The sequence below is a fragment of the Pseudochaenichthys georgianus genome, chromosome 21 (genome assembly GCF_902827115.2).
Source record: "Pseudochaenichthys georgianus chromosome 21, fPseGeo1.2, whole genome shotgun sequence".
Lineage (NCBI taxonomy): Eukaryota > Metazoa > Chordata > Actinopteri > Perciformes > Channichthyidae > Pseudochaenichthys > Pseudochaenichthys georgianus.
In genome coordinates this window covers 18,023,888-18,130,237 of record NC_047523.1, presented here as the reverse complement: position 1 = coordinate 18,130,237, position 106,350 = coordinate 18,023,888, and the positions used below count along the sequence as shown (strand labels likewise).

The 106,350-nt window shown below is 40.6% G+C and overlaps 3 protein-coding genes and 7 non-coding genes across 13 annotated transcripts; 9 read left to right on the top strand and 1 right to left on the bottom strand.

Moving 5' to 3' along the window:
* The first annotated feature begins 11,934 nt into the window (after window positions 1-11,934).
* On the top strand, window positions 11,935-12,006 carry trnav-cac (transfer RNA valine (anticodon CAC)). Its single transcript has one exon. It is a non-coding gene; the product is annotated as a tRNA-Val (tRNA).
* Window positions 12,007-12,239: 233 nt separating this feature from the next.
* On the top strand, window positions 12,240-12,314 carry trnaa-agc (transfer RNA alanine (anticodon AGC)). Its single transcript has one exon. It is a non-coding gene; the product is annotated as a tRNA-Ala (tRNA).
* A 786-nt stretch (window positions 12,315-13,100) lies between these two features.
* Window positions 13,101-13,172, top strand: trnaa-ugc (transfer RNA alanine (anticodon UGC)). The gene has a single exon. It is a non-coding gene; the product is annotated as a tRNA-Ala (tRNA).
* A 1,776-nt stretch (window positions 13,173-14,948) lies between these two features.
* Window positions 14,949-15,020, top strand: trnaa-ugc (transfer RNA alanine (anticodon UGC)). The gene has a single exon. It is a non-coding gene; the product is annotated as a tRNA-Ala (tRNA).
* A 229-nt stretch (window positions 15,021-15,249) lies between these two features.
* trnaa-ugc (transfer RNA alanine (anticodon UGC)) lies at window positions 15,250-15,321 on the top strand. Its single transcript has one exon. It is a non-coding gene; the product is annotated as a tRNA-Ala (tRNA).
* Window positions 15,322-15,455: 134 nt separating this feature from the next.
* LOC117466504 (alsin-like) lies at window positions 15,456-40,638 on the bottom strand. Of its 4 annotated transcripts, none has more exons than XM_034109782.1 (41): window positions 40,452-40,638; window positions 39,795-39,908; window positions 39,145-39,305; window positions 38,235-38,459; window positions 37,901-38,091; window positions 37,729-37,761; window positions 37,436-37,630; window positions 37,175-37,299; window positions 36,873-37,081; window positions 36,536-36,623; window positions 36,029-36,204; window positions 33,921-34,089; window positions 33,374-33,470; window positions 33,022-33,099; window positions 32,247-32,474; window positions 31,246-31,417; window positions 30,772-30,967; window positions 30,176-30,241; window positions 29,723-29,879; window positions 29,143-29,274; window positions 28,765-28,893; window positions 28,040-28,063; window positions 27,077-27,147; window positions 26,717-26,783; window positions 26,055-26,233; window positions 25,649-25,714; window positions 25,249-25,347; window positions 24,917-25,081; window positions 24,544-24,655; window positions 24,101-24,178; window positions 23,695-23,831; window positions 22,937-23,092; window positions 22,710-22,824; window positions 21,965-22,122; window positions 20,608-20,706; window positions 20,246-20,425; window positions 20,082-20,127; window positions 19,870-19,931; window positions 19,230-19,379; window positions 18,886-18,982; window positions 15,456-18,331 (listed from the first exon to the last, which is right to left on the bottom strand). In XM_034109782.1, the coding sequence occupies exons 2-41, from the start codon at window positions 39,812-39,814 to the stop codon at window positions 18,293-18,295; spliced, it is 4,947 nt and encodes a 1,648-aa protein (XP_033965673.1). In that variant the 5' UTR covers window positions 39,815-39,908; window positions 40,452-40,638; the 3' UTR covers window positions 15,456-18,292. The 4 variants fall into 4 exon arrangements, with proteins under 4 accessions (XP_033965673.1, XP_033965674.1, XP_033965675.1 ...); XM_034109783.1 differs by having other exon boundaries at window positions 37,901-38,085; XM_034109784.1 differs by lacking the exon at window positions 28,040-28,063.
* A 21,855-nt stretch (window positions 40,639-62,493) lies between these two features.
* LOC117466824 (frizzled-7-like) lies at window positions 62,494-65,901 on the top strand. The gene has a single exon (XM_034110299.2). The coding sequence runs from the start codon at window positions 63,254-63,256 to the stop codon at window positions 64,952-64,954; it is 1,701 nt and encodes a 566-aa protein (XP_033966190.1). The 5' UTR covers window positions 62,494-63,253; the 3' UTR covers window positions 64,955-65,901.
* An 11,431-nt stretch (window positions 65,902-77,332) lies between these two features.
* trnaa-ugc (transfer RNA alanine (anticodon UGC)) lies at window positions 77,333-77,404 on the top strand. Its single transcript has one exon. It is a non-coding gene; the product is annotated as a tRNA-Ala (tRNA).
* Window positions 77,405-78,231: 827 nt separating this feature from the next.
* Window positions 78,232-78,303, top strand: trnaa-cgc (transfer RNA alanine (anticodon CGC)). The gene has a single exon. It is a non-coding gene; the product is annotated as a tRNA-Ala (tRNA).
* Window positions 78,304-82,367: 4,064 nt separating this feature from the next.
* On the top strand, window positions 82,368-83,330 carry LOC117466357 (olfactory receptor 6N1-like). The gene has a single exon (XM_034109566.1). The coding sequence runs from the start codon at window positions 82,368-82,370 to the stop codon at window positions 83,328-83,330; it is 963 nt and encodes a 320-aa protein (XP_033965457.1).
* The last annotated feature ends 23,020 nt before the right edge of the window (window positions 83,331-106,350 follow it).

The window sequence follows — 106,350 nt, the reverse complement described above, 5'->3', positions numbered from 1 at the left end:
ATTCACCACAATTTGAACTACAAAAAAGGTGAAATGGTTGGAGTAAAGCTGCAAACCCAGGTCTTGCAGGGGTCGGGAGCTGGGTCTGGGTTTTTGGTGATGGAGGGGTCGCTCATCTCTCTTTGCTTTGACGATTAGTCCTCCTAAAACTTCTTTGTATAGGTCTTCTGTCAGTTATGTAACTGCAGCTCACTTTATTCTGTTCTGCTGTGTTGAGACACAAAACCAGTGTGCTGGTTGAGCCGCTAACCGCTGCTGTTCTAACACTGGATAAACAAAGCAGCCGCGGACAAAAGAAACACAATGACGGCAAGCCTGAAAACCCGAGAACACAAGAACATTGGCCAATGGGCAACGGCACACACACACACACACACACACAGTCATACTTATAGTATGTTTGTGAAGGCAAAGATGGACACACACATGGGGAGACGCTTGTACATGCAGAAGCCAGCTAAAATGTAAATGAGTCAAAGAAAGTCATGCAAACAATCATTTTCTTGTGTGTGTGTGCGCTCCACATTGTTTAGTGGGTGAATGTAGTGAAGGAATACAGGTGCAAAACAATGGCTCTAGCTTGTTGGGTTAATCAAAATGATGGCATGACTCCTATAGAAAGTGGTAGGGTTTATAATGTGATATTAATACATTTGATAAATCCAACAAAATAATCATTATTTTCTTTAAACAATTTGTTCTGGATTGCTCCTCTATTTATTTATATACTTTATTGTCCTGTTTCAGTCCTCACAACACAGTGGACAGACAATGGTGTGTGTTACTCTGTTAACAGACCAGACATGGGTGGAATCCCATGAAAATTATGATCCTAAGGCGCTGCAGCATTTTCCAGACCACACACTGAAACCTGCACTGTTCATTTCCTACCATGTGACACATTTACTGTTGGAGAGAATTATGTTCATTTTGAAAAGATAACAGCCATTAGTAGGACTTCAGTAAGCCTCAGCGACAGATGTTCAGGTTTATTGTGCTAATCTTGCTTTGCTGTGGTTCAGCTGTAGAACTCCAGATGGTAAGATGACTGTGTGTGTGAGTGTGTGTGTGTGTGTGTGTGTGTGTGTGTGTGTGTGTGTGTGTGTGTGTGTGTGTGTGTGACACTGCTCTGTGGAAGCCAACCTCCTTTTTCATAAAAACTGTTTACATCCCTCCTAGATTATCACAAATGTTTTACTTTTCTGCACTTTGCTATGCCTTTCTCAGTCCGTCTTCCATACCTGCAGGAGTAAACATCCACCTGTTTCTGGTTTTACACATTGTTCACCCTGTACTTCATCATTATTCACAGTCACAGAAGACTCTGAAGTCTCAGAAGTCCAAGTTTTACTGCATGTCATTTTGTTTTAAAGTGTATAATCACTGCAACAAGACGAGCAAACATTGCCGTCATATTTTGACTTGGCGATCACCCCAGACAGGTACACACACACACACACACACACACACACACACACACACACACACACACACACACACACACACACACACACACACACACACACACACACACACACACACACACACACACACACACACACACACACACACACACACACACACACACACACACACACACACACACACACACACACACACACACACACACACACACACACACACACACACACACACACACACACACACACACACACACACACACACACACACACACACACAATTTCTGAGGCACGTATGTGTCATTCACATGTTGACCTTCACACAGGTGGACAGACTGATGCTGGAATGGAGGCTTCCATATATATGAAGTTAAGGTCCAATCCTAATTTGTTTCTAAATAAGGCCGCATCAGACACATAAGGAGAAATGTCATCTATGTTTTTCACCTAACAGACTCAGGAAGTGACACAACAAGCTTCAAAAGTCAAATCCTAAATTACTAGGGCCGGTACCAGCGTGCTCATGTTAGCGCCATGCAAAGGGCCTGCTGCTCACCCCACTGCGACCACAGCCAACATCGACAATAACGTAAGAGTGTGAGTCAAGCACTTTTCGCCCCAGTTTGAGTGCTGTATGCTATTCAACTTATCCGTGGTGTAGCTTGTAGCCTGCATGGATTCCACGGCAACTAAAGCTGTTATTGAGAGTTTTCTGTGGAAAGCCTCAGTTTGCATTTTTATTGGGAATAAAAACAAGTTTTATACTTCATCTTCCTGAATCATTTGAATAATTCCTCCACAAATATTTGAATGCTTGGCAAACACATAAAGCCACTTGTGTATGTGTGTGTGTTTGTTTTTGTGTGTGTTTTGGATAAATATGCTGGAAACCGGAGACCCGGGCCTTCCCCAGGATAGTCCTAACGAGTGCTGAGTCCCTTTTAACACAGCCAAGGTCAACACACACACACACACACACACACACACACACACACACACACACACACACACACACACACACACACACACACACACACACACACACACACACACACACACACACACACACACATACACACACACACACACACACACACACACACACACACACACACACACACACACACACACACACACACACACACACACACACACACACACACACACACACACACACACACACACACACTGCTGAAACAATTTCATAACATTCATCTGCTACTTAGTAATTATTTATCTATTATCTAATATATCATACCAATAACTTGTATATAGACTCGTATTGCACTATTCCACTTGTTTTTTTCTCTCAGTTTAAAAAAAACCCATTTTTCTTTTAATATTGTCTGCTTATCTGTATTATTGTGTTGCATTGTTGGAGAAGTCTGTGACCTAAGATGTTCAACTACATAATTACTCTGTAGCTATGTTAGTTTGACAATAAAGAACCTTGAACACACACACACACACACACACACACACACACACACACACACACACACACACACACACACACACACACACACACACACACACACACACACACACACACACACACACACACACACACACACACACACACACACACACACACACACACACACACACACACACACACACACACACACACACACACACACACAATCAAACAAAAATACAGATAATGTAATCATGGCTGATTTTGGGGTGTCAAAGGTCTCTTCTGCCTGGCAAGGCTCAAAAGCAACCCCAGAGTTTTAAAACTAATAAGAGGTCAGCAGCGAGGACACTCACACCAAACTTCTTAATCTGTTGCAGAAAATGAAGTGTCTGGTGGGACTTTTTAGTCAAATGGTGGTGTTGGCCTATTGCTTCAGTGTGGCATATTAAGAGCTACAAGTCGCCCCCTAACTTTTATCCCCAGCTGATATAACTCTAACCTGGAACCCAAGTGATAACCCTCAAATAAGATAAAAGAGGACCAACCAAAATGTTCTTACTTTTCAAAAATATGTATATATATATATATATATATATATATTTCTGGGCCAACAGTAAAAGGCTGTGATTGCTCTCGGAGGCCATTGTGAATGATATGATTTCATGCTTTTAAGGCAGGTGTTGTTGGATCAGACGCATGAGCTAAAAAAGTATTTAAAACAAACAAACAAAAAGAACAAGGCTTAAAGCCCTGCTTGTAAAACCAAACAGTGATGAATGAAGTGAAACACGTGGCGGGGTTTTTGCCTGGGTGTGGTGCAAGAGAGAGTACAACACAAACATTTGGGCTAATTTATGGATCAGTTCACCCACATGATAAACATACTTTCTCCCCTGAGCTGCAGGAATCCTACAGATCCATTTGGATTTTCATCTCAATGTTTTTGTCAGTTTTTGAGATGTCTTCTCTGAATCTGTTAAAATGTAGCTTAATCAATCTGCAGACTGTTTGCTGTGGTTCAGTGATGCTTTACTGTGAACAAAGTTGCCTCCTGGCCCAACAACCATTTTCTTATTAACAATTAAAAAAAATGTTATATCTCAGTCCTGTGATCAAACTTTGTTTTTCTTGTCTCCTTTTTTCTCCATTGTTATTTCATGAAAGCCCATTGAGAGGAACCATTTTATCCTGGAAGTCATTATTAGTCCGAGTAGTGGGAGCGGAGGACTTATTTTAACCCCTCAAATTATTATTGGCAATACAATCAATTATTGGCATTGACCAGACTGAACCAATTTGCTCTGAGCCTAGAAGGTGAAAAGAGTAGTTCTAAAACTGTCAGAGCTGGTGTTACGGCTGCCAGATTTGTCACCCCCCCCCCCCCTGTGACGTTGGCCTTGATTGTCATAATCTCACAGAAATCCCACTGGTGTTAGTTATTCTCCTTTAGTTTAAGCAAACATTTATTTGGATTCATGGTGAGCATAGAATGGCAGTTTTCCCCCCCGGATGATGATGACCTCACACCGTGTGTGTGTGTTTGTGTATGTTGTGAAATTCCTCTGCTTTTTCCTGACGACATGTATTGGGGCCTTAGGACAATCAAACTCATCTTGTCTACCTCTCACCCTGATGTGAGGAGCATTCCAGCAGGACTCCAGATGCTCACACAGGAATTAGAGCTAGCTGTATATTGATATGTCATGCAAGATTAACAGTGTTTGAGGTGTCTTTAGGAAAACATGTGAATGCAATTGACTCTCAGCATGAATGCAAACAGAGGAAAGGCTGTGACTGTTTCAAAAGTGAGGTCACAACGAGACAAAGATTTGTTATTAACCTGAGTTATCCTACTCCTTCCTGCCCTTTGTAGCCACACTACTGCTCAATAGCAGTTGCACCTCTGAGGTAATATTTAGCTAGGCTATTTGTGTGTGTGTGAATCAGACATTCCTCATACGGATGAGAAAAAGAATTACGTAAGTTGTGACATGTGTGTGTGTTCCTTTCTGTGTGTGTGTGAATCTCCTCTCCCAGTGTTTTTTCCCTGCAGATGTCTTTAATACCACCAGCTCCTCATCAGGCCTCCGAAACACAGAAAGAGACGTGTGTGATTAATTGATGCGCATCTGTGGGAAATGCTTGTTTGACACTTTCCATGGAAGTGAAAGGAGTCATGCTGCAGAAATGCACTGGCAGGAATGTGCCAATAAGGATGAGAGGAAAAAGACTGTAGGGGCTTTTCTTTCATACAGACATTGCACCTTAGAATCTTTACCTGACCCTACAGTAAACAGGAAGTGAAGGTACGTTTGTTAAAGAATAACAGGTGTCTAACTACCAACATTACCATAAACAAATACAAAACATTAATGTAAGTACTTTCTTTTCGCAATCATTTCTTATGTTCTTATTCTCTCCAGGTGGTATAATTATGACTTCAGAAACTATATTTGGTAAAACATTGCATTTATAAAAAAACCTGTGGACTAAGGAAGCTTGCAGTGGGAACCTCATAGCAGACATGTCCCTGTCACCCCTGTAGTCACTTAGGAAATACATGTGGTAGGGAACTAAATGTACATTTTATATTTTTGTTTTGAGTCAACAGCCTCTTAACATTCTGGCTATGTTGCATTCTTATCCTCCCCAAAATGTCAACATGTAATCAACTTTTTGCTGAGCCTGAAGTTAGACCTATGGCTCACCATTATATTTAAAGTACTTCCTAAGCAGTTATAGATATATGATGTCGGTAAACATGTACAGGAAGTGATGCAATGTCTAATGGTGCATTTAGATGAGAAAAAAAAAGAAAAGCATATGGTTGCACGAACACACACAAACTCACAGTTGACTGTGATAACACAACATGTTGTCACAGTAAACGGCTGCATCACCTTTGCCCCGTTGTTGCACTATAATGAAACCCAGCTGTTCCTGCACCGAGGTCTAACCTGTTGAGATTTACAGTAGAAGATAATCACAGTTTTGAAAAACTTTTTATATTATTGCGTGGTTATGCAGCTGTTAGCAAACACTGTCTGGAAACCCTTCCCTGAGGTGTGTTCAGGTAATGTCAAATATATTGGCTGTACAGTTGTGCACAAAGAAAGTTGAAATCATCCTCAGCTTCATCTGCATTAACATACAATAATAGAGTAACTTGGAACAAAAAATGCAGATGACAGCAATCCGTGTACAGTTTTTTATTTATTTTCATATAGTTGATTTTCACCCCATGTAAAAACACTGACTTGAACAGTGCAAACCCTGTCATGGTGGATGTCCATATTCTTAGTACAAAAATGTTCCCTTCAAACTTCCTCTGCTTTATTTATGATGTGCTTTGCGTAAACAGGAATTTTCTTTGAACATTTCTGTTTGTATTCTAAGAATTTAGATGGTATCTGTTTCAAGATGCTGAAATTGCAAAACCATCTTTGTGGAGATGTATGTCTCCACCTCGACACTACACTCTACACATGTTCACTCTGACACACAGATATGAGCGGGGCATCTTGAAGACTGTGATGTTTACGTGATTTGGTTTCACTTGGGTAGACATAGAGCTATTGTGGCTGCAGACTGCTGTGAAGATGACACCGATCACACACATCGCTGGTGTGTGTGTGTGTGCGTGTGTGTTTGTGTCCGCTGGGAGTGAAACACAACACGCATCTCAGAAGGTAGCGTTGATGAGTGCATGGCGTGGGAACAGCTCATTAATGCACATTGACCAGCTGACCAACTATGTCTCTCATTTCTTTCTTTTTGTGTATCTAAACAAGTGACACGATTACAATTAGAGCCAACGCTGACATCAGAAAAATGAATGTAAAATGTTGGGGGAAAAGATCAGAATAGAAAGATTCCTTAGGGTTTATATGTCGAGAATATCCACATCTCTACTTTATTCTTGACATAAAATGTAAAAAAAAAAACATACCTACAATGGCCTCAAATAAACAGTATATTATTATATGTTTTATTTATTGCGTTTTTCTCCATCTCTTCCACGTGCTCTTTGCCATGGACTAGCAGTGTGTAGGTTACACAAGGTAAAGGTCAATAACATTACAGTAAATCAATTCCTGTCACAAATCTAAACTTGATTTGTGTTTCGTGGCATCATGTCGTTCCTCTGCTGTAAGTTACATGATGTGCAGCGAGGAGTCACAGTCAGGACAGAGGGCATGACTTGTTTTCCATATCGTGCTTCAAATAAGAGTATTTTTTTGGATTTTGGCTGCACGCAGGAGTGAGTAAGGGTGATAATCATATAGTTTACCCGTAAAGCCTTTCCTGTCCTCTGGTATGGTATCTGGTTGATGCCAATTAGCAAGTGTTGCATTTCTCACGACTTAAACCAGCATGTTAGCATTGCCGCTTTGAGCATGTTAGCATTAAGTTCAGATGACATATTTTAAAAACTTAATTTAATATACTTTAAAGGTCCCAAGTCATGGCCATTTCTACTGATCATATTTCCATTGTTGAGGTCTAATAGATTTAAATTGTGAAATTTTCCAAAATCACATTGGTTTCCCATACAGCATCTCTGTATACTATAGTATGTGTATTCACCAGGTATTCACTCTCTGTCCTAAATGGCTTGTTGGAGCTCCTGCCCCCCCTGTGAGCCCAGTGTGCTCTGATTGGTCGGGACGTCGTTGCGAGGCTCGTTGCTGCTCGCCGCTGCTGTGAGCTGCTGCGAGGAGCGGGCAGGCTTCTGGATCGGCGATACAGCGAGAACAGGCAAAACTCATCCTGAGCACACACAAACACTCACAGCCGAAGTGAAAACAATAAGTGTGGCTTGATATTGAGTAAGAAAAAGGTTTATAACGCTGTGAGCATGGGTCTGCGGAGAGCATTTCTCCGCCATCCCAACTCGTCTATTACCAGCGTTCAGGGAGCTTTATGCAAGTCAATGGGGACTCCCTGTTAGTTAGCCAAGGGATCCTGGTGTGTGAGGTGCTCCGCGGATTGGTCCATTTGGGCCAATCCGGTCATTTGTTGTTGATTTGGGAGTTCACATGTCACAGAACCCAGGAAGCACACAATGGAAAATAAGAAATCTCCAACGAGGCGTTCTGGGGCAGCACACAGACAGGTCTTTTCTGTGTTAGAGTTTTACTCGCTACAGGGTGTACTTTGAGGGGTTTTGACTCTGCAGACCGTTTACATGCAGAAAAACCTTCATAACTCACAAGGGGACGGGTAATAACAGAAAAGCATGACATGGGCCCTTTAATTCAATGTTTTCAGGCAGACAAGAGTAACAATATCAGGTTTTCAATGAAATCGGATTACTTTGGCCCTTGATGTCGAAGTGCCTACAACATGGAGATTTTGGGCAGTGTTTGTATTTTGAGAATAGGTGATGTTGATAATTTGTTTTTATTTTCAATATATTGTTTTTATTTTCAATATATTTCAATAATGATATGTGTAATATGCATGCATTAGGTTGATATATATATAGAAACCATTTTGTTACATAGTAAGTAGGCCTACTGTGTAATGACAATAATAGTTAAAAAATATATATATGACAGATCATTGATCAGAAGCATTGCAGGTATGAGGACAAATATGTAATCTATAAATGGTGAGCATTTAGTCCTCTGTTGATGATGTAGCTATGCACATCTGGTCTACGCCCCTCTATACGTTTTCTTTATTAAAGATGCAAAGACTTTTAAGCCTTTTAAACAATCAGGTATTTATTTTCAAACTGCTCGATGACTGGCGATGGCAGAGTTCTGTCCTGAGGGCTGGATGGCTGGGCCGGGCCGGTGTAACAGGCCAGCATTTAGTCACGGTAGGTAACTTGGGTCAATAAGCCAGAATCCTCTGTGTCCTCCTTCGACCTCTATGGGACAGAGAGACACTCAGAAGAGACTAAAACCTGACTTTAAAATAAATTAATATTTCGGACATTTTATCCTGCATGGCCTTTTTCAGCTCCATTTATGTGACGCAGTAAGTTATCAGGTATTCAGGCTGAATCTGTTACACATTGTCTCTAATCTTTCAATCAAATAAAAATGCCCTCTGGAGACATATTCTGCAGGGGAAACAGAGGGTTTCTTTCCTTTCTTCCTTCTCCACCTGCTTTGTATTCCCTCCCGTGCTCTCCCTGTCTGTCTCTCTTCCGGCATACTTTCTGTCATCCTCTCTGCAGAATAAAACAGAGCTGAAGTACGGGCAAACCCCCAAAATGTGTGTGTGTGTGTGTGTGTGCGTGCGTATATGCGTGGGAGAAACTGTGCCAGCCTGAACCCTATGAACTGCAGCTCTGACAGACCTCAGCCCCGTCAAGTCAAGTCTTTACAGAAAATGCAGAATAGAAGAATCAGTCTGATACGTGATTTCTTGAAAGAAGTATCACTATTGAGATTTTCAACCATCATTTTTGTCACTTTGAGCACGCAAGCTGAGTGCTATCTAGTTCCATTATACTGGCAGACATATTCTCTGCAACTCACACCATGCAATCTATGTGATGACCAACCGTATTAAATCCTATAAAGACAATAATACTTCCATGTCCTTATCAGTGACAGTGTACAGTACTGAATGCTGCAGGTTTAATCGTTTCTAAAGGTCACCGATCCCACATTATTCTAAAAACAACTTCCTCCCTGTCTCTGGCTTCTGGATTTCCAAAACACAGGCCAGCAGGTTTGGTATTTTTTAAACACTCTCCAGTTCCTGTTTTTCCTTGAATTACCTCCGGCGTTGACACCTGGTTACAGGCCGCTGACGGTGTACAGAGCAAACGAGTGAGCAAACAATACATGTTGCATCATCATTCAGGTACATGTAATTCCATCTGCAGCAGTGTTTAATATGGAGTCACTGCTTTCCTCAGTGATACTGGAATCTGTAATAGTGTCCAAAGTAAGCATGAACACACAGCTTTGTCATGTATGTTGAAAGCAAGTGGGGTTTCTGAAAGAACACATTCTTTAACCTCAGCTCCATATCAGACATTTCTTTACACTTTACGTGTAAATTATGAACACCATTACTATATACCTGCTGTTTTATACATGCACCAACACTGTACTCCAAATGGACGGCAAACACATAAAAAAAGCAATGTGCTAAAACACAAAGGTTGCAGTTGTATTTTTTTGTTTTCTCAGGAGAAAAAGCTTCTGTCACTTACTATTTAGACTCAGCAGATTCACACAAATGACATTTTTTTTCACACACACACACACACACACACACACACACACACACACACACACACACACACACACACACACACACACACACACACACACACACACACACACACACACACACACACACACACACACACACACACACACACACACACACACACACACACACACACACACACACACACACACACACACACACACACACACACACACAATGTCTGTGTCACACCCATTCCATTGCTGACATCAAGTCGATACTACAACATAAAATATGAATGAAAAAGATAGTGTCTCACGTTTCAGCACAGCTGCTGATCCATGATCAAACTCCACGGGCAGGCGTGACATTTAAGAGGCTCCAGTTGCACCGACAACATCTGCTGTAATTGGAATAAATGTTAACACACACGTTGGTTGCATCAAACACACTTATCTATGACCAGAACATTTTAGAGAAAAATACTGCGTCAGCATCTAAAGTTACATCCAGGTTAGGGCCTGCAGTGGTGATGATTAACCAATAGTGTCAGAGGTGTCAAATAGAGTGCTCATACAATCAAACAACAGCAGGTGTGTGTCTCTTTTACCTGGCAGTGGGCGGTGAGGGCGAGTGAATGGTGGGACCCGGCAGCAACTTTGATCACCACCTCGCCGGTCAAAGGCTTGATACACAGAGGCTGGAGTCCACACACACACACACACACACACACACACACACACACACACACACACACACACACACACACACACACACACACACACACACACACACACACACACACACACACACACACACACACACACACACACACACACACACACACACACACACACACACACACACACACACACACACCACACACACACACACACACACACACACACACACACACACACACACACACACACACACACACACACACACACACACACACACACACACACACACACACACACACACACACACACACACGTCTTCATCCGGCAGGTCAAGACTGAGACTACAACAAAAGAATACACTATTTTTCTTGCATCTGTATCAGTGTTATTTACAGTAACATGTACACAAAATATGTTACGGTTGTGCTTGTAGACACTATGGAGGAATATCAGCGATGTCAAATTATGTATGAGGTATGGAGTCTCCCCACTCAGAATGCCTTTGGATAGCATCAATTAGTTTCTCTTCATAGCCAAAGCAAACGGTTCCCTCTGGTGTCCATTGTGTGTCAGTAGCGAACCAACAGCAGCATGCAGAAATTGCTGTTTTGCTCAATTAGAATTTTTTTTCAGGATTGTAAAGTCAGAATTTTAGCATGAGATTCAAACAAATCTGCAGCAATAGATGAATATGGGCTGTTCTGTGGATATTGCCATTGCTATTGCCGATAGCAACAGTTTGAATTATTTTGAAGTAAATTATAAATAGGGGGATGTAGCTCAGTGGTAGAACGTGTGCTTTGCATGTACAAGGTCCTGGGATCAATCCCCAATATCTCCTTCATTGCCAATAACATCTAAAAGTCTCGACAAACGGACAATCAAGAAATCTGTCAATTTTTGCTGTGATAATAAGAGCTCTTGAAAACATTTTTTTTATATAATCAAGTAATAGAATTAGTAAAATAATAAACAAACAAGTACATACGTAAGGATTGATGTGACACGGGGATGTAGCTCAGTGGTAGAGCGTGTGCTTAGCATGTACAAGCTATTGGGATCAATCCCCAGCATCTCAACCACTATTTAAACAGATAACTTCTTCTGTACTAAATTGACAGCCATACTCAAATCATTAAGTAGCGTAATTTTCTTGAAAATCAGACCCTTTGTTCATCAGTACCTCATTATCCAAAATAATAATTACAGAAGATAATGAGGACACCATGAAGGGGATGTAGCTCAGTGGTAGAGTGTGTGCTTCACATGTACGAGGTACTGGGATCAATCCCCAGCTTCTCCATCATGGCTCTTTCATTTAATACTAAACCGAGTCTCAGTTTACAAACTAATCCACAGTCACACAATATTTCGAACCGAAAGAGTGTCTTTAGGATGTGGTGTAACAGGAGATTTGTAGCATTAAACTGCTGCCAACAAGTCTGCAGCAACAGAAGAATTGGGGCCGTTCTTTGGACATTGTCATTAACATCAGCAACTGTTTAGATAATTAATAAAAAAAACAAGAAAAGAAAAGGGGATGTAGCTCAGTGGTAGAGCGTGTGCTTAGCATGTACAAGGTACTGGGATCAATCCCCAGCATCTCAACCACGATTTAAACAGATAACTTTTTCTGTACTAAATTGACAGCCATACTCAAATCTGTAAGTGGCTGGCTGGTCTACCTGCATGTGCCATCCAACCTCTGCAGCTCATCCAGAATGCAGCGGCTCGTCTGGTCTTCAACCTTCCTACATTCTCCCACACCACGCCGCTCCTCCGCTCCCTTCACTGGCTTTCGGTAACTGCTAGAATCCAATGCAAGACAATGGTACTTGCGTACCATGCTGTAAATGGATCAGGCCCTTCCTACATCCAGGACATGGGTAAACTGTGCACCCCAGCACGTGCACTCTGCTCTGCATCAGCCAAACAGCTCGCTGCACCCGCACTGCGAGGGGGACCCAAGTTCCCATCAGCAAAAACACGTGGGTTTGCTATCCTGGCTCCAAAATGGTGGAATGAGCTCCCCATTGAAATCAGGTCAGCAGATAGCTTACACACCTTCCAGACTGAAAACTCATCTCTTTCGACTCCACTTCCAGCGATAGAACTATTAACAGAGCACTTATATACTAATAAAGGACTGGCTTATCTAAAGCCAGTTGAGTAGCACTTGAAATGTGTTTGCTCTATGAAACCTGATGTACTTATATGATTCTGTTTTCTTCAAGTTTTATCTTCTTGGTCGAACGCACTTATTGTCACTTTGGATAAAAGCGTCAGCTAAATGCAATGTAATTAAGTCGTGTCCTTTTCTTGAAAATCAGGCCCTTTGTTCATCTGAACCTCATTATCCAAAATAGTAATTACAGAAGATAATGAGGACACCATGAAGGGGATGTAGCTCAGTGGTAGAGCGTGTGCTTTGCATGTACGAGGTCCTGGGATCAATCCCCAGCATCTCCAACAACATTGAGCCAGAATACTTATTCTGTACTACATTTAAAGCGTTTCTCAAACCATTGAGGAGAGCCCTTTATCCAAGTTTCATTTGAACTGTGATCACGAGAGCTCTTGAAAGTACTTTTTTGTTTAATTAAGCAATCTGATTGGTAAAAGACTGTACAAATAAGTACCTACCGATTGATATAATAACATGAAGGGGATGTAGCTCAGTGGTAGAGCGTGTGCTTCGCATGTATAAGGTCTTGGGATCAATCCCAGCTTCTCCATCATGGCTGTTTTATTTAACCTGTTGAACCCCATCGACCCGCCCCCGGGGGGAAAAACGCGTCATCTGCAGGAAACAGCGTCTGAGGCCTTCTTAATATTTAATAAACTATGAATGTTTTATATCCATGTAACGGGAAGAAACTCAGCTAACTGACTTTTTTTTTTTTTTTAAACCCACAAAGCTAGCGCTGAGCCCATGAATTAGCCACGAGCGAAAAATGCTAACGGCGTTTTGCACAGAAACTCACTCATAACACCCTTATCACTTATCGTAGCTGCACGTCCAACCCATCGATCTGATCGTGAGAAGACACAGAATCGATCGGTACATACATCACTCCATCATAGGAACTCGCGAAGATATTAACAAGAACAGACATCAAAACATGTGGCGCTAGGTAGCTAGAAACGGCAAAATGGCTCACCTTTGTCGTTGTCTGGTCAAAAGTGGTCTTCAATGGCATTAAAACGATAAAAACGCTGCTGAAGTTAATCCATAGGTTAATCCAATGTGTCTGTGTCCCTTTGAAATTATTTCTGATAATCCATAAGCAATAAACCTGCTTTTCCGTTTCCAGATGTCAGAGCGAGAGATTGGTTCGCTCTGATGCAAACCTGCACACGCAAAGCCCCCACCTTTTTTTGTTAACATGTGTGTGTATGTGGAAATTCCCTTTCGATTCTATTGGCTCTAATGGTCAAAAAGAGATGTCAATCACCAAAATCGACCAATGGGTTCCAGAGAAACGGTAAAAACGCCAATTTCCACCCAAATCAGTTTTTTTTGCTAAACCTCTCTAAAAAGGTCAAATGTCACTTGTTTTGCATCAATCTTGATACAGGGTACTTATTATATGGTGTACTTTGGATTCCTAAAGCTTTTAGTCTACCTTACCATCAGCAAAGGGTAGTTTTTACTATAAGTAAAAAAGAATTTTTGGACGGACACTATAATTTAAAGTTTTTTACTATGTTCAATCCGAATTTTCTTTGAAATAAAAAACACCTAAATTGATTCCGACTTTTCTACATCCAACTCACAGGTTTATCATTACTTTGAGAAAAAAGATCATTAATTTTCCCCTTTTAGAAGTGTAGTTATGGTCATTTGTTCTGGAAATGTCATTTTCGAGCCTGAGACCTGAAAAACAGGCTTGGGGTCTAACAGGTTAATAATTAACTGAGTCTCAGTTTACAAACTACTCCACAGTGACACAACATTTCAAACTGAAAGAAAATGGGATGTAGCTCAGTGGTAGAGCGAGCGTGTGCTTTGCATGTACGAGGTCCTTGGATCAATCCCCAGCATCTCCAACAACATTGAGCCAGAATACTTATTCTGAACTACATTTAAAGCCTTAGTCAAACCATTGAGGAGAGCCCTTTATCCAAGTTTCATTTGAACTGTGATCACGAGAGCTCTTGAAAGTACATTTTTATTTAATTAAGCAATCGGATCGTTAAAAGACTGTACAAACAACTATGTCCAGCTTTACGTGATAACATGAAGGGGATGTAGCTCAGTGGTAGAGCGTGTGCTTTGCATGTACAAGGTCCTGGGTTCAATCCCCAGCATCTCCAACTTTGCTCTTTTATTTAATACTAAACCGAGTCTCAGTTTACAAACTAATCCACATTAACATTTCGAACCGAAAGAGTGTCTTTATGATGTGGTGTAAGAGGAGATTTGTAGCATTAAACTGCTGCCAACAAGTCTGCAGCAACAGAAGAATTGGGGCTGTTCTTTGGACATTGTCATTAACATCAGAAACTGTTTAGATAATTAATTTAAAAAAACAGGAAAAGAAACGGGGATGTAGCTCAGTGGTAGAGCATGTGCTTTGCATGTACAAGGTCCTGGGATCAATCCCCAGCATCTCCATCAACAATGATTATGCTATAAATACTAACACAATACTGTGAGACACTCAAAAGATCTTTGTAGAAAAAGCACAGCACTTCTTTTTCAATAATTGATCAGGAGACATTTCCAGAATCAAACCAAATTGAATTGCCTTTTTCTGAGTAAACACATTTTTATTTCTCATTTTGCATTTATCCATCCAAATTAACTGCAATCGATTCCCTTGATCATCTCTTTCTACAAATGTATGAATTTGCAAAAATATAGAATTAGTTAGAAAAAGAATAAACACAAGTCATACATTCAGTCAGGTTATAGCCTCATAGTGTGAAACCACTGAGGAATATAGGTTTCTACCAAACATCATGAAACGTTTTACATGTTGAGCCCAAAAAAAGAAGCTATGTGAGCTTTACATTACTTAGTAACATTTTTAGAAATCATAACTAGGTTTTCTAAGTCATTAATTTTAGTTCATTTCAAGTGCAACTGCAAGTAAATTGTTGAAGTTGGTCTAAAACATGCGAAACATCTGCAGAGATGAATAGTTTTGTCTCGTCCATCATGAGTTGCTACATCACATGTATGTACATCACGCTGCAGTGGGTTTAATAACACAAAGAAGAAAACTTTCCCAACATATACATCTCTTAATTCTCCAAAAACTTGAGTAACAATAAATACAGTACAAACATATTTCAGTAACGCTGGAAGAATCCAACAGCTGCTTCCCTGCTATGCTTTTCAAATTAACGTCATAGTTCTGAGGGGATTTTTCTGTCAGATGGTAACTCAAAATGTGACTCCATGACGACGCTTACTATTGGTATTGGTAACATTTCTTTGATATAGAGTTTAGGATTTGAATATCTCTAATACATCATTTACATTGTTTTCTATGAATACATTAGTGAAGTAACATTGCTTTAAAAGTCATTTGCAGCAGTCTTCTTTAAAAAACACATGTCCAAATGCTGGTGCTGTGACAAATCTGAGAGCCAAATATGCTTTTTGATAGTGACCATAAACTTATAGCCAGAGTAAGCTAAATTAAATGATACAGAGTACTGGAGGCTATTCTTTGATGTTTGGAAAAGATTTGAAAATATAATCATTTATCTAACACTTACAGATGGATTATAAATATCAAATCAAAATGAGATAGTACCTTATGCTTTTCTGTAGCTAATTATCTGCATTAAAACACACAGTGATAGACAATCATGGAATAGATTAAATTACTTTTTCATTTAAGTAAGTGCAGTAGTTCATAAGAAAATAGTGACAATGCTTATAATGTCCCATGTAGCAATGTGAATAAACCCTTAAGAAATATCAGATGCATATCAGGTTGTTTTTCAGAGTCAACCTTCCACCACATTTCTCTGAAATCTACGGAAATGAATATTTCTTTATCTATATTTTTAAGGTAACAACGTGAAGAATATGTCTTTCCACACTTTCCTATCAGATTACTGAATACACTAAAAAGCTATCAGTGCAACATTTTAGGCGTTCCTCATCAGACTTGTTCATGTTTGCTCGTTCACACACACACACACACACACCATACACGCACACACACTATAGAATTACAAACTGAGGATTAAGCATTTGCTTAATGCTTAGCTAATCAGTGTTCCCTCATTAATTATATTAGTAAAGTACAGAATGGTTTCCCTCTGTAGTTACATGGCACTGTGTAGTAGTCGGTCAGACCTGAGACAAACGGCTTCATGGTGACTTTCAACATGAAGCAGCAGCATGCCGTTTGGGTTGTAGTGCTCAAAATGGAATTCATACAAATAAACTGAAAGACTTTATAATGTGATGTTTGGAAATCCAAATAAATATGTAAAACTAGCTTAGGCAGGGAGAAGGGATGCTACTAAAATGGAGTGTAGAGAACAAATGTATAAATGTTCCTCTAATTTACGTTTGCAGAAACCGACTGTTACATTGGAATTAAGCTTTCTGACCTGGGCACTATTGTTTGGAGTTAGACGAATTTAACCACAACTGAAACATTAGTGTCCCAAGCCATATGCCCTGTGTTCACACAGACATTAAAACCCACCAACTTTGATCGAATTTGAGTTGTGTTTAAAAAGAGAAACCCTTCTTCCAGTCTGCTCACTGACTGAGCGGGCAGTATTAACTGTCTCCTGTCGCTGCTTAGAGAAAAGTCATTAAATCGTCACAAAACTCAATTCTACGATTGGTATAAAGATTCCAAGGTGCAAGGAAATTATCTTTTTTTGCAAAGCCTAAAAGCCTAAAGCCTAAAGCATTTTTGTTCTGTTTTTTCTCTCTCAGATGTCCATGCTTTACAAACTGCAGTTCCCATATTCAGTTTACTGTAGGCAGTTGTACGCTGTAGGCTTCATTTAATCATGATATTTACAACAGTGCATTTACTGTTCAATTCAACATGTGGGAAGACAGAAATCAAAAGATCCCTTTGAGGAGTGCTTGGTCATTAAAATAATATCTACATCATTTGTTTTAGATTTTAAGCTACGAGCCTCTTACAGTAGGTTTTCCTTACAATCTGATCATATTTCAGACTTCATGAGACGTGGTCTGTCAGTTCCCTTTGCTTTGAGTCATACACAGAACACTGACATCAATGCGTGTCTAATGAATAACCCTTAAAGGAAAAACACTGAGGAGTAATGCAAACTGCACTGTTGCTACACCTTTGTAAGACAATTGTGAGATGTGAGTTGATGTATTAGTTAAAAGTGCATCTTCCCAAATGTTATGAAGACTAAAGTGCAGTTTTCTAACATGTGCAGAAGAGGGCGATGTGTCACTTTCCTGTGTAAATGTGTCTTTCATGAACAAGAAAGAGCTTTGTCGTGCTGAAACATACTGAGGGATCCACAGGGAGGTGCCGGGGATCACCCCCCCCCCCCTCTTCTGTTGTTACAGCTCCTGTGTGAAGCTCCTGGCTGTTCTATCTGTTGACTGTCCGGTGTCTTTGCTCTTAAATAGCTGACTCCTGCTGGATCTGCATGTAGCACGCCTGCAGCAGATTCAGTGATGATTAGATGACAGAGGTATAATGACAATTTTAGCTATAAAATATAAAAAAAGTATTGTTTAACATTTCAAATGTGTTTTCTTTATTCTCGAGAGTATTTTAAAAATCATTCTGTTTTCACAGCAGACTTATCTCATCATTACTCTTTTACATATTTTTGCACAAACGTAAGCAAAAACTTGAAAAAATGAATTGTGTGCTCAGCAACATAAATAGTGGTTCATTTAAGCCTTACAAATGTATATATATATATATAAAAAAGCACCTATAACACCTTAGTGCTTTTATCAACCCAATATGACAACCCGTCAATCGTGGCCCAATATTTCTGAAATCTACTTACTTACAGCTGTAAGTAAAAAGGTAATTATCTCCATTATATATATCATTTTAATACACTTTTTGTAACAGTTTTCTTACTTGCTGCCAAAAATTGGCCTAGGTATAGTAATTAAATCCTTCTTAGAGGAATGAATTACATTGCAGACGAAGGTGTGTTTGTGTGTGTGTGTGTGTGTGTGTGTTGTGCGACCTACCTTCAGCGTGGTGAACATCAGTCCCATCTCTCCGTGCTGTACGTTGAGATCCATCAGGTCTTCTATCAGACTGACCTCAGCTCCCAGGCTCTTGATCCTGCAGAGACAACATGTTCAGCGTCCAATCATATCGCTCTAATCATCAAACCAAAGCCTCTCATTCAAAGTGGACCTTGACCCTTTTAAAGTAGAAATTGGCTACATTAGTTCTAAAACTGAAACGAGTGACAACTGAAAGGTGTAATACAGTAAATAAACAAAGTGTGTGTGTGTGTGTGTGTGTGTGTGTGTGTGTGTGTGTGTGTGTGTGTGTGTGTGTGTGTGTGTGTGTGTGTGTGGTATACCTCGCCCTGAGCACCACATAGAGGAAGAGAGGCAGCAGGTCGTCCATGCACCACAGGAAGTTTCCATCCAGCACAGGTTTCCCTTCCTGGGTCATCTCCTCAAACGTCCTCTGGATGATGAGGAGTTTGTCTGACGGAGTGAAGGTGGTGCTGCATGTGGAGGGAGACATATTGTTTTTCATACACATAATAATAACTTCCAGGTTGTTAATGGTTCTGAGTTGCGCTGTAATACAAATAACAATTGTTACTGAAGTATTCTGTCAGAGTTTGTTGCATCAAGCCAAAGAGTTGAGGGGGTGTTTAGTAAAACTATTAAAATGGGACACTTGATTCATGTGTCAGTTTGCCACATTGTGGTCACAAGAAATTAATACAAATTCCACTCATCAAAGTATTATTTAAAGGTTTTTTCCAATCCAAACATTTCTGATTTAATGCAATTTTATAATGCAAAGACAACATCTGTCTCGAGCCTTAATAACAAAACTAATATTTTTTTTAAAAGTTTGAGATGTTGGACACGAACTGAAACTCCATGGGCCTGGATGGGATTTTGTTGATCTGCTAATCACATGACTCTGTCCCATCACATTTAGTGATATTAGTGTGTAATGGTGTCAGGTGACATGGCAGCTACCTGATTAGTTGAAGAGTCTCAACAGCAGAAACAAAACAGGCATCTTTACTGCTGGATACAATCTGTGGTACAAGTAAAGAAAAACAGTTTGAGAGGACAAATCAAAGGCACACTTTGAAAGATGAGAGGAGCAAAGTTGGTGGAGGAAATGCAGAAAGTGCAGAAAATGAAAAAAAGTACACAAGGAGAAATAATAATATTTAGAATCCAACCTGCTTTTTATCTCCAAGGATTGACATCCACACTGGCCAGAACTTCCTACAAGTGAAACAAAAGAGCAGATTGTTTTAGAGGTCATCATTTTTAAGGGTTTTGAAATCAAATAGCCCTTCACTGAATGAAATGCCTGTGGGAGTTTTCGGATGCACACACTCACTCCTGCACTCCCAGGAAGCTGAGCAGTGATTGGTCGGGCTGCTTGTTGAGTCGGAGGACGCGCTCCCAGTACAGAGCCTCCTCCTGCTCCTGCTGCAGGCAGTACAGGGTGAAGAGGGGGGGGTAGAGACGGGGGAGCAGCTGGGGGAGGAGCAGCGAGGAGCAGCTCACCACCATAACACTGAGGAGGAGGAGGAGGAGGAGGAGGAGGAGGAGGAGGAGGTTAATGTCTCATGTGCAATACAACCGGATGTAGTTAAATAGCATTGAGATGGAACAGGTGATAAAAGCATATTCAAGGGTAAACATATCCATCATTGCCTTTGCGTGTATTTGTATGTATGTGTTTGTGTTGACACTCACACGTGCTCTGCTATGTTAGAGTTGTGTTTGCCTTCAGAGGCAGAGGAAGGAGAGTCTGGGATGATGCCGCCATCTTCTGGTAACCCCGGATACAGAAATCTGCAGGCAACAGTTGTTATGAAGTGTTTTGAAATACAACATGCAAAGTATTTGGGCTGTATTAAATATCAATCGTCTATATTCAAAACTGTTCTTGTTATTTTAATATGCAATTTTATGCATCTGTTATAATTTAACATGATGCATCAAAAACATATTTTAAAAAATACATTTCTTTGTTATTGTGGTTCCATAACATGTGACATAAGGTGCTGTTAGATTGCTGCAACAGCATGTACTTCCTGTAGGTGTACACAGGAGTAAATGCAATGTTAAAGGGACTGTTTACGCAAAAACACATGCATGTTTTCGATTGGTCTTTCAGGCCAAGAGACGTAATAACTCATTATTTCACGTAGGATTATAATATTTTTCCCAATCCTCTGTTAAAAAGTATTGTGTTGTCTTGTCCTTTTGGTCACGCCAATCGGTGTAGACTAGCTAAATTAATATTGCGCATTGTAGTTTTGCACTCCTTAGCATTGCAGAAATCCTGTGTTAAGATTTATTTTGTACACGTTATCCTGATGGCTGATCTAAACTGGGCCGCTACCAAACAGGCTGCTGTGTGTGTGACCGTGTGTTTAGACGCAACAGTGACGTTAGTCAGCTAGGGGTCAAAAGGTCATTGTTGCAGTAGCTCGTGCTGGGGAGAGGATGCAACTCAGAGCTGAATTCTAGCTTTCACAAGACTCTGATTCAAGAGAACATCAGCTTCAAGGCGCATCTTGGTGGATTCAAACCTATTCACTGTTGACCTTTCCTCTGTGTTTTCCCTCTGCACTGCACTGCCCTTTGTGTGCAGCAGGGGGAGTGCAAACTGTTGTGTTTTATAAAAGTGAAATGTGTTATAAAAGCTATTCGCCCACAAATATTAATTAAGGTACAATCTTCAGTTTGAAATCATGTCATGACTTTACAACGCTGTGAATTAATCTGAAATGTTTGGATTTGAGTCAGGGAACAATCCTTGCCAGCAATCACTTGATTCCTAATCTATAGATACTTAAATAAGTGATGCTTTATTTGTATTAGACAACTGTGTAGACAAACTGGGTTTTCACAGAATGAATAGACAGGAAGAAAAGAAGCTACGCAGCATTCAAATGTTAATTTAGGATTTAAAAGTCATTGTTATGGATGAAGCTTAGAAGCTCCGGAATATTCAGTACAGTTCTAAAAAGTAAACTGAATGCAGGTCTGCAGAAGTCTGTGGTCTGAGCAGTAAGGAGGTGAGAGGCGTCCGGACGTGATCTACCTGATGATGCTGTAGAAGTGTGTGAGGAAGGCCAGCAGCTCCTGCACCGCCTGCCGGAGCAGCCGTCGGTTTGACCCCACTCCCACGTACGTCATCCTGTAGACCGTCACCAGGGTCTCCACTAGCCAGCCCAGAGGGTGGTGGGGGGTCTCACACGCCTGACACACAATTCATTATTATAACAACATGTCCACAGGTAAAGGAACAAACTGTATTTCCCATGGTTTAGTCAGTGATGACAACATAAATGAGCTTTCGTGATAATCATCAAAATGTGTTCAGAATGTCCGAACTGGATTCACTTTAAAATAATTATATTGAATCGCAGAGAGGACAACTTAAAGCAAACATCCGCAGTTCTTACTAGTATCCGTAGTAAGGTAGTTATAAATGAGAAAGTCCCCCTTTTCTGTATTAACCAGATTATTAGTTTAGTACAGCTAGCTTAAAGTCATGTGATACCTTAGTCTTGCAATACATCCGCCCTTCAATAAGGTTGTATTGTGTGGCTTTTGTTCGAGAGATGTCAATTCAACTAGATTGTGCTGCTGCTGACTTGTATTACTTCTTACTAAGATGAATTTCATATACTTTATCCATTCACATTAAAGAAGAGAGGGCTTGAGCACCGTTTGTTTTAACTCATTTATTGCGGGGCTGTCTATCGTTCTATATTGCTTTAAATGCTTTCTTCTTCACATGCAAAGATTATTATAAACACAGTCACATATCCAGTCACTTGTACCTTGCTGAGGTATCTTCGTATGTTGTCGTAGTTAGCGGTGGTCACTGGGTCTCCATGCTGGGGAATTAACTCCAAACACTCCAACACTTTACTCTGAGACCTAGTGAGATCTATGCTACAAACACACACAGACAAACAAACAATCAGACACTCACACATATACAGCTGTATAGCCAAGAAAGGTATAAACTATTTTAATTTGCTCCTGTGTGTGCTGCTGCATGTACCTCTGTCGTCGTGCGGTTGTTATGGTAACGGCGATGTTGTCCCAGGCTGCGGCCCTCTCTCCTTTCCCCGGAGCCTCACAGCCCAGCCGACTCCAGCACTCATCGAATACACACAGCCACCTCTGAGCTGCAGGAACCACGTACTGACCCACTTTGCTGAACACACACACATGTTTAAGGTTTTAAAATAACACAACATGAGGAAGAGATATACAAAACGTCTTGGACTCCAATAGCCTGTTTCCAGTCACATGCATCACTTTATATAAATAATATCCTGCTTATACTGTGTTAACAGAAAAGTGGTCCTTCAATAGTGTTTTTATTTGTCAGACAGTTTATAGATGTTTTACCTTCACAGTCATCTGTATATTTTCCCAACTCTCTAATGCTGGTCTATTTCTATTTTGAGATGTTTATATCTTAGAATTGTTTATTTCTACTCTTTTCATTTGTTATAATGGGCAATGCCTTGTTTTCTTTTATGCTGCTGCAACACATTTCTTTTCCCAAATTGAGATTAATAAAGTACATCTTATCTTATCTTATTATTTTACAATAGAAAAACCTTCATACACAAGGAATGTCAAAAGGCATAGGAATGAATATACCGAAAACAGCTTGCACCCTTGTTGGGGTCATCATTAAATAGGATGCTTTATTCAATATCCTCAATTGAGGATTCAAATGAAATAAAGGTGGTACAGTCCTAACGATCAGCAAGTTTCAGGTTCATTTAAGTGCAAAGTAATACTCACAGCAGGCTGCTCCTCTCTTTGTTTTCTGGTTCTTCTGGGGGGGGTTTGGTGTACGTTCCCACCACCTTCAGCCCGGAGGTCCACTCTCCACTGAACTGGCCCTCCAGACAGTCCCCGTTAGCGAGGGATAAAACCCCCTGAGTAGAAGGGAGGGTGAGAAATGAATGTGTGTGATATCACTTAAACGCCCTTCAGTTGTATAGGTCAGACTTTTGAGTGTGTTGGACTAGGCTTCTTGGTCGTGGCATGTATCCACTTTTGCATTAACAACTATGACATTTTAAGTTGGAATGAATTACAAAAGGACAAGTCACTATTTTAAACAATTACCCATGTAGGTTTAAACAAGGACACCCAGAGATCATGACACACACACAGCTAACATATACATATACAAACAGTCTACCTTCCCATTGACAATCCAGTCATCAGAAAACTCCCCATGTAAAGCTGTGTCGTCATCTGACACCAACAGACCTGGACCCTGAAATAAAAAACAGTAAACAGATAATCCATTACCCATACAAATTAATTTGTTGTACATCACTACCTAAGAATATTGGTTTAAAATTGTATCAAATAAATATTCAAATTACTTGGCACATATATCACTGACACTAACTCACGCAGACTAACTTTTTGAATTGATGCTGCTGCTTCCTCAATCTGTTGCGGACACTAAAACATTTTCACATTCAGCCATTTACTGTATATGCCAGAATTAAGAAGTACATCTTTTAGGGGAGGCATCACCAAATGCCAGACTGTCAAGTGTTTGTTCTATATACATTTGAGTGGCTTCATCTCTTTGAATTTTTACTGAATACCCCTGCTTGAGAGTGAACTTACACACATCTTGTTGTCTTTGAAGGTCCCTTCATAGTACACACCGCACTGAGTGACAACCACAGCGTTGCCATGGCGCTGCTCGTCCAGCCACAGTCCCATGTATTTCTCACCTCTGGGAAGAGCACATGAGAGACAGGTGTGTGTCTTAATGAACAACATTTCATTCACTCATTGCACATTCAGTACTGACAGCAAACTGCCCATTTGCACTGGGAATTTGTGGAAGAAACCACTGAAATAATTTGGACTAACTAAAACTAAAGTTTATTAGATAAAAAAAACCAATACATTTTTTAGGTTAAATTAAGAAACCCTGGCTGCTCTCCTGAAATGTCCTTTTTTTAAACTTTATTATTTGTACGGTAAATCAGACCTGGTCATGTCGTCGTAGACTCCGTATCCTGACTTCCCGTCATGGACCCACTGGCCAATGAAAACGCTGGAGGAGTTCTTGGCCAGTTTACCGGAGCTCAGCATGCCGTAACCGTGGCGCTGTCCGTCACAGAAACAGCCCTCGTACACCTCGCCACTCGCATACCTGCACAGAACCGCAGAGACATGAATACACACACAGGTAGTCTATATCGTTTCTTTAAAATGGCATGATATTTGGGGATTTTTAGCAATAATATTAGAGATAAAGACATGACCCCTGTGTTGTGGTTGTGTACACGCAAAAAAAGGTTTTAAAAAACATGTACTGACTTGTACTTGCCGAAGCCATGGATCTTGCCATCTCTCCACTGTCCTTGGTAGCTGTCTGGCTTATTCAGTACTTTGTTAGGTATTAAACACTCTCCATAGCTAGAAATAGAAAGAACAAATGTAGCGAAATATTGAGAAATTAGTTTTGTTTTTGCTGGTTGTTTATACAGATATGAATTGCCAAAAATCATCAGCTGGTTTTACTGTTTAAGGAGATACTGAATGGTTAAAACCCAACAGGACTGAATAAGAAAAGTAGTTACCACCACTATGTTATTTTTCTGAAGGTTTTTAAACTATTTATCTCCTCCGTAAAAGGTAGAGGGATGTGTCATATTGGACGAAAACAACATTACATGTTAACAATTTTTATATTTTTTCACCAGGTTGGTGTGCTTACCCTTCCTCCTGTCCTTTCTTAAAGTTCCCTCTGTAGGTGCGTCCATCTGGCCACTTCATGGTGCCTCTGTAAAGGCAAAGACATTTAACTATCCAACTATCTGCCCAAAGACCATCATTACAAAAGTTTAGAATCAACTTGTATCTAACATTTAACAAGAAATGGAAGGAAATGGGGCTGAACTGTTGTCCCTATGGTCATCCTAAAACCATCTTATCACACCTGCTTTCTTAAATGTGCATTCAAGAAAACTCAAATGTCCAAGGGATGGTAGTAGGCTGCCAGAAACCAATGCGCATACATTTCAGGAAGACACCACCCATATGCAAACACATTATCCTTGTATATACTGTGGCTGCAGAGATGGAGATGAGATATGCGCACAAAAACAAAGCAGCTCTCTAACCTGCCATGAAGTCGCCCTGCCAGCCAGGCCCCGGTGTACTGGGCGTCTTTAAAGCATCCCTCTCCAGTGAACGTGTAGGGGGCCGTGCGGGACATCGCTGTCAGCCCGGGAGACGACCCCTGACCTGCCCCCCCCAGCACCTGATCCACCGCCTGGTTAAGAGACCGCAGCCACTTATTCTGGAGAGACGGAGAGAAAGACTTTTAAGAAAGAGGCCAAACAAGAGCAGAGATTTCTGAATCAAAGATAACAACATATCAGAGTTTCATAACAGGAGTGTCTCCATCTGCTGAGAGGAAGACATGTTATCTTATCAGAACATGGAAAGAGAAAATGGAAACACTCAAGCGGTAAAGCAGTTCAAGGTCATATTTTAGATGTTTTATCCTTGCTGGTGATGGCCACCAAACATACAGAGAGCTGTTATCGTGTTAAACATTGAATAGAAATATGTAGCTCTTTTGCTTCACAGTAACAATGAAACTTTCAAAACATACCTTCACTAGTGACTTGTACTTCTTAATGATGAAAATACACTCTACAGCAAGCAGGCAATACAGCTTTTATTTCTAAATATGCAGCGAAGCTTGCAAAACATATGTTGTATAACATTTTCTAATGAAAAAATAAATGGGTGATACGCTTCTAACCCATACATGTACCTTCTCTTGTGGGGTTGAAGCCACCAGGGTGAAACTCTCCTCCGGGCATGTAATCTTGATGGCATAACTGGTGAGGAAATGCAAAAAAACAAGTTTTCAACTGTATCAAATAAATCAGGGTTGAGAACACAGACAGTTAACCAATGGAAGAAGTTTTCATCATTTGGAAAACTAATTTAAGATAGATCAACTTTTACAATCTTTATTAACCTTCTGACCTGGATGACCCCGCACGGTGTCTATGGCTGATGTTATAGGATAACATTACTGTACATGTGAGGGTCAGTGAGATGTCTTTGTGAGATGTGTAGACTTTTCATCATCTTAAACATTGATGGTTTTCAAATGCAACAAACTCACTGTCCACTGCTGTCTTCAGTAACTGGTTTCACCCACAGACAGCTCAGAGGGTAGATGTGATGCGTGGAGAACTGCAGAGAGCAGAAGTGTAGGTGTTTTTATGTTGTCAGTAATTAAGACAATTTAGATCATGAGTCATCTAAGTTTCTCTGTGTGTCTTAATGTTATAATAATAGAACACATGACATGAAGCCAAAACAACAGAGAGAAACAGGACAGGTTTCACCACTATCTGCTGTCTATTAGCACGCCACCCCACACCAAACAGAGAGGAAGGCAAACGATTCTATACTGAAACAAACAGTGCAGAGGGAAAACACAGAGGAAAGGTCAACAGTGAATAGGTTTGAATCCACCAAGATGCCCCTTGAAGCTGATGTTCTCTTGAATCAGAGTCTTGTGAAAGCTAGAATTCAGCTCTGAGTTGCATCCTCTCCCCAGCACGAGCTACTGCAACAATGACCTTTTGACCCCTAGCTGACTAATGTCACTGTTGCGTCTAAACACACGGTCACACACACAGCAGCCTGTTTGGTAGCGGCCCAGTTTAGATCAGCCATCAGGATAACGTGTACAAAATAAATCTTAACACAGGATTTCTGCAATGCTAAGGAGTGCAAAACTACAATGCGCAATATTAATTTAGCTAGTCTACACCGATTGGCGTGACCAAAAGGACAAGACAACATAATACTTTTTAACAGAGGATTGGGAAAAATATTATAATCCTACGTGAAATAATGAGTTATTACGTCTCTTGGCCTGAAAGACCAATCGAAAACATGCATGTGTTTTTCCGTAAACAGTCCCTTTAACATTGCATTTACTCCTGTGTTATCATTCATTAACTAATTCCATGTGAACCTGTCGGAGTGTAAGCACTGAACTGAGGCCAGCCACCCATGCTGCTGCTGCAGCACAAAGCTCAGGAGAGTTTGGTGAGCTGCTGTCAGATATACTCACGAGGCTCTGAGAGGGAATGGCACCCTGAGTGAATGAAAGATACAATGTCAAGTACAAAGTTGAATGGAAGAACACAGTAGTGGATGTCCAGGAAGATAGAGCCGGTGGAAACATTGTCATATCCCAGATTTTCTCAAATGTAAAGATTTGGTGGACTTTCAAACTCTACAATGAATGTATTACTTGTAAATAAAGTGCTTCCAGGCCTTACCTACAAGCTGAGCGAGTCAATATGAATAAAGGAATTTAAATGTTCACAAAAAAAACCAGATCAAAGAGTAAAATAAGTTCATTTATGGAATAGTTGAAAAGGAAATGAACTTGAGACACTTAATACATTTAAGTAAAACAGGAAGGATGAATTATGAATATAAAACTGAGGTATGAACACTGGCGTATATTATATTTTCTTGATTAGGTCTTGTTGTGTATATATAATCTACATTTAAATGAGTTAGTATCGATCATTTATTATTTGTTATGTGTATTAGAGTTTAATAAGTAAAAAACTACAGAAATATACTAAACAGATCTGAACTGCCATAATATAATGTGGAGTTTCTATGATGTGTGGAAAGTGAATGAAGATGGAAATAAATCTAGGGTTAAAAGGCTTTAAAGGGTCACCATGGTCACCTGATGACACCATGAAGCAAAAGTAAAAATATCTAGCATCATTTTTGCTATTATTTGTACAGGTGTTCTGTGTTTGCATGTGTGTGTACCTGTGTGTGCACCAGTGTGTCGTTGAACAGAATGAACCAGTGGTTGGAGAACCGCCCGGCGTTCTGCAGAGTCAGAGATCTGTTGCTGCTCTCACACACCACGCGGCGCTGAGGGAGGCGCAGGACCTCCTGATGACAAACACACGGGGACATTTGCTCATTAAAATCTCACAATCTGTTAAAACATATAATATGTGAACTACGACTTACAGTGGAGACCAACTGTAACACTTTAGAAAGTAGTGGTGGTATTGGTTTAAAACCTCAGAGATGCATACCTTCTTTATCTTGTGTGTATCATAGTTTGTTTGGCAACACTGTTTTCACACCTAAACCAATCAATCGGCTTTAAATAACTTAACACAGAGTTGTGCTCACTGTAGTTTTTCCAGAGTGGCTCTTCCAGAAGAGGAAGGTGCTTTCAGCCTCCTTTTTCTTCCTCAACAGGGACAAGGACAGGGAGTCAAAGTGAGTGCAGCCCTCATGGAGGAACTGATACTCTGCAGTTAACTGGGGGAGGAAAAGAAAAAAGTGAGAGACTTCAACTCTTTTTATTGTCTTAGAACATGTTGAAAAGTCCACATGGCCAGCTCTTAATGGTATAGCTCCATTAACAGATCTACACTGAAGTCAATATGTTAATACAGAATATAACAATTCTATCTTCTGTCACAACTGCAATGTAAACAATATATTATTATAATATTGGATCAAAAGGAAGTACTTCTTTATTTTAAATGTATCGAATTTACTGCTCATTAACAATACATTACAAATGTCAATATGGTCATGAAGTCTTTATCTAGGAATAGGTGTTTGAGCCAATACAATGAAAGTAATTGACATCAATATATTCACAGTTAAAAGACATTTGGGAAAAGGGAAGAGAGAGATAATAAAAGGAAGATAAAAGAGTAAACAGAAAGGAGAACAGAGAGAGGAGGGTTTCCTTTCTCACCACATCGAAACAGGCTGCCAGTTTGAGCATGACTCGGCTGTACTGGTGCAGCTGCTGCAGCGGCCGGTAAAACACAGAAACCAGATCAACGTCACCACCGAGGGACTGGTCTGCACACAGCTGAGCCAGCACCGTCTGCTGAGAGCCCAAACACTCACTGGACACAAATCAAAGACAACACACGACTCAATTATCCTAATCATTTAACAACATGTATTTGTGTTGATGGGAGCTTTTCTCAAATATGCTGTGTTGGAACTCTTTCTGGCGGCACATGATCACTCCCTGTTTGGTTATTTAGGCTTCTCGTGATCATCAGCAAAATAATAAATGTTCAAACTGACATTAAGGCTGTGTTTCAACCAAAAATGCACATTTGCTGTGGCACTTGAAGAGATCTCATTCATTTGCAATTTTTGGTAAAAACATGAAGAAAAAAACAAAAGATCTTACAGTGCGAGTTTATGGAGTGATCGGAATCCACCCATCACCTCAAAGTTACCTACTGAAGAACAATACCTGGAGAGAGAGAAAGAGAGAGAGATGTCAACGTGTGTTTCCATTTCATTTCCCATACTAGATTCAATATAGAACGTACAATTAAGTACTCGTGTAAGTCCTTGGTGTGAACTATTTGTACCTCTATCTCTTATCAACAGTATTCCTGATATTGTTCCATCTACTGTCAATATAAACTCAGTAAGATTTCATTTCATTTGCTCTGGAAAATGTGTTACACCTTCCTCGTTTGTGTCTGAAACCAATGTACCTAAATTCCACATTCGCCCAAACAAGATTAAAGAACAAAATACTCAAATTCAGGAAAATACATTTACAGTACAGTTACAGCATGCGGGGACTGTTGTTACATTAGTGGACTTATCATTGAGTCAAGTAATATAAGTTGTTAATGAATGTCATCTCTAACTGTTAAAGCATTTGTAAACAAATTAGTTACATCAACTAAAGCAAGAACGTTTTATATTTGCAATAAAACAAATATGAAAGTGTACTCGTAATAGATTGAGAGACAAAAAGGAGACCCTTACTCTTTATAAATGTCCATAAAGTGCTCAGTGTGCGTCAGCAGGGGAAGGGCAGTGACGTCAGAGCTCTGCACTTCAAGCAGGAAGTAGCTTAGTGACGTGGAGTGTCGGCCAATCAGGACGCTCAGACGAACAAAACTCTCACAGAGAGAGAAGAAGAGGTGCGTGCATGGCTCACCTAACGAAGGACACACACTCTCTGTGGAATACACACATATAAGGTTGATGTAGTCACCATTACCACGCTGAGTAGATGCTCAAATAATGCGTCTACAATTTCACAGATTATTTGTTGTATTTTAAAATGTTCTTTTTCCATTTGCCACAATTCAATTAATGTACATCCAAGAGGAACATTACATTTCTCATATTCGAAGGCCCCAGTAGTAAAGGGCTCAGAGGAGCAGATACAAAGTGATACAGCACAGCATGTGGCTCTTATCATCAAAGATGGAGCCAGTACAGATGCCTTCTCACCTTTATTCCGCAGCGGAGTGAGGAGGAGCTGCTTAGCGCTGCTCAGCCAGCAGTAAAAGTGTCTCTCTCTGGAGGCCAGCTCATGGATGGCCGAGATGAATCCCATGACGTTCTGGTCTGCCAGCACCGCACAGCGCTGACCCCCGCTGCACACGCTGCTGATGTAACCCATCTACACACACACAGAGGAAATAAGCATGATTTTTAAGTTTTCTTTCATCCAAGTGCTTTCTCTTCGTTGCTTTTGATAGTTTCCCAGCTTTCCCCTGACTTCCTCCCTTTGTGTAATGTACAATCACCAGATTTCAGCTGTGAATGACTGTTGTCTTTGTGTTCTGTATGTAGGTTTCTCAAGTTTCAAGGCTTTATTGTCATTTGCACATTAGCTACAGTGTAGATATTAGGGATGCCAGCGATTATTCGATTATTCGTTACAGTCTCCATAATCGAATATTATTTTTAAAAATCGATTTTATTTATATATATATTTTTTTTTTATTATTTATATATATATATTTTTTTCTGGCTTAGTTTCAACCAAAATATATATAAATATATATATGGGGGTCAAATAATCGATTATTATTCGCCAGGGCTGCCGAATAATCGATTTTGATCATGGTCAGTTTCTGGCAACCCTAGTAGATATGTCAATGAAAAACTTACGTCACAGGCTCCTCCAACAGTGCAACATATATAGGACAAAATTATAGGCAAAAATTGTGCAACAGAATGTTTTGAGATGTGCAAGTAAATATAAATGAAATAGTGCAAGAATAGTCTATATACAAGTAAATGGAATGATGATTCTGCTGTGGGATCAAGGATTTCTGCAAATACCAATTTAGAAGCATACTTTTTATTGTTTTAGTCATAAACTGAGAACTATGTTAAAATAAATATACTCCAGTGTTGCAGTTTGAAAAGTGCTCCACCCATCGTCTTCTTTTCTGTCGGCCCATTAGAAGAAAAAACATCAGTTATGTTTTGGAAATACAAACCTCCATGCAGAAGGGCAGCAGGCTGGGTCTGACTGTGTAACTCTCGGCTCTGTTGGGTGACCTCTGACATGACCTTTGACCCTGCTGTGACTTCTCACTCTGGGCTGACGTTTGCTCTTGCTGCTGGCCGCAGTACAACAGGACCGGCTGCACACAGTCTCCATCAGCCAGGAGGAGGGAGTGGCTCTGCCCCGCGGACAAGTCCCAAACCCGAAGACCACCAGACAGCTACAGCAGCCAGCCAGGGACCAAACACACACTTCTGTTAGGGTTATTCGCTGGTTTGTTGTAGATTTGTTACCATAACAAAACCCAGATTACTCCACTGTGTGTTGTTAGACAGCATCCACACTGCATGATTTGGCAAAGCCTGGACATCTCCCACATTTTCAAAGAGTCAATCTGCTGTAAGTAGCAACTGCAATCTCTTCAAGTCACCCAACTCACATTTTTTAAATCCGGCAGCCCCCAAGACTACGCTTTATACAATGTACAATTGAGGAAGTGTGGATGTGTTTAGTTGTCAATGAAAGGATTCGGCGAGTGTAGACACTAATGTTATTGGAGTTTCCATACAATGCAGAAGAATTGCAGTACATGAGACATACAGTATCTCTTTTGATGTCTCTCTCTTTCTTATTTCAGCTAATTTGCATTTGTATTCCTATGTTCAATATGTTTTACAATACCATCTTCAGCCACCTAAAGATATGTTCATTTATATTTTTGATATATATATATATATATATATTATATTATATACAGATTGCCGTACCTTTATCTGTTGAGGTACAGTGACAGGACTGTTGACGTGACCGAGCTGTCCACACATGTTGCTGCCCCAAGAGTACACCTGAAGAACAGGAGGTCAGTGAGTCGGTGTCAATGTATTAGTACAATTGTGCATCTCTGTTCAAGAGGAACAGACTCTTTAAAGTTGGCTGACATTTAGGTCAGTCGCTACTTCTTTAAGCCTTGTATGATGCTTATACTGTATTTCAGCATCTAAAGTTACATCCAGGTTAGGGCCTGCAGTGGTGATGATTAACCAATAGTGTCAGAGGTGTCAAATAGAGTGCTCATACAATCAAACAACAGCAGGTGTGTGTCTGCTGTGTCTCTTTTACCTGGCAGTGGGCGGTGAGGGCGAGTGAATGGTGGGACCCGGCAGCAACTTTGATCACCTCCTCGCCGGTCAAAGGCTTGATACACAGAGGCTGGAGTCTACACACACACACACACACACACACACACACACACACACACACACACACACACACACACACACACACACACACACACACACACACACACACACACACACACACACACACACACACACACACACACACACACACACACACACACACACACACACACACACTGTGTTTTACACTAATAATCTATTCTGTTTCTGATGTTAAAATCAGCACAGTATAGCCAAAGTATATTTACCATTACAAAATAAATTGTACTGACATAAATCAAACCTTATTAATTTGACTGTGTTTTATTAGGAACTGATAAAGAGACTATAACTGCATGATGGCTTCACATGGAGAAAGTAAACATTGAACATCCAAATCTGCCGCAGGACAAACTGATAACGATGGTTTGTGTGAAAGAATCTTTTTTCTATTATTACTAAGAGTGCATGTGAGTGTTTGTCCGCACCTGGCCAGCTGGTCTCCGTGGCCCAGTTGCCCCTCCGACCCGCGGCCCCAGCTCCACACTTCTGTCTCCAGAGAGGGCAGCCCGGCTCCAGCGTCCTCCGGGGTTGCGGCCTGGGTCCGACCGGCGGAGGACGGCCTGCAGGCACAAGGCCTCCGTCGCTGCGGAGACCCTGGAGGAAAATATACATTTGAGCATCTGTCAACGCAGCAAAATGCACATGTTTTATACTGCTAAAGGGTAAAGGAAACATGGCCAGAGTCACATTTCCACACAAAGGTTCCCATATAACAAGTGTAACATGAGTCTGTAGCATGTCTATGTTGCCTTTCCTCCACAAATAAACTGGCCCACATTTAATAAACAGTTTCTTTACCAGCCCGGATGAATGGTACAACGTGGGCAAACACACACAAACAGCACTGAACTGGTTTGGTATGCACGTGCCATAATGACTTTGTGAGCTCCTCTTGCAGACACTTTTAAATCCTTTTGTCCTTAAAGTAGCCAGCAAAGAACTGGGTGAATTGTTTGATAAGAGGTAAGATTAGGAAATCACAGGAATAAAAAGGAAATATATAAATAATATGGGATGAGTTGTGTAGAAGATCCTAAAGTCCTACACTTATGATCAGCCACAGTGGTTAACACAGGATATAAATTATTTACTGCTATTCAATATGTAATTAATACATAAAGATGTTAGTGATTACTTAAACTGAGAAGGGTCTATATACTGGATGGTTGCTGATAAGGGATATCACTTTGACACTTTGTTAAGTCTGGTCAAACTGGAAAACAGGAAGATTCAAAATGTCCCTATAGGTTCAACTATCAAAACATTTCTGGATTTTTAACAGACGTTTCTTTTACTATAGATATTCACAACTCATTAAAAATACGTAAGAAAGTGTGATTCATTCTCAACTTTCCCTATTTTGCATAATAATTGACATTATGAGTATACCTTTTATGGCTACCAAGAGGTTTTCTGATTTGTAATGTGTAGTCATTTAGATTTTCTCTTAAGAAAAAGTGAATCATTATGTTATCTCAAAAGAAGAAAAATAATGTTAACTCAAGATATCATTGTTAATTGTAACAAGTGAGCAAGTGTATGCTGTGTGCATGACTTATTCAGGAGACCTATTAGTATCCAGGGAGGCAAGGTGAAACGCAAACAAGGCAATAACATTTGAATTTCTCTTCCTTGTTGGCCAGGCTGCAACTTCGATGAGAAGTATGTTTTCAGGTTCTGTGGTGGCACCTTTTTAGAAGATGGAAACCAAATGTCATGTTGTATCTGTTCATTTAAAATCAAGCTGGAGCCAGCAGAGTTAGTACTAATATTAAAGAAGAAACCTATCAAGTAGCTAAAGGTCAGAGTGCATTGGGAATACAGGATTTTGAATGAAAAGGGCCTTTTCCAGTCATTTTCATGCAAGTGTTGCCTTCAGGGCATTTCTATTACATTACATGTAATTTGTTAGACTCTTTTATCCAAAGCGATTTACATACTCAATACTGTGGGCAATCCCCACAGGAGCAATTTGGGGTGACATGCTGACTGCAGTGGGACTCGAACTTGCTACCCCCTGACTCGAAGTCCAGCACAGTACCCACTGAGCCACAGCCTCCCACTCTATGTTTTAACTATTTGTGAAACTAATTGCCACTTAAAATCTACCAAGCCCACTGCATCCCACTTTGAAATGCTGTCGGTTTCTGTTTCACACATATTTATTTACAGATTTTATCCCACATTTTAGCTTCTTGGTTTGTTTGTTTTTGTATGTACGTTTACTGTGTTTCTGCATAAGACTTATTGCCCCTTGGGGGAATAACAAATACGTTTCAAATTTGAAAGATTGAAAAAAGCAAGCCTTGCTCTCTCAAAATCAAAGTTCAAAATGTATGCTACCAGGAGCAAAAACATGTTAATTAGCTCATGGCTTCACGTTTCTTGGTCGACATCTTCTTCAGTCTTTATGCTAAGCTAAGCTAATAGCCTCCTTGTTTCATGCTCATGGTTCAGGTACAAATCTTCCTATCTAACTCGTTGCAACAAAGTAAATGTTTCCTAAATGTGGTCAACACCCTGCCATTCCTACCACGGGTGGGTGTTCCAGGCAGGGAGCGTCTCCTGCTGGCTGCTGGGGTCCCCTTCTGGTTTATATTTGTGAGACTAGTGCTCTTCTGCCCCTGTAGTGCCTGTTTCTCCGCCTCCAGACAGAGCCGAACTTCTTCCAAACACACTGGGGAGGAGGAGTACGCCACAGCCACTCCACTGTTACAGTAGGAAAGAAGATCAGAGATCTGGCATCATACATGTGTTTACGCTGAGAAACATCCTGGTATGTGAATACTTCACAATGACTAGGTTTTCACTGTTTATCTGCATTAGTAAACCTCTGTATTAAAATGAAAATCTTCTAGTCAGACTTGCCTTATTTTTACAGCAATTAAACAAGTATTAAATAAGTTTAAGATCTACAAAAGTTGCATTTCAAATGTTCTTTATGCTATTTGAGTGTCAACCTCTCAACACAATATTATTGAAAAATGTAATTCACTGCCTAAAAAAAGTGCATCACTCAACTTTAGTCAAATTGCCTTACTTGTTGGATTGACCCTTAATTGGCGAGTCTTCTTTGTAACTGGAAGTCAACACATCCGTGGAAGGAGTCGAGGAAACACAGCTGTCATCTGGTAAGAACCATGGCAAGAGGGAATGAATACAAATATTTGTACACACAACGGATCTAGCAAAGCAATGAATAACCAATAAACAAGCTACATACATGAACAAATAAAAAAACTAGTGAAAAACAATAAACAAATGAACGGGAAAATGCAAAAAGAACACAGGGATACAAATTCGAAAGAAGTAAACACAGAAGAACAAATAAACAAACTTCTACATGAAGACAGAAGAAAGAAAACTGAATTCCCAACCTGAAGTGTAACTGCTCAGTGAGTCAGTGTCTCCTGGGCCGGTGCTCTGGTGAATGTCCAAGGGCTGACTGGAGAGTTCCTGAAGGAGGTTATTAATCTCCGTTCCATCAGAGAACACAGAGTTCTTATTGGCTCTCCAGCCTAAGGGCCGGTGAGACTTTGGGCTGCCGTCAGTCTCAATGAGAGGGTGCCCAAATGTAAGATTAGTCCTGACGTTTTGCAATGGAGGAAAGAGGTTACAAAGAGAACATTTGAAAAACAAAATGACTATATGAGGGATAAAACAACAAACAATACCGTACTGTTTAGTGTAAGATTTGCCATCTTCAGAATATGGACATGAACCGGTTGCAGAGCCAGGACTGCTGCCAGCTGACCTTCCCCCAGGATGCAGCCTTCGTCTGGGGCCTCTTCTTCTGGGAGAGCTCTGGGGATGCAAACCATAGAGGGGCATCAACGAAGGCTGAAAAATCTAAACTTTATAAATGAACAAAAAACTAAATATGAAGGCTGTCCAGAAACACATATTTTTCTTCTGTTTCTTCTTCATGGTGTATAGTTACCTCGCCTGTCATGAATTCACTCAGCTCCACCCCCAGCGGACAGTAGTGACCGGCATCCACTGCAAGCTGCTCTTCCCTTTCAGTCACTGAATAATGAGGTGACTGACCCCGCTCCCTCTTCTCAGAAGGATTCTGGGTCTTCTGTGCAGGTAAACTGCGAACCACGGCCAGGCTGTGGTAGGCACCACAAGCCACCTGTTGAAAAATAAATAGAGAGGATATTCCCGGACATAGAATAGAGTATTTTATTGTAAGTTAAATCTGGCAATGAACATTTCAGGAAGAGAAACTACCTGAATAACATGTCTGCCTGCCAGATGCTCCACCTGTTCCAGTGTTTAAAGGGATTAATAGAATAAACACAGTTTTGTCAGTTGCTCACCTGCACAAACATTCAAAAGCATTATTGATCTACCAGTGGTGGAATTTTGAATGCTGAAATTCATTGAGCTTTATACAAATTACCTTCTTAGGTCTCCACACAGGAAAGGTACTGGTGACCAGTCCAAGCTGGCAGCCGCTGCCCCAGGCCCACAGCTCGTTCTGGGCCGACAGAGCCAGGCTGTGCTCCCGCCCAAGAGCCAGATCCACAACCCGAACCCCTGCTGGAGGAACGGCCTCGCTGTCCACCACTGTGACCGGGCAGGGCTCTGAAACTTACACAGAATGTTCCACATAAGTTTTCCCCAAAATGTTGTAATGGATGAAAACAAAAAATGTATAAAGCAGTTTCCAAGCAGATGGTGATGGACAGAAAACCTGGTGGGAAGAAAAGAAGAAAGGAAGAACGTGGACCAACCTGTGATGTTTGTGACTGTGTCCCTCTCAGTCAGCCCACACTGTCCTGCAGTGTTCTCCCCCCACATGTAGACATTGCCCTGCTCGCTCAGTGCTCCACAGTGAAAACCACCGGCAGCCACACGGACCACCACCCTCTCCATCAGTGAGGCCTCCAGCAGGGGAGCAGACACCGGGACGCTCAGATCCCTCCATGACAACTCTCCAAAAGAGTACACTTGTCCACCTGGAAGACAGCAACAGTAGAAATCAGCGTTTCCGCCAGGGGGGGGGGGCGTCTTGCCGTCATTTGATGCCCTAATTCAGCTCGGGACGCCCTGAACTCGAGCCGAGGGCGTCCAAACATATTAATAATTCGAGAGAACATTGAGAGTTTTTATTGCTTGAGATTACGAAAAGGAAAAAAGGACAAGGACATCCCTCAGGGGCAAAGTTGTCTGCTACAGGACAACACGGAACGTGCACGATTTGGACGCGATGAGCGGGGGGGGTTTTAGTGGAGCACGCGCGTGAGCTGCGAGCACCAGAGCCTCGCAGCGGCGAAACTGAGGCTCTGTGGTAAACTGTGGTAACATGAAGAGCCGTGTGGGAGCCGAAACAGCCGGCCCTTTAAGAGAGCCGAGCCAAATGATCCGGCTCACTCAAGTAAAAAGACAGTATCGATAAGGGACGGCTCAAGTCAAAATTCAAGCACCCCCCCGCTCTCGGGGTGGACGCCCTCTCAGCCCTGGTCTGGCGGAAACACTGGTAGAAATAGATGTATTGACTTTAAAGGTCTTCGATATAATAATAACCAGCCGCAACTTTAAAGCAATCCCCGCCTACAGATATAATGTATATAAAAAAAACTCACTTTTCAATACAAATGTATTTCTCTTCATTACAATACCATGTTATATTGACACACCCACCCTGTGTGAGCAGGAGTCCATGGTGTTCTCCAAGGGCCACCTGCAGGACGGGCCTGGCCAGCAGCACTCTCCCCGGACAGAGCTGCGTGGGGGGGCCCGCTGACTGCCATGTGTGGAGCAGGCCTCGCTCTGGAGGAGTAGGGGCCTGTTCGTCTGCAGGGCTGCAATATTACGTACATGCAAATGCATCATAAAAAACAAGGCTGAAAGCTGCCTCAAATAGAGATAAGATAACCAGATCATGATTCAGCCTAAACACATGTGAACACAAACCAAATTTGAACCACCATCCAAGTTATGAAACCACCTGTGATTTCTAATTGTTTTATGTAATGTGATTCACCGACATTAACATGAGTTCTCTCAAAGTTGGATTACATTCCAAAGCATTCATCCCTAAACCTAAACTTGTTAATTCAGCACCAGCAGGCCATGACGTGCAGAGATCAGTGGTCCAATCACAGGTCTATTCACACATAAGGGAAACAAGATTTGGCATCTTGTTTTGATATTTAACATTTTTCCAATTGAGGTTGCTAAGGATATATAATCAGGACAGGGTGTGTGTGTGTGTGTGTGTGTGTGTGTGTGTGTGTGTGTGTGTGTGTGTGTGTGTGTGTGTGTGTGTGTGTGTGTGTGTGTGTGTTTACCTCTCCTCTTTGTTTTCCATTACTTCAGACTATCCATTCCAGAGGACAGTGAAGGCATCTTTATCAACATTTCTCCGAAGTATATTAACGTTTTCCTTGTTATTTGTAGTAGACCTGTTGATAAAAATATATATATTGATTGACAAGAATAAAAACTGAAATGTGCCTTCACCGTGAACATTTAGAGACCTTATTATGAATACACTCACAGTCCTCAGCAGTTTGAGAAACCTTAAATTACGATTATATAGACAAACTAAGAATTTAACTTCAGGAAGGGAGGTTTGTGATTGTTATGTCAGTCACTGAGGACGAGGAGTGGTTTCTTTTATCTTTACTGGATTCTGTTGACAAGTCCCCACAGCTCAATACTCAGTGAAACTATGTGAGAGCTGGGTCATTGTTGTCCAGTTTGTGGTAGGTCTAACGTTAAAGCCTGTTAGTAAATTACACAGAGATTAGCTTAAAAACATGTTCTGTTCAGACCATTGTTGCTATCTTGCCAGCTTTGCATGTGTCAACAGTTTAGCATATAGCGATATTAACTATCCCCTTAGATAAAACAGCAATGTTGTGTGTTATAAGTTAGGGTTAGGCTAAAAGACAGAAGTTGGTTAGCTTAATGCTACCGCTGCTAAATAAGCTAACTAAACTTACCAACTGTCGGTTTGAAGTCGTCGTCGCTGAGACTTTGTGAGACTGCAGCTCCGTTAAGCCGGGTAGCTGTGTGCAGCTGTCACGGCAGAAACACCGAGCTATGACATTTACTTCATATTCAAATCAGTGCAGCGCAGCGCAATGAAAGCAGAAGTTGTATCTGACAGTTGTGTGTTGGGATCATAGGGTTGGGATCCACCTCTCTGACGGCAGCCGGGCAGGGACAAACATCGGAGCCGGACCACACCTGTGGCTGCTGCAGTGTGTCAAAGAGAGGTTAGAGAAATGAGGAGGGGCCACTCTGTTATTTCCAGTGCTGGGGTCTGGCAGCCAGCATGACCTTTTCAGATACAGAATTCTAACCTTCTTTGCTTATATTAGGCCAATCCGGACCGCATCTGCTAATAACATAGCAGTATATTTCCCCCATATGGCTAGTTTCAAAGTTAATGCAGGTTATTTTTGGCTGTTTTTTCCTGCTATAGCCCATAAATGTACTGTTTAGACAAGAATATAATAATAATAATAATAATAATAATAATGTGTTGCGCAGCGCTCAAGGTTTTCTTCCTCAATCCATTCTCAAATATGTGAAAGTCTATACTTAACCCTACATTAAATATGTTTAATTATCAATGTAAGCAATAACTGTAATTGTAGTGATGGATTGCAGCACAGCGTATTTACTTACTAATATTGTCCACTAAAGGTATTTGATGGACTTCCCAAATTCATTTTTCAAAATATAATTAACAAATAAATCATCATATTGTTAGTTCCATCATCAACATTAGACACAAGTGGTGAAAACATTTGTGCATTATTAATTATAATCCAATAATATCCTATCGTGTACATTATTTCGAAGTCAGTCAATATAATATGTACCTTTACTTTTGCTACCTTAAGTATATTACTAAGGACTTATTCTCAAGAGATGTTTCTACTGTAGTATTAATACTTTTCCTTCAGAAAAAGTTCTTACAACTTCTTCCAGCATTATGTATTTTTTGTATTATCATACTTCCATAATGGCTGCTACATTTGAAGTATTGTGTACCTATGAGTGAATGTGTGTTAGCACAGGATACATTTAGAGTGAAGGGACGAGACAATCCTTGGTTTTCTGCTGAATTATCTAGTCTCCTTCATGAGAGAAACAAGGCCTGGGCAAAGGCTAGGAAATCAGGCTCAGAGGTAGAATGGCTATGCTTTAGGCAGCTAAGAAATAGCTGCCTAAATAAAAAGTGCTAAGTCAAAGTATTTATCTGTCAGTTACCACAAAAAACCTGAATAACCCTGGAACATTTTGTTAAGCCATACAATCGATATCCACCGGTGAAATCCGTAATGAGCTACCTCCGTGCCTTACCACAGCATGGCATTATATCGGACAGGGCCAACATGTTAAATTGCTTTAATAAGCATTTTGTGTCCTGTGGCTCTCTGTTTGATTCTGTCACTAACTCTGCTTCTGTGAACACCTCAATCCGTGACTCTGAACAATGTGGTCTGGAAAACCCTTTCAGTTTTACTCCTTTTACTATTGATGTTGTTCGTGAAGCATTATCTAAGTTAGATCCTAAGAAACGGGCTGGAACCTTTCTTTTTAAAGATAGCTGCAGATTTTATTGCTCCACCTCTCACTACTCTTTTTAACCTCTCCCTCAGCACAAATGCAATTCCAAAAGTATGGAAGCATGCTTTTGTCCTGTGTTTTTACACTGTGCCCATGGATTTTATGTTATTTCAAGTTTTTTAATTACGTCGCTAAACTCCTTGAAAAGGTCCTCTTCCTTTTCTCCAAGGTACACGACAAGGCAGCGGATGGCTATAGTTCTCTGCGTACTTCAATTGTATTGTGCTATTTTTTTAAAAGGAAAAAAAATTACCTAAATTAATATATTCTGAATGGGAGACTGCTAACAACTTGCATTTCAATGAAACTCTAAATAACGATCCTACTTCAAGAAGCATGTCCTTGATCTACTTCACCGAGATTCATTTTTAATAAAAAGCGATATCACAATAGTAACCAAAGTATTTTTACTCTCACAGTAGCCTCTACTACTTTGTACCCTCTCACAGAACTATTCACAGTTCAAAGGCTGCTAATTTTGGTCAAACAGCAATTTGCCTATACAGTGCAACTACAAGGCTATCTACTGTATTTGAATGACAAAAGATGACACTCACCTTAAAATGTCCTTTGTATATTTCTATTTGTCTTAACTGTCGGAACTTGTCCAGGCATATTAAGTGGGAGTGGACTTGAAATCCTTAACTCAAGGTGTAGAACAATTAAGTTATCAAGCCAATTGCATTACTTACTACAACTTGAATTTTGTTTTAAGTCAATTAACGCAGAAATCAGAGTTCAAATTACACACACTATTAAGTTGATGTAATTACCAACATTATTAAGTCAACACAACTTATAAATTAATGTTTGCAACTTAAAATGTTTATCTAAATCAATTAACTCACATTTTTATCTTGCAACCATGCATTTAAGTGGAGGTGAAAGGTCGCCTGAATTCGTTTTTAGAGTGTACAAATACATGTTAGGGAAACTTCCATCCAGGGACGTGCACAGACATTTGAAGGGGCTCTAAACTGGAAAAAGGGCCTCCCCCCCAAAAAAATATAAGACCAAAACGATTATTACATTAACTGATTTGAACAGTAATTCACATCATCATCTCATTACAAAATAAGTAGGCAACTACTTGCGTTCGGTGACTTGATTTTTAAAATGAAAACCAGGGACATTTTTTGTTTTGCGGTCCATATCTCATTAAACTATCTAATGTTAAAAACTATTAAAGAAAAAATGGGGGAAATTCTGTTCTAATGTAGTTTGACCATTGTAACTGCTGTACAGACATACTGATAAAATAGGGCTTCTCTAATTACCTTAAATAAACTCACTAATTAATTAAACCAGTTCAATACGCATTATTCTTATCATTCTTTATGAGCGCAGTAACGGTAAGGTATCTAATTAGTTCTTTATTTAGTATTCCATAACTTAATAACAGAGATGCTCAAACTAAAGTGGAGACATGGCAGAAATTCTACAATGAAGCGGGACAGTGAAGTGTTCTCCTGAGAGAGGGCGGCCCCGTTGAGGGAGTTTACCATGGATGTTTAATAGGAGTTTACGGAGCAGATGGAAAGACACAGAAAGACAGAAGCACAATAATAAGTATATGTAGGTGTTTTTTTGTAAATAACCGACGGTGTCAAGAGGAAGTAAAGTCCCTCCCATGAGAAAACTCAAAGCCCATTTTCCAAAATCCGATACAGTAGCCTATAATAAATATAATATATAATACGTAACATGTGTAATCACACACTTAGCGATATAGAACATAAATAATAAAAACGTAGGCCGACCTGGTTTAAAACACTTTTGTGGTCATACTTTGGAATGAGTTAACACTGAAACGAGTTCTCCATTCAAAATGTAGGGGCAAATACATATACACTGAACAAAAATACAAGCGACCGAGATGGGTTTCCTCCGCTGGGTGGCTGGTGTCTCCCTTAGGGATAAGGTGAGAAGTTCGGTCATCAGGGAGGGACTCGGAGTTGAGCCGCTCCTCCTTCACGTCGAAAGAAGCCAGTTGAGGTGGTTCGGGCACCTAGTTAGGATGCCACCTGGGCGCCTCCCTAGGGAGGTGTTCCAGGCACGTCCAGCTGGGAAGAGACCAAGGGGTAGACCTAGGACCAGGTGGAGGGATTATATCTCTTCGCTGGCCTGGGAGCGCCTTGGGATCCCCCAGTCAGAGCTGGTTGATGTCGCCAGGGAAAAGAAAGTTTGGGGCTCTCTGCTGGAACTGCTACCCCCGCGACCCGACCACGGATAAGGGAGAAGATGGATGGATGGATGAACAAAAATATAAACGCAACACTTTTGTTTTTGCTCCCACTTTTCATGAGATGAACTCAAAGATCTAAAACATTTTCTATATACACAAAATAACCATTTCTCTCAGATATTGTTCACAAATCTGAAAAAATCTGTGATAGTGAGCACTACTCTTTTGCCGAGATAATCCATCCCACCTCACAGGTGTGGCATATCAAGATGCTGATTAGACAGCATGATTATTGCACAGGTGTGCCTTAGGCTGGCCACAATAAAAGACCACTCTGAAACGTGCAGTTTTGCTTTATGGGGGGGGTCTGGGGGGGTCCGAAAACCAGTCAGTATCTGGTGTGACCACCATTTGCCTCACGCAGTGCAACACATCTCCTTCCCATAGAGTTGATCAGGTTGTTGATTGTGGCCTGTGGAATGTTGGTCCACTCCTCTTCAATGGCTGTGCGAAGTTGCTGGATATTGGCAGGAACAGGAACACGCTGTCGTATACGCCGACCCAGAGCATCCCAAACATGCTCAATGCGTGACATGTCCGGTGAGTATGCTGGCCATGCAAGAACTGGGATGTTTTCAGTCTCCAGGAATTGTGTACAGATCCTTGCAACATGGGGCCGTGCATTATCATGCTGCAACATGAGGTGATGGTCGTGGATGAATGGCACAACAATGGGCCTCAGGATCTCGTCACGGTATCTCTGTGCATTCACAATGCCATCAATAAAATGCACCTGTGTTCGTCGTCCATAACATACGCCTGCCCATACCATAACCCCACCACCACCACCACGGGCCACTCGATTCACAACATTGACATCAGAAAACCGCTCACCCACACGGCGCCACACACGCTGTCTGCCATCTGCCCTGAACAGTGACAACCGGGATTCATCCGTGAAGAGAACACCTCTCCAACGTGCCAGACGCCATCGAATGTGAGCATTTGCCCACTCAAGTCGGTTACGACGACGAACCGGAGTCAGGTCGAGACCCCGATGAGGACGACGAGCATGCAGATGAGCTTCCATGAGATGGTTTCTGACAGTTTGTGCAGAAATTCTTTGGTTATGCAAACCGATTGTTGCAGCAGCTGTCCGAGTGGCTGGTCTCAGACGATCTTGGAGGTGAACATGCTGGATGTGGAGGTCCTGGGCTGGTGTGGTTACACGTGGTCTGCAGTTGTGAGGCCGGTTGGATGTACTGCCAAATTCTATGAAACGCCTTAGGAGACGGCTTATGGTAGAGAAATGAACATTCAATTCACGGGCAACAGCTCTGGTGGACATTCCTGCTGTCAGCATGCCAATTGCACGCTCCCTCAAAACTTGCGACATCTGTGGCATTGTGCTGTGTGATAAAACTGAACATTTTTAGAGTGGCCTTTTATAGTGGCCAGCCTAAGGCACACCTGTGCAATAATCATGCTGTCTAATCAGCATCTTGATATGCCACACCTGTGAGGTGGGATGGATTATCTCGGCAAAGGAGAAGTGCTCACTATCACAGATTTTTTCAGATTTGTGAACAATATTTGAGATAAATTGTTATTTTGTGTATATAGAAAATGTTTTAGATCTTTGAGTTCATCTCATGAAAAATGGGAGCAAAAACAAAAGTGTTGCATTTATATTTTTGTTCAGTGTAAGAAGAAGGAGAAGAAGAAGAAGTAAAATAAGTAGTAGAAGAAGAGTGAAGCTGGTGTGTTTTCCCGCAGTGAGACACTACAATACTAATTGTGGGCTCATCATGTTGATTCGACCACAACAGAAAGAAAAAAAAACGCTCGCTCTCTCCAGAGGGGCAGGTCAGCCAAAAAGGGAAAACGGGACGTTGCCCGGGCAACATTAGCCCGTACCTGTGCACGTCCCTGCTTCCATCCTACATCTGCTCCCTGGTCTCACGGCGAATTGTAAGTGGCTACTGCCTGAGATCGAATGCTGTGGTCTTATTAAATGTGCCAACTACTAGGACTGTCTTAGGGAAGATAGCTTTTAGATGCGCAGCTCCGCTAACTTGGAACAGTCTGCAAAAGGAATGGAAGCTGAGCAATTTTGGTTCCACTAAATGTTTTTTAAAGCAAGGATAGATGCTCCAATCGGAAACTGTTGGAACCTGTAAATAGCTATGTAAACTGTAGTCGCTGTAAATATGCTGTGCAGTGGCGTAGCTGTGGGTGGGCCCACCCACATGCACGTCTGGCCCACCCACAGCCAATCAGCGCTTCATAGCGCAGAGCCGGGAAGCCCAGAAGGAAGTGCCACAAACTGCAGTTCATCTAGCGGCCGACAGGGGATGGATGCAGAAAGGAGCAATTCCCATAGACCCCCATGTTAAAATGCCCAACTTTACAGCAGAAATAAACATGTTTCTAGCCTGGATCCAATAAAATGTATTCTGGATATAGTTAGATTCCACCTTCATGACAATGGAATAGGGAGTGCATTTTTTTACCGTGAGTTTTTATAGTAAGTAAAGTAACTTTTGCCGTGAGTGAATGAAAGTATTATTTCTTCTTGAGGTCTGCAGTTTAGCGTGTACACATTTGCTGAATATGAAAACACTCAGTGTGTGCCCACTGTGCGACTGTCAAGGATAAACAACCTGTGGCCCCCGATATATGTCGTATGTATTATTGCTACACAAACATTACATTGCAGTTTTAGTGTCGCCAACTCCGTTTCTAATATGCAAACAGACAGCAAAATGCGTCTGATTATTTTTAGTATTTTAGATCTTTCCAATCCAGACGAGAGATCTCTCTCCCCTGTCTGTGTGCGAGGGGGCGGGGCAGTTTACACACACACACACACACACACACACACACACACACACACACACACACACACACACACACACACACACACACACACACCACACACACACACACACACACACACACACACACACACACACACACACACACACACACACACACACACACACACACACACAGCACACACACACACACACACACACACACACACACACACACACACACACACACACACACACACACACACACACACACACACACACACACACACACACACGGAGGAGATGGCGGAGAGAACGCGCTCCGAGATGTGGTTAAACTATAGCCGTGTCGATGTGGACATTGCTCGTTACCAAAAGCGGAATAAGAGTTTAGCATGTAAGGGCGGTAACACGAGCAATTTGTCAAAACATCTTGCAAAAGTGCTCCAGATCCAGACGGAGAAATGCACCGGGTTCGACTGTCTTTCTAGTAGCTCTGTAGCCCCATCCACGAGTAACGTTTCCACGTCAGGTGTCATGTATGCTAGCAGCAACACACAGTTAACTACATTATACAAACATGGGTTAATGATTAGAGGTAACTGAGTTATTTATTTTGTTAAAGTTTCAGCTATTCTGTCATCAGATTATTTAATATGATTTGTTAAAACATTGTTGTTTCTTTTGATGTCAAATATTATGTATTTAATTTAAATAAAAAGCAATGTTAGTTTTGTTCACAATTTGTTTAGTTAGTTTACCTTATTTTTTTCTCCAAAAGAACCGATAAAAGTACTGTTAAAGGACCGGATCGATAAGCGCTATCGATAAAAGTAGTAGTACCGTTAAAACCTTAACCATACCCATCCCTATGTGGATGTCAGTTGTACACACATTCTGAGGCCGCCGTGCCTATTTTGTTTTCACTGCTAATTTATGCTTATGTTCTATTAGTGCATTACAACATCATTTAAATCATTAATGAAGTTTCAGCTCAGACCCCACGCTTAATATGTCTCCCCCTGGCCCACCTACATTTCTCCAGGCCCACCCACACAATAATTCCTGGCTACGCCAGAGGCTGTATGATGTCCTTTTTGTTTTTCTGTTATGTTTATATGTATTCATGTGGAACCTACTTGCAGCAGGTCACCCTTGGAAAAGAGATCAATGATCTCAATGGGATTCACCTGCATAAATAAAGGTTTGAAATGAAATGAAATGAGGATACGATGGGTTCCTCAGCTGTGTGTTGAAATAGCAGAGGTCTCCCTCCTCTGAGCTGCACAAGCAGAAATGGCTACACCACACCTTCCCTTTTATGGCTCCGATTGCCGCCCAGATGTTGAGCAGCAGTACCAGCACTCATAAACCACTGAAACCTTTAAACTTACAAATGTTGGAAAAATAGACACAGAATAACCCTTTGAGTCCTTGGATACAACATAAGAAGACACAGGATCATGTTTTACAGCAATACATTTTGTGATAATGTTCAGTTGTCCCTCAACAGTATTCTCTGTTTATATTTGAATCATCCCTCTATTGTGTATAAAGGGTGTGCACTCCATAACAGAGAAGCTCTACGCAGTTTTTCCATGGATCTGGTGTCTGGAGGTTCAGTGAGTCAGCCTCTGAAGAAATACCTAAAGCTAAATGCAACATCTGCTCATTTGCTCCTCAACATTTAGTGTTATTTTATTGCTCCTGACTCACACACCGCCGATGCAAAAAAGAAATAAAAAAGTGGCCATGGTTATGTTTGACTAAGAAAGACTTTGATATATTACCAATTGCAAAAAGTATTAACCTCAAATATGTGTTGCTGATCTCTGTTGCAAGAGGCCCATTTGAGTATCAGATTCTCACAAATGTCCCAACACAGTCCTCAATCCCATTACATCACCTTGTGGTTCCTTACCCTTTGGGCATCCACAGCTCTTTTGTTTTACTCCGAAGATAAACAGTTTTTGATGCGTCATTTCTACAATTTACCCTTTCCTCGCTATTATTAATGTACATTAACAAAATGGGTCAATACATGTATATAAATGTATATATATATTATAATGCTAGATTATTTTTTCCCCTTTCATTTATTTTCCCTCCCTGTCACCCATGTTCGTGATCAGCTCTTGTTTGCAGTTTAAGTGCTTTCTATTTAAAAGCAGGTTTTGGCTCTGACTTTAACTGCCTCTTGTAAAACAAGGGGGGGAAATGAAAAAACTATACTAAAAAAGGAAAAAGGGCAGGAAATCCAGAGAAAGAGTGGTGTAATAATTTAGCTTTTTGGAGCTGAATCCAAGACATAAAAGAATAGAGCTGCTGGCAGCTTTTGGGGTCCTAAATGCATGTGCTCCTTTTTCTTCCTAATCTAATATTACGTTTTCACCACACAGGCATCCCAGTGTTGAGAACTTCAGCTCTATCCTCCTAAGAGACACGTCACTGTTGTTCAAGTTCTATTTTCAAACCATCAGCATCATATTGGATTACTGTAAATTCACCACTCCCTGTTAAAAATCTCACCATAACTTGAACTCACCACCTCAGCTGACTCGATTGTGATTTAAAATGTATTTATTTGGGACGATAAGACTACGTCTGTCAGCACGAGTAGTTAAGATTACAATTAAGCTTGAGTACGAAGATGAGCTTGGTCTGAGCAAGGGGGGCCAATATTCTCCAAACAAAAAAACTAATCTCACAATCGTCCTATACCCCTTTTTACCCTCTATGCATGCAAGCACAAAAATACACATTCACAGTAAACCCATGTCGTGACCTGAACAGCCTGTATTCCCCCGTCCACATCCTCATAAACGTCTACTGCTGCTGGAAACAACACAGCCTGGATTAAAAAGTGTGCAGTGTGTGTGTGTGTGTTTGTATGTGTTTGTTACCTACTCTGCTGCTACTCACGACATTGTGGTCAATCAAACCACTTTCTCAGACTTGTGTGTCTTTGCGGCCTGGCTGTAAGGCACACACACACACACACACACACACACACACACACACACACACACACACACACACACACACACACACACACACACACACACACACACACACACACACACACACACACACACACACACACACACACACACACACACACACACACACACACACACACACACACACACACACACACACACACACACACACACACACAGACGCACGTACGCACACACACGCACACAATATGTCACTAGTCCACTTGCTATTGATTTGATTTTTTTGTCTTTAAAATCATATTACAAAAAATCATATTAATGTCTAAACATCCTGCCTTGATTAAGAGTTCTGAGATCATGTGATTTCTTAAATGGCTTTTTAATATTGAGTCCATGGGAGTTGATTTTTTTTAAGTGGTTAACTACAGACACAAAGACAAGCCTAATACAAAGGTTGGCTGTTCTCTTATTTTAGATCAACCAGATGTAACCGGTGTGTTCTCAATAGGTGAATCTTCAAAGTATCTTATAGCAGCACGTGTAAGATCCAATTTAATGTTCCCACGTACAGATACACACCTACAGTGAGCTCTGCACTTCTGTCTTTATCAGTTTGTAGTCTGATGCCAAAAGAAGAAAAAATTAACTTGGTCTCAGACAACAAGGGAGGGGTTTGATTTTAACTATCTGGCAATGAAAGTACTGTGCGTGTGTGTAGGCAGCATATTTAAAGAACATTGGAAACACATGTCTGGAGCCTGATAAAAACATTTTAGGCACAGAGTAATTTGGCATGATCTTCTCTCTCACACACACACACACACACACACACACACACACACACACACACACACACACACACACACACACACACACACACACACACACACACACACACACACACACACACACACACACACACACACACACACACACACACACACACACACACACACACACACACACACACACACACACACACACACACACACACACACACACACACACACACACACACGTCTTCATCCTGCAGGTCAAGACTGAGACTACAACAAAAGAATACACTATTTTTCTTGCATCTGTATCAGTGTTATTTACAGTAACATGTACACAAAATATGTTACGGTTGTGCTTTCTTGGATAGAGGAAGTTTCACCTTCTTGGAAAACAACATTAAGACAACTTAAACTAAGTCAATTGACTTAATTGATTTTAAAATGTTTCCATAATACCAAGATGTATCCATTATGGACATTGCACCACCAGTATGTCCTGCATAGGATGCAAGTTGTGAGAATGCACACTGGAAGATAACTCTAAAGGTATTTTGGATGTATAAACACATCATCAACTGGAATAAGTTGTATATGGGTTCTGTTTTGTTTTTTTGTTTCACATTACTACCTTCATTAAAATAATGCAAGGGTTTGCACATAACAGGCTAAAGTTAAGGATTAAGACAAATGGCGCACTGCAGAGTTTTGGAATTTGGATCAAAAGCAAGATAAAGAGTGCATAGCGCTGTTTGTCTGGACAGGGGATAAGGGAGACAACATCAACCACCTCTGGATCATCCTGATAAACAAGCCTCAACCTGGCCTGATGAAGTGAGGATCTGGACTAAAAGTTTTAACATTCATTTTTTAAATAATTGTAGAATAGTTTTTTGAATTTTTTTTTGAAAAGGCTGTTAAAAGATCAAATTGAACAATAAGAAGTTATTTCATGTCGAAGTGGTTTTAGACTTACCTTTTTTCTTTTTGTAATGACCCACCACAGACCATTTGTTTGCTTTAGTTTGTGTAGTTGTTTGTGATCTCCATTGGCATTTAAAATGTGCCATCACAGAGAGCTTGATGCGAGAGAAAGGTGTCTTCTCAGTATACAACTCCCTGTGAAAGCATGTTATTGATACATCATTGATTCGGCATTGTTTCCCTCATTCACGCTACAATGCTATACTGGTGTTTTGAAACGTACTCCACTCTGGAGAGCGTATTCGAAAAGCTCAGTTTTTTAGGTGTGAAAAACACTGGCTTAGTGTGGACATGACAGAAAAAAGGGTCATAAAAAGAGAGAGCGGTGACCATCTGGCCTAGGTCAAACTCCCACAGAGGGTGATGATCACAGTGGTGTGTGTGTGTGTGTGTGTGTGTGTGTGTGTGTGTGTGTGTGTGTGTGTGTGTGTTTGGGTGTGTGTGTGTGGGTGTGTGTGTGTGTGTGTGTGCGTGTGTGTGTGTGTGTGTGGGTGTGTGTGTGTGTGTGCGTGCGTGCGTGTGTGTGTGTTTGGGTGTGGGTGTGTGTGTGTGTGTGTGTGTGAGTCCCCTGCAGTGTAAGGTGATGACCACAGCTGTGTGTTTGACCTCGAAACCGCAGGAGGCCCCCCCCTCTTCCTAATCCTCTTCCTTCTTCATGTTTCTTTTTTCCTCCCGTTGCTCCTATGCTTTATGTTCTCTGCTTCCCAGCTGTCTTTATTCAATTTTCTGTATTAATTCTCAATCAAAAACACACTCCCAGAAACTTTAAGTTTACTGAATACAAGCCATGCAAGCAAAAAAAGCTCTGTGTAAAGATTAGCGGGGCAGCCATTGTGGCTTCACCTCCTCCATTACTTTGCATCAATTAGCACATCACCTCAAAGACTGCCGTGTGTGTGCGTGCGTGTGTGAGTCCGTGGGTTTGTGTGTGTGTGTGTGTGTGCGCGTGCGTGTGTGTGTGTGCTGTGGGGGAAGGGAAGTAGAGACTATTGTGTTTAGTCAAGAAAATGACTGAGTTGAAGCGAGTCTATGAGAGGTCATATGTAGCTTCAGTTTGTTGCCATAGTTAATAACAGTCTAATTTCACCTTAACAAGTTCTGCCTTCCAGCTGTGAAAATGCTGTCATTATCAAGGATTTGAATAATTTATCACATTAGTGTTTGCAGACTTTAACTGCATCAGCAGTACCCATACAAATTAAATTAAATTAACCTGCCTACAAATGTGTCCTTTATTTAGTTGGACTGGACCAGAAATTTAAAGCAGTTGGCTCATATCCTACGAACTATATTTTTTTCGTCCTGGGATGCCTCTCTGCAAAGAAAATAATCTTGATGAACTGGAAAGTATGCAAACCATCCTGCTTTTCAGAACTTGCACTTTGATGTTGTTCAGTTTTCTGCCTCACATTAAGAAATGTTGGATATTTCCAACCAGTAAAAGCTAACATTAGAGCCAACTGTGTGTAACTCTTGTTTTGAAATGTTGTAATATGTTCACATGTGCAGCATATAATTATTTATTTTTAAATGTATAGAAATTGTAGTCCTTCTAACAATCACCTTTTTCACTTAATGTATTGGTAATCAAGTGAAGGAGTTCAAGTATCTCGGGGTCTTGTTCTCGAGTGAGGGATCAATGGAGCGTGAAATGGGCCGGAGAATCGGAGCAGCGGGAGCGGTATTGCAGTCGCTTTACCGCACCGTTGTGACGAAAAGGGAGCTGAGCCGGAAGGCAAAGCTCTCTGTCTACCGGGCCATTTTCGTTCCTACCCTCACCTATGGTCATGAAGGATGGGTCATGACCGAAAGAACGAGATCGCGGATACAAGCGGCCGAGATGGGTTTCCTCCGCCGGGTGGCTGGTGTCTCCCTTAGGGATAAGGTGAGAAGTTCGGTCATCAGGGAGGGACTCGGAGTTGAGCCGCTCCTCCTTCGCGTCGAAAGAAGCCAGTTGAGGTGGTTCGGGCACCTAGTTAGGATGCCACCTGGGCGCCTCCCTAGGGAGGTGTTCCAGGCACGTCCAGCTGGGAAGAGACCAAGGGGTAGACCTAGGACCAGGTGGAGGGATTATATCTCTTCGCTGGCCTGGGAGCACCTTGGGATCCCCCAGTCAGAGCTGGTTGATGTCGCCAGGGAAAAGAAAGTTTGGGGCTCTCTGCTGGAACTGCTACCCCCGCGACCCGACCACGGATAAGCGGGAGAAGATGGATGGATGGAATTGGTAATCGGATGATATCCTAGGAACACTTTGTGTACAAAAAGTCTATGTAATCTGTTACTTGCCAAGCTTAATTTGAACCGACACTAAACAAAATGTCACAACCGACTACCAACTAGTAACAACCATAAATTCCCATGTGTTAGTTCTTTGCAAAACAAAGAATAGGTCATTTAAAGCCCACTTCCAAGTATCCCTCTAGCTAATGCTTATTCCCTAGATAACAATGAACCCTTCAAACTAATTAAGAACCTGATTATGTGTTTTCCACGGTGACACAACTCTGTAAGAGGGGGCTTTAATGAAGCTACATATATGCCCACCACACAAGCTTACACAAGGTTCACTTATGTAGTTCATAACTTGAGATGTAAGACTCTTCTCCCTCCCCTGAGAGGTCAGCTCAATTACTCTAACTATAGTTTACATTCCACAACAAGCGGAAAAAGCTGATGCCATGGATGAACTGAATGATATTATCATTGCTTTGGAGAATGCCCATGCAGAGGCAGCGTCCAGTTTCTACAGCCCCAACATGAAAACGTTTCATCTTAAAATATTACAAGCATGTTAACATACCTACCAGAAGTGAATGCACATTGGAGCGCTGCTGTATAAACTTCCCCCCGCCCTGCCTTTGGGAAAGCAGATCATATCTCCATTCTCCGGCTCCAACAGACAAGAAAAGACTGAAACAGGACAAACCTGTTCTCAGTAACTGTCCAGTGTTGAGTGACCACACAGTTGTCACTCCCCATGACTGTTTCAGACTACAGACGGACTCCTCTGATGGCAACATTGGTATGTAACCGTTACTCTGTCGTTGATTTTCATCACAAAGTGCATTAAGTACTCTACCAAAATAAATGTACACAGATTGTCCCTAAACAAAACAACTTAAACATGCATTAAACATGCATACATTTAAAGTCCGTTTTAATCTAGTGGAGTGCGACCCACTGCCTGAAGTTATGGTCACATGGCGTTGGGACTTGACACCTCACTCTTGGTCCTTGATCTCCTGAGGGAAATGCCCTGGGTGGGGAGAATTGTCAACCCCACCCCTCCCTAAGCACTATTGTCCGCCAGGGCTGCATCCTCAGCCCTCTACTGTGTGACCTGTTTACGCACAAATACATCTGCTAATGCTTATAAAGAAAATGTATGGACTCCACAACCATCAGAGGCCTCACCGATAACATTACAAAGTTAGAATACCAGCATGAAGTCCAGAGGCTCACTTTTCACAGGCTGCATATTGACGTCAATGCGGACAATCGTGCATGTGGCGACCCTCGTGGACAAGCAGATGTGTAAAGCATACATTTGTCTTCATTTCAAAACATCAGCAATACTTAAAAAAAAAGATAGTGGACCACAGGAAGCTGCTGGAAAAGACCACATCCCTGTCGAAAGGGTCAGCAGTTTTCACAACCACACGGCTCTCCAGAGATCAGTAAGAACAGTGGAGCAGACCACTAGTGGTGAGCTTCCTGCCATTCAGGACACTTACCAGTTACCACACACAATGTCTGTGTGGACGGCTGTATGATAATCTTGGTCTCTTGCCACCCCAGTGCACAAACTGTTTACCCTGCTGCCACCTGGCAGACAGTATCAGTATCAGAGCATGGACCTGCATGCTGGAAGACCCTCAGTTCTAAAGGCTCTATAACATGAAGACCTACAGCTCACTCAGGACTATTCTGATAATTGAGTGCTTTCATGCCGCTGCTACTCATTCACCATGTGTCATCATGTCAACAACCATATGGATTAAAGTTAATATAACAGGTTTATTGTTGGCATTAACAGATCTGTCATCTGTAATGTCACTATTACATTCCTATCCCTATTGCTTTCCTGTATTATTATTATACATTGTATCATGTTGATGTTAATCCATTCTAGGGGAATGGCTCTGTCTGCTTAGCATCAGCATGTTAGCATTGTCATTGTGAGTATGTTAGCAGTCTGACATTAGCATTTAGCACACAGCCAAGCCTTTCAGTGGTGCTAGCCTGGAAAAAGACTCTCAGCCATTTTATTTTTGATATAATTCCCTCTGAACTGTTGCATTTATTGCCCAGTGCATATCACGCATACGCTAATAATGCTGTACATCTTGGCTGATAAGTTACAAGAAATTCAAGTTAAAAACTGTGAACAGATAATAAAATATACTTTGAAGGTGAAAATTAAACTTTATAGTACAAAGCCAAAACATTTGAAAACACTGTCTTTGTTTTTTACTTTTTGACTGCACTGTAAGTTTTATGCATTTTCACTGCACTTTAAGTGTGAGTTCCCAGCCATTCGTCTGCAGCTAGTAAGGTGATCCGAGTGCTGAGCCGCCAATTGATGTGTGCCAGGAGCATAAATACAACTCTGACCTACACCTACAGAACGTGCATACTTTGACTGTATTGATATGATTGTACTTTATTATTGCAACCAACATTTTTGTGTGTAATTTACTGCTTAGACTGTTCTGGCCACACACTCTCATATGGAGTTTTTGTCCAAGTAGTTGAGATGTCAGCCAGTGAGCTTCCTGCTGCCTGCCACTGGACCGAACACACACTCTGTTGGTCCAAATAAATCGTTCTTTCATCACAGTGTGTGTGTATGAGTAGTCCAGTACTGTAGGCTCTCTGTGTTGCACTGACAGACACAAACCAGCTGCCTGCATTCCTCTCTCTCTCTGCTGACTTCTTAAGGTCGATATCCCCTCCCCCCACTCAGACGAGTGTCCCACACATACTTCTATAATGCTATATATATATACCAACCCATAACTCAGACATACACACACATACAAGTAAACCAGGCAGGAGGCATGCCTAATGAAGAAACATATCGTTATAGAGCAGAACTTGACTCTTTTGCATGTTAAACCTTTTACGTCTGGCCTTATTCAACTCCCGTTACTCATCCTGCCATCTCAGCCTGAGTCTGAACACTGACATAACGGAATCCTCCTCAGCCAATCAGAGGCCTTTTTCAACTATGTTAGCCTCACTTGTTTGGTCTATTTCTGCTTTCCTCAACTATTGTTGTCATGACTACCAGCTCTATGGGCGCTAGCTCACCTCAAAAGTACTATTAATATTTATTTTGAGTTTTTGCGAGTAGAAAAACCAGCAGATATGGACCAACATTAGCATTAATCAGCAGTTGTGTTTGTGACAAGAGATTAATTCAAACCCAAGTAATTCACTCGATTTTAGCTCTGTTTTGGGAGCTGATGGGAAAACGTTGTTCTATATCCGCTAAATGAAACTAGCCAATGAAATGGTTAGTGTCTAACTTTGTCTGTCTGCGTTAGGTGCAGGACATGAAGCATACAATGACTTTATTAGAGCTTAATGAATAGTTGCTTTCTGCAGCTGAAAAAAAGACTAGAGAGCGTTGGGAGTGAACCAAAACAGACAAGTTGTGGGCTTGGGGCTAAAACTGTTTGCTGAAAGTCGGTGAAGAGATCCATCAATCAGAGAGAAGTTGCAGAGTGGGATGAATATTCTCTGTAGATTTACTGCTAATATAAAATATCTATTATAGCTACTTTTATACTCACAGAACCAGACTTATATTAGAAGAGGTCGAAGTATGCACTTAAAATGTCCATCCACGAACCCCTGTATTTGGTGGAACAGAATGCAGCAGTATGCATATTAAAATAAAAAATGTAACTGTATGAGGAGCAGTGGTTTTATAGTCCCATAAAGGGCACTAGGCCCAACATCTCTCTAAGTTGTTCTAATTAAACTACGAAAAAGTCAAAAAATATTCAGATAATTGACATTAACATCACTCATAATCTCTCATAAATGGATTAAAGTATGAACACCTGGTGCATGACATTTTTTCTCACTCCTCAAAAACACTTAATGCTGGTTAGACCGACATGGTCAGCCAACATGTCCTGTAAGCCGTGCTCAAATTGAAAACCTCGTCAGGCCAAACTGAAAGGTTTGTGTTTTTCCACCCTGACTCCAGATCTAAATAGTTGTTCAGGATTGGGTTTCACACGGTAGCTCACATACTTTGCATGGCGGTCACGCTTCTGGCTAAGCATGAACTGAGCAAGCGCAGTCAAAACCATCAAAATCTTTTTTGTTTTGTTTATTTCACCTTGGTCTACAGTAAATCTAGTTGTTGTTTGTGTAACACTTCCAGCAGATGTCCAGCTGCAGCAGACCGCAGCCCAAACAGGTACTGACTGTCTGGACTGCCCACATCTGCTTGACCACTGCAGACATCTACAAAAACACACCCACAAACAAACGGCTACAGTTAACACGATGAAGTGCGTCCATTTGACCTGGTGTGGCTGCTAACTGCTGTGCTTTACACCATGTGGAGAAACAAGTGTGTGTGTGTGTGTGTGTGTGTGTGTGTGTGTGTGTGTGTGTGTGTGTGTGTGTGTGTGTGTTTGACAGATCAAAGTCAAGCCCAATTAAACCCCCATGACTTGCCTGTATTAATAACGTTTTATTAAATATATTCAATGTGTTTACATGTGTATACTGTAGCAATTAATTGCCGTCTCATAATGTTATCAATTATCCAACAAATATTGTCCACCGACTCATGGCCAGCATTCCTCAACTAAATACCTTAAGCTCCTAATTGAAATCAATTATTAAATCATTTTCACAGCTAAACTTTTAGGATTTTTTCATGAATCTAAAACATAAATAATATCAATGAAAATCCCAAATGATCATTCAATTTTGCATACATTTGCCATATTGTGATATAATTATATAGAGATTTTTGAAAAAAATCCTTATTAATTAAGTATAGTTTGCAGGTTTAAGGTTTAAATATTGTCGTTAATATTGTTCCACATTAGTTAGACCTACTTTGATGCCATGACTATCATAATATTAGATACATTTTCTTAAATACTTACTGACACTGAAGTATTATTTATTAGAAACAGTTTTTATTCCTCCATGTCAGGGGTGTCCAAACTACGGGCCGGAGGCCAACCCTATGGAAAGCAGTGATGTAGGCTGTTTGAATTCTTAAAGCATATTCAAATATCAAGCAGAGTGTACCTACATTTGATTGATTTTGCTAACTTATAACTTAAATTATTAGGCAAGATAGCTCGCCTCTAGTGAGTGGCCCAGTCCTTCGTATGTTTTTCTGTATGTGGCCCTCAGTGAAAAAAGTTTGGACCCCCTGCTCTATGTCATTAGGAATGTACCTGATTCATCATGGCTACACGAGACAAAAGCCCTGGTTAGGTATTTAAATCAGGTTCAGCATGTATAAAAACATGCAATTATATGCTTTGAATCATGTCCGTATATGCAATACATAAAATAAAAAGATGTTAGGGAACATTTTCAAGCAGTGTTACAAGAGTTAAATATTTTGCATTTCTTTATATGAGGCTTTTCATATATCAAAGCCCTGGAACCAGTGGCGTAACCAGATTGTGATTGGCCCCGGTGTAAATATTGTTTTGGGCCGGCTGCACCGTCGATAGTTACGCCACTGCCTGGAACCACCCAAAAAACTATCCGTCCACCCATACACAGATCTATATGTTAAGCCTTTCTTTCATTCATCTGAGTGTGTATCATCACTTCTTCTGAGGGCTGTGACACTCAGATGGTGATTTGTCCAATACCCTCCTGGGAAATCATTGTGCTAACAACATTATTAATCAATAGCTTTAATAGCTGAGGTCTTTAATTACCACATAGCTGCACATAAGCTCTGATACTGAGGCTTGGGACAACCAGTGAAACCAATCCTCTTATCAGAAGCAGTGGCCCGTAAATACAACTCATCTCTCAGATTGATAATTGAGCTATGAGGCCAACAGCTATAATCTCTGTCATTCAGATAATGTATCATAATGTTTTTCTTGGCATACTTTAACAGAGTGGTCACAGATTTGACCCAAAATGAGACAGCATCATTGAATATGATTTCCGGTGGACCAGCCTCGTTGCTAATCAATACAATCAGCTTTTCAGTAATGAGGTTATTGCTAGTTCTGATGAGATTGAGGTCAGTGTTCATAGCAGAAACACAGTTTGGTTAGTTAGAACTGACAGAGCTGCCAATAAGTGACTGATTATGACTGATCGACAAAACCATTCAGGAAAAAAAATCCTGTTACTGTCAACAATTTTTTTTAACTTCTTTAGGTTGTTTTGTCCGGTATCAGTGAATACATAGCAATAAAGCATTTCCTTTAAAATTATTATGTAAAGAATATAAAAAGAAATTATGAGAAGTTAAAAAGGGTTGAGAAGATTATTGAACGAATGTATGCACACAAGGTAGACAATGGTGAGTAAATGACATTCAGGCAAATGCAGTGAAGAACATAAAAGATTAATTATGGTTTTGAAGGAAATTAAAGCACTCCATTTTTTTTTAATAAAACAAATTAAACAAATACAATGTGACAATGATGTGTACATGGAAAGAGATCACCCACAGCTATGAGCCGACAGAGAATTATCATCTGAATCTGCAGCTCTACCCTGCTTTACGGAGCTTTATTTTAAAGTGGACCTATCATGCTATATTTGAATAATATATTGTAGAGCCACACATATATAAAACATGTCTGTGAAGTTTTCTTTTCAAAATACAAAACAGATCATGCATTTTAGCCATGCCTCATTTCGCTCTATTTGCTCTATTCCAGCCCTGTCTTCACAAGGGCTGATTCTGTGGCAAATGAGCTGCAGCTGACCACGCCCCCTTGCAAAGGAGGGGGGCGAGGCACGAGCGTCATGTTACCATGGTGTTACCATGGTGTTACCATGCCACGCAACCTCTCATTCCCCTAATAGGTGGAGAGTTGCCCATATAGGCGGAGCACCCCGTTTCTGACGTCAGAACTATTTCAAATCTGTATCAGTCTGTATCAGATCCGTTGCAGCTCAATTTTTAGAGATTTGGGTATGGAGGAAAAGAGAGAGGGTTGTGTTTTCTGACACTTGGTGAGTTCCCTGACACACCGGGGACACATATTCATGTATAAAAGACGTACAAAAGTGCATTTTGCATGATAGGTCCCCTTTAAGTTTTAGCTCATGGTTTGGCTGCCCCGCCTGCAAGTTTAGTCTTTTAGTTTTTAAATGTTGGGAATAAAATCTTCATGCAAGTGTTGTTGCTGAATGAGACAAAGTGGTCTCTGTTCGGAGAACCGTCTTTCAAACTCCATGCATGTTTCCAATCTTGTAGTTGCATTATGATCAACATGCAGCACTTATATTCTTTAAGATTAGGAATTTTGTTTTCGCCTGAATCAGTTTTTAAGTAAATATCACTCTGCAGTGGCTCAATAAATTAGCCTATTTCAATCTAACTTCTCTTATTTTGTATAGGCCAGTTTACAGAGGGGAACTCTACTGAAGTTTCCTTTTGGTTCAGCTTGTCTTCCTGCTCTCTCCTTCTCTTTCTCCCCCTGCCCTCTTCGACCTTCTCTCTTCTTCCTGTCCCTTCCCCCACTCCAACCTACCCCCACCCTCTTTTATCCCACTCAGGGTAGAAACACACCAAATGCAGAAAGGCCACCAGGAAACTCCTACCACCTCTCACACTTGGTTGCCCGTCGGGCAGATCAATCATGCTGTCAATCCAATTTACTGCTGGGACTGTTGTTGCTGTTAACTCCTCCAAAGATACAGATCAGCTCAGGAGCCGCATCTGATTGTTTGCAATGTAACCCTTTAAGCAGTAAACAGAAACAGGTACTTGCGGTGCTTGCTGTGGCAGGGTGGTTAAGATGCTGGAATCCATTTAGTTTTTTTTCATGGTTTGCTCACTGCGCTGCAATGTGTTTACATGTCCTGCGCACAGTGAGTGACTGTGTGAAGAAATTGAGAGAGCTCAACTTCACAGCTGCACTCTAACAGTGTAGATGGGAAAAAAGGTGTAAACTTAAACAGATGTAAACTTTCTGTAATGCATAGAGAATTGCTCATGTGCTACAGGGATTGCTTATGTAGGAGATAAAGCATGATGAATAGGAAAGAGAAATCAAGTTATGGAATAATGTACATTATCCTGCTGCTCCAACATGCAGCTTTTGTACAGGCATTACAAACTGAATAGTTGTTCTGCAAAGATCTGACTTGTTTGTATGCGTATGATCAGACGTATCTGCCATTGCTTTTAACCCCATTACATAATTTATTTTGAATTGCTAAACAATTATGGGACAGCGTTTAAGCACACATGTCCAGTGTTTCCTACAAAAAAGTATTGGATTTGTGTCAACTCAACACAATTAATAGTACATTTCTCTTTAAGGTTATTCTACATTGGTAGTATATTTTTCTTTTAAATAAATTAACATAGCATTCCAAATAGTTTTTGATGAATGCACCAGCATATAGCACTCAGTAAAAGTATGGAGTACTAAAAACGTATTTGACAATTGACAAAGAAATGGTGATGTTATACTGCTGCTTTCCCATAAACAGAACAAAAGCGGTTTATTCAATGTTATAAATCATCTATACGATTTAAGAAGACTTTTTGAAACCCTTACCGGAAAATACATGCATTTTATGTTAAATTCTGGTGTAATGTAAGTACTGTAACACATTTTCCTTCTATAGCGAGTGAAGGCCAATCAAGAACGAGTCCTGTAGGAAAACAAATGCTAGGATTGGCTGAGACGCCGCATCGGTTTCAAGGCGCCCGCGTTCTGTCGGGGGGGTCTTGTGAATGGAGGGGGCGCCTGGAAACCGGTGGAATCTGCACGGAGTGAGGAGAGCGAGCCTCTGGACTCCCAACTGCTCAGCATGTGAACCGCCGCACAGTGTGAAGTCAAGTCAGAAAACGATGGAAATATGAGCTTTTTTGAGTTTTATCCGTGTATTGTTTTGCGGTAGACTAGCGACGCTTTTGTGTAGACTTACTGGAATAACTTGGGGTTGCATTACTTCAAGAAAATGGGACTTTAAGTGTTATTTTCCCCGGGACGGGAGTGAGAGTGGGCTGCTTGGAGTCACTTACAAAGACCATCAAGAAGTCATGACACGACGAACGTTTCACTTGGATTAATCTTCATAAATCACAAGGAAAAAACGATTACGGACATTTCAACTCGAAGTACTCGGACTAAAAGATAAGTGCTGCGACAATTTATGTAGTTTTTCCACGCTTTTCAAACGTTTTCAAGTCGCCCTACTTGGATCAAAGTTTTTTCCTTCCCTCCCCCCTCCTCCTCAACTATGGCGGCGGCCAGGTCCACCACTGGCTCCGTGTTGCTGCGGATCATGTGGCTGCTTTGCGGGCTGTGCTTCACATCCATTTCTGCCCAACATTACAACAGTGAGAGCGGGATATCTATCCCAGAACACGGGTTCTGCCAGCCCATCTCCATCCCGCTTTGTACCGACATCGCCTACAACCAGACCATCATGCCGAACCTGCTGGGCCACACGAACCAGGAGGACGCCGGCCTAGAAGTGCACCAGTTCTACCCCCTGGTGAAGGTCCAGTGTTCCGCAGACCTGAAGTTCTTCCTCTGCTCAATGTATGCACCAGTCTGCACGGTGCTGGAGCAGGCCATCCCCCCGTGTCGGTCCCTGTGTGAGCGTGCGCGGCAGGGTTGTGAAGCCCTCATGAATAAATTCGGTTTCCAGTGGCCGGAGCGGCTCCGCTGCGAGGCTTTCCCGGTCCACGGAGCCGGTGAGATCTGCGTGGGCCAGAACACATCCGAGCCCAGCAGCCCGGCCTCGTCTCCCCCCTTTGACCGCGAGCTGGCGACCCTTCCCCCCAACATGGGGCGCCCCAATTTACGACCGCCCCAGCACAACCAGTACCAGTTCTCCTGCCCTCTGCAGCTGGAGGTGCCAACCTACTTGGGCTACAAATTTATGGGGGTCAACGACTGCGGGGCGCCGTGTGAGCCCACTAAACCGACCGGCATCATGTATTTCCGTGAGGATGAAGTGAAGTTCGGCCGGCTGTGGGTGGGAATCTGGTCTATCCTGTGCTGTGTGAGCACCTTATTCACTGTGCTCACATATTTAGTGGACATGAGGCGGTTCAGATACCCGGAGAGGCCTATCATCTTCTTATCTGGCTGTTATTTCATGGTGGCGGTAGCCTACGCTGCTGGATTCTTCCTGGAGGATAAAGTTGTTTGTGTGGATAAATTCAAGGATGACGGCTACAGGACAGTGGCTCAGGGGACCAAAAAGGAGGGCTGCACCATCCTCTTCATGGTCTTGTACTTTTTTGGTATGGCCAGCTCCATCTGGTGGGTGATTTTGTCCCTGACTTGGTTCCTCTCTGCCGGGATGAAATGGGGCCATGAGGCAATTGAAGCCAACTCGCAATATTTCCACCTGGCTGCCTGGGCTGTCCCTGCCATTAAAACCATCACCATCCTCGCCATGGGCCAGGTGGATGGCGACGTTCTGACAGGGGTGTGTTTCGTCGGGATCTTCAACGTGGACGCCCTCCGCGGCTTCGTCCTGGCTCCGCTGTTTGTCTACCTTTTCATCGGCACGTCCTTCCTCCTGGCCGGCTTCGTGTCCCTCTTTCGGATCCGCACCATCATGAAGCACGACGGCACCAAGACGGAGAAGCTGGAGAAGCTGATGGTTCGTATCGGTGTGTTCAGCGTGCTCTACACAGTACCGGCCACCATAGTGATCGCCTGTTACTTCTACGAGCAGGCCTTCAGGGAGCACTGGCAGCGGACCTGGCACATGCAGACCTGTAAGCGGTTCGCCGTGCAGTGCCCGGTTCACAACTTCGCCCCCATGACCCCAGATTTCACCGTGTTCATGATCAAGTACCTGATGACCATGATAGTCGGGATCACTTCGGGTTTCTGGGTCTGGTCTGGGAAGACGCTCCAATCATGGAGGAGGTTCTACAAGCGCCTTAGCAACGGTAACCATGGCGAGACAACGGTGTGAAGTTACGAGTAAGAGAAGGCACAAAGCCCCGGGGTTTTGGAAATAACAACCATGTAAATGAGGTCAAATAGCTTTCATTTTTAATACTTTTTTTGGACTATTTTAAAAATGTGTTTTCGGGTTGTGACAGCAGTTCAGACACACAATCAAAACTTTAATCTATATTCGATAGAAGTTGGATGAACTTTTTTCTTTTCTTTTTTTTCTCATTACCTGACAGCCCACAGTATCTCTGGATTATGAACTGGTGTGAATGGCCATACTGGTCCTGGGACTGTAATGCCAGACTGATGAGGTTACTTTTCATATGAAACTCCATACATATTATTGATTATATCCTTAATATTACAATTTGAATGTATGTCCTGTCTGCCATGGTGAAAGTCTCTCAGTGGAAAACACCATAACAGCAAAGACTGATGGCTCGAACAGTGTGGCCTCCTGTCCGTGCTGCAGTGGAAAGGTCAAAGGTTTGATCCCTACAGCAACCACGCCCTCTGACTGTGAATTCATTGACTAGGTATGTCTGGATTAATTATACATCTACGTTTTAAATTACTCTGCTTTTAGCTAAAGACTGAAACGCTTTGATACTTGTGTTAGATATTGCAGAGTACAATCTAGCCTGTTAAAATATGAGAATATGTCCATAAACTTGTGACTCCACCTCGCCATTATGTGGCTGCCCAGAAATCAAAGACTTTTATTTCATTTTTGTCAATATTTTTAAAATGTTTCCATACTGTTGAGTATTTGCTACTATATTGAATGTTCACTCCGACGGTGGATGAAGTTATGTATTGGTTTGCACAGCTATCCTTAAGGTTAAAAGTTTTTTTAAATGATTGATTCAACACAGGATGACCTGAATCAGTTAGACCACACACACACACACACACACACACACACACACACACACACACACACACACACACACACACACACACACACACACACACACACACACACACACACACACACACACACACACACACACACACACACACACACACACACACACACACACACACACACACACACACACACACACACACACACACACACACACACCAGCCTCCACTGAAGAAACACAACAGCTCATTGTTTCTCTCTGTGTGTGGTCTCTCAACTGTTGGATCCCCCCCATCTAAAAGAGCTTTTAAGCTTTTAAGACATCCAAAGCACCATTTGAAAGATCCAGATGTAATCCAAGTGGAAATGGTTGCTCGGGATTTATGATGTTATTTTTTTCCTGGATAAAGATGACTGTACACACTCACGCCAGTATTCTACCTAGTAATCTCTTATAATTTCACTTGAAGTCTTGTTTTCACAAGCAAACTGAAACGTTTTTAGTTTTTAATAAATAATTATTATAGTGTTAAGGCATCAAAACACAGCGAGAACTGCATTTGAAATATTTTTGGATGTTCTAAATCATGGACATAAACACCAGGAAGGAGGTCAAAGGCCATTATCTTGTGGGAATATGTGCTATTTAGAGAAAGAGAAGCGAGGATATATTGCGTAGTTTTCAGCTAAGGTGGAGCGTTTTATCTGGGGACAATACAGCAATTTATTACAATAACATTGGAAACCAACATTGCCTAGTGACCTGTTTATGATAATATTCTTATACTAAATGCCCCTTTCACAAAAATAACAGCCTAAAAAATAATTTCTGCACAATTCTTTATTTTCTGAAGCAATCCACTTTTAATTTCTTTGATATAATCATAAACTCAGCATGAGATTTTGTGGGAAAACCTGAGCAGAAAGTCATGTCGGACTGAGTTAGCTGCAATGCAGCATGTTTGTTAGAAGGCTTGTTTCCTGTCATACAGCAGAGCTTCTTTACATACTTCACATGTAAATGTTGAATGGCAACACCATGCAGCAATGAGGGTAAACTTAGAAAACGCTGAAAGTGTATACCTGGCATTCTAGTTATTTTTGATCCCTAAAGCTGTATGCTGAATCAACACATACTATAACATACACTAAATACAAACATTCATATTCAACTGTATGTGAATGTACTACATACCTCAAACCATGGCTCAAATATTAGTATGTATTATTTTGTTGTAAACAGGTCACAACTTTACACAAGTTATTATCTTGTCTGTGCTTGAACATAACAAGGCAGTAATAATCTGTAGTTGCCTTTAGACAGCGCAATCTGTCAACGCAGTGTATGTCATGTACTACGTTTTCAGAAGGAATATGAGTGTGTGTGTGTGTGGGTTTTTTAATGGATCATATGCAACCTTCCAAGTAAACACAGTCTCTGTTTTGTAAACGCATATTGTATTTATCGGGATACTCATTTTTGTCTTTTTTACTTTTTTTAATGAGATAAGCCTGTTGTACGTGTACAGTTTGAATAAAATCGATACAGTTTGTAATTCATCGATCCCTGTGGTTTGTGTTCTGAGGTGAACCGTTGTGCATGTGGGGCTTCACTGTAAATTATTGACCTTGGAAAAAGCCGTTGACAAAACAGTTGAAATCTCAGAGTATGTAGACCTTGACTTCAGATTGTTTTGTCAATTTATGCATGATATTTATTGTTAAATAATAAATGATCCAGACCAAGTTCTATCGTTTTTACTTTCACCTACCACCTTAACTTTGTGGCAGGCCAGTGACAATACTTCATTCATAGGTAGGACACATGACTTTATATTCATTAGCAATGACACACAGGCAACATTGTGATCCTGCCATTAAGTGAACAAGGCAAGTTCTACCATCCTAAATGTTATTGATAATATTGTTATGCTCAACATTGCCTGCTCTTTTTCAGAAGGATCTTTATTTGCCACGGAAAGATTGAGGGCTGTTGCTTTAACATGAAAAAGGGAAATGTTCCTATGCATCTAAATGTCAACCGTTGGCATGTACCCCAGTAGTGTCAAATCATTTATCTAACCACAAATTCATTATAAATGAAGTGACTAATGGAATAACATTCATTGCTCATGCTAATGATCCGCAGATCACATATCAAATATGAATGGTCAATTCTTGTATATTCAAAATGCAACAGCACAGCCTGGTGATGTAATTGAGTACTGCACTGAGCCTCAATTTACTTTGGTAGACATTTTGAGAATGAGCTGGGCTCTTGAGATAGCTGATGAAGAGTGATAATGAAATACAATTTAAAAGAGTACATATTAATTTGACAGGTCTGCGGTCTTAGGCTTTTTGCAGGGGCATTATATGTGACAAAGCATTGCAATAGACATAGGCTACTGAGGTGTATGATGTAAAACATGTGGCTATACATTGTTAGTAAGGTATGGGGATGTAGCTCAGTGGTAGAGTGTGTGCATCGCAGCTTCAAGGACCTGGGTTCAATCCCCAGCATCTCCAATACAACTGAAGAATGCCTACAGAATTAGACTCAAGGCTGCTCACTGTGTTGGCTAACTGCACTGCATGTTTCCTTGTTTGTTTATCAAGAACTGACATCATCAACAGGATGTAAAGAGGTTCAACTGTTGCAATTATGTTCAAGACATCAACCCACTGGCCTTCAAATTGTTGGACGACTGCTCACTCACCTCAGCCACAGCAGATTAAGGAATCATTCAAAGTTAATTCATTTCATATGATCACTGTGTCACATTCTAACCCCACAACCAACAGGTTATAAACAAATAAACAAATCAATTGGTCAGCAGCAAAATAGGAGTTGTTTTCTACTTTTATTCTGCCATACATTTTTATTTTAAATCCCTTGTTAAATATTTGATCATAGTCTGTAATTTTGTGATACTGCAGCATCCTCCCCAGACTGACAAATAAAGCACATCAATGGTTATTTCTTGATGGAGTTTTTTCATTTGTCATAATGTTGATGAGACGTAAAGGATTTAATAAGTGAACAGCACGTTATTAAAGCAAAACATGCACAATACAAACATTTGCATTGCCATTGTCTCTATAGATCCTGTGATTTGTACATGAATTAACATTCATTGCTTTCAGATGTGAATGATCCAGGTCTCTACAAACACAATGCTACAGCACCACATGGTGATGTAATTGAGTACTGCACTGGGCTTCAATTTACTTAGGTAGAAATGTAGAAAATGAGCTTGGCTCTGGAGACAGCTGATGGAGAGTGATAATGAAATATAATTCAAACATATTAATTTGACAGGTCTGTGGTCGTAGGCATTTTTGTAGGGGCATTAGAAGTGTCAAAGCATTGCAATATACATACTCTGTGGAGTGGTTATATGCATGTTTGCAATGGAAAATATATCACTAGAAAATAATGATAAGGAAGGGGGATGCAGCTCAGTGGTAGAGCGTGTGTGTCGCATGTACAAGGTCCTGAGTTCAATCCCCAGCATCTCCTACAGAACTGAAAGACACCTATCAAAGTCGAAGTGAACTATAATATCAATCTTACTCAGTTTGTGTTTACAGACAGAGAGATCGAAATGACATTTCCAACAATCCCGAATACGAAAATAAAATGATACAATATACCGATATGTATACAAATATGTATATCCTATATACACAATCAACAGACACATTTACACATATGCACACATTAAGATAAAAAACACAACAATCAAAAATAACAGTCACTTCAATATCAATATATTTGGTGCAAGATTGTCCATAGAATGTGCATTTATTGCAGATTGTCCATAGCAGCGTAAAAACCTACTACTAGACTGAAGGGTGCTCAGTCATCCTGTTAGCTGTATAACTGTTCTGCATGCTTCCTGTATTGTTTAGTTTTGATACGTGCAATGTGTAAGATAAAGCAGATTTGAGATGTTTAACATTAAAAAAGGTACCTGACATTACCAACAGGATGTAAAGAGGTTTTTACATTTTTGAAATACATGCCAAACCACCATTCCTCAAATTGTTGATCATGTTATGTTTACATGACTTTTGCTAATGCTCTTCTCCACATCAAATATAAAGGATCCAGTTGTGTACAATCAAAATGCAACAGCACCACATGGTGATGTAATTGAGTACTGCACTGAGCTTCAATTTACTTTGGGACAAAAAGGTTCTCGGCTCTGGAGACAGCTGACCGACAGTGACAATGAAATACAATTTAAAAGAGCACTCCGGAGATTGAACATTGTATTACTAGCATATACCAGTACTCATTATGGACAGTTTAAGCACATCAAAACTGAACACCAGAACGTTTATAACAAAATGTATCGCATTTCTTCACGTATTCTCATTTTTGTCAAAACATGCAGACTACATTACCCACAATGCAGCTCCGAGCAGAGATGAGTCTACTGAGGTCTGGTCGACTCACTTCTTTCTAACAGTGACACTTTTTTTCATTTTCCGACCCATAGTTCTTAGTCCCTGCTGACACATTTATCAGACTTCATCAGATCAATCTCAGATATTGTAGGCTACTTAAGTCAAAGTAGAAATACCAGAGTGTTAACTGTGTTACTCGTAAAAGTCCTGCATTCAAAAGGCTATTCAAGTTAAAGAACAAAAGTATAAGCATCAAAATATACTTAAAGTATCAAAAGTAAAATAACTTATTATGCACATTTCAGAATAATATATATGATATGTTTTGATTAAAATGATTGATCATTAGAGTGTTATCAAAGCTGGTAAAGGTGCAGCTAGTTTTAATAACTTTGTATACTGCAGGGTAGCTTGTGAATTTACTCCAGGTGTATGTAAAGTATGATTTAAGTGTTGACTATATTTCACATTATCAATCCAAAACTAAATGTACAACAAATATATAGTCGAGTAAAAGTACACAATTTTCCTCTGAATTGTAGTTGATTAGAAATACAAGTAGCAGAAAATGTAAATACTCAAGTAAAGTACAAGTATCTCAAAATTGGACTTTAGCACAGTACTTGAGTAAATGCATTTAGTGACTTCCCACTTCTGGACTTCATGCTCCTCTAGAGCCACAACAAGCTCCATTCAACTTCACATATGTAGCTGTACTTCCTCAGACCTTCAAACAGACTTTGATGTGTAAGTGCCCCTTTAAAGGAAAACTAAAAGTAATTGTTTTAAGACCTTCCAATAATATAATTACAATTAAACAGCTCTCTTTAAATTCAAACTCCAGACTGCTTACACTTAAATCTGTGATGTCATGAAGTATAATGTTGGGACAGACATTTACAGTATACGCCGACATTTCCTGTATTTAGAACTGATAACACTACAACAATATTAAGAATTAAGTTGCAATACTGAGATGATAAATCATAATAAGGACAGGATTTGTTTTCCCTCTCAGTGGAGGAAATGGGCTTCCATAAATGCCATATTTTAACACTACTTCTGCTGATGTTCCCCTGGACAGTTCTCAGGTCTGATACTGACCTCTGGTGGCCAAAGCTAAAAGTTCATGCAGCAGTCTGTTTGCTTGCTGTTACAGTAGGTAATTATTAAATATAAATGTATTATCCTGCTACATTTAGTTTATATACAAATGTTTCTCCACATCTTTAATCATTTTCTAGAAACAACACCTTCAGTTTTGGGACAAACAATCTAACAAATTCTAACACTGAGTGTCAACTTGCCAAATTAGTGATGATTTACAACAGTAGGCTACATAGATTTGTACTCACAGCAATCATAATACCCTCCCTGACAACTTAGATAAAAAAGCTTGGTGGGACAAATCTGATTTCTTAATTATAAACGTGATGTGTCCTTTTACAAGATACTTCAAATTGTCCATAGGCTTAATCATTCTCTCCCTCTGCATATTTTCATTGAATGAACGGATACAGAAGGAACATATCGCTTTTCATTCGGAGCATGATAAAAAAGAAAAGATGGTAAATTGCTATATATAGAGTGCTTTCTTGTATTTACAACCGCTAAAATCACTTTACAACTTAGGTCAGCGTTCTCCCATTCATGCAAACATGTACTGGTGGCAGAGGCAAAGTTTGGACTTTATTTGTAGTTTTTTGTTATAAGCTTACACACATTCGGTGGTCACAACTAGACATTTTTTTAAAATAGTCTGTTTATCTTCTGTTAACCTAGATCATATGGACTATATATTATTCAGTTTGATATTCACTTCGCAATACCCTTTTCCTCCACACTTTTTCAAGTCAAGACCCTTTTATTTATATAGCAATAGCACTATATTCCAAATTCCAAGTGTGCCTCAGTGGGCCTTCTTATTCTACGATTGCATGTTTTTACCTGGTGAAGAGTATAACATGTATTTAAAGGAGACCTATCATGCTATATTTAAATGATATAGTGTATGACCATACCTATATAAGGTATATTTATACATTTTATTTTTCAAAATACCAAACAGATCATTTTTTAGACATGCCTCGTTTCGCTCATTTTCGCTCTATTCCAAGCCCGTCTTTGAAAATTCTGAGCAGCAGCTGACCACGCCCCCCTGCAGAAGAGCAGGCATGAGCCGGCGAGAGTCACGTTACCATGCTTGCTGTGATTACGAGTGTGGAATAAACATGTCATCTCAGAGCAATGCATGTGTTCAAGCATATTATCAATTTGATCCAGAAACTGACCCTGAAGCAGCGAAGGTTTTGGTGGAGGTGCAAAAATCTCTGTTGCAGCAGGACGTTTCTGAACAAGCTGTTGTCCCTATTTATTTTACTCTGTTACGATGCTTGCTCCTTATTCCGTTCATATTTTGGCTAATTAGCAAGAATGCAATGTGTACAGTTTGTAATGCAAAAACAGCGATATATATATATATTTATAAAGGGAGATATTCAGATTTTCAGCATATATACAATGGCCTCATTGCGTTTATTAATAGTTTACAGTCCTTTTCTTCCAACAGCGTGCAACAACCGTTGGAAAGTTGAATAATTTAGGATGATAACAAGTATAACTCCAACAACACCTCAGTTGTCAGCAATGTGTGTAGTTTCATGTGTTTTTAAAAGCTCAGTTATTGACTTCTTTGTGCAAATTGCGCCACGATGCCTTCTGAACGGAGAATGTGTGCTGCATGGAGATACCACAGGTAACATTTTTGATAGCTTTACTAAGTTGTCTGTTTAAATACATTTTTCACATGTCATTCAATATATGTTTATCACTGTTGCGGCTTTCACACCAGCGCTTTTCAGTTTCTAGCTCCGAGCGGGAGCTTTTCTGGTTCAGCTCCGGTTTCCCTTTTCAGCTCCCGCTCTGTGCACACCGCCCACTGGCGCCCCAGAGCTGCCCTTGCTGCGTCATGACGTCACCGTTTACATCGCTGATTTGCTCCCCAACGGCAGCTCACAACAACAACTGCGTCGGGTCGATGATCGTGTTGCTTTTATCACACGAAGCCAGAATAAATTGAATAACGACTTCTCCAACCTTATACTTTTCTCCAGAGTGCCGTGGTTCATTGTTTATTAATGTGTTTCTGCAGCATTTACCGACCGCTGCAGTGCTGGCTGCTCTTCCACAGGAGTTTATTCTCCCGTTAGCTCCCGGTTAGCTCACACTGCAGCGGCCGCTCTAAAGTATTCACTGTCCGACTCACACAAGCAGCTGATGCATATCCCCAGTTCCCCTTAGCCTAAGTGAATGTGTGTCAGTCTGAATTGACACTGTTTGGTATCACAACGCTGTTATGAAAGTTTCTCTGGTATAAAACGGGTGATGTTAGCATAGCAACCGAAGCTAAACTGACTACTTGCATCCGATAGCTGCAATAATACAAAACAACACGTCTGCCTCTCTCCACAATGATCGATAAGCCTGGTTAGTGTTGCCTGACTTTATAAAGTGTGTTTATAGGCACTACTGCTTGTAGGCAGGCATAACAGTCGACCCATGGGAGGTGGGTTTAGTTTCCTGCACGCCTCGACGTAAGAGAGACGTAAGCGACGTCACCTCTTAGCTCCAAAGCTCTTGCCTCTGGACCGACAATTTTTTGGAGCTGGAAATGAAGCGGATTCCGGAGCTAAGAGCCGGCGCAGCTCCGGTGTGAACTGGAAAACCCAGCGCTTTTCAGGCTCTAGCTCCGAGCCGGAGCTGAAAAGGCGCTGGTGTGAAAGGGGCAAATGTGTCAAGACGGATGCAGTAACTTGAGGACTCTGTAACCTGTATGGTGGACCATCCTGGATTGGAGCCTGTGTGCCTAAATGTGTTCTCCCTGCAGAATGCGTTGAATATTTACAGAGCTGAACATGGTGGACTACAGTTGAGACAAATAGAGCAGTGAGTGGTTTGTTTGTTTTGACTGAAATTGTAAAACGAATGCTAATATTGTTCATGGAAATACATACTGGTGTATATGGCTTTATGCAATCTTTCATTCTGTCATTGTACATGTACTATTATATTATATACAACACAGCAATGGCATAACACACCCATGTGTACGACAAAAAGGTCCACACACACAACCTTATGCTTTTGAAATCAGAATATTCTTTACCCATCCAAACATGAATAATCACGACACATTTTGATATCAACTCAGAACTTTATTGTCAAAATCAAGGGTTAAAAAAACCCATAAAAAAAACTAAATGTAGCCTACTTGTATTTTGTATAAATGACACTAAATATTTTTACAGAAGCTTTGTGAGCTAGTGCTGGGGCTTCCTTGGACGCAAGTGGTGATTCCGGCCTGCGTTGTCCTCAGGATACGCAGGGAGTTTCCTGATCCGTGAAATGTCGATGTTGGGTTCAGACAGCAGCCAAATTGAACCATGTAGCGATGACCTCCTCCCTGTCAGGTCGCTCATACTGGTGCAGGGTCCACAAAGACTTGGTCGAAGATGAGGTCCATCACGTAGGGCTGTGCAATGGTAAAAAAAGCACAACAAAAAAATGTAGTTTAGATTAGTATATGCATGTAAAAAACTGAAACTTCTTTCTAATTTTTTTATTTTATATTTGTAAATAGTTGTATAATAAATATTTTAAACACTTACGGAATGTGGGGTCAGTCTTTACTGGTTTTGCTCTGCATTCTCCCTTTCTGGCCTTTGGGAACTGCAGTTTATACAGAGGGTTTCCAGTGGATGTAGTGGCTTGTGCACGCTCAGCGTTTTCATTGTAGTGCAGGGCTGCCAGGTACAGTCTTTCATTTCCGCCATGATACAAAAAAATGTAAATAATAGCAAAGAATGTACAAATTGTCACTAATTAGTAAGTATGTGAGGTGCTGGCCTGTAAAGAAGAACACATAGTTAGAACAAAATCATCTCAACTTAGTATTCAGGATGAGAAAATACTATTTGGATAAATATAGTCTGAAATCCCAAAAGATGGGGCTAAAACTCTCTATTTAGCAAAACTCTCTATTTAGCAAAGCTCTTTGCTTAGCCTTTTCCAATCTGAGTTAGTTTTGAACCGTAACGTGCATGCTGTGTTTCTGACTCAATACAGATGATGTGTTGGAGAGGGGCTGAGCTCAGTAGACTGACTGTAATGAGTGCTAGCCACTAATTAGCCTGTTGCTAGAGGTAAGGCCTTGTCAACAACAACAGACCAACAGGGCTTTAGCTCAGTTTTACTCGTGGTGTGTCCCCCCCCTCGCATACATACAGTGTTGTATCCTAACACACCCCCATTTATGTTCATGTGCGCAAACAAGTAAACACACAAAAGCTTTTACATATAACGCTGGAAAAAACGGCATGTCTCATTAGCGTAGCTTAGCTTACAGATCGATGATATCTGATCGTTCTTACAGACTACAATCACAAAAGCTTTTACATATAACGCTGGAAAAAACGGCACTTGCCTACAGAAGATTACGTTTGTTATTATAACTTACTCAATATGATTTTAGAGGATACAAAATACTAATAAATAGGAGAATAAATACTTGTGTTATCGCCTAGGGCGTGGCTTTACAGCCTTCACACAGATCGCCATTACGGCAGTATGTCTGAACATGTTAGCAAATGCCTGATAATTCAAATAAAAGACAAAGCAAAGACTGCGGAGCGTACAAAATAAAATGCTACAAAAATATATAAACACCTAACCGATTACTATTTGGGTTTGAGGCGACATTGATACGGCGAAGCTACATGCTACATGCTACAAGCTAGAGATAGCTTTATCAGGAAAAACACCGCTACATAAAAACATACAGCTTCAAAATTGGATGTGTCCTCACTGGCCTGGTCCCGGATGGTTGGTATTGATCCCGGGTTTAGCATTACTTTGGAGGCATATCCGTGTTGGACTTGAGACAAGTTCATAAACATGTCCGTCGTAAAATGTTTGGAACACACAAACAGAAATCTGCCATGGTCTTCTGGCACATGTCCCTTGTAAATGAAGTCTAGCCACAGATTCATTTCTTTTTCCACTGATGGCATTGCATGCAGTCCCCTGTCCCGAGTCTTGCAGCCAACAACAGCACAACGTTTAACTGGCTTAGACATCCTGGCAAGAGCAGGCAAAAACACAGATGTGGGTTGATTTAGCCTGCCGATAGCCTATATGCGAATGAGAGGTTTGGCAATGCACGTGGCCGTGGCTCATTCCCCTGATAGGTGGAGAGTTGACCAATAAGCCGAGGACTTCTCTGTGACGTAGAAAAGTGTTGAAATCTGGATCCGTTTTTTTCAGATCCGTTGCAGCCCCTTTTTTAGAGATTTGGCGAAGGAGGAAAATAGAGAGGGTTGTGTTTTCTGACACTTGGTGAGTTCCCTGGAACACCGGGGACACATATTCATGTATAAAATACGTACAAAGGTGCATTTTGCATGATAGGTCCCCTTTAAGCTTATCCTAATCATTATCAATGATAGGAGATTTTCTCAAATTTCGGGAAAACATTATACCTATAAACTAGTTTGTATTCTCTATTGTTTAAACAGAGGGCCTGAATTGTGCAATCGTATGTAACAATCTTTTGGAAAGTATTAGCATTTTGTCACTATGTTAGTAAGGAGCATAGTGTCCCCCTAATGTGTTTGGATTCACAAATATCACACACGTCCCCATGCAAGACAAAAGTGGTGTGGATGAAACATGTAATAGCTGGATTTAGATGTATAACTGTATAACATACAATTATGATCTTTATTTTAGCATGTAAATTGCATAGGTTTTAGTGTGAGCTGTTGTGACATGGCCCCACCAATTTCCAGGAGATCTGAAATATAGACCCCAACATGTTGCACAGTGGATATGAGTGTTTCAGCGAAGCATTATGCGTGCCGCTGCCAGCTACAAATTATTTGTCCCATACTATTATAGGTCTTTACAAGTGAATACATCTATTAATGTGTCAGCTCTGTGGTTGTAGACATTTTTAGGGCTATTAAAATGACAAAGCATTACACTTGAAACACTCTGGTGATAGGGCAGTAGTAGTAAGGTGAAACGCATGGCGAGTTAATAGTGACAAAGGAAGGGGATCTAGCTCAGTGGAAGAGTGTGTGCTTTGCATGTACAAGGTCCTGGGATCAATCCCCAGCATCTCCAAAAGCATTTACCTATATCTTCTCATCTACTAAATGAAGACAACCTCCAACCCTCAACAAGTGCTCCTCATTCTTACAACAATTTAGTTTATTAATCATACTTACCTCATACAAGGTATTGGGATCAATCCCCAGAATCTCTAACAGTCATCATAACTGTCACCTTTCAACACCCCCTGAACTGGTGAAAAAGAATCAACCTTACTGTGTACTGTTGTCGAATGTCCACTGATATTTCACAACCAAATGCTTTGGATAATGATGACTGACAATTCAACGACTTAAAGTTAAACTAAAGGAGATGTAGCTCAGTGGTAGAGTGTGTGCTTCGTATGTACAAGGTCCTGGGATCCATCATGATTGCTTACTTCTTTGACACAACACTAATGGACAGTTCCGGATTCTGTTCATTTGTATTGTGGCCATAATAGCTCTTTTTTTTATTTTTATAAATCAGGTATAGTATTAGTATAGAAATGTACAAACAAGAAGGTTTCTACAGATTGGTGTGACACAATGAAGGGGGTGTAGCTCAGTGGTAGAGCGTGTGCTTCGCATGTACAAAGTCCTGGGATCAATCCATCATCTCCAACACCATTGAAACTGCATGATAGCTTCTTCTTAAGACTATCTCAAACATCCAACTAGTGCTCCTCATGCAAACCGGTTCATGAGCTGATCTATTTAGCTTTTGCCAGCATGTATAATGTCCTGGGATCAATCCCCAGAATCTCTCTGAACACCATCTAATGATTCAACAACTAAGATGCTGATAAAAGACTTAAAATAAATAAATGAATTGACCAGACAATCTTTAAAGAGACAGAAGGGGATGTAGCTCAGTGGTAGAGCGTGTGCTTCGCATGTATAAGGTCCTGGGTTCAATCCCTAGCATCTCCATCAGAAGTTGAGTCTTTAATACTAGACTATGTTTCCATGAATGTTTATCAATTAAACGTACAGTGTGTAAGATAAAGCAGATTTTAAATGTATAACTTTAAATTATTCAGGTATATCTATTGAATATGAATATTTGATTGAAACCAGAGCATTATTTTCTAATGAAAAGTTCAAATGCTTTCAATAGATTCAATGTCATGTGACCAAGTGACCCCAAATCAATGTAGTATTGAATCACAACACTGAACGAGTAAGACACTCCTTCTTCTTTATTTTGATTTAAGTGTTTTTTCAATTTGATTGAAAAACCAGAATGTTTTTCAAGTGAATAGTCTTGTTTTTGTGATCAAGTCACTCCAAGTCAATGCAGGATTGTAATGCTACACTGTATGAGTAGGACACTTTTTCTTCTCCTCTTTTGATTGGACTTTTTTTTTTCTATTCGGCATCAATGTTTTATTGAAATGTTGCATACATGGCAGAATTCTCTTATCACCACACAACAATTTGGATATCAATCTAATAAAAAAGTAAATGTTTTTTCTTTAGCACTTTCCTTCAAGCGCTAATATGACATACACACACTCTTAATGAAAGTTAATGTTGGTTCAAGAGAGGGGGGAGGCCCTGGGGACAACAGCCAACACATTTGAGACAACTTGATGCTTTCAGTCACATGAGATTACCATGTTATCGATAACACAATAAAGATCTTATGATGTAACTCCCATCTGTTGTGATGCAACCTCAGAAGGACAAAGAGTAAACATGATGATTAAGCCTCAGGGTCATTAGTCCACTACATCTCTGGGGTTCTATTGTTGATGTCATGCACTGGGACCAGTAGTCTCCATGCATAACAAACATGCAACTGTGTGCTAACTCCCTATACACTGAGAGAAGGCCACTAATGTTAGAAGGCCTAGAATAAAAAATGCCCATTTTTTTCCTGAATAATTAAAAAAAGATGTGCTCTGTCAATTTAGAAGAATGGTGAAATAGCAAAATATCTGACAACAATGTTATCAATGACAAGAATCATAGGAATTAATAGAGACACAATATATTGTTATTTACTGTAAGTTCAGCTTTGGCGACCAACTCCAAGACTTTGTGAGTGTGCTGACCTTTGAGGGAACTAAGTGAACGGAAAGGTCCATGATGGAGGAAGTTATCATTTTAGAGGTGTATCGCCTTCCAATGCAATTTCACACAATGTCACAGCAAAGCAAGGACAGGCAAGGCTTTGTTAATGTGCACCATTGAAACATGCAGCGCTTTACTTCTTTAGCAAAGACCTTGAGCCAAGGAGTTGCCCCCTGGTCAGCTGGAGGGGGATCAATCCTTCTTTAGGAGAGGGCAAACCTCCTTCCATCGTTGGCTCTTCTCTCAAAGCACATAGTGGGATTGGGCAGCTGTTCCACCCATGGAGGCTGGTCAAGAACAGGCTGTGATCAGACCTTCATTTAAAGAGAATTGACCACTGTGTCCTTGTGAGGTCATTGCCAGGGACTTTTTGAGTGAATTTCTGACACCAGGTGGTAGTTTGCGACATCTTTTGAATCCAATTCATTGTCCCATGCAGACTGGGTGGTAATGTCTGCTGGAGGTGTTTTACTTCCAAATTGGTCAACTAGATGGCATAGGAGCATTAGTTGGATTAACTAACATGGATTAAACCAAAACAATATGTAATGTAAGATTTGCAGAAGGTATAGGGGTAAAGCTCCCAATATCACAGCTCCAAGGGGTCAGACTGCACCACATGAAGGTCGCGATTATTGGAGGTTGACAAACACAACTGTCTCTTTCCTATAAATGCTTGCTGCTGTTACCAGCAGCTACTTTACTGTTCAAGAAGGCCACTTATGGTCATTTTCAACGTAACTCTAATCCAAACATCCTTTTTGTTAGCAAATAAATATTTCATCAGTTTCAGCCTGCGCCCTTTCTTTCTGAAATGGTCACACAAGACCCAAAATCACCAGATCACAACAATACTCTGAATGGGGTGTGAGGGTGACATTAAATTGGGCTTCTCCTTTTTATAACACCCACAAATTGGCTTACACATGTCATTGTGTGACAACAGCATTGTGTTGACTGAAACTTGAGAAAAAATATTCTTCTATAGGGCTCAGAAGTTAACTATTCACTCCATTATTGAAAAATGTACCAATCAAAATTAGATTAGATAAGAGTTACTTTATTGATTCCAATTTGGGATTTTTTTTTTTTCATCATGTAAACAAGGCATTGCACAAAATGTGAAAATGAAAAGGAGTAGAAAATAAACAAACGTAAAATAGAAACATCTCAAAATAGAAAATAAAAACAGAACTAAATAAAATACAAGATGTACATTTTGACAGTGAAAGATATATTGCTGTAGATTATCCGTCAAATATAAACACTATGAAGTGCCGCTAGCACAATTTAAATGTATGTATTAGTATGATATTTTAACATTAAGTGTAAAAGAAATAGCATATTACTGTATAAGGTGAAGTGTGAAAACACTATGGATGAAGAACGTTTTTGAAGGGAAAAGTGGTGGAGTCGAGCTATCAAAGTAGCATAAGAAACTATGAAGCTGTGAGTTCTCGACATAATTGAATTAATTGAGCTAATGCTCAACACCATGCATTTATGTTATCGTGCTTTAACAGTTCAGATGAAACACTTGTTAGTTTTAAGATTAACCCTTAAGAGTCCCTGGGTAACATTTTTCAGCCATTCAGGTTTTCATGTTCAAGCCATTTTGGCTGTGTTGAATGAATATTGCTCAAACTTGCCAGAGGATATTCTTTTTTAGTTGTATATTGAATTGTCTTTTTAAAATTAGCCTAAAATGGCTAAGCTACACAAAAACCGACACATTAGTTCCTTGCGGCAAAAAATGCCCCATTGAAAACCATTGGAAAATGCTTTTTTTGACCCCACATTTATCTTATCATAAACTCTTGATTTCCTTTATGTTAAGATTTCATTTTGAACTTCTAGCTTTCAATTTTCAATTTTTACATTTGTTTACAAGATGGCGATCATTTTAACCCTTTGAAGCCTGCAGCAAAATGTCACACTTTTTACTGTTTTCTGCAAGGGTCACTTGCTACTGAAATGATATGTGTGTGTCACTTTTGATGTTGGATAATGGTGTGTGTGTGTGTGTGTGTGTGTGTGTGTGTGTGTGTGTGTGTGTGTGCGTGTGTGTGTGTGTGTGTTTGTGTCCAACTTCAAAAGACTTTTCTCTTAGAAGGCCACACTGCGTAATAATCTAATTCAATAATAAAAACAATGAGTTGCGAGAACCAAACATTTGTGCCAGACACACAGTGTTCATTCAATGTTCATCTTTGTAAAATAAATGTTTTTCTGGTTCAAAATGATCTAGTATTATTCATTTTAGTCAGGCTGCAGTAGCTTTAAAAGATTTACTCTTTGAAAGTGGGAAAAACTATGAATATATCATATTTTTATAGCAGTTTTTGTGAAGGTGGCATTTTCTGGCCTCAGGAACACGAGTGTGAGTTTTTGTTTGAATCTGACACTGCAAAAAAAATAACAATGCATTCAAATTAATTTTTCTGCCAATCATTGACCAATCTAGGGACCTAATAATAACAATATTCAAATATTCCTTGAAATGTATTTTTTTTTAAAAGACTGACTCTTTGAAAGCAGTTTATAGCAGTTTTTGTGAAGGTGGCATTTTATGGCCTTAGGAACAAATACGTTTTTTTTAAAAAAGGGACTCTTAAGGGTTAAACAACCTTGAATCAATAGTTTGTTTTGGTTTGTCTCCATTGTTATATTTTAATAAATATCTTTTTTTTCTTTCTCTGAGCTGCCATCCAATGAAATGCCTGCGGCAAATAGGGAGTTCCCTTTAACATCAGACTAATAATACTGACACTGACACAGTGCAACAGTAGGATGCCTGGACAGGTAATGGTAAACACCCACAGAACATATTGCAGGTTAACAATCAGTGTTTATACCTTTTAAAAGAAACGGTCAGATCTTTTGAATACAGTTCATGACTTTGAGAATTTTAGTTTAAAATGAATTACAGCAACATAACTAACTCATCTAGTATAGTTTTTTTTACCTTGTCTGGCTTCAGTGCGACTGTCAACTACAAATTCACAATTGTCTCTCTCACTGTACTATGTTATTTTCTCATTGTGGTGGTTAACTTTTGTATCATTACCACCATTATCTTGGACACAAATTTGCATGAACCCATGTATGTTATTTTGTGTAATCTGTGCGTTAATGGACTTTATGGGACTGCAGCCTTTTATCCAAAATTTGTTTTTGATCTGCTGTCTGATCATCAAATCATATCGTATCTGGGATGCTTTCTACAAGTGTTTGCGATATACTCTTATGCATCAATAGATTTCTCTGTGTTAGCTCTTATGGCCTATGACAGATATGTGGCTATATGTCGACCTCTGGAGTATCACTCAATAATGTCTGTGCAAAGGACCGCTGTGCTTATTGTTCTCTCCTGGCTTGTCCCTCTCTCCTGTGAAGTGATGGTTATTACTTTGACATCTAAACTAAAATTATGTGGTTCTCAGATAGATAAACTCTATTGTGAGAACTGGTCAATTGTCAAACTTGCTTGTAGTTCAAATGCAGTAAACAGCATTATTGGATTGATCGTAGTGACTTTCTATATTGCGCATGTTGTCTTCATCTTTTGTTCTTATGTGCAGTTGGTCAAATCAGCTTTAAAATCCAAGGATGTTATGAGAAAGTTTACACAGACATGTGTTCCACATTTGTTTTGTCTGTTTAATGTCACTGCCGCTTTGCTTTTTGACATTATGTACTCACGGTATGGGTCAGCATCTGTGTCACAGAGTGTAAGGAACTTCATGGCTATACAATTTCTCCTGGTGCCCCCTATTCTCAACCCTGTTATCTATGGACTGATCCTGACTAAAATTAGACACCAAATTATAAAGTTGGTTATGATTGCAGGTCAGAGAATGAAGGAAGCTTTGATTTTTTGAAAAGGTCTATTTTTATGATCCAGTACATTATGTTATTGATCGAGCAGGTTTCAGAAGTCAAAGGCATGACGCGTCACATGAAGCTAGTGTGTGAGCTGCTGAGCACATCATATCTAGTCCTTTATTAGAGATGTGTCTGTTGTTTGTGTTTGTTTTTAGTGTCAGGATGGAACCCTTGTCTTTTTCTCTGCAAACAGAATCTACCTACGGGTACAAATAAATAACCTGAACCTGAACCTGAGCTATAACTCTTAGGGCTTTTACAAACAGAGATTGTTATTCTGTAGATAATAACAAGATCTTATCTCTGGTCCCAAAAACGTTTTTAAACACGATCAAAACTGTCTAACTCTGACTCCACTGGTATTATATTCTCCTCTTAGGGTCATTAGAGGTTTTGAAAACTGACTGACTGAAAACAGTTTGATCTTTTTTACTCATTTGTATGTAAAATGTTTATAAAAACAAATACCCTCTTTTGAAACTGAATCTCACTTGTCCCCTAAATCAGTTTGTGATCTCTCTCTTTTTTCCTTGTAATGATGTCAGCCAAACTTCCTCTTGAATACAATGAAATAACTATGAATAAGAATTCATCTTTTATTTTGTTAGTTATATTTTGATAACATTAAGTGAGGAAGACAAGTATACCACACAGTGGATTTTAGGTGTTTTTTATATTTTGTTCAGAATTAGCTTTAAGCTTAACTTTATACATTTTAATAATGTTTCTTCTTTGGCAAAACACATGGTGTAGACAAAATAACTGAAACACCTTACAGTATAATGCAATGCATTCTGCAAACAGTTGAGCCCATACTTCTCTGGTCATGTGGTCATCGTCACACACACTACAGAGCATTTCATTGTACATGGTTACCTTTACTGTGCCTGCCCAATATACATATGTTTGTTTTAAGGGAAGTTAGGGAAAAAAACTACAATGTCATATCTGTAACATTAGATCGGTTCTGTGCGTAGTAACTGAGGTGAATACTGTTCTCCTTGGCCTTGACCTCTGTGTAATATTTGATGAACCTGTGGTTTAAAATTACAATAAAGTACACAATAAATGCATCCTTAAACTGAGGGACAATATTGTTTTGATTTGTGTGTGTCTGTCTCTGTGTGAACTCGGGATAGCAGATCCTCACTACACAATTATATATATAATTGGTATAGCTATTGATAATGTGATTAATAAAGAACATAATAACAATAATGATGATAATAATAATACAAATAATAATACAAAAATGAATAATGAATAATGAACAATCATATTATAATATTTTCGAAAAATTCATGAAAAAAAAGATAGTATAGTATGTGGAAGATATCATCGTAAAGTCATAGTATAGTACTTTGAAAAAAGTCATAGTATGTTGTACTTAAAAAGTTTAGTATATTTAATAAAAAAAGAACGTGGTATGGTACGTAATTTTCTTTGGAAAAAGCCCTCCCATTTGACATTCCTGCCCTCCCCCAATAAACCCGTGTTTTATTATTTCTAAAAATAAAAAATAATTTTCATTTTTTTTAATTATAAATAAACTGTGAACTGTAATGCTACTATGTATGTGATGTCAGATAGCAATATAAGAGTAATACATGAAAAAAAGGATCTACCTACAGGGCCGCTCCTGCCCAATCTGTGTCGCGAGCGGGGTGCTAGTGGACTAAACGGCGGATACACTGTGCCGTTTGCGCTTCAGATGAGGAGGTGAGGCCCCCTCATAACTGCATGAACCCGTATGGCACAATACAACTCAGACTGGCTTACCTGTACGTCAATCAAGTGGCAAATGCCATAGTAAGGATGGATGATAGGCTAACTTTAAATATATTTTTCTTTTTTTCAATGCCATGCGATCTACCCACACTACCTTTGCGATTGACGTATTGGGCACCTCTGCAGTAGAACATTCCACTGTAGCGCCCGGTACATTAATGGGAAACCCTACATGTTTTAGCCCTCTCTATGAAACTTCAAGCTACCCCATAGCACCCCCAAAAGAAAATCTCTGGTGCCGCCACTGGCCGCGGCACATGACGGTTTTGACTGCGGTCAAGCCAGCCTCCACTCGGGAAAACCTAGTCAAGCCAGCCCGCACGTGATATTGCGGTGCGCGAATATCTTATGCATTACGGTATAGTCCTGGAAACACTGCCTCTGTGTTTAGATGAGAATAAAACAAAAACTGTCCAGTATCAAAGACTCATTTCACTTCAGGATGATAGCAGGACATCCCATCTAGTCACTTAGAAAAAATCAGGACATTCTGATGTACAGTTTCAAAAATAAAAGACCATTGAAGTCTCATATATGAGCTATCATCCCTCTGTGTTAAAATGAGAATAAAACAAAAACTGTCCAGTATCAAAGACTCATCTCACTCCAGGGTGATAGCAGGACACCCCATCTAGTCACTCAGAAAAGATCAGGACATTCTGATGTACAGTTTCAAAATAAAATACCTCATATATGAGACTTCAAAGGTCTTTTATTTTGAAACCAGAATGTCCTGATTTTTCTGAGTGACTAGATGGGGTGTCCTGCTATCACCCTGGAGTGAGATGAGTCTTTGATACTGGACAGTTTTTGTTTTATTCTCATCTAAAAACAGGGATGATAACTCATATATGAGACTTCAAAGGTCTTTTATTTTGAAACCAGAATGTCCTGATTTTTCTGAGTGACTAGATGGGGTGTCCTGCTATCACCTTGAAGTGAAATGAGTCTTTGATACTGGACAGTTTTTGTTTTATTCTCATCTAAACACAGAGGCAGTGTTTCCAGGATTCTACCGTAATGCATCGGATATTCGCGCACCGCAATATCACGTGCGGGCTGGCTTGACTAGGTTTTCCCGAGTGGAGGCTGGCTTGACCGCAGTCGTTTTTGTGTGCCCTCCCATGAACATCATATGCCCTCTCTGTAGATTTGTTCTGGCGCCGGGTCTGCTTGTTGCTATATTGTGGCATAAGCCGTTTTCTACAGGCACATTTTACCGGCGTATTATTCATTATGATTCTACTTGTGATAGTCGGACATGACAACCTGTGCAGCCCATGTACTGATTCCATCCGATAGCTGCTATAATATAAAACAAAACGTCTGCCTCTCTCCACAATGATCAATGACAGCGAACGGATGGTCAAAGTAAGATACAAACAAACAGAATCACACTAAGCCTGGTTAGTGTTGCCTGACTTTATAAAGTGTGTTTTTTTTAATAAGTGTTGTGTTCTAGTCACTTTTGTAGCGCTACTGCTTGTTACAACTTTCATTTGCTGTACTCGCCATAAACTGTTATTGCTCAGGTTGATCCGCCCCTGCCCCCGCCTCCGACGTAAGCGTGACGTATGCGGTATACATATATAATATATACATATATAATATATAAAATGATGTATTATATTACATTATTGCCTCTGAATTGGATTATTATCGGATAGGGTAATAACTTCATAATTAACTACGTCTGAAAGCAGAAGTCCAGGGCAAATAATTGAAAGTCTCTTCAGTGCGCATGTCACAAAACGAGATGCATTGTGGGACATGTCGTTTATGGGCAACCTGCTTCTGTAAAGTGGCATGTAACCGTATAATAAACGTATTCTTTGCAAGCTCTTGCGGGGCCACATAGAATGAAGTCGCGGGCCGGATTTGGCCCCCGGGCCTTGAGTTTGACACCCCTGATATAGAACATAGAGTTTCTATCCTGTTAATCTTAATAAACCACTTAAAGTTGATCTCAAAGTTCACCAGATTGGGGCATTTCACTTTGAAATGCAAACAGTATGTCGACACAGAGCCTCCCCACATAAATAAAAACAATTTAACCCATGTAAATTGTCCTTTTGGAGATTTACGTGTAAATCACATCCACATTTCTGAGCTAAATCCACTATTGCATACCCCAGGGAATTATGGTCTCGATGTGAACCTTGAATCAATTTCTTGAAGTAGTTGGAAAATAAACTTCACAGTTTTTTCACAATAACCATCTTTCCAAACTTAAAGATGCTCACTGTAAAATCCAACCCTAAAAAATATGTTTTGGTTGAGAGTTACAATCCAATATTAATTCAACAGTCTTCCACTTAACCCTTGTGCCCTCCTCGAATTTTCAACCTTTCGACCCCTTCGTGGCAAAAATGTACACGCCCATAATAACTGCTATAGAGAGGCGAAGTCCCTCCCTTTCCGGGAGCCTCCATGGGACCCCGGAAGCGGAAAATTATGCATTGAAGTCAATGGAGAGAGAAAAGTTATCTTTTGATCCCGTTTGAATTGTGACACGAATGACACATATGATGTTTGTCAATTTAAAAGAACATTTTGCAAGTCAAAAAAATAAAAATGTGTCGTAAAACTGTGAAGTTACACATTTTTTTGTCTGAAACCGCTGAGTGAACTACAGGTCTCTGGTCTCGCACAATACGCGTTGTGTCATTTGAAAAAGAAAAGTAGTGATATTTGATATTTCTACTATATTCATGAAATTCTTACATTTTTGCCAGTTATATTATGGAGCCGTGTGACTACCAGGGGGCCCCGAGAGTGCTGTGTGTGTGTGTGTGTGTGTGTATGTGTGCGTGTGCGTGTGCGTGTGTGTGTGTGTGTGTGTGTGTGTGTCATTTCCAGCAGCAGACCAGCAGGTCCTGCAGCATGTGACCTGGTGCTCTCTCAGGTGATAGAACAACAATTGTTTAGGCCTGTGCAAAACCAGCACACACCTCTCCGTGTGTGTGTGTGTGTGTGTGTGTGTGTGTGTGTGTGTGTGTGTGTGTGTGTGTGTGTGAGAATCTGTAAGCATGCACAGATCATTTCATGGGTAAAAAAAGGCCATCTTTTGAGGGATGTGTTTGATGTGTCTTTGAAGAGCTGCTTGATGACTCAAAAACAAAAAACAACTGCCATTGTGTTTATGCACCTGGCTGCCAAAGATAAATATGCAGTCTGACCAAGGGTTTATTTCATTTCATCATTTCATCATTTCAAGCCAAAGAAACCCTGTGATAAAATGTGTGTATTAATGTGGGTGGGCTAGGTAATTCACTTCAGAAACACTTTTTGTTATATTCCATGGAATGCTCTTAACATCCCGATAGCAATGAATATATTAAATGCTTTGACAATAAATACATAAAAAAAAAAAATCTGTGGAAGCCGTGGTGCTGTAAAAAGCTAGACCAATCATTTTAGCTGGCCCGGCTAAAATAACTGGATGGCCTATCTGCCTGTCAGACTTCCATCTCGTGCACAAACTTATCTCGTGCCCTCATTGGTCATGTGCGCGTTCATGTGTGTTGGAGGAGGGGCTCTGTAAGGAAGTCTGAAGGAAGAGGCAGATTTTTTCCGGTTGTGTACTTTCAAATTCTAGCGCACTCGAGCTGGTTTCTCCATTCTTACCTACCTCACCTTTAAGCAACAATATGAACAAAACATAAATACGTATCAATCACGTCTTTGTGTAGACCACATTTGGCCAAGCAGTGCAATTTGACTTTAGAGAAATACTTGCATTGTCATCAATATCGATCAATATTGCTTAAAGGCATCATGGTGTAAGTCAATAAAGCGGCACTTTGTCAATGTTAGCTATTAGTTCCTTCATTTAGCCAAGCTGGACTGTCTCACCAGAGGCCGCTAAACATCATACAGCTTCCGTTAGATCTACTCCTGCAGATTTAAAAATGGATTTGTTGTTCATAATTAAGCATTTTCTGAGGAAAAAAAGGGTTGCGTTCTCTGGACTCTTCGATAGTGAGTTACTTCTGTCTGTCAGTGCTCATACCAATTAGATTTTATTGTCCCTGGGACAACGGGATGACCTTAGCCTCGGGCCACTGGGTTATTTACACAATATTATCATATGTGTAATAATCAACATGATATAAATATGTATTTCATTAAGTATCACTGTTTTCATCAATCAACACCCCTAGTGTGTATTTGATCCCAGAGGGATGAATGGACAGCAATTTCCAATCACAGTGATGAAATTCAAGTGATGTACTTACCGCTCTTTAGACTGTGTTGCATATTGTTACGATAGCTAATGAAGGGATGCTGTGATCATTAATGTGACCTCCCCGGTGAGCCTCAGCGGAAAACTACAGGCCTCTGGGAACAGCAATGGCTGTAGCCAGCTAATTAGGATCAACGGTCAATGTATACTGGACTCATTTTACTGTGACTTTACCTGTTGACAGTGCACCATCAGAGCTTCATCATTATCATCATCAATCATGAGCACCCCGGGGGGGATATTGAAGCTGTTTTTCGGAGGAGTACATGCAGTAATTATGGTAGAAGTGGTCGACAGGTCATCAACTCCATTCTCCTCTGAGAGCAATTAATAAAACAACATCTCTCTGGAGAGTGAGACATGGAACTAATTAACACAAACAGGCTCTTTAGCCAGAAGGCTATCATTTTTATGTAACCACTAAAATAAATATTAAAACAAATAAATGCTATACTTTATTACAAAGTTCAAGACTTTTAGCTCTTGAGTTTGTGTTCTTATTAATCTTTATTGATCCTTCCGGTTAAATCCATTAACAACAAAATACGACCAAATTTGATTAAGGCGTCAACAGAATGAAATCAGGAAACTGAAATAATAATAAACTACAGCCTTAAAACATCAATAGAGTTGATTCAACCACTCTTAAACAGAATGTAAGTTGACACCAGAAACTTCTGTATGTCAGATTTATTTGTTTGCATTATGTATTATATTACTATTCGTGTGTTCTCTGAATAAGATAGTGTTTTCCAATGAGCCATAGATAAATTGCTGTTGACATGCATAGCATGATTGGGTTTCTGGCAAATATGGTTGCACCTCCCTTATCACTAAATGCAAAACTATGTAAAACCATCAACAAATATTTACCCAAATTACTTTTGTCAGCAATTTTGTGGTGTTCTGACACCTTATTTATCATACATGAAAGACTGAAGCAAAAGTGGCTGCATCTTAATGGATCCTAGCAGGCACAATAACACAATCACTGTAGTTACACACTTAAAACACAAGCAATTACACAACTTCTGTCGACATCTGAATCTAGTGAAATAGAGGCACACTGGTTAAGTTAGATGATATGGAGTTGCTCTGTTATGAGTGGTTCCCTGTTTTGATTCACCTACAGTATAAGGATGCAACACAGGTGAAGCAAAAATACTTCACAGTTCGTTATGTCCCACCATCTCGCTAACAAAAACCTGGCTGTGACACCAAGATATGCAGCAATGTGCCATACAAGGAAGAAAAGGAGCTGCCTTTTCTGCTAGCAAGTAAACATATATAGGAAGAAAGAAATGCACTCAACACATTTGTTAGACCTTAAGGACACACCATGAGTTTCAGTGAGAAACACTGAATGTAAACATGAATTTGGCTTTGTTTACAAGAAAATGCAATCGGCATATTTAAGGAAGAGGCTGTATTTACAAAGAATGTCATCCACATGCCACTGCGCACAAATGAGGCCTTGGCTTTATGTATAAACATCATTACTGGCCAAGCTTCCAGCTCTAAGGAAGGTGAGGTGACATCTCAAGAGCCTTGCCACAATATCCAAAGACTTATGCTCTACCAGAACGTTTTAACATGCAATATGGGGAAAATAGGCATCCTTAACACTGTCACTGAAAGATGAACTCATGTTACTGCAAAAGGGGCAATACGTCCAACTGAAGCTGCTGTGGGGACTTGAAAAATAAATAGTGGCAGAATTTTCATTACACCATTTGCAGTAGGTATTCATCTTTAGAAAAACTAAAGTTAATATGGATAATGTTACTGTAGCTTAAATAAACAATAACATCTCAAGCAGCAACTTAGAACACAATTATTTACCTCATTACACTGTTGCCTATAAAGTTGGAATAAAATATAAGAGGATTTACCTCTTCTCATGAAATGATTGTGACACTGTGATATATAAAGAGAGAGAATGTCCGAATGGCAATGATTTCAGCCAGTCTCTAAATGTCATTGTAAAAATGTGGTGCATGCAAAGACACAGAAAGAATAATATGTAACAAAACTAAATAAAAAGATATAGCACTGTTATGACAAAAAACGCTTCCAATAAAGTCCTTGTCAGGGTCTCTGCAGAAACTTTAATGATTTCATGAAGGTGGCAGGAAGAAAAGATGAGCCCATATTTTGAAAAAGATTTCTCAGCAATTTTAAAATTATTTTTAGCCTATTAAATAGGAATTATCAGTGGTTATCACTCCTTATGTGTGGATCAGAAGGGGCCTACTACAGGTGTAGTGTGATCTAGATCCGACCAAGAGGTGTCTTATTTAGTGCATCATATTCTTCAGCCTTGACAGCGGTTTAACAAATAATGTGCTACAGTTATCAGAGATAAATACCACCTCTTTGTAAATTCGGCAAAGGTGGGAGAAATTATATGATTTATTCTTTGTCTAAATGACATTGTCTGTTTGTCCCGGCCTGTGACCTCACTACTGCCATCAGCTTTTCAGATGAAACCCCGGCCTGCACAATAAGGCTACTTACTGCTAAAGTATATTATTAATGTACCTCCCATGTAGATTTAACACACCAACAATAGTCATGTTTGTTGTTTACGTACATTATGAAATCAATTTCTTCCATGTAATATCATTGGAGTTTGTAATGGCACTCTTAAAGGAATGGTATGCTCATGACACTCATTTTTTAAAAATTATCATCCGATAAAACAGACCAGTCTCTGCCAGTCTCTCTTTTTTTTTTTTTTAATCCGACGACATTATCAGTGATTTTAAACTGATTATATACTGATTATAAATAACATCAACACTATGGGCGCCGCCATTTCCCGGACGTGACGTAATCCATGCGTTTGGTTTTCGAAGACACGTTGATCTCCATGTTATTTACTGTAGTTTCTCTATTCAAATATGCCTCACTGTATCGCGAAATATTGCCGCTAGCAAGGGTGGTACTACATGCATACATATAGTATCTTATATCATCTTCCCATTATACACACATGCATTTCCAAACATTTGGACTACCTATGTTGCAAATGTATTATCTTTTCAATTTACACACGGCATCTATTGCACGTCTGTCCGTCCTGGGAGAGGGATCCCTCCTCTGTTGCTCTCCCTGAGGTTTCTCCCATGTTCCCTTTAAACTGTGGGTTTTCTTCGGAAGTTTTTCCTTGTACGATGTGAGGGTCTTAGGACAGAGGGTGTCGTATTGTCATACTGATATGTATGGCTGAATTCCCCCATCCAATCTCTTCACATTGGTCAAAACTTGTTCCTCTGCTGACGAGTCCGAACTGAAATACTCCACCATGTTTCCGTGTGTTGACAAAGTGAACGCATGGATGATGTCACGACCATCACGTGACTACTGAAAATGGCAAACATGGCGGCGGCCAGACGGAATATACAGGTCTTGATAAAAAAGAGCTATAAAATCATTATTTACCGGGGAATATCGCTGATTTCTTCAGGGTATGGTTTAAACATAACGTTTCACTAAATACTGAAGTTTTGATTAATTATCTAATGAGTGGACCATTCCTTTAACTTCTGAACCATGTGTGGCCTGTTACTAGAAATAGGGTGTTTTCTAATTTTGAAACTCTCTGAAAGTCATAACATTCGGTTATTAATATTATTTTATTTTATTTCTGCATTGCTGCAAACTATTTTTTCAAAAAATAATGTGTATCACAATGTATAATATTAACCTTGAAATTATTTAATTCAATCCAACAGGGGTTTGGTTGGCTATAAAAAGTGCAATGGAGACTTGTTTTTTTGTTTTGATACAAGGACTACACCGACACATCTCAGTTTGATGTCACATGGTACCAATGTCATTGCAGGCTAATGCCATGGGAGAAAATGAACAACTGCCAGCACGGTTTGTAAGGCAATGATTGGACACAGAACAGAAAGCACCTTTGTATCTCCCATCATTAAGGTCATGCAAATGCTATTTCTGATGTTTGCAGTGTGGAACAAAAGGGGCACTAAAGAGTGTAACTAATGCATCAGCACTTCAATGGTCTGGCTTGTTTGAAGCAAATATATCTGCACTTTTCTTCTGAATCTTTATGGTTTATTGCACTTATTGTAAGTCACTTTGGATAAAAGCGTTAGTTTACTGAAATGTAATGTAATTGTTCTATTTCGTATAAGGCTTCGCCCTCTAAGGCTATTGCTATTGGGTAATCCCACTGCACGTGTGCAGCACTGACAGACTTAATCCACGCCCACCTATGGGCCCCACCTACGGACTCACTTCCGTATAAATAGGAAGTAGTCCCTACAATCTGCTCCCACTTTTCTTCAGCACTCCGTTGCAGAAGCACTGTACAGGCACAAGCTCTTTTCAGAGCTGTTTACTAGAAAGCAAACATTCCCCCTGGCCCCATTCTCCCTCTCCTCCGGACGGGGGAGACAGGGCAGGGCTCGGGGTTGGCCGACATATGAATTACGACCGGCTGTGGCTGGCTCGCTCCAGGGAGGAAGCGGCTTTACACAGACGATACAGGTGAGTCCTGCCGGGGATTGGAGCACGCAAACGCGGCTCTCAATCCCCAGGTGTCGTGCACTCATTGTGTCCGTCTTCCTCTGGCCCACAGACAGCAGAGAGCGAACGCTCTCGCGGCTGCGGCCGGGGATGATTGGCCAAGCCCTTGATTATTGCATCCGAGTGGCGGGCAGCAGTCAGGCGACTCCTTCCCCTCCATTCACGGATCACCATGTGGTTCCCCCGGCCCCATCCTCCCTCTCCTCCGGACGGGGGAGACAGGGCGGGGCCCGGTGTCAGCCCGGCAGCCGAGCCTATAGGTTCGGCTGCCGGGCTGACACTATCCGCCATCTCGGCTCTGCCGTATAGGTGGTATTCTCCAGGAACTCCCGGAGATCATCGGAAAGGCAGCCGCCTAATGAGATCTCCCCGTTCCCCCGGTTCAGGAGAGCTCTCCTCCGGATGACATAAGTGGTTGCCTCATAGCCTGTCGGTTATTAGGCAACAGGGCTCGCGGCACAAACCGGCTGTCTTTAAAACCTGGCGGTTGATTAGACAGCACGGACTTGTTTCCTATGTCACAGATATGCCTCCACACACCGTTCATTCCTCAAGCGGGTTTGAGCGTGAACGCGCCTCAATGTCCGGTTTACGAGCCTTCTCCTAAATGGCGACATGATGAGAGCCGCTGTGCAATACAGCGTGTGGAGGTGCAAGAGCCGGCTGTAACCTGTCAGTCAGCAGGCAGCAGGGCTCGTGGCGCAAGCCAGCTGTATTTAACCAGGCGGTTATTAGACAGCAGAGCATGACGTTTAAACCTGATGCTCCTAACCTGTCGGTTAGCAGGCAGCACGGTTTTTTTCCTCTGTCCCAGATGTGCCTACTACACACGGTCGTAATGAGCCCAGGGCTGTTATTACGCACTGTGTGAATAGCACTGCACACACCTCCGCTCATTCCCTCAGCGGGTTTGAGCGTGAACGCGCCTCAATGTCCAGTTTACGAGCCTTCTCCTAAACAGAGACAGGATGAGAGCTGGTGTGAGATGCAGCGTGTGGAGGGCCCCTCGCAGCCTTTTCGGTCTGGGCCCCTCTTGGGTTGCTTCACGGGCAGCGGCGGCGAGGGCTCTGACGTGGCTCGTCACCATGACAACCACAGCACATCCAGAGCATGTCGCGCGCTCTCAGAATATTACTCAGAATGGCGACGCGTGTGTTCGATGGACAGATGAATAATAATAAGCAGCAAGGCCCACCGGGAAACCCGGCTGCCCCTAACCTGTCGGTTATAGGCAGCATGGCTCGCTGCATAAATAGGCTGTCTTAAAAACCTATTGGTTTTTAGGCAGCTCAGTTTTTCTCCTCCGTCCCAAACCTACCTCCTACACACGGTAATGAGCCCACGAGTGCCATTATTACAGTGAGGGCAGCACGGCACACAGCTCCGCTCATCCCTTAGGGGTGTTGCGCGTGAACGCACCTCGGTGTCCAGTTTAACACTGTAAGCAATTACTGTTATTTTTCAGCCGATTTTCAGCACTAATCTACTGGCAGCCCCCTAACCAGAATGTTACTGTGAATTATTTAATTTTTTACAGTGATAAACTGAAATTGTCCAACAGTGTGAATACTGTATAATTCATTTTACTGTTAATGAGAAAGGCTGTGGAATCATTTCACAGTATGAGTACTGTGGTATTGCAGTGAAGTGCAGGCGTCTGTGAAGAGACTGCCGGCGCTTTACTGTTGTTTGACAGGAAAATGTGTTACAGTGGACATAAGGACATAAGTGTGAAGTGCAGCGTCTGGAGGGCTCTGGCGTGGCTCGTCACCATGACAACCACAGCACATCCAGAGCAGGTTGGCGCGCTGAGTGGCGGCGCGTGGGTTCAATGGACAGATGGAAGATAATAAGCAGCAAGGCTCCCCGGTTAAGCCGGCTGCCAATTACTTGGCAGCATGGCTCGCTGCCTAAGCCGGCTGGGTTTTTTAACTTATCGGTTAATAAAACAGCAGGGCTTACTATTCAATCCGTACCTTTAAACTTTTTCGGTTTAGGCAGCATGGATTTTTCAGCCTGTCCTCCTACAAAAAACGACCAAATAGGTCGATTGTTTAAGCACCTTCGATTACGACCCATAGCCACGTTTTAAAGTGTAGCACCTCTAGTGGTCGTGTAAGAAACAACATGCTCCCGTTTATTCACAAATAACCCTCTCTGGAAAATCCTAAATTGTAGAACAGTTTGGCCATTAAAATGCTTTTTGATTAGATTTCTAGCGAGAAGTGTATATTGTACTCTTAGAATCCACGTCCAGTGGATGTGTAGGATCTATAGTTTGATAGATATTACGAAGATGATTTGAGGTCTCGCCAGGATAACGTGTATATGCGGCAGCTTCCATGTAAAGTTAGCGTGGGTGAAAACAGTATTTCCGGTCTCGAAGTTTTGATAATAAAACCGGATATATTCCCCTCACTGTCAAATGATTACACAGTGATATCTGCATTACTCATCCACTAAAAAACATCAGTTTATCCTTGTTAATTACACAATATTGATTGGTTTAAATGGTGTACAATGCTTTTGTGTTTTTAACCTTCGATTCAGAGAAACAAATAGTTTTTTAGGAGTTTAGACACCAGGGCATGACATTAAGGATTTTGGGAGATGGCCCTGTGGGCCATCTAAGCTAATTTACAGATGGCCCTGAGTCCACTAGAGATGGCCCTGAAAAATGCGCGCGGACGAAATGACTCACGAAAGGTTTGGGGGACCTGCAGGTCTTAGATGCTGTCTGGTGCATTCTCTAGAATTATAAGATGAACCACCACAATATTATATTGTACAATTTCAATTGTATTCTTAATTTCACTTCTTCTTGTTTGTGTTTGCTGATTCAACGACTCAATGGCCCTCTGTCTGTCAGAGGGCCACTGACTGGGGTTGAAGATGGAACATTTTGAAGGGACACTCCCTTTCTGGAGATCTTGGAATATTTTCTCCAGGTGCTTGATGAGCACATCTGCAAACACACATACAAAATGTCAAATTATAATCCCTGTCTCTGGACCACCATAAAAAAATCATTTATATCATAACAAATGTGAAATGATATTCCTGTCTCTGGACCACCATAAAAAAATTATCTATTAAAACATGTTATGCCCATATTTACTTATGAAAAAAGAAGAAGAAAATATTATTGGGCACATACCTATCACTTTGATTCTCTTTTTTCGGGGGGGGGAGCTGCAGCTCAGTCTTTCTCTTCTTTCCAGGTTGTTCACCTTGCTTTGGTGGACTAAGAAACATTGTAATACACTCTGACTTTAAATTATTTGATCATTATGTATTCAGCATCAGAATCCGTAACAAACTGAAATTCCCGCGAAAATGTGGTTGCATTCGATTCATTGTCCGGGTAGTATTCAGTTGCGCCACTTATGTGACAGACAAGAATAGTCAACTCTAATGTCTAAGGCTGAAGTCGAATAGTCCATTTAGCTTAGGAACCTTCCTAAAGGAGTGAAATTTTCCCCGGAAGTCCCTCAGTGGCAGCCATGATAAGTGCCGTTCGAATTCTCTAGAATGATCAGAATGATAGGAAAGGAGGTTTCAAACTTCCTTTATAACCTCCTTTAGCTTAGGAACCACTGGACCTCCCTAACTGACAGGAGAAGCGAAAATGCTGCCCCACAATGCCTTGCAGCCGCAGCATTTGCCGTCACTCAACAGTCGGCCGTTCACGGAAACAACCGATTATGACCGATAAATTATATCATGAAAGTTACGGTGCTTATTAAGCATTTTAAAACATAGGTGGTAAGTTGCCAAAGTGCTTTGTTTTGAACGTTCATCAGTATTATAATCAAAAAGAGAAATATGAACGTTAGTTTTTACTGAAATTATCAAATAAAGTCAACATTTCACTGAGCTGTGTGGGGTTTGTTCAACTTTTAAAAGATGTTTGAATGGTGATATACACAGTGATAGATGTTAAGGACTAACGTTTATAATAAATACATCTGTATTGATTTTAAGATCTTTAGTTCATACAATCATACGTATTGGGATCATTAGTATTAATGTGGACCGGAGGGAGAGGGTGATGAGCATAAGTTTCACTTTCCTTTTTTATTTCAATTCCAACTTTGGTCATGAAGAATATGTTTCTCTGTTGTCCACGTTCATAAAGCAAAGCAGCAGCATCAGAGCACGGTGCAGAGTCTCTCGATGAGTCCGTCGTTCTTATTAAACATCCATGTTGTAGTCCGCTGTATAGAAAACTGTGGTTTCCATAGTTTCCCCACAGCAGCAGACGCACACAATGACGTCCGCTGGCGCATCATAAACACGTCGGATAGTGAAAGTGCATTCGGATTCTCTAAAGTACCGCAGTCTCTTCTCCTAAGTCCTTTTGAATTCTCCTATCCACTATCCCTTAACCCCGTGACGTTTCACTCAGAGGTCAAGGAATAGACGATAGGGTTAGAATTTAGGAGCTGATTTTTAAACTATCCGACTGCAGCCTAACACTTAATGTGGAGAAAGAGATGTCCTGTATGGGTTGATTGTGCGTTGATCTGTTGGTAATGCCTCGGGGTTCCGGTGGGCATGTAAACAAATGCATAATGCTGCGCTATACTTTGTGGCCTCACCCAGTTGCATAGCGACACTTATTGTTTAGGTGTCTTTTAATAAGCAGGTAGTCATATCATTAGCTAGAACTAGCTGGATCTGATCGATATGGACATAAACGCGAGTGAAGTCTAATCTGACGGGAGAGAGAGATCACCTGCTGCTGCTGCTGCTGCTGACGAGTCGACACGCAGCTCTGCATGATCACATGCAGCGGTGAGCGGACAAAACACACACTTCAGGTTAGAATATCACACGTAGCTATTTTAATTACTTCTCAAACTACCTAAACTAGTTATAGATGTGTTTAGTTTTACTGTCGGGTCACTCATTACTGGATCCGCGAGCTGCATGATACTGGCATAATAGATTGCCTGATCGGGCCACCAGCAGGTGAGGCTTCATTGCCCGAGCTAAATGCTAGATGGCCCCGGGCCATCGGGCCATCCTTAATGTCGAGCCCTGGACACTACAGTTTCCGAAGACACTACACTACCCAGAATCTCCAGCTATCGTTTGGGACTACAACATCCGCCTTGCTTTACAAACCCCGTGATTAGTCATCAAGCCCTGTGATTGGATGTTGGAGTGGCAGTGCGACAAGGTTACGCCGAGCGTCAACAGCTCTTTGAAATGGAATGGAACCACGGCAGACTTTCCAAAATTGGAATTGGACGGGTCCAGCCCCCGGCTCCAGCTCCCCCCCCCCAGAACTACATATGCTGGCTATTGTGTGTTTCGCAATATATGGCATGTCTCTTTATAAGACGTTTTTGTATTTCCCACAATTAGAAGTTGGCCGTATTAAACGTGTACACCCTGGAGGTTTAGGGGATACGAAACACAGTGGTGTTATCAATTGTAAAACATATAATTAATAAATGGTGAAATAATATACCCACATGACACCTAAGGTCAGAAGAGCTTTATTTAACAGATGGTCTTATATCTACCCCTCCTGTTGTTCATTGATAAGCCTGAAACATGCACTTGTCAAGGTTCAGAAGCAAATTGTGCAAATATGGCAGTAGCCATCGATCATCTTCAGATAAGATAAGATATACTTTATTGATCCCAAGTTGGGAAATGTTTTTGTTACAGCAGCATGCTACTTTGTTCTACTCCACTACAATTCAGCGGTTAACCTTGTATTTTTACTCCACTACATGTATTTTAGTTACTTTGCAGATTCTGATTAATGATGTGAAATATAAACAACTCTTAAATCAGACTTTAGTTACACCTGAGTCAAATTCAGGGAAGGTGATTGTCAAGTGCCAAAATAAACTATGCAATATAGTGGACGTTAAGTACTTTGTCAGACTTCATATTTATCTGTGGATAACCCAAATGTTTTTTTCTTATTCAAAAGAAGACCTTAACTTAAACTATTCTTTAATGTTTAAATAAAGCCTAGTTGGTCTGTTTTGCATATCCTCCTGTTAATATCTTTGGACGTCCTGCACTAAACTGTTTTATTGTAGAGATCACTACAGTATCTTCTTGATATTTTCAATTTTGTATGTAGGCTACTCTTAATATTTAAATGTTTTCATCAAATAAAACGTATTCAACAACAAAATTCAATAACGTGCTTTAACCACTAGGCGGCGCAGGTTTAAAAAAACAAAACAATGGTGTAGTTAATAAAACATAATAATATCAAACATAATATGACTATTAACTTTATTGTGAAATTAAAACAGAACGGTAAAGGAAAATACAGTTTCAGTCTCTCGATGTAAAGCTTATGCATTGTACCATGAACCTGTATAGACCTGTAACAGTCAACTGAGTGAGGAGTTGGAAAGGCAATGAATGAATGAATTAATTAAAATGTCGAACTCGGACTTAATTTTAAGGACATTTCGACCAGGGATTTAGAGCTATATTTGTTTAACCACCGGATTGGCAAAACAGGAGAGTGTGTGCACACCAGTCTGCCTTGATCTATGTATTCATGTCTGTGACACTCACAGTATCTGCTGCCCACAGCTGTTTTATAGAAGGAAAACCCCCTTCACTTCATGAAATGTCTGCAGCACCAGGAGGCAGCGGGAGGGTTAACTCAGCCTCTGAGAAGACGAGCGCGCCGTGCCTTTCACGCACCGCCTTCGCTGTGTTTACCTTCAGAATCATTAGAAAGGCTAAGAGCGACCGCAGGCTGATGTGTTTTAAGTAACCTATGGTTTTAATCACACACACCTCCACACACACACCTCCACACACACACACACACACACCTCCACACACACACCTCCACACACACACACACACACCTCCACACACACACACACACACACACACACACACACACACACACACACACACACACACACACACACACACACACACACACACACACACACACACACACACACACACACACACACACACACACACACACACACACACACACACACACACACACACACACACACACACACACACACACACACACACACACACACACACACACACACACACACACACACACACACACACACACACACACACACACACACACACACACGCTCCCTTTTTTGGTCCATCTGCGGCGGTAATAGGTTTTGTGCGCTGTGATGATTCGGCTGTACCTTTAGTAATAAATATTAAATGTTCATTTGATCATTGGTTTTATTCTGAAAACGTCGAGACCGGAAATACTGTTTTCAACCCGTAACTTTACATGGAGGCTGCCGCATACCTCAAATCATCTTCGTAAGATCTATCAAACTATATATCCTACATATCGACTGGACGTGGATTCTAAAAGTACAATATACACTTCTCGCTAGAAATCTAATCAAAAAGCGTTTTAATGGCCAAACTATCCTACAATTTAGGATTTTACAGAGAGGATTATTTGTGAATAAACGGGAGCATGTTGTTACACGACCACTAGAGGTGCTACACTTTAAAACGTGTCTATGGGTCGTAATCTAAGGTGCTTAAACAATCGACCTATTTGGTCGTTTTTTGTAGGAGGACAGGCTGAAAAATCCATGCTGCCTAAACCGAAAAAGTTTAAATGTAGACGGATTGAATAGTGATAATGATGGACAAGAAACAAGAATAGACGTGAATAGGGGGACACAATCATGTTTGGACCTCATACTTGTGACGGATAGTTTAGTTAAATCGTGTGAATGGTATGTAAAAAGTGACTGTACCATAGGAAGTGATCATTACCCAGTAACATCACACTTGTGTAAATGGATGGAGAAGATGATAGTGTATAGACTATCACATGTCTTAGAACAAAGAGGGTTACTGAGTGGAACGAGTGGTGTCATAAATGTTGTATTTAATATGTTAATATATTGTTTAATGTTACACTTCACACAAGTCACGACTGTTTGCAATTAATGTCGTTGCCATGTGTAACGTTAGTTTATATAATGTGCAGCGCTTCAAACAGTGTGCTGCCTTAAAGGCATTTTATAATGTTATAATTTGTTTGCAGTTCATAAAGTCACCACTAGGAGTGCTAATGGTATTGTTATCTTTAAGTTCGCCGTTCTTAGCCTCACTTCCGGTTTAGCGTTATGGTACGTCCACACAGCAGCTTTTTGAAAATCTTGAAAATCTTGGAGCTGGGCGTGTCTGACAGCTTGGGGATTTTTTGCGAGCAATGCGACCAACAACCAATCACATGAATCTCCCGCCCCCGACATACAAATCAAAAAACCCCGGGGATTTTATGAGAGCAATATATATATATATAATCTCCCCAAACAGGCGAAAACCTACCAGTTTCACCCACTGTCTCTGCCACCTTCCTCCATGCCTGGTTCCTCCGGTTTGTATCCCGTTAATAGTTCTGGTCGTAAAGAACCGGGTGATTTGCTACCGTAATTTCTCGTTTGGAATATGAGGAAATGAACTGCGGTCTGGTTCTCCCTGCTTACACGCGGTTTGATTGGCTAGCGCTTCTACTGTCAGATTTGCATAAACGTGTTTGATTGGCTGGCGCTTCCAGCTCAGCTTCAAAAGTTGAACATTGCTCAACTTTTGAATCCTGGAGATCCTGGACATCCTGGAAATCTTCGCTTCGCTCCCCCACAATGCAGTTCGGCGAAAAGCAAGGCAAAGTGACGTCATCCCCATTCAAAGTCAATGGGTAGAGAAGCGTTGGAAGCGGTGGAAGATTCTTCTGAAGCTGCTGTGTGGACGTACCGTTACGGCCCCTACACACGGCGGCGTGCGTTGCCGCTTGGCGGTGGGCGTGTCTTGAGCTTGGGGAGTCAACGCGAGCAGCCCGACCAACAACCAACCACATGAATGTCCCGCCCCGGACATACAAAGCATTCATGCTACACAGTGGCGACTGGTCATTAGGGGCACAGCCCCACCTAGTGTCAGCAGAAAGTATTACAAATAATGATTACAAAAAAATGCAAAAAATAAATTAAAAAATATATAAAATATATTTTAAGATCATGTTTAATCATCTGATTCGTCTGTACATTGCTGTTTTAGTCTGTGCTCTTCTAATTAGTGTCTACGGTGTGCCTATTGAGCTGTTTAGAGCAGGGGTGGCAAACTCATTTCAGTTAAGGGGCCACATACTGCCCACTTTGATCTAAAGTGGGCCGGACCAGTAAAATCATAGCATAATAACCCACAGGCCCTACATAACGACAATATTTCTGTTTAAGTGCAAATAAGTAGGCTACAAGTACATTCGGAAAATGTCCACATGTAATGAGACGCAAAACGTTATGAACAAACTGACATTTATTAAGAAAAAACAAGTGCAATTTCAAGTGCTACACATATGTTCTTTACAACAGATCACAGTTTCCACCTGAACTGACTCACCACTCCGCAATATTGTGAGGAATCATTCTGTAAACTTTCATTGTTATGCGGATGATACTCAACTATATTTGTCAATCAAGCCTGATGAAATTAATCATCTAAATAAAATTCAAGACTGCCTTAAGGACTTAAAAACGTGGATGACCTTAAACTTTTTGATGTTAAACACGACCAAAACTGAAGTTATTGTACTTGGCCCGAAGAATCTACGAAACAAATTATCTAAAGATATACTAACTATGGATGGCATTAATTTGGCCTCCAGTGAGACTGTAAGGAATCTTGGTGTTATATTTGATCAGGATTTATCCTTTAACGCCCACATAAAATCAATTTCAAGGACCGCCTACTTCCATCTACGTAACATTGCAAAAATTAGGCATATCTTGCCTCAAAACGATGCAGAGAAACTAGTCCATGCATTTGTTACTTCTAGGCTGGATTATTGTAACTCTTTATTATCAGGGAGTACCAAGAAGTCAATCAAGTCGCTTCAGCTGATTCAAAATGCTGCGGCTCGTGTACTAACCAGAGTTAGGAAAAGAGACCACATTACTCCTGTTCTGGCTGCCTTACACTGGCTCCCTATAGAACACAGGATAGAATTTAAAATTCTTCTTCTCGCCTACAAAGCCCTTAATGGGCAGGCGCCATCTTACCTTAAAGAACTCATTATACCCTACTGTCCTACTAGGGCATTGCGTTCCAAGAATGCAGCGTTGTTGGTTGTTCCTAGAATCTCTAAAAGTACAATGGGAGCCAGAGCCTTTTCTTATCAAGCTCCACATTTGTGGAATCAGCTTCCAGTTTGTTTTCGGGCGGCAGACACCCTATCCGTTTTTAAGAGTGCGCTTAAGACCTTCCTTTTTGATAAAGCTTATAGTTAGGGCTGATTAGATTCAGCCCCTAGTTTTGCTGATATAGGCTTAGTTTGTCGGGGGTCATCTTACTTCTTCCTTCTCTCTGTCTATACCTGTGTACTCATGTTCCGATTAACCCAGCTTCCCCAAATGTCTTTCTTTTGGTGTCTATATACGCTGGGAACCGGAGTCATGGATGATCCTGCGGTCCTGTGTCCTGGATCGCGAGCGCTGGATGGATATCCTCGTGGATTCATCTTCCTATTATACACACATGCATTTCCAAACATCTGGACTACCTATGTTGCAAATGTATTATCTTTTCAATTTACACACGGCATCTATTGCACGTCTGTCCGTCCTGGGAGAGGGATCCCTCCTCTGCTGCTCTCCCTGAGGTTTCTCCCATTTTTCCCTTTAAACTGGGTTTTCTTTGGAAGTTTTTCCTTGTACGATGTGAGGGTCTAAGGACAGAGGGTGTCGTATTGTCATACTGATATTCTGTACACACTGTGAAGACCACTGAGACAAATGTAACATTTGTGATATTGGGCTATATAAATAAACATTGATTGATTGATTGATTGACCACAAAATACAAATAAAAACGTGTGAGCTATTAAGTGAGGAGTTTGAGTTACCCCCGTTGCCTTGAAGATATAACATTTCTATATTTTAAAAAGAAGTTGGGGCGGTGCAGCCACATCAAATCAAACTATTGTTTGCCTAATGCAGCTGCTGATTGACATTATAATACACAATTTTCTATGACAGAATAATATAACATGTTCAAATATTTCAGTAGGTTCTTATTTTCACGTCACTGATTAATTTGCTCCTGAAACTTGACATCTTTTAGCCCTCACAATGGCATCAATATCAGGCTTAAAATCCTGACTAGCAGCCAATTTAATTAGTTCATTCAGGCACTTGTGTGTGAGTCTTGAACGCAGCTTTGTTTTAGTAATGTTCATTACAGAGAAAACCTGTTCACAAAGGTAGGTGGTCCCAAACATGCTCAAAACTTTTGCTGCCAGGGCTGTCAATTTGGGGTATCCTGGCAAAAGATACCGATAAAATGTGCCCAAGTCCGATGAGGCAAATGTGTCCTTTAAATCCTGATCACATTGTAAGTCGATTATCTCAAGTTGTATGTCGACGGGCAGATCCGCAGCCTTAACTGCAAATGGCGAGCGAAACACTGCAAACTCTGTCTCAAGCTCACCAAAGACCTGAAACCGCCGCTCAAACTCCTGCAGCAATTCCGTAATTTTGTCTACCGTGGTAAATTTGGTTTTATATTGGACGTTGGATATTCGACACATTCGAAAAATCTATTTAACACTGGCTTCGATGGACGATTTTTTGTCAAACCAACTTCGATGTGTTAATACAAGGCCCACCTATATAACACAAAGCTTTTTTTTTCAAAAAACCCACCTTTTGATTTTATACTATTTTTTTAATGTTAAAAAATGCTATAAATCTATTATGCGGCTTGGCCTTTTCATCTTAACATTTTTTAAGGTGATTAGGCTACATGGAATTCTTTAAATGACTTACAATAGCTAAATATACATCTTCACATAAAACAACCAAAGGTTGACACAGGCAATAGTAATGAAAGTTACTTTTTTAAATTATTATTTAAGCATTTTCAAGGATATGCCAACAGAAAGGCACCTCAGGACGACAATAATTCGGATATTACTAAATCGCTTCCATATAATATAAGGACTTCAGAAATAGTAGGCAAGAGGATATTTTTAACTGACAGTTGAAAACACTGTATATGTCCTATATTGCAACATGGTCAAAAAGACAAGAACAAAGAACTGTTATTAATTTTGATGATGAGGAACATTTTAACAATCAGAGTGTTTGCTTTTTCTCATGCAGAGGGTACTTTTCTTTGTTCATCGGATGTGTTATGACATGTGTAGGTGAAAAGGTCAAGCCGCATAATAGATTTATAGCATTTTTTAACATTAAAAAAATAGTATAAAATCAAAAGGTGGGTTTTTTGAAAAAAAAAGCTTTGTGTTAAGTGTAGGGCAGTTAGCTGAGTTCATCAGATGTGTTTTGACATGGGTAGGTGAAAAGGTCAAGCCGCATAATAGATTTATAGCATTTTTTAACATTAAAAAAATAGTATAAAAT

Excerpts from the sequence above, each read along its gene's own strand:
- LOC117466504 (XM_034109782.1), bottom strand. The coding sequence starts at position 39,814 with ATGGAAAACAAAGAGGAGAG. Across the intron at positions 37,300-37,435 it reads GTGAATTCATGACAGGCGAG|AGCTCTCCCAGAAGAAGAGG; the intron begins GTAACTATACAC and ends TTGCATCCCCAG. Across the intron at positions 28,894-29,142 it reads GCCACTCTGGAAAAACTACA|GAGGTCCTGCGCCTCCCTCA; the intron begins GTGAGCACAACT and ends GTTTGTCATCAG.
- LOC117466824 (XM_034110299.2), top strand. The coding sequence starts at position 63,254 with ATGGCGGCGGCCAGGTCCACCACTGGCTCCGTGTTGCTGCGGATCATG.
- LOC117466357 (XM_034109566.1), top strand. The coding sequence starts at position 82,368 with ATGAATTACAGCAACATAACTAACTCATCTAGTATAGTTTTTTTTACC.